At 28.9% G+C, this 144,179-nt stretch overlaps 4 protein-coding genes across 7 annotated transcripts in view; 1 reads left to right on the forward strand and 3 right to left on the reverse strand.

Annotated features, from left to right (window-relative positions):
* Window positions 1-3,076: 3,076 nt before the first annotated feature.
* LOC147806933 (uncharacterized) lies at window positions 3,077-4,266 on the reverse strand. Its single transcript, XM_087167448.1, has 2 exons — window positions 4,065-4,266; window positions 3,077-3,967 (listed from the first exon to the last, which is right to left on the reverse strand). Exons 1-2 carry the CDS (start codon window positions 4,137-4,139, stop codon window positions 3,128-3,130), a joined length of 915 nt encoding a protein of 304 aa, XP_087023574.1. The 5' UTR covers window positions 4,140-4,266; the 3' UTR covers window positions 3,077-3,127.
* Window positions 4,267-9,459: 5,193 nt separating this feature from the next.
* LOC107436492 (colorectal mutant cancer protein) lies at window positions 9,460-92,384 on the forward strand. 2 transcript variants are annotated; one of them, XM_043042916.3, is made up of 16 exons: window positions 9,460-10,009; window positions 13,514-13,800; window positions 15,541-15,695; window positions 70,659-70,772; window positions 70,976-71,118; window positions 72,852-72,961; window positions 74,948-75,072; window positions 76,715-76,927; window positions 78,220-78,453; window positions 81,188-81,572; window positions 84,046-84,238; window positions 84,759-84,999; window positions 87,121-87,288; window positions 88,813-89,003; window positions 89,607-89,709; window positions 91,514-92,384. In XM_043042916.3, the coding sequence occupies exons 1-16, from the start codon at window positions 9,891-9,893 to the stop codon at window positions 91,601-91,603; spliced, it is 2,871 nt and encodes a 956-aa protein (XP_042898850.2). In that variant the 5' UTR covers window positions 9,460-9,890; the 3' UTR covers window positions 91,604-92,384. The 2 variants fall into 2 exon arrangements, with proteins under 2 accessions (XP_042898850.2, XP_042898851.2); XM_043042917.3 differs by lacking the exons at window positions 9,460-10,009; window positions 13,514-13,800; window positions 15,541-15,695 and adding an exon at window positions 35,923-36,696.
* Window positions 92,385-99,662: 7,278 nt separating this feature from the next.
* On the reverse strand, window positions 99,663-110,602 carry LOC110282665 (uncharacterized). 2 transcript variants are annotated; one of them, XR_015435395.1, is made up of 5 exons: window positions 110,184-110,602; window positions 105,351-105,524; window positions 102,954-103,066; window positions 101,162-101,571; window positions 99,663-99,961 (listed from the first exon to the last, which is right to left on the reverse strand). XR_015435395.1 is itself a non-coding variant. In XM_071183717.2 (4 exons), exons 1-4 carry the CDS (start codon window positions 110,461-110,463, stop codon window positions 101,509-101,511), a joined length of 630 nt encoding a protein of 209 aa, XP_071039818.2. In that variant the 5' UTR covers window positions 110,464-110,602; the 3' UTR covers window positions 99,663-101,508. The 2 variants fall into 2 exon arrangements, 1 of the variants encoding a protein (XP_071039818.2); XM_071183717.2 differs by having other exon boundaries at window positions 99,663-101,571.
* An 11,231-nt stretch (window positions 110,603-121,833) lies between these two features.
* LOC107436490 (uncharacterized) overlaps window positions 121,834-144,179 on the reverse strand; it is a 42,731-nt gene continuing 20,385 nt past the window's right edge. For both annotated transcript variants that reach the window (XM_043054298.3, XM_043054300.3), the window contains 8 exons: window positions 141,721-141,951; window positions 140,325-140,418; window positions 139,019-139,168; window positions 138,471-138,558; window positions 136,825-136,936; window positions 130,431-130,860; window positions 125,323-125,795; window positions 121,834-124,537 (listed from right to left, as the gene is read on the reverse strand). In XM_043054298.3, coding sequence (XP_042910232.2) covers window positions 122,045-124,537; window positions 125,323-125,795; window positions 130,431-130,860; window positions 136,825-136,936; window positions 138,471-138,558; window positions 139,019-139,168; window positions 140,325-140,418; window positions 141,721-141,951 — 4,071 coding nt within the window. In that variant the 3' untranslated portion in view covers window positions 121,834-122,044. The remainder of the gene's footprint in view (window positions 124,538-125,322; window positions 125,796-130,430; window positions 130,861-136,824; window positions 136,937-138,470; window positions 138,559-139,018; window positions 139,169-140,324; window positions 140,419-141,720; window positions 141,952-144,179) is intronic.

The following is a 144,179-nucleotide window of genomic DNA, read 5'->3' on the forward strand; positions in this document are numbered from 1 at the left end:
ACGATCTTGATAAAATAAATCTGAATGAATACATCCAATCATTTCTACTGTAGCACTTTCTTTAAAAAATTCAGTTCTTTTCTTGAGTCCATCTTCATTATCTTTGTAAAATAATTCAGCTGTTAATTGAGAAGTTTTGCTATCATATCCATGGTTTAAGAGCGTCTCAATATATGCTCGATAAGGGTAGGTATTATTTGAATTAGAAACCACGCGATCATTTAAGGATACATCTACTTGAGAAAATAAAGAATGAAGAAATAAATTCACAGGTCCTATAGTATCATCTTTAGTGATAGCTGAATTGTCAGTTTTAACTATTTTCGCTTTTACATATAGTTGTGTTTGACTGAGATCTATATAGTCTTCTCCACTTCCAGAAATGAGAAACTCCACAGGTGCGTTATCGAAAACATTAGAAAGTGGATGAAATTGTATCCACTGCCCATCTTGAATAACTGTTTGAGTTCCGGGTAAATTAAAAAGTTCCAATTCCGACTTCACGCATTCGGGGGAATTTTTCAATAGAAATGTCATTATTACGGGTCGAATATATCGCGTCCACTCACTTTACGTGCTTTGGAGGAAATGATTGTTTTCTTTTTCTTACGCTTTCTTTTATATCCTCCTTTCCCTACCATTGACTGTACTTTATCGAGGGCTTTTTGTGTTAAATTCTTTCCGCTTTGTTTACTTCTAGTTTTTAGTGCTTCTTTAAAATTTTCTCCTGACAATACGTCCGACGCGACACGACTGCCTGTTATTAATGCTTCTTTTGCAACAGTTTTACCTCCTTTTACTAAAAAAGGTAATGCCGCTCTAAATAATCGACGAAATATCCCTCCGATTCCATAACCCTTTTGGAAATTAGCCCCTTTATAATAGGCTAATCCCGAGCCAATTTGACTCGCATAATGGTCTTCAAACTTTTTAGTGCAGCAAACATATGGTGCATTCATCTTGATGGTTATATCATTAAATGAGGATACAATAATTGTGATATACTATTTATAGTATTTGCCTAAGACGAAAATGTAGTACTATAATCACTTTACCTCTTTCAAAGGGAACAAAATCACCTGAATTGAGTCTCAGCTCAACTTGAATAGTTTGGAATGAATGTCTCATTAACGGTAAGTATTGTGGTCTATCGTAATACTGACTAATCGTTTCCCCGTCTTCTCCTTTGATCCGAACGATTCGTAATAAAGGGGCTTGTATATCGCCTACAATTTGTGGTGAAATTAAATCTGAGTAAACGTAAAAAACGGAAAAGTTAGACAATGCATCTGCAGCAAATTCACTTTTCATGTTACCCGTTATGATTGTATCACGTTGAAATCCTAGCAATTCACCTAACTTCTCTAAATGAAGACTGCTACCCTCCACTGCATTAATTTTTACTCGTTTCGTAGCTTTATTATAATGTAATGTAAACCGACTAGGATTTTTTGGTAAAGTGAGTTGTATAGCTGATACAATATCGAACATTGATTCATAACAACCCACGTCAATTGTTTTCTTAACAGTCGATGTGATATTGCCATTACTAATTTTATATAGAAAATAATTATTAGTTTCATTAACATTATACCATGAATGAGGATAGATTATTTCAGACAGTCCTACTTCCCACTGTCCATTTAAATCAACTGGAGCAGGTAATTGAGCCTTAAAATGAGATAATTTGTTTTCAGGAAAGAATTGCATGGAACTATCAGAAGGCAATGTTACGTAGAAAGACATTTTTGAAAAATGAATCTGTAATAAACAAGTTCTACTATTTATACTTTTTGAATATCAGTTACCCAAGCATTAAATTTTTCGGGATAACCCATAAATTTAACAAAATATTCAGTTACTCCTCGTCTTTTTCTTGTTTGAATCACTTTTTCGACAGGATAGAAGCCTGAATCTTTTACTTTTTGCAGTTCTGCTTCGTAGAAAGTACCTTTTATCTCCTCACCCCCCAAATCTTTCAATTTATAAACAACTGGAATTCTTTGCATGATTTCATAAATTTTAAAAAGTTCTATACTCCAATTTTGTTCATATCCCTTTTCAAAGTGAAGTTTTTTCTTACTTATGCGTACAAGATCACCAATTTTAAGTTTGGGTATTTTAGATTCCTCGTTTGTTGGAGTACCATACAAATTACGTAATACCTGTTTCATATTTTGTTTATTTACGGAAGCAGGTTCCATTTTAATCGATCGATGATAGGAATGATTATAGCTATATATTAATTTATCTATAACATCAATGTAATTCTTAGTATTAAATTCTGTGAAGTATTTCCACATTTTTGTTTTTAGCGTACGATTAAACCTCTCAACTATACTGGCTTTAGTTTCATTATTCGTCGAAAAATATTTGACATTCATATTTTTTAAATAATTCTGAACTATTTTATTTGTAAATTCTGTGCCAGCATCTGTTTGTAAAACTTTAGGCTTTCTTTTTTTAAAAATAGATTCTAGTGCAGACTTAACATTTTTTCCAGACTTATCTTTTAAGGGTATTGCCCACGCAAATTTTGAGAATATGTCAATACAGGTTAATAAGTACTTGTAGCCTTTATTAAACCCTGATAAGGATTGCATATCAGCCAAATCTGCCTGAAATTGTTTATCAATATCGTTTACAAACACACGATTTTTTTTGAATTTATGCTTAACCGGCTTGTGAAGTGTATAAGAATCTTTTTGAGTTAACCATTTTTTTATATCTTTTCTACTATATTTTCCTTTTAAAGCACGGTGTAAAGCTTCCGGACCACCGAAGCTACTTGGAACTTCGGGATTTCGGTAGAACTTAGCTAAATCTTGATTCATCTTTACTATGGAACAGAACTTATCTGAATGACTGTCTAATTTCAATCCCCTGCCATTTATGCTTAATTTTTAAAGTAAAATCGTAAACTGCTTCTGTTTTCAAACATGATATACAATATATAAGAACTTAATGTTATTTAAAAAAAAAAAATAAATAAAAAAAAATAAAAACTTAATATATTGAACAAAATTTGTGTAAATTTAAGTACTATTATTTGTATAATTAAAACAAACATAAGTATATACAAAACTATTTATTTAAGACTTGTATAAGTGTAATACAATATTGTTTCTTAACATTCATCATTATAAAATTCAAAAGTGTCTTCGGGGCACATGAAATTTCTCGCTTCTCTAACAGCTAAATCTAAACGTAGATTTTTAAAAAAATCAGTAGTTACATAGTATATAGGTTTCATTAACAAAAAGTTTTGATTTTCCCATAAATTGGAATAGAAACTCTCCGCAATTTCCATTTCCTCAAGCGAAAGTACATAAGAATTAAATGTCTCTTCACTATTAGCCCACAACTCCTCGGCCATCATTTTTGGTTCTTTTAAACCTTTTTCAACAAGAAGGTTACAAATTGACTTTTTCATTTCTGTTTTTAAATGTGCTTGGCCGAGGCTATTGTCTGAAGAAGGGGGTAATTCCTTTTCTATTGGACCTTCATGATAGTTTTTAAATGCATCTAAAAGATTCATGCATCGAAATACATGATCTAATACACTGGCTGCTATATCATTATAACATTTAATCATTTCATCCCACTGACCACGAGATATTGAAATTTCTTTAAAAAACACTTTTTTATCAAGTCCATATTCAATACGCTTAAAACAAAAGTCATTGAAATTCTCACTTGTAATTTGGATTTGATTTTCTGGCGGTAACAGTCCATGAGGTAATTCCTGCTTCGAGTCTGGAACCTTTTTTATTCCCATTATGTACTCAATCCACCATGGGCGTAAGGTGATTCCATTCTTAGTCGGATAGTAGAGTTTTCCATGTTTCTTGTACTGTCTAATATGAACCGTAGCACTGCCTTGAAAAGTAGTTGCAATCACAAAAAAATCATTTCCTATTGGAAATACTCCTTCTGGAATATGATCCTCAGAAAACTTTCCATTGCTCTAAAGAAAATACAATAAAATGCAATTAGTTTTACAAAATTAACATTAAAATATAGTCAACTACATGTATTAAAATGTACTGAATATTGTTACTTACATTTGAAACTTCAGTTCTTGACTTTTTGCTAATATTCTGTGTAGATATATTCTGGTTTAATTTTCGTTTTTCCATACTTAAATAAATTCAAACAGGATGGCTAAGTAAAATACTTTAAAATCTGAATTATAGAGAAACACAGTTATGTACATACACCAATCACTAACAGTCGCACAACTTTCAACTTAAACTAAATTCCTTATCAATCAGGTTCCGTTGCCAACAATATAAACAGAAGAAGTAAACAACCAATCATATAATCCATACCAATCATTTAACTAAAGTAAATACTGAAAGTGAAAAGAAGTGAAGAAATTTATCGTACGTCATACGTTTAACAAGTAATGACTGTTTTTATCAGATCCTGCAGGATATAACAAGATAATACCCGATCGGATAACATCATCTAGCAATGATTAGGTGTTGCCATTCAGTAAATAAAAATAAAAGCGTTGCCACAGCTAAGAAGTACAATAAATAAAAATCTCACTAGTTCAAACTATTTTAATTTGATATTTATGTGTTGCCATTTTAAAAACCTAGAAAAAAGAAACTAAGATTTTCTTCATAACCGTCTGCGAATTTACACGTCAAACTTTAACATGTGCATGGTCAATGCCGTTGCCACCCAGAGAAAATTATAATAGCATCAATACGGGTAGAAATAGTCATTTAATAACTGTCAATGATTAAGTGAAAAACATATCGATTAAACTAAAAGGTGATATCGTAATCGACCCCTTTTCATTCATACACGTGTTCAATATACAAAGGTTTAACTTATTTACACATATCTGACCAAGCAATCGTAGGTCAGTGGTTATGATATCCAACTACTGACCCACGAGTGCTTTTTTGATTGGCATGAGTTCGATCCTCAGTCTGAATTATAATTTAATAAATAATAAAACATAATTAAATATTAAAATAGATTTAAAATTATTTTTATTTCTAAAATTTCCACATAGATGGCGCCACCAGCATCAAACATCTATAATGTGCAAAAATTAGTAATTATTTTAATCACTAGATGGAGCCACGAGTATCTCCGCCTGCACCGCCTGTTTATTTTGAAAACCAAAACTAGAATGTGTTGCCATCTTTTAATACCAAATCTAAATTAATGAGTGTTGCCAACGCTAAGAAATAATAATGAAATCAAAACTAAAACTAAAATAAGAAATTCAAGCGGGCAGAAATAAGCAAGCGGGCAGAAATAAGAAATTATCTAGTGTTGCCACCGGAAGTCAACAATTTTGGAAACCGAAACCAAAACTAAAATCAGTGTTGCCACCGGAAGTTAATAATTTTGGAAACCGAAACCAAAACTAAAGCAGGAGGGAAACAACTCAACTCAACTCAGCAGCAGGAGGGAAACAACTCAACTCAACTCGACCGCCTGCGCCTGCACCGCCGTTTATCGTGGAAACGGCTTTTTTATTCTACTCACAGGTGACATTTTTTAACTTTTCTTCGCCATTTAGAATTAAATTTTTACTTATCACATTAAAGATCTTATACGCTTGACTTTTAGATATTCCGGCAATTATACTACTTCCTAAACATTTATGTAATGCACCGAGATATATGACGCTATTCTCAGCTTGTTCAAGAATTAAAATATTCAGTATCAAATGTAAATCCAAAAAGTTTTTACAAATTTGCTTACTGTAAAAATCTTATTGATAATAGCATGGTAATAGCAATTGATTATTATTCACTAGCCGCCTAAGGCGGCCAGCTGTCAGCCACTCTAAAGGTTTTCACAAATAAAGTTTTTTAAAACATAGCAGGAAATCTGAAGATTAGTGGACAATTAAAGTGGTCTTGTCCTGCAATTTTGTCTTCATATCCTTGGGCCCTAGCACTGCTAGTAGAGACACGATCCTCTTCCAATCTGATTTGACGTTTCTCTGATGTTTCTCGGACCCTAGCATTGCTAATTGAGACACTATCCTCTTCCAATCTTCTTTGACGTTCCTCAGGTGTTTCTAGGGCCCTAGCATTGCTAGTTGAGACACGATTCTCTTCTAATCTTCTTTGACGTTGCTCTGATACTTCTTGGGCTCTAGAATTGCTTGTCAAAATTCGGTCATGTTCCATCCGTCTTTCACGTTCCACAGACGTTTCTTGGGCCCTTCTTCTTTAAGAATCACGTAATATCTTTTTCTTTGACAAAATACGAAGTTTTTTGGAAGGCGGTTCTGCCATGTCAGTAATCGGGTTTTTAAGAAGTCAACGAATACTTTAGAACAACAATTACTATGAAAGCAAATCATAAAACTTCAATATTAAAATCTAAGTGCTTACCTGCAAACTGAAACTTTTCTGAAAATAACTAATTACATTTAATAAAAACTGTTAAAATAAAGAATAGAAAAACCAAAGAGATCCAAGGTAAGTGTGATCGTTCCTTCAAAAATAATTAATTCCTATTTTATATAGCTACAACGCCTAAGAAGAAAAAAACTAAAATGCTAAATACATGAAAAGAACACGAAAACGAATTAATTTTTTATGGTATCAATTTCTATTTCTATATAGTTTTTATGGTATCAATTTCTATTTCTATATCGCTACAAAAATTATCGTCTTCGCTTAAGAAAAAAAAATAGAGCGTGGAAAGAAGAAAAAAAACTTATTATAACAATTATGCACAGCGACAAATAAATCAAAGCGAAGCGTTCTATTTACGTATCGAATATGTTGCCACATTTTTAATACAAAAGTTAAACTTTTATCCACTTAAACCAGTGTTTCCCAAACGTATGACTTTTGTGTACCCTTTGCAAATTTTTCGTAACGCTGTGTACCGCTAATAAAAAAATGAATGTATTTTTTACTATTGAAAAATTGCACAAAAAATAAGAATCCCAACTGGCTGTTAACACTACTAATTATTAATTGTTAACTCTGCAAAAAATAGCCAATAGAAATATATGTAACAGCAAATTTTCATGGCTAGCTTTGTTTTTAAATAAATTTTTTTGTAATTTTAGTTTGTTGCAAGATAATTCGCATGAGAACGCGTACCCCCACTAAACTGTTCCCGTACCCCTGGGGGTACGCGTACCACACTTTGGGAAACACTGACTTAAACTAATGCGAACCTTACAATTAAATGATTAATTCCTTCGTATGGATGGTGTTTTCTACACTAGGGAGCGCTGCAAGCTCGGGACTGCCTAAATTTCCGGGTTACTATTTCAGTTGTATTTTAAAGCCATTTGGCATCATTGTGTTTTGATATTCTTGCTAACAATGCATTTGATTACTTATTACTTATGTTTACAATGCTAACAATACTGATTACAATACTAAAAGTGTTAACACTAACGTAAGATGGTGCATAGCTTGCAACACGAACAAACAGTAATAAACAAATGGAAAGAGGCCAAATCAAGACTGCCAAAAAAGCGAGTTATTCAAAATCTAGGAGACATGTCACCTTTTTTAATAATAAATAACAAAATAACTAAAACAAATTTTCACTCCAAACTCCCCAGAATTACATAATAACATTAATATCTTATGAAATACGGCAGATTTGAGCTCAGAAATTATCTAGTTTATTTCTTTTATTGAAAACAAAATTATCCGTTTGAAAACATCGCCTATCAGAATAACATGTAGTAAGCAGCTGCAAACTTTTTAACCGGAACTAGCGTAGGTCCCGAGATCGAGATTGTTATTGTTTACATTTCTATTGAAAACACCATCCATATTATTGGTTTAAGTTGTCGAAAATTAATATTTCAATTGTAAGGTTCGCATTAGCATACGTTTATAAGAGTGGAGAAAAGTATATGCATTTTTTAATAGTTTTCTGAATATGGCTCTTTGAAGAAGAAAAAGCATAGATTTTCTTACAAAATGACTGATAACTAAAAAACTAATCCAAATTTTTGAAAAAGAAAAAAAAATACTTCTTCATTATGTCAAAACACAATTATGTGCCGAGTTTCGTGCCTGGGCGAGGCTTCTGGGGCGATATATTGTGATTACAGACACACACACAGCCGCGTTTTTTTATTATGTATAGATGTATAGATTACACTGCTAAAATATGAAAACAATAATTCGAGTCTCTTTTTTGCAAACAGTTTCTTTTTAGATTAAAATTAGGAAATTTAAACTTTTTAGGAAAACTCTTGAAAAACGGAAACAACTAACTTAAATTTTTTTTTAAATAATTGTGTTAGTATACAGCAGTACGATGAAAAGTTTCTACACTTGAAAATAAAAAAAAAATTTCAATGGCAAATGCTTTTTATTAAAATCTGCATTGCTAGTCATTTTATTTTAATTTACAATTGGAGTTGAACATCCGACTCAATCTTGAATTTACGTCTATCGATGTTTAACTACGTGGCTGTAAAATTTTGAACCTAATCCAGAAGACAAGAGAACTCCTGGAGTAAGCATTGGGACAAAGTAGTCTTCTTAGAGGACTTTCTGATGTTACTAATCCGCATTTTCGTTACATGGACAAGAAAACCTCTCACAGTTAGCTCTACCCCAAAGAGACGCTAACCCACGATCCGACTACGACTAAGGATATTTCACTCCTTCTCCTTGGGATGAGCAAGTGGTTCAAAGTTCAACAAATAGTTTTTCTGCTGCGCACTCTTCTCTCCATCTTTATAGCAAAACTTTTACTTGGTTAACTCCAATCATTAAAAAGTTAGTCTAAGAATATCTAATTGATAAAAAAATAACTTATAAATATATTTTTAAAGCAAACAATACTTTAATGAAAGAGAAACTAAATAATTTATAGAACATTAAATCTGGGTCTTTTTCGATACCCCCCTCATCACCTGGGGCTCCTGGAAATCTCCCCCCTAGCACGCTCCTTTCGAAACGGCCCTGATGATAAATGCATTAATTTTATTACCCAATTGAACAACTAAGAATAAAAACTCGACAATTTTCATAACTCCCCTCCCTGCTCACTTCAACAAAAAAAAATTTGTTCGCGAGAATAAAGCGAGTTTTTTTCTATTCATGGAGCATTCCCACCGAATGCGATTGTTGCATCTGCGATCACCATCGAGAGAAAAAGGGAACTTGATTGGTGAGTATTTGTGGGAAAATATATTCCACCAATCAAGTACTCACATTCCCCCGACAGTGCTGAAGCATTGATCCAGCGCACATGCGTTCGTATCGCTTAATCGTGTGATAGTGATGATTAGGAGGTGAAAGTCTGAACTTGATTGACAATATGCACTTAGAACTTTTTAAACCTCTAGAAAATAAAAGTTTGGTTTATTTGATATTTAATTAAACTTTTATAATAGTTTTTTTCTTATTATAAGCTGCGTAACCATTTATTAAAAATATTAGCAGAAACAGTTTCGTTTTCATATTTGTATGCTTTCTGATATTTACTAGTAAAAGTGGCATCAGTACCGGAATAAAAAATAAACACTTATTGATCATGGAAGCCGATGTTATTGTTAATCATTTAATAAATGTTTTCTAAAGTATTTAACTGTTCTTATTGTTGTTGTTGTTTATACTGAGTTGTTATTATAGATATTTAGGATATTACTTGTTGAAACGAAATAATTTGGACTTCAAAAAAATATTAGTAGCTAGTTTTTGTTTTATATGCTGTTATCTTATAGAACTTTTCTAAACATTTCGATATCATCCTTTTAAATAAGTATTTGATAAACATTTAGTGTGATAAATAAACAAAATATGTCTTTTGCTGTGTGTGTAAAAAATTTTGATTCGAAATATTCCATTTATTATCGAAGTTTCTGCTGACATACTGTGTATTTATGTAAATATTACAATTATCTAACATTGTTAAACATGGCTAGTGATATTAATAGTGATTCAAGTGGAAGTGATTCTGGTTCAACTCCAGAAGAAGAAAGGATTCGTCGGCTCTTTCAAACATGTGATGGAAATGGAGATGGTTATATTGATAGGTGAGAACTGTTCTCAATTATGAATTGAATATAAGTGTTATTTAAAGTATGTGCTTTCATAAAGTATATTTTATTAAGAAGTTAAAAATTTTCATATTTTATCTATAGTTTCCTTGTGCAAAAATTTTTTATTTTCCTTTAATACTCATAAGAATTCAAGAACTTCAATTCCTTACATTCTATACTATATTACAGCATTTAACTCAAGTTATTAAGCACTGCTTAGAATTTGCTATAAATACCCGTTTCAAATTAGCATAATGGATTGTGAAACTCTTTTCTTTTATATATAGCTTATTACAAAATTCAATAACTGTTAAACTCTTAATGACACAAAAGTTTAATGTTTCAGTTTTTTAGTACAGTGGATTACTATAAAAGTGCACCAGTTTATTAATATTCATTTTATTTTAGTAAAATATTTTATGCAAGCAATGTTATAAACAATATTAAAGCACACACGAACTAAAACTTTATTTAAAAATAAAATTCCATCATCTGCAATAAAATTAAGTTAAAAAATATAAATGAGGATATTTTATATTATCTAAGTATTCAAAGTAAGCTATTACACTGGGTTCATAGGAAAAGTATTTAAGGATGTCATTTTATGCACTTATCTGAAGTTTGTAAAGCTTTCCACCTTAAAATAGCTCTTTAGTTAAAAGTTTTCAGGTTAATTCTGGTAATAAAATTTTTTTCACAAAATTCTGCAATGATAAATACATTTGCATAGCAAATTATAACTAGATGATATCAAGGATGCAGAATATGTTAGATCATGCAAATGAGGTTCTGGGGCTAAAAATGGACAGCCCTGGGGGAATTTTTGGCTGTATTATAAAAGAATTTTTACTAAGTTTTTTTTTGTATAAAAATTACCAGGGTTGGCAAGATTTTGCCGCAGGTGGAAAAAACCATGGTAAATACCGGTAAAAACCGTCCTGGCAAAAACAGGTTTTTGCCAAGCAAAGTGGCAAAAACCTATATTTTCCAAGATGAGAGGACAAAAACACATTTTTGATACAAAATTATTCCTAAAATTGAAATATATACTATGAATATAAATAATTACAAAAAAATTAACAAAACTATTATTCCATAATTAAATGATAATGTATCATTTTAGTAGTTTAAAACATTATTGATTGGAAAATTTGTGATTATTCTCTTTTTTCCAGTGAAATGAACTTATTTTTAAATTAATACAAATATAATTTAAAGCATAAAATATCTATCAACATGTGTAGTTAATTATTGTACAAATAATAATTTTTTATAATAAATAATAGTATTATACAAATAATAATATTTATTTGTAAAAAAACATTTATTTTAGGATTCTAAAATGAAAAGAGATCAAAAACTTTCAATCTTTTAAAAATTATTACCCTTAGGTATATTAATTATTAATATGTTAAAAATAATTTTTTCATGTAATGTATCAAAATTATTATTCCTTATGACTGATTTAAATTTGTTTCAAGTATTTTGTAATAATATTTAATCAGCAATTTAGATAATTTGGTTTTTGCCGGTTTTTACCAGGTTTTTGCCACTGTCCTGGCAAAAACCCCTTTTTGCCGGCAAAAACTCCAACCCTGAAAATTACACTTTACAAAAGGTTCCCATCTTAAAAAATAACAAATAAAAGAAATTTGAATGGAAAATTATTATTGCAGAAAAAAAATCCTATATCCTTCAAGAAAGAAAAATATGAAGTGTCTTGTAATAAAAAAATTTCTGTTATATCTGTCTATATATTTCAATTTCTTTATTTATTAAATTGAATTCCGTAAGTTTTAATAATATGCAAACTTTACTGTCTTATAGTTTGAAAAAGATATTGTAATAATAAATTATGGGAGTCATTTCAAACCAGAAATACTGTGTTCTGGTGAAATATTAGGCTGAGAATTTTCTACGCTCCTTCAAATCCAATTTTTCGGATCTGATAGTAGCACCTAAACAATTCAAAAATAAAAAAAAATTTTAAAAATGCTAGTTCATTTTTTTTAAAGAAAGATTAAACTTGGACTTATCTGTTTTGAGTTTTTTAGAAATGCTGATTTATTTATAGACAATTATAGCGCATTTCTTATAGGTTTCACCCAGTTAAAAAAAATAGTCTATTTATTCAAAAAATTTCTCTGAAACCTTTCTTTCATTTCTTTAAAAAACTTTTTTTACTGGTGCTTTGTTCTGCTTCCTGTAACTAAAGCTTGGACTAGGTTGGAACTGAAAGTTACAAGAAAATGTTTCCAGTGCAATTACTGGAAATTTCTCAATTAGCTGTTACTTATAATAACCAATTGTCAAAGTAGCACGTCACAATTAGTGAAACTACTTTAGTTTCCTACTTTTTTGTAGGGTATTGGGCTACTTTGTAAAAAAGGAGTGTAATGAGTAGTATAATACCAAAAAAAAAAAAAAAAATGTTGCAGTTTCTAGTGATTCCTTGGCAACTGATTTTAACATCAGTTTAGTAAAAAAGCAAGGTTCAAACAGAGCTAGTTTTTTAAATTTAAAAGGTACAAATCTTCTTGAATATATCAATGAATGGAATGAGAATGTCACTGTGGCTGAGATTAATGAGAATTGCATCTGATGGGCTCCAGAGCTGCAAGTATTTTTATTTCACTAAGTTTGGCAGCAGTGGTCTGTTTCTGGAAATCTTGTAATCGAAATCAAATGTGTAATTACCTGCCTCCTTGGAAATTGTTTAGATTTCTCCCCAATAAAAAAGAGGAACATATTTTTGATTAACTTTTTCTCTTGTAGGAAATAAAAAAAGCATTAAACACTGAACAACATCACAATTATCTAATAAGATCCTAACAATCACAAAAGCTGTCAAGAAAGACATTAAAAAGTTTAAAGTTAAAAGGAAAAATTTATAAAACATGATTTAGAATAACAAACTGTCTCATGTAAACTTGAATAAATATTTCTTAATAATTTCTAGTGTTTAAATTAGCCAACTTATTATTCAAAGCTATTTTGAACATTGGTGTAAATTAAGTTCTCTAGTCAATTCCTGGCCTAAAAGTAGTGAAGTAGTGTCTACTTTTTTTCAAGAATAGTTTTTAGTCACTATATGTCAAAATATATTTTTAGTTGTAGTTAACTTTCTTTGTATTAAAGTAGTCGTAGTTAAATATATTTAGGTAGTTTTGCTTAACTGTAAAAAACTGTAGTTTTTCCGAACACTGTTTATAATCAGAAAAGTTTTGGTAAATGCTATACATTAATGTATGCACAAGATCTTTTTGAAAAATTGTTGCCTGTTTTGAAGTAGTAATTTATTCATATAAGTTACTACTAGAAAAATAAATGTAAAAGAAATTTTAAATACTAAAATTATTGGGTTAATTATTTTACATCATTGTTTCTCTATTCGTGTTGTTTTTAATATTGTATGCTGCAATTTGTCAACAATTTTTTATTTTATATCTCTTTAAATTGTTTATAAGGTTATTAAAACAATTTTAATTTTATTTTCAGCCAAGATCTTTTAGCTGTCTGTCGACAGCTGAATCTTGAACATTGTGTTGGAGAAATTATGGAACAACTTGGAGCTGATGAACACGGCCGTATATCGTACAGTGAATTCCTAAGACGAAGAATGCAACTTATAAATGAAATAAATGCCCTTACTTTACAGGAGCAAGTGAGGGAACATGAATCAATTCATAGTAGCATTGGTAGACATTCCATAACAATGCAACAAGCCTCTCCTGCACCTGAGAGTAGTAGTACTGGTAATTGGCCCACTAGCAGTGACAGTCAAGGTAACTTAATACTAGATGTTTCATAATCACCACCCATCATAAATGCTTTTAGAATTATTGTCTGAAATAAACTCACAAGCATATTTACATTAGGGTCTGCAAATTAAATGTGAGAGAACGTAAAAAAAAGTTCTCAATACCTGGCAAACCCTTAATAATGAAGGCAGAATTAATTAAAACAACAAATCCTGTTTGATTTCCAGAAAAAACTGAAAAACGGTGAAAATCAATTAATAACATGAAGTTGTAAATGGCAATCTAACTAGTTTTGTGGTTTTAATGCACTGCCTTCCTCAATAGTGATTCATCAGATTTTGATTTTTTTTAAATATTTTTCAAATCTTCTTATTTTTTTCTCAATCTTTTTATTTACGCAAACCACTTTTCAAAATAAAAGAAAAACTGAGGAATGTTTTGTGTAATCAGTAGTAGTAAGAGATGAAAAAAAAAATTGATAGAGTATTTGATCTCTGTGATGCTCTGTAATTCATTATGAGAAGTGAAAACCATATTGTAAGACATTGTGTAACGTGTATTGTATTATTATAAGATTTAACGTGCATTGCATTATAAAAAGCCTTCTATTATGACAAGTTTTCTAGTCACTGTTTACGATAAAAAAATATATATATTTATATCGAGCTAAAAAATACTATCCGTCTCCTAGCTGCTGCAATCTTTTTTTAGGGAAACACATTTTTCTGCTCTTTGAAACAACTATGTTATGAGATTAGCAAAACTGGCAGTTATTTTTATTTGTTTCTGTTACGAATAAAGTAAAGAGAAAAAAGAACATATTTCACCTTTTTACAATTTGAGTCTATATAAAGCAAACATATTTAGACAACCACCAGCAAAGTTACGATAAATTCTGCTACTTTTTAGAATCCTGTCTTATACTTCGAAAGAATGTGCCTTAACCATGTTTGCCCTCTTATTTCCTTTCTTTGCAGTTTACGAATGATATTAAAATTCAGGTTCCTTGATGATGTCAAAAAATATTGCCCTTCAATTCATTGCTAATCGTGCATCCTATAAAAATCCCCAGTTCAGTCATATGTAGGCAAAAACTGGCGATGCCATAGATAATGTTTTAAGTCAAAATAGTTGTTCAAACAAAAGGAAGTAAACAGTGGTCAGATGTTGCATGCTGCATGTAGCAAAACTATGTTGCTTTTAGTGTAGTTAGCTACTTTTTAAAAGTAGTGAGTAGTGCGATAAAAAAAAAGCATTTTATAACAATTCCTGGCAACTACTATTAGTGTTACTTTAAAGAAACAAGGTTCAAGCATAACTAATTTTTCTAATCTCTTTGGAAAGAAAATCATAAATAGATTTCTTAACTTATCTCTACATAAACCAACTTTTTATTCAAAACTATTTCAAACACGGGTGTAAATTAAGTTATCCTGCAAAGTTTGTCTCCTAAGAGTAGTGACTTCATTTAGAACGAAGTTTGTAGTCTCTACATTTTAAAAAAAAGTAGTTGTAGCTAACTATAAAAAAAATTAATTTTTACGACCACCGGGCAAATGTATCTATTTCATCTTTTAGTCTTCTTTTTTTATTTTTTTGCTATTTATTGTGTATTTACATGGATTTAACTCACTGTAACAATTCCAAATGCTATTGCTAATTATGATTATAACCGATTTTTACTGTGTTCTTATGTATGTACTGCCTTTTCTATAAATTACAAATTTTGTTCGAGTAATTTATTTTTCAAAATATACCTTGTAGGTAGTCATGGTGCTAGTGGTAAACATGAAAGCTGGGAGTTTGATTCTGGAGCTCGTGATTTAAGTCCTGAGCCCAATACCCTACATAAATTAATAGAAGCAGCTGGAGGCACTATATCTGGATGCAGTAATGATTTGTTGGAATTAGCAAACAAAGTATGTTTCTGTATAATTTTCAGTTATAAATTTGTAGTCTTATACAATGGAGAAGGATTCAATTCAATTATAAACATTAAGTTTTGTTTTATATTAAACAAATTTCTTGTTTCTTAAAAAAATATTGTGATTAGGGGATAAAAGATCATCTGTACGCTAGATGGTTGGACCGTGTCGAGAAAGATCTCAGAACCATGAAAGTAGAAAAAGATGACTAAATCTTGTATCAAATTGCTTTGATTTGGAAACATTTTGAAAAAGTTTTGGCCTGCACTAAACTGTAGTGGCAATGAAGAAGAATAGGCTAAAAATTATTAAAATATGTAAATTGTTTATTACATAACTTAAAGATATTTTATATTTGCCTTGTCTCTCTATGTTAAAAAATTGTGAGGGCATCTGCTATTTTGGAGGTTCAACTTAACGTTACATTTTGTTTTGCTGCGTAAAAACTATAACACTTAAAAACTTTAAATTACAAAGGTGTGTAGAAGAAATGTAGAGTATAATGAAATGAAAAAAATTAAGTGTCTGGTAATTTGAATATCATTAAATGTTAAACTTGTTCGAAAAAACACCATACAGGCTGCTCCACCATCCGAAAAAAAGTAACTACAGAGTTGATTTAGAAAAGATTATTTTCAATTATAAACTTAAAGTTGAGTTGTTTTTTTAAAAAAATTATTTACATTTTTTGCTTTAAATCGCAATTATTTATTCATGGTTGCCAAAAAATTTATCTCTTTTGAGATCATCATTTTATTAGCTCATGCTAGACCTGATGATAAAAGTAAAATATAAATATATATGTGTAAATAAATAAAAGAAACCAATTGTTGCAGGTATAAAGCGTAACATTTTTGTAAAGAAAAGAAATTTCAAATATATATGAGATAAAAACCGTTTCGTTTTTGAACTGTTATTTTATATCAGATTAATGTTATAGATTGCTAACAAGCGAAATTGCTTTTTATTTATTGCTTCGTATTTTGTCACACATTCTTTTTTTTATACGATTGATTATTTTTTATATCCAAGTAATTGTTCTTTATGTACTGATTACCATATTAACAAAATGCTCTTACATAAAATAATATTTATTATATATTTAAATAAAAGTGTCTTTATTTTAAAGTATCAAATTTTAAGGAAAAATATAGATATGAATGAGACCACATGGTTAGCGAAAGAGGAATCTTAGTAGTTTTAAAAAGCAATAAACTAATAATAATTTTAATTATTGAATTACAAGCTTTAATTCGGACGTCTAGCAAAGTCAGAAACATTTAGAGTCTTTAAAATCGAACACTTACTGAGAGACATTTTAAGTCAAAAATTATTTTAAGGAAATTTAATTTGTCAAATGATTGAAATGGAAAGTTAAGTAAACTTAACATTTAAGTGATGGTTTCTAAAATAAGTTATAAAAAATTTGTTAAATCTGTTCTAACCTTAAAGTTTTCTTTTGTAACTTAAATATTTTATACTACATTTTATGATGAAACATTATTCATTTCCTTACTAAGGTGTATTACTTTACTGCATAATTCTCAGTCAAGATATTATTCAATAAATTGATAAAACTTTTAATGATCCAAAAGGCTATAAAATAAAAGTTTTTATCTGAACTCATTTTACTATAATCAAATTTTGACTATCTTAAATATATTTTTAATTTTATATATATTATGAATTTTTTAATCATAAATTTATTTTGAATGGTAATAATGAATTTATATTTATTTCTCTCTATATAAATTGATCTCTTTCAAACTGTCAAAACTCCATCTACTATTTTTTTTTCTTTAGATAAATAATGAATTATTTTTGTTGTCACCTTACTTGCTTTGTTGTTGCTCATTTTAAATCTTTTACATTGTTTATTTGTAAAATACTATCAATCAACTATATCAAATAGGTCAGTCCACAGACATTAGTCACCAGATTATGTTTTGGGTTTTTTATTTATTTATCTTTAAGGGGAGAGTTGTTAACTGTGATGGCAAGGCTTTTCAATGATTCAGTAACTTATATATATACATATATATATTTTTTTTATGAATTATATGCAGTTTTTATTATTAAGTATAATTATTGTGGTCATTGGGCAAATTCTTTTTCCCCCTGCTTCCCTAGTGTCATTGTTGTTTTTCTTCTCTGTCTGCCCATTGGGGAGTTTCAGAACATGTTTCTGCAAGATTCTTAACCTTAAATATTTTGCTGGAGCGAAGGAGATGAGTGAAGCCAGTGAAATTTTTGCTTTAAGAAGGGCTGTTACTGGTCAAATGTGATCAGATATTCTATTAAAATAATCTCAGTTATCTACTTGAAACTAAGCTCCTGAAATTATAATTTGCAAGTGCTCTTTACCTGATATAAATATACTATCTTCAGAGTCTGATGGTCTTTTAAATCTTCCTAAGTGATACATCACATATTATTATGCATTAATAGTGAAATTCCTTATGTCTAAATATTAGTTTTATGGATTTAAAAATCTTATATTAATTAATTTATTTTAAAAATCTTATATTTTTTTAACCTTCTGATGATTCTGCAATAGACTAGAAAAAGGTTTTTAAAAATTAAGTTCCCAAGATAAATTGATTAGAAATCTATCTAAGAGGTCAAGACTTCTTAATACTTTTTTTAAAATAATTCTTCTTCTTGATTCCGACATTATTTTTATTTTTAGAAATTGTTTGGTTATTGAATTAAACCTTTGTTATGTTTATTTCTTTATTTTTACCTTTAAAGTAATGGAGTTACGTTTTTTTTTTGTTAAAATTGGAAAAATTTTAATATAAGTATTGATAAGCAATATTTTTCTTAAATATGAAAAATAAAATATATATATTTAAAGCTTAAAAATCGAACATAATGGCTGGTTGTCTTACTAAATGATCATGCTAGTCTTGTTATTAATTTTTAATGCATTATTGCACTTTTAAAAAACACAGCTTTTTTAAACTAATTTCATTTCCTATATGAAAGCATTATAATATTTTGTTATTTTCCTTCATGAATAATTTTTAATACATTAATATTTCCCATTAATTTAGTAAATTTATCTTAACAAATTGGCTGTGTGAAAGATGATATTGGCGCTTTACATTATGACCTTATGCATCTTTTTCTTTTATAATTAAATGAATTTTATGTTTAAGTTTAAAAGTTTTTTTTTTTTATTAAATCAGGGTGTTTACAGCACAGGGAGATCAGGTAGAACAGGGAAAAAACAAATCTCATCTTGAAAAAGCAGATAAATATCAGTCAGTTTAACTGGAATATGAGAAAAGTTAGTGGAAATGACTGAAATTGTGGTACCCTAAAGTACAATTTTTTTTTCTCCAAAAAATTTTAAAATTATTTTTAAAAGAAAATATTTTGAACTCTTATGGCAAGGATAAGTGTTTTGTAATATATTTTATATGTAGGGATAAAGCATAATTGTAAAAATACTAATAAAATCTATGTTGTTGATTAAAATCGAGGAGATTCAATAAAATCAGTTCTTGAAAAGTAAATATTTTTTAAGTTTTTCTAAGAGTTTCTGGACATGTAATGTTTGAAAATTCTATTTTTTTTAAAAAATTGTTATTATTCAATGAGAATAATAATATGGCAGTGTCACCAAAATGTGAAAAATAATTATAATAGATGTTAGAATTATTTAACTCAAATCTTTGTTACTGATTACTGTTATTAAAATTAAATGCTAAAACTGGTTATTTTCCAGGTATAGTATTCAGGTTTTTATTTTAAAAAAAGAAATGCAATTTTTCCAACTTTTAAGAGTTAAAGTAAACTTTCCTGAAAATTCCAGGTTTTCCCTATTCTCTCTGATCCATGAAAGCCCTGCATATGATTCACTTTCAAATATATACTTTTGGCAGTAAGTCATTGATAACATGAATGCAAAAAGAAATTTCTAAATATTTGTATGTGCATCGATTACACAATTTTAAACATTCTAATTCAAATGGAGATTCAAGTAGCATTCAACTAATTTTAAAAATCTTGATATTTAGACTTTATTCTAGATGAATATTATCGGCAGAAACATTACCTAGATAATAAGTAATGAAATAGGAACTGCATTCTTATTTTTGATTGCTCCCTAGATTTTAACTTTCAAAAATTATTTTGAACTTATATATAAATTTGTTTTTTGGGCCCATTTGTTTTTACACAAATTGCATAAATTCCTTAAATTTATACATTCCTTAAATTTTTTTTAAAATTCACTTAAATTACTAATTGTTTTTTTTTTGTTAAAATTCTTTATTTTTTCTCCCAAAAGCTTGAAAGTAATTTTAGGCAGTTATTTTAATCATAAAAATAAAATATAGAATTCTCCTGAAAAATATTATTTGGGCTATATGCAAAAGTTTTTTCTTAATTTTCCCCTTCTTTCTTCATAGGGCTTTCCCTTTACATTACGTATGTAAGCATAAATTCTAGATGATATTCTGTTTTTTCCTTTGGCAACTAATATCAGGGGTCTGTCCATGCCGAATTTACTACCATTTAGCGGTACCTTCACAAATTCAACTTCAGGAAAAACGGTAGTTTCACAAATTCAATTTTAGGAAAAATGGTAGTTTCACAAAATACTTTCTCTTAAAATTTAATTTTTGTATCCTTAAAAAACAATAAATCCCTATTTTTGTGTTGATTTTTTAATATAATTTTTAAATTTTCACAAATTATTTCTAAATTTTCACAAAATAGGTACCTCTCAGAAAAACCTGGACAGACCCCTGAATATTTTGTAGGGTTTATCTATCTTATTTATGTAAACATAGCTTTATAAAGTATCACGTTCTTCGTGTTGACGAATGATGTATATCATTTTTCATCACCATAGATTTCCTATTTTAGTTATTTTACTTTTAATTATCCATATATAAAAAAGCAAGAGATAAAGTATAATGGCTATAGTATTTGAAAGCCCGGTATTTAAGTTTTAGAAAGAAAATAATTTTTTAAGGGTACTTTTACCACAATTCAACTTGAAATAATTTTATGACTTACTATTTTATTAAACTTATTTATTTTCTCCCTTATAAGTTCCAGTTTTTCTACCTTCATCTTGAACATATTTTAAATTAATCATCTAAACTTTAAAATAAGGTTTTTTTTGTTTGTTTTTTTAAGTGGTATAAATTCTTTTTTAATTTTTATTTTTCTGTATTTGAATTTATAATTCACGACAAAACTCAATAATTCAATACAATAAAATAAATTTGAATAAAAAATTTATCTGAAACTTGCTCAAATTATTTGATTAATAAATAAAAATGAACGTTTTTCTTAAACATAGTGCAATTAGTATTTCAGATATCACTGAATAACATCGATAAATATAATAAATGTTTACTAAATTAAGACTTAGACCTCTTCAAAAAAATTTTATAATGGGTTTTATAACCTCAATTTTTTCATCCGCATAAAAAAGTTGTTTTACTTTATAATATTATTTTATTACACTTTTTGAAGACTGGCGATAAATAATTTTTTTAAAAAGTTATCAATAGATGGCGTAACATAAAGCACATTAGCAATATAAGTATCATTTCTTAAATAATTTACTTTCGCTAAACGGTGTCGCCATCTATAGAGAGCAATCTAATACTAAATTGTAATATTAAAAAAAAAAAGGTTTATGTTTTATTATACTTCTATCGTATTTTCTTAAAAAAAAAAAAAAAAAAAAAATGAAATAGGAGAATGTTACCTGCATAACCGAAATAAATTCACTCACTTTTTTTTTTATAATTTCAATCAGACAAATGTTTTAAATTTTTAAAAGAAATTTCAATGAAAAATTTTAAAATTTAATTCAGTTTGAGATTCGAATAAAGTTTGTGATGTTAAGTATATGTTAAATAAGATTTATGGTAAATTAATTGATGAAAAATCGCTGGCTGAAGTTGAAATATGGAATATCCAAATAGCATCGAAAATATTTAATACTCTAAAGGAGTTTTTCTTGAAGATTTCCTTATTTAAATCAAATGTATATTTATGTATAATTTTTATTAAATTTAAAGCGAAGTATTGTTTTTAGTGAAATGAAATAAGAGGTAAAATAAAAAACATCTGAGTTTATACGAACGTTAAAGTACTAAATATTGTTTTAATTATAAAATGTAAATACAAAGTGCAATGTAAATATAAAGCGTCAACTCGTAAGTTCTTCCTCTCCGCCGTAAGGTTTAAAGTGCTTTTTGAAATAATTTGGTAGAAATGTGTTTAAAAAAGCGTCTACATTTAAAAACAATATGATATCGTGTTTCATGTGTTTATTTTTTTTTTTACTATCGTGTTAGACAAAATTATTATAAATCAAATATTAAAGCATCAGTTTGCTAACAATGTTAATGCTTGTTAAAAAAATTTACAGGTTTATAATTATATATGCAATGAAATTGGATGAGAAAATATAATAGATTTTAATTGTTATTTTTTCATTATAATAAATCATTAATATAACACCTATTCGCTTTTTAGTAACTTAACTAGCACGGAAGGTTTTAAAAGCATTCGTCGATTATTTCGCTATATTTTTATTCAATTTTCCATACACAGGTGTCTGCTATAACAGCTTATACAATTTTATTTTCGATTAAGAAAAGAAATTTAAACTTAAGTGGAGGAAATAAAAGGTAAAAGAATGATCTCATTAACAAATAATAAGAATCGATACACCACCTAAGCAGGTCCTTAGCAGTACAACCGTCGATAGCTCAGTTGGCAGAGCGGTGGACTGTAGATAGTGATTGTAGACATCCATAGGTCGCTGGTTCGACTCCGGCTCGACGGAATCTTTTTATCTCACTCGAGTCTTGAATAAACAAAGCTAGAACATTTTTTTATAACTATAAAATTTATTTTTTTTAATCTTACAAAAAATGTTTTTTTTGTTACTTACCTTACTAAGAAATTTTTGGAAGTTTAGTAGTTCTTAATTGTGTGACGGCATCTCATTCTGAACCTTTAAAATTAATTTCGTTTAAATTGTTTTCCTATTCTATTCTTTCGAGTTTCTAGGTACACTGAAGAGGAAATATAACTTTAACCAACTAAAATATCTGTACCATTTTAAAAACTTGCATTTTTATTCTAAAAAGTTTATTAAAGAACGTACTCTTTTAGTTGTTCAAATAGTATAACGTTTTCACTATGTTTATTCATTGTTAAGACTTTTTGTTTCAGTTTATTGAACCTGATACTCTTGTATCGTATGCTTTATTTATTTATTAATTTTTTTTATTTGGAAGGTTTCCGTATCGTGATCTGTGGCAAAATAATCGCCAAGTCTTGGCAACTTGGGCTTGCGAAAAGCTTGAAAAACATTACAGAAGCTGGCAAACTGCTAACTAAATTGTTTTTATTTTTTAATTGCAAGTTTAAAATCTATTAGGCGCCTTCGCGATTGTTGTTGGCGTGACAGATCTCGATACGGAAATATACTCTTCTCTTTTATATTCCAATTGTAATTGGTTACTGCAAATACATTATAAATTTCTTTAAATTTCCTTGTTCTTCCAGGTGTATTTTTTCTTCCTTTCTTTATTTCTTTAATTTTTTTTTCGAATTTAAAAAAATGTCTTCCTTAACACACTTTTTCAAATGAGGTTTTCTTTCTTCAGGTAAACCTCTGACCTCGATGCATACCAATAATTTTTTTTATTTCCTAGGATTTTGAATAATTTATTTTAAAATTATTTGACATAATTATTTTTGATTAAAAATAATTATGTGTACGTTTTCATTAGATACTTCATCCTCTCCATAATTAATTTCATTTCTTCACATACAGTACAATTCTAATTAACTTCTTCATTAGGTTAACAGCAATTTCCTGTTTAGGTTTCACCCGGGCAATAAGATTCTGCCTTTCCAGGCAACCCTAGTCCCTTTTCCTGTTGGCGGGTTGTAAAAAGGACTGCAGCTCTCTTTTGCAACTTCCGATTCTGAGGAATTATGTCTTATTCTCTATCCGTCCGTTTCATCCACCCCATCTTCTTCCTCAATTTATAGCCCTTCATAAATATACATCTATCTTTCGGAATTTCATTTATTGCTCTTCGTCTTTCTATTTTGCCTTCTAGTGAGTTTTATTGCTCTGATTTCTTTAAACAATGGTAGGAAAAAGGATCTCGGAATTTGCATCTTCAACTTGCGTTTCTTTCGTTTAGGTTTCTTTTTTTATGCCTCTATGACTACATTTTATTTCTAGTTTTGAGTGAAAAAGGAGTAAAAGATCAGAGTGACTGTATTTTATTGTGATCTCTAGTGGGGCGCCGCGAGCTCATATTTTTCAGACAAATTTGTTATTTTACCGATCGAATCTTATTCTCGCAATAAGTATCAACACTAAGTTTTTTTTTTTTTTTTTTTTTTTTTTTAACTTTTCGACTGCTAATTTTATTTTTAAACAATTTTGAATTTTATTTTTAAACAGCTCATATTTTTCAGACAAGATTTGTTATTTTACCGATCGAATCTTATTCTTGCAATAAGTATCAACCCCAGGTTTTTTTTTTTTTTTTTTCGTCCCCAAATTACTAAATTTTTTTTTTTTTTTTTTAACTTTTTGACTGCTAATTTTATTTTTAAACTATTTTGAATTTTATTCTTAAACAGCTCATATTTTTCAGACACGACTTGTTATTTTACCGATCGAATCTTATTCTCGCAATGAGTATCAACACCAGGTTTTTTTTTTTCCCGTCCCCAAATTACACAACTTTTTTTTTTTTTTTTTTTTTTAAACTTTTCGACTGCTAATTTTATTTTTAAACAATTTTGAATTTTATTCTTAAACAGCTCATATTTTTCAGACAAGATTTGTTATTTTACCGATCGAATCTTATTCTCGCAATGAGTATCAACACCAGATTTGTTTTTTTTTCCGTCCCCAAATTACACAACTTTTTTTTTTTTTCTTTTAAACTTTTCGACTGCTAATTTTATTTTTAAACAATTTTGAATTTTATTCTTAAGCAGCTCATATTTTTCAGACAAGATTTGTTATTTTACCGATCGAATCTTATTCTCGCAATGAGTATCAACACCAGGTTTTTTTTTTTTTTTTTTTAACTTTTCGGCTGCTAATTTTGTATTTAAACAATTTTGACAACTAAATGAACTATTTCCCAAGCAATAATTTTATCTTGGCCCCAATTGGGCTCAAAATTAGCTCAATATAGGTCCTATAAGAACATGCACCGAGGGACGAATATTGAAATGCCTAGATTTTTTATCATTGGTCTTAGAATGGCTTTTAATATTGGGCTATAGCAATGCTATATAGAGCCGATATTGGTCGACAAATGGCTGTAAAATATCGGGTCAAATGGATATAATTCTATAGATGACCGATATTGACTGAATAAAGGATAAAAAATATGTTATCTAATAATTCTATCGGCTCTTTTTACCCTTATTACTGTCTTTATACCCTATTTACCTTATTGAGTCAAGATAAATGAATACTGATCCAATGAGGGTCCAAGTTATTTCTGCTAGGGTTGCTTGAGGCCGCGGCATATTTGCTAAAACAAAATATTAGAGGACCGGAAAGTAATGTCGTTTAGGTGTATTTGATATATGTGATCTAGATTTTATTTTTAATCGATAATGTATTCACCCTCGTTAACAACAACCTCTCAATGCCGGATCGAAAAAAATGAATTGGTTTTTAAAACTAACGAATATGTAATGCACCGAAACGACATTACTTTCCTATCCCCCAAATATTTGTCATTTTTTTTATTTATTTGTCTAGAACTTTACTTTAGCTGATGTTTATATTGTTGTTGGCTGAAATCAAAAAGGGTTTCTTGTTTCAATTTTAACATATTATGCATTATTATGCAATCTATATATGTTACAATCTTTAACAGGACGACAAAAATACTTTCTTATTTTTTTTTTACTTATTCTCGAATTGACAACAAAAAAATATCAAGCTTTTGAGCTGTCGTAAACTTGAACGTTTAAGCGTATACGTTTATAAATTTCAAAATAAAAGTTCTTTTTTTCCTATAGACAACAAAAAGCCGAAACAAACTGAGCTACTAGTTAAAATGACATGAAAGATTAACATCAAGCAGTTTTATATTTTTATTTTAATTATACTCATCCATTAAATTGAAGCTCAATAATTTAATTACCGCCGGAGAGACATGCGTTTTAACTACAAAGATTGGCCGATTGTGTTTTTTTTAATTTATTTTATAAGTTTGTTAAAATAAAAATATTATGAGATTATGTTAGAATCAATAATAGCTCCTCCAAACGCTGAAATTTATAACTTTGTATACATAATTTCGTTATGTAATTTGAAATAAAAGTAATTTCGAATTCGGGGATTGGCGAGTCGGGAAAAGAATTGGCCCTCCTATTAGTCTTAATTTTGCCCAATTGTAAGACTAAGAGAGGTTTTACACTTTATCGTAGTTTTCCATATTCACACGTTCGAAGACTCTGTAGAAGACCGAGGTTGTTCTGTGTTACTAGTGTCACGATAGACTTATGTACCCGCGTACATGCACGGGCGAGATGCTACGTGAAAATGCAAAATCTCTCTACAATAGAGAGTTTGCACTTAAACATGGCATTCCGCATTAACACATTCTGCGCATGCTCTATAGAGCAGTGCTCCCCAACCCCGTCCGCGGACCGGCACCGGTCCGTGGATCAAATGGTACCGGGCCGCTCATTTCATTGAAACTGAATTTAAATTCCTAGGTTTATGTGTTCCATTAAAATTTTATTTATTTAAAAAGGGGGGGGGCGAAGGTAGTGACATAATTTTTTTAATGTTTGTAATGTATCATTGCCTTCGATTATCCCCAGGTGGAACCGTTTCATTGCAAAGAAACAAGCTCAGGGTTCTCATTGATTTAAAGTTCTAGTAAGTTAAAATGTTAAATCAATTTATACTTATTTTTTGATGTATAACTGTATTTTATTTTGAAGGCATGTTTAAATTCAATTAAATTAAAATTAATAAATCAAAATAATATAGAATATAAACAATCAACGCCCCCCCCGTGGGCCGCGGTAAAATTATCAAACGTTGACAGGTCCGCAGTGATAAAAAGGTTGGGGAACACTGCTATAGAGAATCGAGATAGTACTATTTATGTAGTTATTGTGCTTCGCAACTAACGTGATTCAGTTGAGGGGACAAAATTTCTTTAATTTCCCTAAATCTGGAATAGTGAAAAATTTAAGTAATTCACAGTGACGTCTCATTTTGGTGCCCTTGATGATGTATTAAAATAAGTTTTTATTTTATATTCTTTCTCCTGTTTATAAGAATAAGAATTTTTTAATAAAAGTAATTCTTCGAATTGTTTTTAAAGTAGAAATTATGATTTTTAATAATAGTAACATCTGGCTTTCTTCCACTGCAACACGAATTTTTTAATTTATGACAATGCGTCATTTTCATAACTGAGATTCGTAATTGGGTATACTATAGCCTACGTCACAGGTCGTGTTATTCCTACTAAATTGGACTAGTAAACAGCATTTTCTGCGAACCTGATTTCTAGCAACAAGTAAACATTAAACGAAGTGTGTTGTTATAAGTCGCTACTCGTCAGGTTGGAAATGTATTAGTCTAGTTCCTTTTGAAATAACTTATTTTGTTGTTTTATCTAAGTTTATGAATTTAATAAACATATTTAAAACTCAGCTTATTAATTAAACTAAAAGGTAAATATTATTCCTAGTAAAATTTTCGGAGTGGAAGTAGTTGTGTTTTTTTCATATTATACCCAATTGCCAATATTTTATTAGACTAAAATAATATAGTTTTAAAAAAAAAGCTAAGCAACTTTTCTATGGTTCTGCACGAAAAAATGAAACATTGGATAAGAATCGATTGAGTTAATTTTCCACATATTTTGTTCATTTTATAAAAAGTTAATCTTAAAATGTGTAGCAAGAATTTCTAAAGAAAGTGGAAAAGTCGGTGCTTTTCAAACAATGATAACATGAAGAAAAAAACTATTTGCTTTATATGATATGATTTGAGATTATGATATGATATGAGATTATGATTATTTATTTATTAGATTTCAAATAAGTAAACTACTTTTTGTTATCGAGGAAAAGGAAATCTTATTTTTCAAAAAAAACAACTTTTTTTTTTTCAGTGTACGGATTGTGTATATTATTGTGACTCACTCTTTTGGCTCTGAATTTTCTTTTAAGAAGCATTGTCTATTGTTCTGTGACAAATATTATTTATTTAACGTTTTAAATAAATGCCTCATATACTATATATATATATATATAATAAGATTGTTTATTTGTATATCTTTGTTATCTAATTTTTAAGGTTAATTTTAGAATTCTTTATAATATCTGATAACTTATAGTATTTGTAGCTGGAGTTATTAATTTTTATTGTGTAAGGTAAAATAATGGTTACTTGCTTTCACCAGGCGACGAATTATAATTTCTATTAATTATAAATAAGGCTCGGATTTTGATGACATTTGCATTTTTGTTCACTTTTTGTCCATTAGAGCATTTTTTTAGATTTATAGGGAATTTTTTTTTTAAATTTTGGGATGTATTTTGCATTTTTTAAGATTTTTATTAATTTTTTCCAATTTTTATTATTTTTTGGAGCATTTTTATTACATGAAATGCAAGATTTGTCTTATAATTTGTATTGATTCAGAAGATGCTGCATCAATTGAGATAGCGCAGAATGTGTTGGCCTGTGATAAAATCGAAGGAAACTTATCATTTATCAAGTCTACATTTGCTATTGTGTCCTCGACAATTACAAGCCTGGAGAGGCAAGAATTGGAACTTTGCGATGCAATAAATTATATTGACGTAGTGAGTCAAGTGTTGCAAAAAGCAAGGGGAAAGATAGCACAAAATGCAGCAGCTAAATTGAGCAAAGTTTTGGAGAAGAACACTGGCTTCCAAACAATGAAGAAAATCTCTAGGATATGGTGAAGCAGCATCTTTTCAAATTGAAGAAGAATTGTCAGTAAGTGAGACCGTCTTTTTCAAATACACACCAATAACATTAGTAGACGTTGAAAGAAGCTTCTCCAGGTATAAAAATTTACTTTCGGACAAGAGACGCTCGTTTACATTTCAAAATATCAAAAATCATTTAATAATCCAATGTAATTCTGATATTTAGTAATATTATGCGATGGAAGTGGTTATATTCATTAAAATTTCTATACAAAATGAAAATGTTTTGGAGTCAATACATTTTCCTTTTTTTTGTTATTTTAGGATGTAAAACATATTTTTCAAACTTTAATGAACATAGAACAAGTATTGCATTGCTTTATATTTTTTGAAATGACTCATAATAATTTTAAAGAGTAAAACATAGTTTTAGTTCAATATTTTTACTTTATTTAAGTCATGTCGTAAGGTATTTTTTGCACTTTTTAAGGGCATTTTGTGCAATTTTTAAGGGCATTAGTTGAGATTTTTTAGGTCATCAAAATCCGGGCTCTAGTTATAATATTAAAGAAATTTAGTAAGGAAATTTAATTTTCTTAGGGATAGCAGCTACTACAGATATTTCGCAAGCGTTTTTAATGCCCATTATTTCATTCTGGCATTTATTTTGTAATTTATAACCGATCCAACCACTTTTTAGTAACTTTGATGCAATTCGGAGACACCTTTATTTTTCACGTAATAAATCATATAAAATGTTAACTCAGTTTTAGCAGTTAAAATGTCAATTGTTGTTTTTTACAACGTAAATAATTTTTATGCGCTAAAAAGATCGAAATAGTGGCATGTCAACAGGTTGGAGTCACTGCAGAGGCAAGCCGTTTTGAATTTATCTGGATGGACATCAAAGCACGTCAAGCGCATGAAGAAATATTAAAATTTTCGAACTAAGAAATTTTAGTGAATTACAGTACCCGCCTCATAAAATCTGAGGTCATTTGATTTTATAAAGCGGCGGATTTTATAAACCAGAATGTCTACATTCAATGACAAGAAGGAAGAACGGTTTGTGTTCATTTTTCACAAAAAGGACGATTGTGTCGCCATCTGTTGCATTTTGAGACTTACTATGCTTTTAGCAAATCAATAATGTGGGAAACAGGTTCTCCCCGAGAGTTATTACTCAGCGACGATTGGTCGTGCCGAGGACAATCGGCTCCTGTCCACGCGTTAGACAATAAAAGAAACGAAGAAAAGCATAGTAAAAAAGACGACAGGAATGCTACTGAGAAAGTATTGTTGGTGGAGGGGGCAAGTTTAAGGAAAAAACGGTTCTTACCCAATAAAAAAAAATTTTTTTTTCAATGTAAAAAATTCTTAATTTCGTTTTGAAATTTTTTAGGTGAATGTAAATAAACGCCTGTGACATTAGTATGCGTTTTTATTTTTCGATTTCAATCGAATGCTTGCTCCTGCAGGCCCTTATCTAGATATCTGGGGCCAGTAGGCAGAGAATTATCGGGGCCTTAATGGTCGTAATTTTAAACTTCATTTACATATTGTTGATTTACAATATACTTTTAAATAGTTTATATCATAATTAGTGATATATTAGTAAATTAAAGCTTATATTTTATTCAGTTTTTGTTAACAATAGTGGACAGTTCTTAAGAAAAAAACTCGCAAAAAAATATTTGTAACATTTATTGGACCTCCAGAAAAGTGGGGACCCTATGCGTCTTATGATAAATCGGCCCCTATGCTTCTGTAAATTCTGAAACCTTGAAATTCGTTTCTCTCAGAATACTTCATGAAGTTAATTTATATCAAAGAAATATTAAAAATAAAAGATTAAATTGTGATATACTTTGCGCTTAAGTATGAAATCTAGTTAAATATCACTACTAACCACACAAAATTACGGAATCTAATGTTGCTTTTTTTTTAAATCTAAATGTGTAAAAAAAAAATACAATGCGTTATGCATCGATTATTTATTGACGTAACATTTTTATTACGTCCATCGCTAAATTCAAAATTAAAATTTAACGGCAAATATGTATACTAAAAAATGACTGTCACTTTTTGCGGTAGAAAAAAAAAAGTGGAATATTATATTTTACGATGTGTTGCGGCAATCGTATCGGAAACTCCGTTTATGCCGGTTTTTTAAACGCCTGATTAATAGCCATCTTTCAGTCTGATGATCTTAACCGAGGAAACCGCTATTATAATTTTTTATTTTGTAGGTCACTGTAATTCATTTCAATCTGTAATGCTAGTTATTCTGAAAACATACCCCTTGTTAAAAGCTTCCTTCTCGGAATTGAGTTTCTCCGTCTCCAAGCCTCCCCTATCCCCGCATCACTTCCTGCGCTTTTACCCGCTTTAGTTTATGCCTTGTATTTAAAACAGATTGCTTTTACTTTTTGGCGACTTATCGCCCTTTTATTAGATTGCCTCTTTTTTTTCTTCTTACCTTCATCGAAAATTGTAAAAGATTATTAGTTATATTTACTCTTAAGTTTGGTTTATATTCATATTTATGCTTTAATTAAATACTGCCCTATCTGTAATATTTCAAAGATATTTTGTATACTTATTGTAAATGTCATAAAATTAATTGGAAAATTTTAAAATAAAACCATGTCTGAATTTTTTTATATGAAATTTTTTATCAATAAGAGTCAAGTATTAATATAATTACGTGTTCTAATATTTATAGTAATGAAAGAAAGTATCTGTTTATATCTAACTAAACGTTCGTCCATTGCTTGTACGGCTTGTAAGTGTTTTCAAAGAGGTAGCATTTAAGATATTTTTATACTACCACATCCCTAGCAGCAAAATAACTTGGGCCCTAATTGGGCCAATCTTGGCGCTCTGAGGGTTTAAATAACCTTTATTTTTCCGATATTGGCCCTATATAGAATGTTCTATAACAACCAATATCGGTCCCATATAGAATTGTCAGATCCAATCGATGTTTTGTATGCTGTTTAACCAATGTTGGCCAATGTAGGTCCTATATCGGCCATTCTAGGACCAATACTAAAGAATCTAGACATCTCAATATTGGTCTCTCGGTGCATGCTCTTATCGAACCCATATCGAGCCAATTTTGTACCCAACTGGGGCCGAGGTAAAATTGTTGCTAGGGTTGGATCGCACCTCGATTTTGCTAAGAGGGAACAAAAATTTTCTAACTCTTAATTAATTTCAGCAACTTAAAAGCCTAACTAATATATCTTAAGCACATAAGTTTAAATTATTGTTTTGTCATAAAGAAAGATAAAACAATTTAAAATGTAACTTTAAAAATTTATACTTTTTATGTTACTAAGAAAAAATACTCTTAAAGACTGTACAAATTTGACAGCCTTGATATTGATCCTGAAATTCGAACATCGGGCCACTTTTTGCTCTTCCTATTATAATAATTGTTCAAAAATTTAAATTGGTCCGAAAATATGGGAAATTTTAATATGAGTATAATGTTAAGTATATTAGAAGTAGTATTATTTGTATATAAGAAGTATTTGAAGTACTACGGGAATAATATATATATATAGTATATATATTCCCATAGCATTATTGCATGGAAATTTCAAACGGCTCTGAAGCTGTTATTTATCTTAGATTTTTCTATGGCATTTGGCGAAATGGTCACTTAATTAGTAGTTTGCAAGCTATTTATACAGGGCCGGATTAAGCGTACGCGGGGCCCTAGGCCATTCAAATTTTTGGGGCCCTTAGATTAAATTTTTTTCTCTGTATATTTTTTATTTATTCAAATATAAAAGTATTTATATATCTTTTCATTTAAGAAAGCAATATGATTAACATTATGTAAAAAGAAAAATTATTTTTTAAAAAATCATTGTTTTTCTTAATTTTTTAAGATTTATTTTCCTAATTTTTTGAAATTATATTAAGGGGGCCCCTAATCATTGGGGGCCCAGGCCACGGCTTAGTCTGGCCTTGTGGGTAATCCGGCACTGTATTTGTAATCAGTTTCTTAATAGTTATGTTTTTGAAATGTATTTCTTTAAAGCTTAAATAATGTAAAGTCAACAGTAAATGAAATTAAGTAAATTACGTACTATAGTTCATTTTTATTGGGAAATTGCTTGATTGTTGTAAGTCTTGGTTTGTGTTGACCGCAATTTATAGCATCATTTTCGGTGTCTAATAATGCTGGCATAGTTCATTTAGAAAGATTCCTAAAATGTAATACCACTAGAAAAGGAATGGAAGAATTGGTTGGTTGGCTCTAATGCCACTTGCAACACGAGCAAGCCTGCTTGGTGAAACCGAGCAGATTTAAAGCAAAGAGTGCTTTTCTTGTTTTTCAGTGGCGCCATCTATGACCAAGAATACGACTTCTGCCACATCTTACGTCACACCCGCTTATAGGGCGGACCCATTCATACATCCATCCACAAATCGTAATTTTGACCTGAATCAGAGAACGATCGATCTCCAATCCAGTACCCCCAGAAATATTGATTTGTTATGGGAACATGGAGGACTTTTGCGACTCGACAGATTTAACGTGCATGAGTCACTTTACTACACGGGGAATCTTCGGCCGGTGAGGTTCGAACTCTCGGACATTGGCCCAGCGCCCTACCGACCAGGCTATCCCGGCCTATGGAATGGAAGAATAAAAATTGTTTTAAATTTCCTAATTGTGTCGGTATATGCCTTTCGGTTTTGTACTTGAGTTAGTTATACAAATTAATGCAGATTCATTAATTGAGATTTTTTTTTGCTAAGCATGGAGAACAGGTTTTCAGCTAGCATTTAACAAATTGCTTGAAGTTTATATGTTGACTTATTAATGAACAAACTAACATTTTTTTTTAAATTGAAAATTGGATATACTTTTGAATCTGATTGAAAATTTAAAAAAAATAAGAGATGCTTTAATTCGATAAGGCACACTCGGAACACTGGATTCAAGCTGTCGTTCAAAAAAATCTGAACAAGTGAATATTTAAAAATGTTGTCTGTAAAAAAAATGTCAAAAACCTAAACCATCAAACTTAGATTATATAACCAAACGTTAGTGTGTGCTAAATTTTACAGGGAAAATAATATATATCAATAAATAACTTGAGGACTGTGCACCACCTCTTCACCAGGAATCCTCCCCAGGGCTTCTCGAAGATTACTAGAAAGTATTCCAGTTTGCGTATAAACCAACTTATAAAAATTCAGGAAAGAAATCTAGGTGATAGCATTATAATTAATAATATATATATATATAATTAATGTGTTTGTAGAGGTCGTTGATGGCTTTGCAAACTGCCGACCTTACCTCGCAATGACAAAAAGCCAGATTTTTCAATTAGTATACGGCATACAGATTTGTGATAGGGTTCAATTATTAAGTAGATTTTACGATATTATTTGTTTTCACGAAAAAAAATTTCCCCAGAATTTTTTTTTATAACTGGCTGAAAAGATTACTGAATCAACCTCCCCCTATTTCAAAATTTAAACATTAAATAAGCTTTTGTGTTATTTATGTTGAATCTTTATTCATTTTGGTTTGTTTGTAAACTGTTTTTAAGAAGGAATTAAAATTAGATAAAATTACTAAAATTCTCTTTAGTGTTTTTAAATTATATCTATATAAGTTTAATGTATCTGTAAATATTGTAATGCATTTTTTTCCATACAAGTAGAAGCATGCACTTGAGCCAGCATATATTGTGGCATCTACTGTTATTATTATTTCTTTTAGGCAAAATGATCTTCGTGCATACGTATAGTTTAATTATTAATCAAAAAAATCGTATGACATCTATAAATTTATGAAAAAGTTGTTTCCCTTTTAAACAAAACGTTAAGATTGCACCTCTCTCATGAACTGTCTTTACGTTGTAAAACTTGCGAAATATTATTTATTCTGAAAAAGCAAGAATATATTAGAACTTCAAATCAATCAGTAAATGATTGTGGTTGTATCGCTTGTTATTTGTATTATAATACTCGTCGTAACTGTTTAAAATAATGTTTGTTACCTAAAACGCGAGTATCTCGATAACACTTTTTACTTTAGTTTAAAGCTAACCAGAATATCCCTATAAATTTCTGTTAAAATGTTCTGAATTGTTATTGAAATGCTAAAGTATTTATCATCCCTATCTATTTCATTAATTTCCCTCTTATATAGTAACATGATTTTCTGTTCCGATTTTAAACTTAAAATATTTTTTTAAAAGCTTCTTACGGGTTCAGGATTAAATTTCAGAGCATATTTATGAAAAAGTCAAAAATGCTTGATGGATTGTTTGAATACTTTAATTTTTACATGAGTTTAAAAAAAAGTTTTTAATTTTTATATAATCCTCCTTTTAGTTAACAAACTCCTTATTAGTACTTAAGTAGAAGAAACATGAGTTATTAATTAAATTTTTAATTGCCAGTATAAAATAAGATCGCTCACCAGATGGAATTAAATTTGCAGTATATAAAAACAGGTGTTGTTATAACTGCTGTTATAATTAATTTTGCACTGACCCATTGACAACTCAACTAAGCTTTTAGTTATTACCTTGCGGTGAATTTATCATATTTGCTGTAACTATCCTTTATTTATTCTATAATTTTTAAGCTTAACTAGAAAAAAGTAATGATTTTATTTTGCTGCTCAAAATCTCTTAAGATATGAATTAGTTAACTGTTCATTGTCCTTCAGTAAAAAGTCTAGAGACAGAGAAGAATATGCTATTCTCCCTTCTGTTCCAAATAATTTCAACTTTTACTTTCAAATTTTATCAAAAATGAGGAAAATCAGAAAAATAAACTTCTAAGAAATTCATTACCGCTAAATTATGTTGTTAAATGGAGAATATTTTGAATGTTATTTATCATTCCAATTAAAATTTTCGTTTTGGTGCAAATTTCGCTATTGCATTCAGTTCCTTCTATTTTAAGATATTGATAGCTCGCTATTTTAATTTTGGGATTTCCACTGGTTGGTAACTTTAGCAAGCTACTAGAAATACGTAAAACTACATTATTATAGTTCGTTATGAGTCTTTATTTTATTAATTTAATTTCATAGCATTAAAAATGTGCGCAATAGAAAGAAAAGATTTTTTCGTAAATTCCATCTCTCTCATACGGCATTTTCCAGTCCTTTTTGGCGATCGATTTGTGGCGGCGAAGTTCTGCCACTTACCACAATGACGCCAACTCCCCCTTCCTATACTTTCTACCCCGCCACTGCCGCCAACTATCTTTCACAGTCAAGTTTAGATGGGTCTTCTCCAAGCACCCTCTTCCAATCCTTCATATCATTTTTAACTTTTCTTCATCGCCAATTCATCCGCCTTATCTATTATACATAAAGAATTTTATCCATTAAGATAAGATTTTCGTTTATAAGATTTGATTTTATAAATATTTTTATATTATTGTTATTTGATGAAAGATATATCATCTTTTAGTTGAAGCGTTTTTTTATGGCATTTTTTTTTTTGCCTTTCGGAGAATAACTTCCAACAAGTGCGCTTTAAAGCAGTAGGATGGATCGGATGTGGACGATTGATTTACGATGCTTCTTTCAAATCTAATCCTGAATTAGTAGGTTTCGGGTTTCTTTCTCAGTGCGTGAAGAAAGAGTAAAGTTAAAGACAGCGTCTGTTTGCGGTGAAAGAGTACTTTGTTTTAATTTAAGAGCCATTCTGAAATGCTATTTGTCTCTCAAGACGTGCGCATAATTTAATTCATGTTGGTTTGTTCCAACATGCATATGATTTAAAACACGTGTAAGAAATGACATTTAAACCATCTTGGTTATGTTCTTGATATGTGAATAAACCTTTTTACAAACAGCGAATATGAAATGACAGTTTAAAGTGTGTGGTTCATAAAGTTAGATATGGAAGATACTACGAGTTGGAAATACACTCCACATCCGAATTCGCGGCATAGGCATGGAAATGATTGGATTTATGAGAATGATCTGGATTTCGTGCCGACTGTGCCAAATCATCCACATTTTGTAAGAATTGAGGTAAGAATTTTCTTAATGTGTTTCTGTTTTTTTACTTACCCAGTATTACCTTGGTCTTTTTAAAATTCCTCATAAACAATGCATAGGAATATGAAAATTTAAAAGATTTATTTATTTAAAGAGTGAGCCTGTTGTATCAGAAACTGTGCAAATATTCACAAAAATATTTTTTTCGTATGATATCATCCTTTGCATTACTTCGGCTTTTTTTGCAAAGTAAAATGTCATTAGTACGATGAGATTTTATTTTGAAATAAGTTTTATAATATTTTGCATCTGTATTTTAACTTTAGCTCATTTTCCCCTTACAGTATTTCTTCAGTTTCCCCTTACAGTATCATTTAAAATTTCAGTTAACTTTGAAGCACACTTGTTAGCTAAAGCCCAGTAAGCAAAGAAATGTCTTAATCATTTTTCGCTCTTAATAGAAATATGGCTAAATTTGGATAATAGGTTTTTTTAGGAGTGGTAAAAAGTACTTTTTATTGCGTATACGTAATACAAATTTATTATTTATTTACTAATTTATTCTCTCTCGATTTATGTTTTTTTTCTTCCTTAATTTATTTTATTCGGGGAATTTCATTGTGAAACGTTTATCAGGGGAATAATATAAATTTGAAAAAAAAAATTCTAAATAATCAGTTTCTCATTCTCTATTTGTACTTTAAATTTATTTACTAGAATATGCTTTTTGCAGACAAAATTCTAACATTCTTACGTACCTAAAATGTTAATGCTATAAGTACTAAAATGTTGTATTTATCGCATTGTAGTTCATTGTTAAATATCCAAGGTGGAACGTTTTCAAAAGTGTCGTCTGAAATTTATATTACCGAGGCGTTTGTATGCACCTACACATAGCAGGCCAAAAAACAAACATGCCTTGTGCTCTCATGTTAGTCGTAAATCAGGAGCTGCTTACTCCTAATTTATGTATCCTAATTTTCAACCCCGACTTATAATAGCTTAAACTGATAATGCAGGTCAATGTATTGGAGTCTTAAATTTGTCGTGCACGTATTTCAGATTTTGTTTTTCGTTTATTTATTTTACTAGCAATGTTTTAATTTGTCATATGAGACATCTTCTTTATTTTCGGCAATTCCAATTAAATACCAACTAGTTTGACAATATAAAATATATTTCCATAAATATTTCTGCCATGCGTGTAGAAATATGCGATGTATTTTCCCCCCCTTTTCATCCTTAACTATTTTCGAAATCATTCTTCTGTAACATTTTGTGTAGGGTGAGTTCCCATTTCCGATCCTCAGCAATTTTAGTTATTTTCGTTCACCCTTCTCTTATAACTCTTTTGTGTATATGCTACAAGAATGGCCCTTGTGTTTAGTGTTAGGCGCCACTCAATATCTAAAATAAAGTGCACAACGCACGAAGCTTTCTTGCCATCTATTTTTATAACTTGAAATATTTAACACATTTACTCCAAATACTCGGGTCTACATTTATAATCCCTTTATTTATTTTAAGCAAATTAGCATAGAGATATTCTTATGTTTTTAAATATAATGTTTTCAATCTTGTAAATTGTCAGAATAAATTAGCATAACTTGTTAAAGTGTCAGGCTATGGGTAAGTTATGTTAGGTTAACTTACCTTATCTAGGCAGTTAAAAGGACGAGCTATACCGTGGTAGGATCTTTTCATGAAAAATTTGTTTGTTGAAAAATCTTTTCATGAAAAATTTTATATTTGAATGAACATTTCTGTTCGATTGTTAATTTGAAATTTTAAGTATGGAAAAAACTGAAATCGTCTAATCAAAAATTAAACCATGAAATTTCATTTGCTGAATATTTTCTTTCCAATAAATTATCAAAATGCAAATGAATTATGATAGGATTACTTCCCCATTACGTAATTCTGAGTAAACCTGCCATAATTTGTTCGCATTTTGATAATTTGAAAAATATATTGAGCAATTGAAGCTTTTTGGTTTAATCTTCGATTAGACGATTTCACTTTTATTTTTAATTAGTAGTGTAGATGAAGCAGAATTTGCCATGATGAGTTTTCGCCGCGTTATACCGTCCTCTTAACTTACAATATTTAGGTCCTAGTGATCCTTCCTATTTTTCCAATTTTGTTTAATTCTTGCATTTAAGGCGTAATACTATTTTTATTTGGCACAGTATAGCCGCTTCTAGCTTTTGTGCCATTCATTTTAACAAACTTTCAACTTTCCTAAAACTTTTTATAAGTCCTTTGTTTGCCTTATAATTTTTCGCCTATGCACTATTTTACAAATGTCCTGACAAATTAATTTGCATAACATTTCAGAAAACCACGTATTTGCGAAAAATAGGCGTTAAAAATTGTTTGTTTAACTTAAGCTACCTATTTTATTTACTCTACCTGCTGAGAACAAAGTGTTGTCTGCTGCTAGTTAGTTACGATACCTCGAACAATCTTTAATATTGAAACTTATTCCAATTAAGAAGTTTATCAGGATAACGTGAACCTGCTCAAGAAGTTTATCAGGATAACGTGAACTGATCAAGAAGTTTGAAGTTTATCAGGATCACGTGAACTGCACATACTTAAATCGTATCAAATTTTCCCGAAATTTTTCGTATTGGATTCCTTAGTTCCTGCGCTATTTGTTGTCTTTTTTTACTTGGTAACGTTGTCTTAACTAGACCACCCTGTGTGCTCGAAACGTTCCATTTTACTCTTTCAGCGTAATATTTTTATTATAGAGGAGAAAAAAAGTGCGCTCTGATGTTATTTCACACTTTTTGATGCAATTCATCATCTAGATTCGAAGAACCCCTATCATCCAAAAAAAAAAAAAAAAGTCCCTGTTCAGATTTTTTTTTTCTTTCCCTTTTCGAAGGAAAAATGTTCAAGATATGAGATTGTTTACTAACACAACCATCTTCCTTTGAATATTACTTTTATTATCAAAGAGAAATTTTTTCTTGGGAATATCTTAGGGTCTCTTTTTGAGCAGCGATAAGAAGGTTGATTTCATCTGTCTGAGTGCATTAGTTCATAACAATTTTTAGCGTATAATAAGAAGTGATGTGGGAGTACTTTAGGGACGAAATTTAAGAACAAAAAAGTTTCTTTCGTCGGGAATGTTTTAAGAACTTCTTCTAGATTTGTTGAATCACGTGGGGTTGTTTTACGTCAACGCGTAACAAATGCCGACCATGTGGGCCAACTTTCTTTTCTTTCTCTGGCATTCCCCTCCTATTTGTTTTCACAGTAGAAGGAGGTTTTTTTTTAAAGGCATGGTACAAGTAGAGGAATAACTGTTTCACTCCAAGCTGGCAACAAATTAATCAATTTATATTTAACTAGATAATTATGTGTAAAAAGTGTGCTTGGATGTGTGGATTTTTTTTTTCTCTTTTTCTTTTTCTTTTATTTAAAAGAAATATTATTTTATTAGCAAATCAGAGTTCAAGTAATCTTATTGATAAAGTTCTATATTTTAATTAAATTTGCATCCCTCAAAGTATTGTGCGAAAATCGGACGCGAAACAGATCTCAAAATACATTTCAACTATATCGGATGTTCCCTTGTCACCGCTCTCAATTAAAATTTCTAGACTCTTTGTCAAAAAATTAGATAAAATTATTAGGATTTTCAAATTAATATTTAAACGAGAAAAAGAAACGAAAATAAAAACAATATCGAATTCCGACATTACTATTAAATTAGGTGATTGTACAAGCTGTTTCTGATCATCGTTTTTCAAATATTCCCCCCCCCCCTCGGGCAATCAGGTTTTAAAAAAATTTCATGGAGTGATTTGTCAGAATTCAAAGCGTTTTTCTTTTTTTTTTTCATTTAAGTTTTAATATGCAATTGCTAATTGTTTATTATTTTTCTTTTATTTTTGAAGATGAATCTAAAACGATACATAAAGTACAGTCTTTGCAGAATGCCCTATGTGCTCATAATAATAATTCTTGCTTATTTTAAACTAACGTTGTATAGAGAAAATTCATTTTATTTATTTATTTTTTTTTTTTTTTACCTTAAGGATTGTATTCTACAAAATGTAAGTTTCTTTCTGTATTTTTTTTTATTGCCGACGTTAAACTGCCCTCGTGGAGGACTTTTTGATGAAACTGACCCACACTTGTGTCAAATGGAGAGGTAAACCTCCAATTGTTAGCCCGACGGCAAGGGGATTCTAACCCATGATCTACCTACCACTAACGATATTTTATGTCAGTACTGTGGTCGGTGTCAGCCGGAAGCAGAATTCGTGTCAACCGGTCATCGCTGGGATTTGAACCTGGTTCACCTCATTTTGAAGCGAACGCTTAACTCCTGAGCCACCGCCGCTCCCATCAAATATTTTATTTTATTTTATAACCGTCGTTGAACAGCCGACCCAATTTCATGGTTTTATGACTACTTACGTTCAACTCCGTAGCCTTGTAATTTTGAACCAATCCAGAAGACAAGGAAACTCCTGGATCAGTACCCCCAGAGGCATTGATTTGTTGTGGGAACATGGAGGACTTTGAGACTCGACAGATTTAACGTGCATCAGTCACCATTTACTACACGGGGAGTCTTCGGCCGGCGAGGATCGAACCCACGACCTCTTGGATATGAGCCCAGTGCCCTACATTTTGTGCATAATTATTTTGCTTATTACTTATTGTGCATCTTCCTCATGAAACAAACCTTAAATTTAATTATAAGATACGCGCATGGTTTATTAAGTTTATACATATCGTAAAATATTGTTGTTGAATTAGTTTGATCTTCAAAAATGTGTTTGTGTTAATAGTTCATACGTTATTCAATTATAAAACTTAAAGGAATTTAAAAAAAATAATTTTTGAAATTATTTATTTATTGAAAAACACTACTAAAGGATCTTCCTGTTGGTATACCGCCGCTCCAATCAAATGTTTAAACATTTTGTGCATAATTATTTTGCTTATTACATATTGTGCATCTTCCTTATGGAAACAAACCTTAAATTTAATTATAAGATACGCGCATGGTTTATTAAGTTTATACATATCGTAAAATATTGTTGTTGAATTAGTTTGATCTTCAAAAATGTGTTTGTGTTAATAGTTCATACGTTATTCAATTATAAAACTTAAAGGAATTTAAAAAAAATAATTTTTGAAATTATTTATTTATTGAAAAACACTACTAAAGGATCTTCCTGTTGGTATACCGCCGCTCCAATCAAATGTTTAAACATTTTGTGCATAATTATTTTGCTTATTACATATTGTGCATCTTCCTTATGGAAACAAACCTTAAATTTAATTATAAGATACGCGCATGGTTTATTAAGTTTATACATATCGTAAAATATTGTTGTTGAATTAGTTTGATCTTCAAAAATGTGTTTGTGTTAATAGTTCATACGTTATTCAATTATAAAACTTAAAGGAATTTAAAAAAAATAATTTTTGAAATTATTTATTTATTGAAAAACACTACTAAAGGATCTTCCTGTTGGTATACCGCCGCTCCAATCAAATGTTTAAACATTTTGTGCATAATTATTTTGCTTATTACATATTGTGCATCTTCCTTATGGAAACAAACCTTAAATTTAATTATAAGATACGCGCATGGTTTATTAAGTTTATACATATCGTAAAATATTGTTGTTGAATTAGTTTGATCTTCAAAAATGTGTTTGTGTTAATAGTTCATACGTTATTCAATTATAAAACTTAAAGGAATTTAAAAAAAATAATTTTTGAAATTATTTATTTATTGAAAAACACTACTAAAGGATCTTCCTGTTGGTATACCGCCGCTCCAATCAAATGTTTAAACATTTTGTGCATAATTATTTTGCTTATTACATATTGTGCATCTTCCTTATGGAAACAAACCTTAAATTTAATTATAAGATACGCGCATGGTTTATTAAGTTTATACATATCGTAAAATATTGTTGTTGAATTAGTTTGATCTTCAAAAATGTGTTTGTGTTAATAGTTCATACGTTATTCAATTATAAAACTTAAAGGAATTTAAAAAAAATAATTTTTGAAATTATTTATTTATTGAAAAACACTACTAAAGGATCTTCCTGTTGGTATACCGCCGCTCCAATCAAATGTTTAAACATTTTGTGCATAATTATTTTGCTTATTACATATTGTGCATCTTCCTTATGGAAACAAACCTTAAATTTAATTATAAGATACGCGCATGGTTTATTAAGTTTATACATATCGTAAAATATTGTTGTTGAATTAGTTTGATCTTCAAAAATGTGTTTGTGTTAATAGTTCATACGTTATTCAATTATAAAACTTAAAGGAATTTAAAAAAAATAATTTTTGAAATTATTTATTTATTGAAAAACACTACTAAAGGATCTTCCTGTTGGTATACCGCCGCTCCAATCAAATGTTTAAACATTTTGTGCATAATTATTTTGCTTATTACATATTGTGCATCTTCCTTATGGAAACAAACCTTAAATTTAATTATAAGATGCGCGCATGGTTTATTAAGTTTATACATATCGTAAAATATTGTTGTCGAATTAGTTTGATCTTCAAAAATGTGTTTGTGTTAATAGTTCATACGTTATTCAATTATAAAACTTAAAGGAATTTAAAAAAAATAATTTTTGAAATTATTTATTTATTGAAAAACACTACTAAAGGATCTTCCTGTTGGTATACCGCCGCTCCAATCAAATGTTTAAACATTTTGTGCATAATTATTTTGCTTATTACATATTGTGCATCTTCCTTATGGAAACAAACCTTAAATTTAATTATAAGATACGCGCATGGTTTATTAAGTTTATACATATCGTAAAATATTGTTGTTGAATTAGTTTGATCTTCAAAAATGTGTTTGTGTTAATAGTTCATACGTTATTCAATTATAAAACTTAAAGGAATTTAAAAAAAATAATTTTTGAAATTATTTATTTATTGAAAAACACTACTAAAGGATCTTCCTGTTGGTATACCGCCGCTCCAATCAAATGTTTAAACATTTTGTGCATAATTATTTTGCTTATTACATATTGTGCATCTTCCTTATGGAAACAAACCTTAAATTTAGTTATAAGATAGGCGCATGGTTTATTAAGTTTATACATATCGTAAAATATTGTTGTCGAATTAGTTTGATCTTCAAAAATGTGTTTGTGTTAATAGTTCATACGTTATTCAATTATAAAACTTAAAGGAATTTAAAAAAAATAATTTTTGAAATTATTTATTTATTGAAAAACACTACTAAAGGATCTTCCTGTTGGTATACCGCCGCTCCAATCAAATGTTTAAACATTTTGTGCATAATTATTTTGCTTATTACATATTGTGCATCTTCCTTATGGAAACAAACCTTAAATTTAATTATAAGATACGCGCATGGTTTATTAAGTTTATACATATCGTAAAATATTGTTGTTGAATTAGTTTGATCTTCAAAAATGTGTTTGTGTTAATAGTTCATACGTTATTCAATTATAAAACTTAAAGGAATTTAAAAAAAATAATTTTTGAAATTATTTATTTATTGAAAAACACTACTAAAGGATCTTCCTGTTGGTATACCGCCGCTCCAATCAAATGTTTAAACATTTTGTGCATAATTATTTTGCTTATTACATATTGTGCATCTTCCTTATGGAAACAAACCTTAAATTTAGTTATAAGATAGGCGCATGGTTTATTAAGTTTATACATATCGTAAAATATTGTTGTCGAATTAGTTTGATCTTCAAAAATGTGTTTGTGTTAATAGTTCATACGTTATTCAATTATAAAACTTAAAGGAATTTAAAAAAAATAATTTTTGAAATTATTTATTTATTGAAAAACACTACTAAAGGATCTTCCTGTTGGTATACCGCCGCTCCAATCAAATGTTTAAACATTTTGTGCATAATTATTTTGCTTATTACATATTGTGCATCTTCCTTATGGAAACAAACCTTAAATTTAATTATAAGATACGCGCATGGTTTATTAAGTTTATACATATCGTAAAATATTGTTGTTGAATTAGTTTGATCTTCAAAAATGTGTTTGTGTTAATAGTTCATACGTTATTCAATTATAAAACTTAAAGGAATTTAAAAAAAATAATTTTTGAAATTATTTATTTATTGAAAAACACTACTAAAGGATCTTCCTGTTGGTATACCGCCGCTCCAATCAAATGTTTAAACATTTTGTGCATAATTATTTTGCTTATTACATATTGTGCATCTTCCTTATGGAAACAAACCTTAAATTTAATTATAAGATACGCGCATGGTTTATTAAGTTTATACATATCGTAAAATATTGTTGTCGAATTAGTTTGATCTTCAAAAATGTGTTTGTGTTAATAGTTCATACGTTATTCAATTATAAAACTTAAAGGAATTTAAAAAAAATAATTTTTGAAATTATTTATTTATTGAAAAACACTACTAAAGGATCTTCCTGTTGGTATACCGCCGCTCCAATCAAATGTTTAAACATTTTGTGCATAATTATTTTGCTTATTACATATTGTGCATCTTCCTTATGGAAACAAACCTTAAATTTAATTATAAGATACGCGCATGGTTTATTAAGTTTATACATATCGTAAAATATTGTTGTTGAATTAGTTTGATCTTCAAAAATGTGTTTGTGTTAATAGTTCATACGTTATTCAATTATAAAACTTAAAGGAATTTAAAAAAAATAATTTTTGAAATTATTTATTTATTGAAAAACACTACTAAAGGATCTTCCTGTTGGTATACCGCCGCTCCAATCAAATGTTTAAACATTTTGTGCATAATTATTTTGCTTATTACATATTGTGCATCTTCCTTATGGAAACAAACCTTAAATTTAATTATAAGATACGCGCATGGTTTATTAAGTTTATACATATCGTAAAATATTGTTGTTGAATTAGTTTGATCTTCAAAAATGTGTTTGTGTTAATAGTTCATACGTTATTCAATTATAAAACTTAAAGGAATTTAAAAAAAATAATTTTTGAAATTATTTATTTATTGAAAAACACTACTAAAGGATCTTCCTGTTGGTATACCGCCGCTCCAATCAAATGTTTAAACATTTTGTGCATAATTATTTTGCTTATTACATATTGTGCATCTTCCTTATGGAAACAAACCTTAAATTTAATTATAAGATGCGCGCATGGTTTATTAAGTTTATACATATCGTAAAATATTGTTGTCGAATTAGTTTGATCTTCAAAAATGTGTTTGTGTTAATAGTTCATACGTTATTCAATTATAAAACTTAAAGGAATTTAAAAAAAATAATTTTTGAAATTATTTATTTATTGAAAAACACTACTAAAGGATCTTCCTGTTGGTATACCGCCGCTCCAATCAAATGTTTAAACATTTTGTGCATAATTATTTTGCTTATTACATATTGTGCATCTTCCTTATGGAAACAAACCTTAAATTTAATTATAAGATACGCGCATGGTTTATTAAGTTTATACATATCGTAAAATATTGTTGTTGAATTAGTTTGATCTTCAAAAATGTGTTTGTGTTAATAGTTCATACGTTATTCAATTATAAAACTTAAAGGAATTTAAAAAAAATAATTTTTGAAATTATTTATTTATTGAAAAACACTACTAAAGGATCTTCCTGTTGGTATACCGCCGCTCCAATCAAATGTTTAAACATTTTGTGCATAATTATTTTGCTTATTACATATTGTGCATCTTCCTTATGGAAACAAACCTTAAATTTAGTTATAAGATAGGCGCATGGTTTATTAAGTTTATACATATCGTAAAATATTGTTGTTGAATTAATTTGATCTCCAAGAATAGTTCATACGTTATTCAAATATAGAACTTAAATGAATTTAAAAAAATTATTTTTGAAATTATTTATTTATTGAAAAACACTACTAAAGGATTTTCCTGTTGGTATTTGCTGTACAAAAAGAGGATTTTATTTCGGGATATTTTTATAGGTAAATTATTTAGTGTTTTTTCCTCCCTTGTTATCTTTTTCTCGGATTGTTTAAATTTTTTTTAAACTTCATTTTTTTGAGCTTATGGAGTGAGTAATCATTGTCAGAAATGCATTTTCTGCTGAACTTTTCAAGAAAAAGAAAGAAACATGGCCACTTGACTAACACGATAACTTCAGTCACAAAAGCTCCAAAAGTGAGCCGTTATAAAAGTCGTAGCAATTTGATTTTGATTCCTGTTTAATTAGTACAATATTAGGTAAAGCATGGTTTTAGCATTGTTTCTAAAAAAAATCTAATTTGAAAATTTCTCATATATTATATTATCTGGTAACAGCTTTAAATCACTTTTTATGAAAATAGGACTCTCTTGTGGTTTATAATATGAAAATAATAGCGTGGTGTCATTTTCAGAACAATATCTTTAATTTTTATTACAGGTGTAAGTTCAAATTTAAACGGCTGCAGTGATTTTCATTTTTGTTTAAATTGCTTTTCTGTTGTTAACAGTTGTTACAAAATTTCTCCTTCATAATACTGCTATGAAGGTTTTCCGGCCAATGACCTTGCAAGTATTCAATCGGGGAAAAATAAAATATCAATTTTAAATTTCCTGTTTTTTTTCCTGCCACGCAATTACTTATTTATGATTGGTTTTAGTTCGAGTGCCTTTTTTTTTTCCCGATGAGGTCCTTAAATCCTCAATTTTGACCATCATCATCAATTGAAGGGTTTGATGGAAAGGAACAAGTGCTGTCAATCTTTCTGAAAATAAGTGCCAGCGTTTGTCTGCGTGCATGATCTCTCTGGTACACCGCTTGGCGAAGTTTTCATTTCCATAGTAAATGTGAAGAGCCAAACCGCACTTCAAAAAAGTGATAGGGGGAAAAAGTCAACTTTTTTGATGGCAGGGGTGACAATATTTCAGTTTACCTCTCCTCCGAAAAGTTTTCCACGGTTGTGCATTTCAAGTGGATGATTCATTCATTGCCTGCTGGAAAGTCTCTGGAAGCATTCCAGAAGTGATTTTGAGTCACTCTTTGGGTTGACAATCAACATACTAAGAGCCATAAAATCACCACACTCACCATTATTATTTCTTATCTTAAATGATTTCTGTGTTGAAATTGTATATGTTACCGGCAAAGTATGAAACACCGGCATTCTATAGAATGCCTAGGAATTGTATATAATGCCGGATGTTTTTAGGCAAGGTATGAGAAGTATTACATACTTTCCCTAGGCATTGTATAGAATGACAAATGCTATTTAGGCAAAGTATGAAAAAATCAATCGCTCTGATGAAGTTATTATGTAAAGGATGTGCATTTCTCAAAAGCAAAAATGTTATTCTGAAGAAATAATAAGAATGCCATTTTAAAAAAAAATTATTCAAAATGCGTAAAGAAAAATGAAAGTTGTACAAAACATAATTTATGCCTTTCTTATTAAGGGAAATAAAATTTTCATATGCATTTTATACTTTGCCGATTTCTCATTTGGCATTCTATAGAATGCCTAGGAATTGTGTGAAATATAAATCTTTTCATACATTGCCTGCTAGTTTTAGGCATTATATACAATGCCTAGGCATTTTATAGAATGCCGGATTTCAAACTTTGCCGGTAACATATGCATACACTGAGCATAGAGAAATGGAAATATGACGCGTTTAAATTTCCAACATCATTCCTATAAGGCTTCATTTATTTCACGTTTAAGATTCACTTTAATTCGCGTTCATTGATGACGGTTAACATTACAAACACTAAGTGCTTTAAAATCAGCACACGTATTCATTATTTTATCTTAAATGATTTCTATGTGGTAATAATGCAATTAAACTGAATATAGTGAAATGGAAATTACTTTTAAATTTCCAGCTGTCTCATAAGACTTCATTGATTTCACGTTAAACATTCACATAAATTTTTCTTTATTGATGATGGTTGATAATGCCATTGCTAAGTGGCCTAAATCATTATTATTTCTGTCTTAAATTATTTTAAAAGTTGAATTCTTCTTATGTTGGATTATTCATTATTGATTTGGTTATGAAGAATAAAAAGCTATTTATCAAATATTCATTTTCTTATCAATTAAAATTTTTGCTCTAATAAATTTAAATCTTATTTACTATAATTCGATTTGAATTAATCCTAATCATTTTATTCTTATCATTATCTAACAAATATATCATTCAGTGAGTAATAGAGTTTTGGGATAACCATAATTTGATTGTGTATATATATGTTTTGGAAACTGTTGTTTTAAATTGCATTTTTGCTCTAAAAGTATATTTTAGTTTCCTAAATGTTTTACTGCAATATCAATTAACATTTCATGAATAAAATTTGCGATATATGCGTGCTAAACGTATCATGAAATAAGTTGCAACTTCTCAGGCTTTCAATCGTTATTTTTTTCTAAATATTTAAAATAGTTGCGAAATTCATGCTTTAACACAAAGGTTCTTTCGGCGGAACCCGGACTTTATGAATTAAGTTTATTAAGGTAATTGCGAGCTTCATAACCTATAGAATATTTTCCAACGTTTTATCACATAAGGTTTCACATTTGTGAATTAATGTGCTTTTAAAACTATTATTATAAAAAGGTTTATTTTGTAACAAAACGCCATTTTTTATTTTTAAAGTAGTTATTTCTAGAAGAAAATTTTGAAAGCGAACCAAAACCAAAGTTACATTTTTGTATTTAAAGAGCTGAGGGGATTGAATTAGTGATTACTGATCGGGTAATCACTAATACAGTAGCTTGGGTTAGTTACGCGTCCTTTGGCTACCAAAAGATGAAAAAAAGAGGGGGACTTTACCAAGTGTCTTAACTGTTAGTTATCATTTTTCTTTCGCAATCGTAATCTGAACCTACGTGTTGCTGGTAGTCCTACTTAACTCGAATGGTAGGAATCGATTTAAATTACCCCTGTTAATATTCTTGAATAAAATGTTTATGTATCCAATTAATTTTATCAGGATATTTTATAGTAATTGTTTGTAAGTTGTTAAAATTTTTACCTAAATTCTATGGTCCAAAAGTGCAAGTAAAATTTTCCTGCATTTGATCATTGAAAGGCAAGCAGCCGTGATGCGGCCCCTCTGCACTAAAGGACATCTTGTTGCTGTGCCAAAAACAAGGGGACGGGGAACATTTTGCGTGTTTAGGGAATGCACTCGAAATGTTTTAAAGCAGCATTAAAAGATGTAAAAAGAATTTCTCTTACGTTAAATGACTTCTAAAAGTTTTTCAAAAAAAAAAAAAAAATCGTGTTTTAGGAATCAGCTTAAAATGTCATATAGCTGAGACTATTGAGCAAAATTTATTGTTCCATATTCCATGATCATGCACCTACGTTTGACATAAATCAGACCTAGAATTTCCGAGTTGTTTGTTGCATTTCCCCCCCCCCTCTCTAACACGCTTCTCATAAAAGGTGCTTAGTGAAAAATAAATGTAGCTAAATGGGGCAGTCGGAATGTCAGCGGGTGGGATTGCCCTCTCTGACTAATGGCCATTTCCTTCTTCGAAATATTACTTTTGAAACAAAAATAATATAAAAAATGTTTTAAAGAGAATGCCGGAAGGAGCTCTCTAATAAGTGATGCTCCAGCGATACATGTTGGAATTTCGTTGACAACTATCATATGTGTACCTCGTTTCCCAGTCGTGCCTCCTGCTAACAGAAAAGTTTAACGACTGATTCACTCATTTCTAATTGGTTGACCTCTTCTTAAAAGATCTGAGTGTTTCAGTATGATGTTATTACATAGTTACCTCATTTATTTTTAATTATGGTTTTAATAATAATTCGAAGATAATGGAAGGATCAGCTATGGAGCCACTTTTGCTACTAAATAATAAAAAATAAAAAAACGGATAAAGTATTTAAATATATATTGTTTTAGTTTGAAGTGTCTAAAATATTGTCAAGTTATTTATATTAAAACCAATTTTACCAGGAATGTATTAAAGACTTGTAATTCTTAAGAATCATCGCAGGTAGTAGCATTCTACAATGAAAGACAAACTAGGGTTTAACTGGTAAAAGTTGAGGATTTTTGCCTATTCGCATTGGTTTAATCCTGAGGAATTTTTAACACTTTCACTTTAGCTAGCCAGAAGTAGGTTTTATACCAGTCGAAGCTGCGTTATATACATTAATATATTATTATTAGGTATTATATATAAATAACCCTTACCCGTACTTCTGGCTTTAACCGACTTGAATTGATTTGACCCACTTGAATTTGGTAATTGGGTACTTGCAACTTGAAAAGTCAAGTGATTATGTCTAACCATAGGATTCAAATCAGATTTAATTGGATACCTGTAAGCGACATCACGCATGCGTCTCGAACCTAATTGACTTGTAAACTGCAAATGCAGGTATCCAAATCTCAATTTGTACTAGTTAAACTTGGGCTTATCTTTAATTCTTGCTTCATGCGTAGCAATAACGCTAATGAGGAGCCCAGATGCAAAACCTGCTGTTGACTGATTTTCCAAAACTGGGAAATGGGGGAAATGTAGAAATAAATAATATTTAAAAGCACGTTGCTAAGTTTTTTTTCTCCAATTAAAAGTTAAATACATTTTAAGCTATTAAAAAAAATGCTTTTAGATTTGACTAGAACCAAAACAGCTTTAGACTTGAACGAAACATATTCTACTTTCTTTATTGTATTCTAATCAAGAATAATTTATTTAGTTATTTATGACAATGGCATCAATTTTGAAAAATGTTTCGCAAACCAGTTTTTTCTACTTCAATAATTATTTTTTTATTGTCATATAACTTAATAGTGATATTAAAAAACGAACCAGTTGTTTCATGAACACATTTAGATTTTTTAAAAATAATTTGTCATTACAGATAAACAAAGTTGTTAGGACAAAATTAAAAAGAAATTGAAAATAATGCCATGATTTGCAAACTTAAGATTTCAAAGAAATTTATATATTGATATTGAAAAAAAAAATGCTATTTTTTAATCACTTTGTGAAATTTTAACATCTTTTGTAATTATCAAAATATTTTTTCACTTTAATTATTAATTAAGTACACGGAGATAAGTAAGTTGTAAACTACAAACTAATCATCATAGTTTGTATTACTTCTCAAATGCATCTGCATTTAACCACTCGAGATGTAGTGTAAGGAAATTTCGGCTGCAACTACATATTATCAAATAAAAATATTTCCTTTTCTTTTTTTTTCCGGTATCCGTACACGTTGAAAAAGTGAATTTTAGCCTAAAATGACAAAATTTTTTTATTTTATATTACGAATCTCCGTTTATTCTAGTTTTCAAAATAGTTTAAATTTTAACTGTGCGTCAATTAGAACAAAAGTTATGATTAAAAGAATATTAGTCGATGACTAAAAAATGAAACCGAAAATAGCATTCCGAAACCGGAAGTGGGACAAAAACAGTTATATTTATCTTTATTTTGGGATAATTATCTTTCTTTAATTTAAATAATTATTATTTTAATGTTGCTAGAAATGAACCTCTCAATTTATCATTTATATTAGTAGCTTTAATGGCATTATTTGGAAATTTGTCCCTAAGGAGGTGTTCGTTGAATTGCAAACATTACAATTTGGTGTGTATTTGGCTGTTATTCAGTTTAATAAAGGTTTTCTGGGACTGAAAAGCATACTCGACATAGTTGGAGTCAGCCGTGGCAATAAAACTTTAAAAGGTTTTACAGAACTTGATTTTGAGCGTGTGTATGAGTCTCAACGCCATTGATTAACTAATGTAAAAATTGTCAGAAAAAAATAGGGTTGCAAAAAAACAAAAAATTTGTAAAATTGAGAAAAAGGAAGGTATCACATACAAATCGGGAGAATTTTAGAAGTATTGAAGCATTTTTAAAATAGAAATGATATAATTTATACTTTAAATGCCTTTTTCTCAGAATGTAATTTCACGCAAAAATAGTAACTTTCAAAATTCATTATTAAAAAAGTTGTTGATATATTTCAATAAAAATTTGTATGTGTATTATGTATAATGTTTTCTAGTGCTTGTGCTACAATTGATTAAAAATACTTAATAGTTTTTTATTATTGGTCTAAAATGTGAAATACGGCGTAAAAAATTTGACAAAAATCTCATAAAAAGTTTTCAATTCTCTATAAAAAATTTAATTTTCCAAATATTTTTATGATTGTAGTCAAATCACTAGACAAAATTCAGCTCTTTATTTTGATAATAACACTTTTTTGATACAATAATTTTGGTGAAGAATATCCTTTCACAAGTTTTATGAAAAAAACATCATTTTTTTCTTGTTATTTAGCTTTTAAAAACAAAATATAATATAAATGTCTAATTTCTCTTATTTAATATTAGTTTTTACATATAATAAATATAAAAACATAATTAAAGTGTTCTGAAACTTAATATTTTTTAAAAAATCCTCCGAACGTGTTCGGATACCTTAAAAATCATTTTTAAAAATTTCAGATTTGACATTTGGTTTACAATGGCCGAATAAAGCCTTTTTGCTCGTAAAATTATTTTTGGATTCGAATTATGAAACACAATTCAAAATTTATTTTTCGATTAATTAACTAAAAATAATGATATTGCTAAATGGAAATGGCTTTTTGTATTTCGAAAAACTACTGCCTCTTTTATGTTTTTAATTATATATGCAGTTCTTTTACTGTAAGGAAATAAAGAAATGGTTACCTTATAACGTAAAGCTAGTCTATCTTATCGTTAAATTAATTGTCTGTGACAAAGATACTCGAGAAGTACCGCCAAAATTTCAAATTAATTTAAACGTTTTTCCCTTCTACCTGAATATTTAAAGAGATATTTTAATGCTTCTTATACTTTTGTTGTTTGAAATGACTGCTCATAAAAATAGTTTCATGTACTATTCAGCCTTAGGTGGAAGAATGATAATAAAATCTTTACAGGCAATTATACAAGTATACTGTTCCATACTTAGAGGATTTTTTCTCCCTATATTTTCTTACGTTTAAAAGTTCTCTGAAATCAGAAGATAATGTGTAATTGAATAATGCTTCACTACTGATTTTAATGCAAGATGATTAAAAAACATGCCTTTGTTTTATGACCTTTAAACAAGTAGTAAACAAAACTAATGGTAATTAAACAAGTAGGTAGTCGTTAGTGTTAATAGTATCACCTTCCAATTTACTAACATTTTGATGCTTGAAATGTTCTTTTTTTTACTGTGAAAAGTTATATCAATAACTTCTTTGATATTGCATTTTAGCTGATTGCCGTAAATAAAAGGTTGATTTTCTTTTTATTTGTTTATTTATTTCTGTTTACCGTTTGATGTAACAAGTCATTAAATGTTTCTCAATTTAGGACTCAGTTATCAACAACTATTTTTTTACAGTTATTTTTTTTTAATTATAAATTAATAACTTATTCATTTCGTTAATTTGTTTAAGCATAGAGTTTTTTTTTTCTGTCACTTGTTGATTTCAAAAATATTCGGCTTCTTTTAAAATTATGCTTACTTTATAGTACTTAGCAGGTCAGCAATCAACATGATTAAGATATATCTGCTTGAAGTCCTTTACTTGAATCAGTTAGAGTTGCTACCCCCCTAAAAAAAGTGGAATTTATGAAAATGTCATAATTCCATCCATCATTTTGTTCTGCCCCATTCCTTCAGGGCACAGCAAAAGGGGTAGAAAATTGAATCTTCCCGCTATCCTTTGAGGTTTTCTACACGTCTTCATTAAAAGAGTTATATCCTTTGCCGCCCTTTTACCCCGAAAAAGTGTTTCCCTGGTTCATTAATCATTTGGAGGTCTTCTTAGTACCCCCAAAAACAGTGTTTCTCTGTTTTCATGATTTCACGAATCATTTCATTTTATTTTTGGTTTAATTTAGTTGCTTTTTGTGACATTCCTTGCCAATTAAACAAAAAATAATTCTACTGGAAAAAATCTTGATGACATTTGTTTTTGATAAGCGAATTAATAAAAATATGAGAGACGATTATATTATCCCAGAGCATTTTACGTAAGGAAATGTTTATTGTATTTTAATTAATCAGCGTGTGATCAAGTAAGGTTCATTTGTTTTGAAAGTTAAAATATCTTGAACAAAAGCACACGAAGTTCACCTTTAATTTTCAGTTATACTAATGATACGTTCTAAAAGCAAGCATATTTTGTCATGCTTGAAGACAAAACCGCTTTGCCACTTTGTAGGTTAGATGCAATTATCTAAATTCCATTTATAATATCGCAAACTCTAGTCTTAATTGCCTAAAGTTTTTTTTTTTTTTTTTTTTTTTTCAAATTAAAAAGTGTAACAAAGTTAATAAGTCAGTTAACATGACAATTAAAAGAGCTGAATATGGAAACAGTTGGAAGAAAGTTGAAAATAGTTTTAAAAAGTTTTATTTTAGGTCAATACGAACATCTGAACTTTGCGTTCCTCTCCGTCATCTTAAATTTACGAAGAGAGGGGAGGAACTTAACCTTATACCTTAGAGAACCCCTTAAAACTACGAAACTTTCTGATCTGTTGACTTAATTGGATTTGATGTAGTAAAGTACATAAAAAACAATGTTACACTTGTCTAGCTATGCTAAACTCGTAAATAGGTTTGTAGAGTTTATCCACAAAGTAATAGAGAACTTTTAAGTTATGTAAACGTTAAAGCTAACCTTATTTTCCTCATCACTGCGCATGCTTAGAAATAGCGTATAGCTTCTCACAAATAGCGTAGGTACGTTAATTTGAAAGTAAGTATTTTAAAGATAGAGACCACGCCAAAGTTGGGCATAACCGACAAAATATTTCGCCTCAGCGAAGGTTTAGTATCGGATATTTGTCTGGAGCATTGGAAGGATGTACAAAAAAATTAAATCAATGCTACTAAAAAGAAATTTTCATTACAGAACCGAAATTACATCTGAGACATTTTCGATCAGGTCGAATTTGAGAAAATAAGTGCTTAACCCTTATATTTTCTAAATTTTATTGAAAATGTGAATACGAATCTTAAAGGAAGCTTATTCTAACTGCAATATACATGTATACTATATGTACTCCTATATTTACTTAGCTTACTATCACCAATATGTACTCGTAAATTTATTGCGGATTACAATAAATTTTTTTCTTTTTAAAGTGTAAGAGTGTAAATTTTAAATTCATAATTAAAATACTACTACTAAACTTTTGTTTAGCGAGAACTGATAGTGGAAGTAAACATAAAAGTTAGCTGTTTATCGCCAACATTACTTGCTGATTCCTGCCTGCATGGGTCAACAATTCTTTTCCTAAACGAATTAATACCGTTTATCCATTAAATTTGTTTTCTGGTACATAGCTTTTTTTTTTTTTTTTTTTTTTTTCACTGATTACTAAAACAAGCTAAGCCTTATTGGCGACAATAATAGTATGGCGATTTTTTACGTTTCTCTTAATTGATAGTACCATTTCTCCATTAGTTATGCTTTTTTGCAAATAGCTTTTTTTTTTCTTCTAATTTTCAGTTAGTACATATTACCAAGTTCTATTCCAAGACTAATCAATTTTATCATCTATTTACTTAAGTTAAAATAGTTACGTAATGAGCTAGTGAATAAAAGGATACCTTAGCAGCCAATTAATGTTTAGCATTAAGTGTATTGCTACAAAACACACATTTTAATAAGCAATTTTTTATTACAACCGTTCATATCTTCTTTTCATTCTAATATTATTCATGTAAGAAGTAGTAAAATATCAAAAGAAGAAGAAAAAAAAACGATTTATATTTAAAGTAAAATTGTATCAACCTAAAAAACTTTTCTCCATATCCAAAGAAAATCCACTCTGGCCTATTTCGTCTATCTGAAGTATATTTCTTGACGAAACTGCGACAATTTTAGCATAAATGCTTCCTTTATTTACCCCTGCCATCGTATATCGCCAATTCCAACAAATCATTCCTATTTTAATACGTATAATGAAAATAAAGAAGAAAAAAAACTTTCCACAACGCTAAGAAATGGCATATAGTGCAATCAAATCAACATATATTAAAATATGCAGCTTTTGAGAAATAGCGTTTATGTTCAAGTTCTGCCAAACGTCATGCAAAAGCTGTATTTAAAGGCATACGCTTTTTTTTTTCTTTTTTTTTTCGAGATAGTAGCGGACTTGTTTATTTACTTTTAGGTGAAGGCGATGCTTTAATTTGGTGTTAAGTTTTTAACTAATATTTACCACTCGCGAAATGAACGAGCTTTCAACCTCATTTCGAGTTCCTGCTTAGCAGACAAAAGGTTGTTTATCGTCCTTGTGGGCAAAAAAAAATTTTTTTTTAAGTAATAGTTGTTGTATAGAAAAATATTGTTTGGAAGTTGTAACTAAAGTCATAATCAATTTTAAATTAAGATTAAAAATGATGAAAAATTGTTCTTTTCCAAATAAAACAAAAATTTTACCCTCCCTTCAAAATGACGTAAAAGCACGTTTGATTTAAGTTTCTATTCAGAAGTTGTGCACTAGCATCTCTGTGTACTGCCCGATCGATTGCTAATGCCATTCTAAAAACATTTTTCCATTTGTTGCTCTATTAAGTCTTAGATACTTTGAAATTTATTTTTTAAAATACAACAATTTCGCAATCTATTTTTCCCCCTCTAAAATTCTCTATGTTTTTTTTTTTTTTAAAAAAAAAAACTCCCGTTGTGAAAATAAATTGATTTGCTGCTTGACTGTGCACTAAAATATTTCTCTTACATCTTATTTATTGATTTAAACCGAGCATTTTAAAGTCACTCACTATGTGGTGAAACGCACTTTATTTTTGAAAAATACTTATAAATGGATTTGTGAAATCCATTTTTCAAAAAGCAGAAAGTTCTGTTGTAATGTTCTTCTTGAATGGGGAAAAAAAATTCCCATTTTGCTTGTTTCCGAATAAATGTAATCTCATGCGGAAATAAACTACTAATAGTTAATTTCAAAAGCGAGTAGTTTCCCATAATTCGATTTCTACGTAATATTTTATTATAATGTTTAAAAAAAAAATTAAAAAGCCTTGAAAAATTCTATACAAAAATATGTTCAATGCTTAAATAGTTTTTACATTAAACTCTTAGCTTGCATGGCCTTTATCCTAGTTTACTTGTTTATTCTTTTTTGTTTTATTCCAATCCACATAGAAGCCATTAATCACACCATGATTGTAAACAGTATTGCCGAATTTTAGCTCTAGAAATTTTTTATTTATTCAGAAAAGGGAAAAGTACCTATTTTCTGTGATATTGTGTGATGTTTGGCGCCTAAATGTTGCACTTTCAGTGTAGTTTAGAGTAACAGCAGTAATGCTCTTGAATCGGTAGGAATAACTATTTTAATCTACTTTGAACTGTAATACAAAATTATCTGAAACTACCAATTTCACCACTTAAGCAACGATTTTTTATTAAATCTACTGCAATTTTATGAAAAATGCAATAATTGAATTAACAAATGATGTAACAAATCTTTGTTTCACGTTTAATCTGAATCAGTTTCGAGTACAACTCGGATGTATTGAAGCAGGATTGGGAAACGTTTGGCACAATTTTGGGTTAAAATGAGCAAATACGGTGGTTTAAAGCTTGGCCAAATACGTGTTCTTTGTTCGCCAAGGTTTAAAGTAACGATTTTTAGTTATTTGTGTACTCAAAACTCTCAATAAAAACCCACTAACTTCTCTTTTCAAGTGTTAAAAAAAATGACTTAAATATAACAATTGAACTTAGAAATCTGTAGTAGATCATATATTTGCTTTGGTATTTTTAGGGTATAAGTAATATCAAAATATGATTATTATCAAACAACGAGGTATAGATTAAAATTCATAAAACTGTTGCAGTTCATTTGCAATTTAAGAAGCAAAATATCGTTGTTTTTATTAAACTGCTTCTTCTACTATTTTTTTCTTTCTTTTGTATAGTTTCTAGTTCGTAAAACAGAATTTTATTTTGTTTAAATTGTTAAAGCATGTTGTCGGTAACCGAATTCCATGAATGCTCGATGATAAAAACACAATGACTTTAATGCATCTCTTCCTTTTATAAAAACCAAGTTAAATTTGCCTTCAATTCCGTCAATTTTTTCCATCAATACAAATGTCTCTGTCGCTACTCATGTCACCATATCTCTCTCTACATATTTTTTTTCTTTCTCTCCAATATCGGCTCTTCATTAGCAAAACGATCCATCACAGGGAAAGTTCTTATTAATAAAAATGTTCCACTCTTCCATAGCGATAAATCATCAACCAAGGTATCTAATGTCGAAAAAAGATCAATATGTCTTTTGGTGAAGAAGCTATGTAATGGCTCTATTATCTGCCTGGTTCCCCTGGATTTCCATTGATATCATTTATATGTGTGCTGGGGTTGGAGCACAAGCATCATTCAGTGATCGAATCTCTGGCGGGGGTGTATGTTGGTTTGATTGCTTTTCATTCCATGCCATGCTTTCGATTTGGGAAAATCGACCCAATCGCCCTTTTTTTCCTTAATCTTCTGTGATCAGGGGGGAGGCTTAAATGACTATCGGTCCAACGGTATTCAAAGATATATGGGAAAACATTGACTTGGTACCCTTATCATTGATTCTTATTGATAAGTAGGTTGCTCTTCTTGAAAAATCGCTGCTTACATTCATCAATGAATATCATCCGTGTAAAAATTTCTATTATCTACACTCAAAATCGAACAGAATTATACGTTATCAGCATCAAACCTTGTTAAATTTAAAGGTAGAATGTTTTTGTTTTGTGCTGAAACATTTAACTATTTTTCTGTATTTGTATCATGCATGATTTATGGGTAGGATTGAAAGACTTGGGGGCAATAATGATAAGCCACATTTTTAAATTGTTCAACAGAGAGTTTTTGATAAAAAAAATGCGGGAAATTTGCAAAATATCAAGAAACAGCTGATGTAAAAGAAACCTTCTTTGTAAAGTCTCTATGTTGTTCCAAACCCATCCATTATTTTACTTTTTTGAAAGTTATTATCGTGTTAAAATTTATCAAAATTATTATTCATCTCAAAAGTTACTTATCGATACATAATATCTTTTTTATGTTTAAGTAGAGGATCTGAGAACACTTAAGACTAATAGGGCCCTAGAATTTGCAAATCGATCCCTGTCTCGGAGTCTACACTTAAAAAGGTTTAAGCGATCACTATATTGTATCAATTTGAATAGCAATCTTATTTCTTGTTAGATCTTGCCTTGATTTTTTTTTTTTTTTTTTTTTAAATTCTCTGACCGCCTAATCTCATTTTCTCGTGTGAATTCAAACCAGCTCCCTTCATAATTATATTTTTGTGATTTGTAGAGAAAAAAAGTGAAATAGCTGCCTTTTTAATTTTGATCAAATTTAGTATTTTGCACTGAATATATTTTCATCTGACGAATCGATAAACTTGAATACCGATCATTTCAAAGAGTACGAGTTACTAAAAAGCTTCAGCTTTTTCAGGCAATATCAACTGGATGAAGGCCTCAAAAAGTTTCGATGCTGTGCTGCTGCTTTCCAGTTCACGCCAAGGTCTTGAAAATAGGCGCCCTTTTTTGAGCGCTTGAAATATGTCGACTGTTTCCTATTTATATATTTTTGAAACGAATGAAGTTTTTAATCAAGTAATTACATTTTATGTTATCTATTTTGACATATAAATGAAAATTTCCCATTCATTTATTGAAAATATATTACACGTAATTTACGTGTTAAAAATCGATGTTCAATATCACTGAATATATAATTCAAGAATTAAAAAGTTCCAGATTTCTTATTTAATAACAAAAACTCATTAGAGTAAGCAAAACCTATGGCAGTAATATTTTTTATTATTTTCTGTTTGGATTTTGCCATAACCGCATTATGCTGTTTTTTTATATATTAGAAGATGTCCCCTACATTAATTTGGCACCCTTGTAATTCTTCTTGTTAAATATTTCCTTCTTTTTCCCGACATGTCCAAGGCGAAGATTTCTTTCCGTAAAAATATCAGAGTATCGTAGCAACCGTTTTTCGAACAGATAATGCGTATCACATCCGAAGAATAAGAATGTATTCGGTTCCCTTCTCAAGATTATCGTCGAGTACATTACAAACAAAATATGATTTGTTTTATGTAAGTATTTTTGAATGATTATTTAAAGAAGTATGTGGAAATTTTTTGTTTTATTTATTTTTCCTATTTTTTTTTTTTATGTGTTATATTGAATAAGAAATACATAATTATAAAAAAATTCTGGAATGGAAATATTTTATATTTTATGTAAAACATCTTTTTTAAATTTATTTTTGAATTGCCCGAAACACTTTTTTTTTTCTACGCAGAACAATTTACATTTCAATAACAAACATTTTAAAATAATTGTGTAGTTATATAGCATTGAAATACTATTTTACCTTTGCGAAAAATGCAATAATTTAAGTAGCTTGAATTTGCTGCAAAATTATCTATTTCATAAGCGTGCATTCACAAATATATTAAGCACGAGAAATATTAACATAAAATAATATTAATATAAATTTAGACTTGATAATTTTAAAATGAATTGTTAAACGGGTAATGTAAGGTTACTTGTACTATAATACAGGGTGTCTATAAAAGAACTCCGGGGTTTTGAGGCAAAATATTTTAATGAAATAAAAAACATACATACATGTTTTATACATGACTGAAAAGCTTACATTATCAAGTTTTTTTTAACACTTAGTAAAGTTCTATATGAGCCCCGTTAGTGGCACGGCAGACGTCTAAACGGTATTTTACCTCTTCCCATGTCCTGGCGAGCATGTCTGGGGGGACGGTTGCCACAAAATTGACTATTCGTTCCCTGAGATCTTGGTAAACCCAACTCCAGGCTGCATCTTGTCAACGATTTCTTAGGGCTTCGAAGGCATGAAGCTCGGATTCTGTCCACTTTCTATTGAGACACACTCGGCCTACCCGGCGACTTTTGCTTCAAAACCCTTAAATGCACTGAACCATTGACGAATGGTTTTGTCAGAAGGCGGGTTAACACCATAGTTACGTCGAAAGTTTCTTTGTACGGTAACTAAAGACTTCGTTTCTATGAGCCAAATAACGCATTGAGCCTTTTGTTGCAGAGTCGCCATCATTTCAAATTTCGCGACGTCATTTCAAGGTCAACGCCCTGCAGCGCCGCCAACAGTTGATACAAACATTCCCAATTGGTATGAGTAAAATTTTTTGAGCTACTCTTTTCAGAGAAATCGACTAAATTTTGCTATCTTTTATAGTTAGTGAGATATGAATTTTTAAAACCCCGGAGTTCTTTTATAGACACCCTGTATAAGCGTACAGTGCGCAAGAAAAAAAAAAAATAATAAGTGAACCACTCTAAATTACCTTTGATCTAATGATCGAATTTTCACATTCTGGGACTCAATCTTAAAACTTTAATGGGGTGACCTCAAATACTCTAATTAATTAGTGAAGACGACGTTTTAAGTTACTTAATCAGACACAAACGTACTTTCCCTGAATAACTGTCTTTTTTTTCCCTTCGGATTTCTGACCCTCAAAATATAAGTAGTAGCCACATTCTGGGAAATATGATCCCCATAGTTTGGTCAAGAGAGCTATCCAAAGTTCGAACCCCTCAATGCTATTTATCCTTTTTGCGTATTTCGTCACATCTTGAGAAATATTTAAGCGAATTGAAGAAATTTTACACACTATTATAAAATTCATTTATCCAAAGATAATTAATTCCACGCTAAAAAGTAAATTAGTAAACATTTATTATTTTATTTAATCATAGGCGAAAAAATTTCAAATTGTACGGTACACATTTTTTTACATCATTTTAAAGAAGGTAATTTTGCATGGCAAAATACAAAATTTGAGCGAAATCAAACGAATCGCATCTGAGAAATCAAATTTTAAATATACGATTTTTTTTTTTTTTTTTTAATTTGATTTCTCAAGGACTATTCGATCGATGTTGCTGAAATTTTGCATTTTGCCATGAAATATGAATTCATATGAATACCTTCTATATGAATTAATAAATAAATGTTATCGCCGATAAAAATAAACTGAACGAATTTTAATTGCTGTTTGGTTTCGTATTTTACATTAACACTGTAGTTTTAACTTTGTGCGACATGAATTAGAATTTTTTTATTAACACGTTTCATTTTGGACGTTATTTTTTCTTTAGAAATTAAATAACGAGCACTACTTTCTTCATAATATGAATCCATAGTTGTCATTTATACATCCCAATCCAAAATTCAATAATCCGGTGATGTGATTTTATTAGCATAGGTATTTACTTTTCTGCAGTATTTTCCTAATATTATCTTCAATGTTTATCAAGTCTATCTCATATTGATCAGATGGATCTTCCTAAATCAAGTGAGATATTTTTTCCATTTAATGTATATCCGTGCAATAAAATTGTCAGCTCTCATATAGCACTAAGAGCACGCATTTCTAGGCAGGAAATTGCTTCCTTTCAATACACTGGTCACGAGTCTATCTTATTTCCTATATTTACTGTGATATTTTTTTTTTCTTCTTCCTCCCACTTTTACTGTTTTCGATTTCTTTTTCCAATTCCTGAAAGTTATGAATGAAAATTTTTGATTTTTTTATCTTTTTAGATGGTTTTCGAGCTGTCACTCTCAGGGCGAGGGGGATAGAGAAGTTAAGAATGTTGCGACATCAAAAATAGAATCAATCTTTAACGATTTCAATTGAACTTCATGTCCAGGTCTCACGCAGTCTTTTCTTTCCACGAATTTTACTCTTTTATTGAAAAAATTAATAGAAAATCAAACGGATTTAACCTTATTATTTTATTTGTATCCAATTTATTTTGGTGCGCTAAAAGAGTTTTTAGAAGTTTTCGTTTTTTTTCCCGGTAATAATTCTCTCAATGACTTATAGTTTCTTATAAACAATATTAAAATACTTTTTTAGCGCATTTCGTGTTATTATATACATATTTTTGTTGCGGACATTTGATGCTGTCATTATGAGACTACTCGCACATTTGCCTATTTTAGTATATCTCTTGTAGAGCCGCTTAGATAACTTAATGATACATCTAAGCCGATGTCACTTGAAGAAATCTTACCTTCAAATGTGCTCCAATCGATGACCAATTGCAACAAATATTGCACATTTTCGACATTAGGAAAGCACAAACAGTTGTTTAAGTGCTAAAAATCGCTGTAGTTCAGGTTAATAGGTTGGGTCAAATTTTCTCACAGGGGACAAGTAACCATAGATATTTTTTCTTGTGGAGGGGGGAGAATCCTTTTTTTTTTTTTTTTTTTAATAACACTTTAGACATTTTTGTAATTTAAAAACTGAAAATTAATTTTAAGGAATATTTTTGATTATTTAAGGACGCATTTTTTTAACATTTTGAAGGGAGGGATCAGCTTTAAAAAAAAAGATTTCGTTAAAGGATATTTTTCCAGCTAAATTTATTACATAAGCATCAATGCGCAACTTAACAATCTCCTAAAATAACAAATAAGTGAAGCGCATTTGCAACTGATAGTTTAGTTTTAAAAAAAAAGTTTTTTTTCTCCTTCTTTGTGATTAGATTTTGAAATCTTTTTTAGTGAGGAATACTTTTTTTATTTTAATTTTAATGTGGATTATTTTATAATCAAAATTTACATAATATGAGAAACACATTGGCTGAATTAAAGCATTAGTGCATGGCTTAGTTGAATTAAAGCATTAGTTTTGATTAATTTTTATGGAATATTTTTAATGTTTTTTTATATTATTATTTTGATAATTTTTGTTAGAAGTTTTTAATATCCGAAAAAAATATTGGAGTTCTCATAGATATCTCAGATTTTATGCAACAAATCTTTGTATCTTGTGACTGCAATGCTAACAAGACTCCTGTCAAAGAATATGATGCACTTTGAGTATATTAAGGATTAAACTCTTAGTGTTTGGAAGAGGATTTAATTTCTTTGATATCATTTTACAAAGAACTGGAAGATAACGACATAAGATTGATGACATAAACGATCTTAACACTAGAAAGACCGAAAATTAGTATATATACCTATATTGCCCAAAAGCAGTAAAGATGGCTGGATTGTGAAAGAATAACTAATGTGTAAAGAAATTTATTTAAAATTGATTTTTAATATTTTTTATATTATTTGCAGTTGTATAACAAGTCATTAGTAAATATTAACAATAAAAAAATTATATGCTGTACAAAAAGTCACAAAATTCTAAGAAATTGTGTCATTATATACATCATTGTTTTTCTAATTGAAGCAGTCAAAATGACTTCCTTGGGCAATCTAGTGTTAATAGAGCAAAAGTATAAGATTTTCCCGAATCTAATGGAAAGAGATCGTTTAAAGCAAAACAAAGAGACATGAATTTTGAAAAGTTTTGTAGAACCACTTCACATATGGATGGTGTTTTCAGTAGAAATGTAAACAATAACGATCTCGAGCTCGGCACCTACTCTAGTTCCGGTTAAAAAGTTTGCAGCTGCTTACTACATGTTATTCTGATAGGCGATGTTTTCAAACGGATAATTTTGTTTTCAATAAAAGAAATAAATTAGATAATTTCTGAGCTCAAATCTGCTGTATTTCATAAGATATTAATGTTATTATGAAATTCTGGGGTGTTTGGAGTGAAAATTTGTTTTAGTTATTTTGTTATTTATTATTGAAAATGGTGAACTGGTTGCTAGATTTTGAATAACTCGCTTTTTTGGCAGTCTTGATTTGGCCTCTTTCCATAAGTTTATTACTGTTTGTTCTTGTTGCAAGCTGTGCACCATCTTACGTTAGTGTTAACACTTTTAGCATTGTAAACACCAGTATTGTTAGCATTGTAAACATAAGTAATAAGTAATCAAATACATTGTTTGCAAGAATCTCAAAGCACAACGATGCCAAATGGCTTTAAAATACAACGGAAACAGTAACTCAGAAATTTAGGCGGCAAAGAGCTTGCAGCGTTCCCTAGTGTAGAAAACTCCATCCATAAAAATTCAATTCTCTTGTTTCCCTGTTATATTGTTATTTACTGTTAACAATTGTAACAACTTGTTTCGTGGAAAGGGCACTTACCAAAGTTAAGCTAATAAAAAAATATCATTCATAATTGAGAATTGATATCTCAGAGGAATAAACAGAAGAAAAAAAACAGCTTTAAAAAAATATAAAAAAGATCGGAAAAGAAAGCATTGGAGGAAATCATAGTGGCGCAACATTGTGCTTGAATTAAATGATTATTTTCATAGCGATCTTTTAAAATTTAAAAATAAAGTTCATGTTTTCTCTCAAAAGTTTACGCATTCCCTGGCATCAGTGAAATTTTTAAGCTCTGTTTTCTATTGCGAGCTATTCTAGAAAAATCTTTTCTTTAGCAACAATAACTTCGACTCTTCGCGAACGCTTTTGCGGAAATGATTTAATAACTTTTCCATTTTTAGCTACTCCAGTGCGTTTTTTCTCCCTTCTCTATTAAGTTTTTCAACCCACCATCTTTCTTTTGTTCGTTAAAAATATTTATTTTGCTCTTTTACCATTTTATTCCTATTATATCACAGCTTCAACAAAAGACATCTGAATATCGCGAGTTACTCCTTAGAGTTATATTCTTTTCTGTTTAATGAAAATCTCCATCTATTTTATCCTTTGTTTTAAAACAAAGATGGTTTTCTATTGTTTCTTTTAAGGTAAGAATTAAATGAAGATAAATGTGCAAAATAATTCCTTCTCTTGTCAGATTGTATTATAAATAACTTCATTAAAATTTCATTTTAGATGGATTCTCTTTTTCACGAATTCAGATGAGAAATTTTAGTCAGAAAATTTAATTTACTATTCATTTTTAAACCCATTGTCTCCCGTTGTTAAAGTATAGCAAAGTTTGCATACATAGTTCTTTTAAAAAATATACGAAATTTAGTTTCCAAATCCACACTCTACAATTCGTTGCTTTAAAAAAATAAAAATTCTCAGAAATCTGTTACTAAAATTTCTCAAATCATTTGGATTTTTCTTTGGTAGTTTATTTATAAATGATGTAAATTTAAGAGATCTGACGAGAATTAACGCAACAAGAACTAATAAAGTTATATATTAAGCCATGGTAAAGTTGTGGTAAATTCCGAAAATCACAAAAACCCATTACCACAGTACCTATATTGCTATAAAAGATTCTCGTTACCACAGCTTTTATAACGGAAATACTACTAAATACCACATTTATTTAAGCTTCATTGGCATTAGACGATTTTTTACGCCCTGTAACGATGTTAGTTCATTCACGAAAAAGAATTATTTTTAAAAATTATTAGTGTCTTTGCTAATTATTTCCGAGATTTAAAATGAATTAATTTTGTTTTTCGGTACAAATTTTGTATCAGAAAGCTAAATTAATGGAGAAAAGGAACCTTAAAAATAGTCATACTGTAATTGATACCAATGATGCCTAATTAATTTTGACAATTACTACGTTTATTATGCTAATTTATATCTAAATATATATATTAGAATTTATGATGTCAAAAATATACTAATTCTACTATAGCTCACAGCCTAACGAAAACAATAAGTACGAGAGAAAATTGTAAATATGGTAATTTTTGACCTCGAATAACTGAATACATTTTATCTTTTTTTTGATAGGATGGACTACTTTAAAAAAAAAAAAAAAAAAAAAAAAAAAAAAAAAAACATGCTTTGCTTAATTTGTTAAGGTAAAGACACCGGGAAGGGCAATAAATAATAGTAAAATTGATATGTTCTTGCATAATTGTGTCGGAAAATGTCTTTCAGTTTTGAAAGTAACCTTTTAAAGTCTATAATTAATACGTGAAAATCGGAACACCAAATCGAAAGTTATTAAGGAAGTTTCGATTTTTATTTTACCTTCTGTGCATTCAAAATGTTGCTCATAGTGTATTGATATGATAAAAATACTATAAATAAAATTCTAAGAAGTATGTAAATGTGGTACTTATAAAAAATGTCTGAATTTGTCCCATTTTTGTTCTGGCTATTTAATAAAAATTACTTGCCATTTTGTTCCTAATTTCGTAATTATGCGAAGTGTGTGTGACTCTGTTTTATATAATTTACATTAAATATCGTGATTTCTTGTCCTTTTTTATTCTAAATAGTCATTATAGTTCTTTTGATCATTATCATGTTTGATTTTGAAACCATTAAGACTTTTTTCTTGGTTCATTTCTCATCGAATAATCACTTTTCGCGCCCGTCAGCTGCCGGGTGCTTTTTTTTTCTTCTTTTTTTTTTACTGTAAGTTAATGAGGCAAATACAATCTAAAATTTTTTACGCGAGAACCGTGAGATGATTTACATATGGCTGATATTAGGATCCGTTATGTATGAGAGCGACCCCTTTCGCATTCAATTTCAATCTTAAGTCCATTTTTGAAATTTAATATTCTTGTTTTTAGGGTTACCATAATTCACTTCGTGAATCGAAATGTAAGGTTATCTGTCTTTTTTTTCTTTTAGATAAATTAAATTACTCAGCATACAATGCCCAAACAATACTAATGCGTCAATTTTTTTTACACTGTGGGAAAAAAAGTCTGCAGTAAAGGATATATTTATCATTTTTTTATCTCTTTTTTGTATTGTTTGTATTTACTTTTATCCAATTGTACAAACCCGGAGTGGAACAATAATTAAGCTATATTTTTCCGTTTCTATTTTGAAATTTATTTTATCAGCAATTCTGTAACTAGCTGGCTCATTAAATTTTTTAAAATGTTTGTTTCTAAAACAATTATACTAAAATAAAAACTTCCTAAAGTGTTATTAAAGTAATATTAAAATTTTTTTAAGATTGTTTCTGTTTTCTTTTGTAAGTTCCATTGTTAATAACGAAAAAAAATACTTGTGATAAATCAAACTTTTGCTTTTCAAATCGATTTAAATTTAAACATATAAGTTTACTGTTATAAGAACACTATGAAATAAACAGTTCAACTTTTTTAACTGAAGACAATCTCAAATGATGTAAGTAAACTCAAATAAGATATTGGAGCGTCAAAATAATTTTCCTTTAAAAGAAAAATTACAACCGTTCTTTATAAATAATATTTATTTATATGGTCTTGCAAGCATTTCCTCGTTCAAGAGTTTCGTTCACTTATGTGTTCAACCTTGCACATTCATAAAAATGATTTTAAAACGCTTAACTTCAGCAATACTACTTGTGTAATTGTGTGAACATCTATCTTTTCATACTGTTTGATGAGGAGAAATTAATATGACCTCATTCTATGTGGTTTATGCAATTTCGAACTCAGCATTTCTAATTAAGAGTTTTCATGCATATTATTCCCCCATTCTTTTTTTACCAAATTGTGTGTTATTTGATTGAAGATAATTTGGTTTAGGAACACCTATTTTATAATTGTAGCAAATATTTTGGAATCATATCTTTTTAAATTTAATATAGGGTTGAAATATTTTTAGTTTCTTTGGGGTCCGTTAATTTTAGTTATTTTTTCCATAAAAGAATAATATCTTACAAACATCACTTGTTCCACTACCCCTTGAGAACAAAGTTAAACAAATTGTATACCCTCTCCTTTGAAATGCTAAAATTACAGTTCGGTTGATCCACTCTGTGTTGCTAGTAAAAATATACCGTATTGCTACTGATAGTACTGTATTTTTTGATATTTCAATTTTAGGTTTTAATTTTGTTATTTAAGTTTTAAAAATGGAAGATTCTTATGTATGTATTGTAAACAGGCAGATATTTTGAATTCAAGGAGTTTGTTTTATTTATAATGAAAATTAATTTAGCTACTTTGTTTAAAGATTCATTTTAATTATTACTTGATCATTAAAAAAAATACAAACCATTTAGTTATTTTTTCCAAATGGGTAAAGCACCTTATTTCTTCTCAAAAACATGAAAAAATTGAGAGAAAGAAGAAAAAAAAGGTTTTCTGAAAAATTGTAGCTTGAAAATTGACCTCTTACATGAAGTCTTTCTAGAGAGGGCAGGGTTGGAATAATTTTTGTTATCTATTTATCTATGTTATGTAATTTTAAAATTTTTATTTTATTTCAATAACATCTTAATATCATTATCATTTTCTCTTTGATAATCTCTTCGTTTTATATTGTTATAAATTATTATTAACTTTATTTCAAGAACAGTTTGAAGTTGCACTTTCTCTTAAATCTGAGTTTACCTTACTCTTAAATCTGAATTTCCTTTAAATTCATGACGTATCGATTTATACTAAATTTTATGAATTATTCTACCCTTATTTGAAAGCTATTTAAAATTATTAATGTTTTTGAATTTTGTCATTTTCTTTGACCCATAATAGTTTATCCATTTATATTATATAAACTGCTTTGAATTATTATGCTTTTATCTCTAGAGCTATTTAAAGTTAAATTTTCTCTTAAATTTTTGTGTCGCATTCTTTAATTAATAATACTGAGTGTCAAAAGAATGACTGATGATTTGACAAATCAGTTATTTACAAAAAAATGGGAGATAAATTTGTATGATTCGCTCTGTGATCAGGATTTAAATAGGTATTTCTTCTCACCAAGCTCGTGAATGGTTATTATTGCTTGCTAGAAAAACTTTTCTAACTACTTTTTTTTGTTGCATGTCAGATAATTTTAGCAATGCCATCTGTTGACGAACTTCGTGACTAATTTTTTAAGATTAGTGAGAAGAGTTCTTAAGTTTCCTAAACAGAATGCAGTAAACCTTTCTTTTATTTCTCCTTCTGTTTTTCTTTAATTGATTTTTCAAATATTTAGTCATTTTTGGGACACCTAATATCTTATCCATATTTACTAAATGTCAAAGAATATTGGAATATCATCATTAAAGAAAAGTCTGAAACTGCACCCCCTTAACGATAATTAACTGATTTCTTGACTGAATATTAGTATCATAATGACTAAGCTTTTCTTTTTTCAGCTACACCTTGCAAAATTGGATTCATTAAAAAGTAAAATAACAGAGCTTACAACTATAATTCAACACACAGCTCAAGAAAGGGATGATCTTGAAAGGCAATTAAATAAAGCTCAGGTAATTATTAATATTTAGTATTTTTATTTTGAAAGGTATTATTATGATTAAAGAAGTGTGTTAATGATAAACTTCAATTCACAACACAAATATTTTTTTCAAATATCTTTAAAGACGTTTCTTTTTGTCTTCTTCTTTTTTTTCTTATTGCCTCTCATAAAATATTTTAATCAAAACATAATTTTTAAACTGTTGTATTTCAGTTAAATAAATGGAGGCTAGTTCGAGAACAAGAAGACAGATTAGCTCAGCAAGCTCAAAGATATGAAGAAAGACTTACTGAACTGACAAGTGTGATAGCAGAATTGAACAAAAAATTACTTGCACAAAGAGCCAATGTGATAAAGTGAGTGCACAATAACTTGCACATAATTTAAATGTAATGGCAATGTTAAAATTGCAATCCATAATAATGCATTCAAATGTAAAACAGTTCCTAAAAGGATAAAAAAAGGTATGGTCAGAAAATTTCAATTTATCCCACACGCAATTAGGGTCGTCATTAATTGAAAACTAAAGAAAACAGTCATCCCCTTAACCAAAACCAAATTTTAGATCATCAAACTGTCTAAAAACTAATAGCATTCATTTTAGTTTGTATTGTTTGTGCATCTTTGGTCGTCTTCAAATAATTTTCTTTACCACATGATAATCTGTATTCACATGATATGTTATCAATTTTTCAGTTACTTTTGGTAACTTTTATACACTGTGTTTATTTATTTATTTTTAAATCTTAAAAAGTAGTGCAGCTAATCTGAATTAGTTTTCTTTTTGGAATGTGCTGAAGAACCAAACCTCTGTTAGCTAGGAAAACCTACTGTAATGTTTTTTATTTTTAAGTTATGGTCAATATTTTAAAAACATTCTTTGATTTTCCACTTTGTTATTTTGAGATGCAAAGGCGGTAACATGCAACAATTATGTTTTTGTCAATATTTTACATATAGCAGTGATGGCTCAGAGGATAGAGCGTTCCCCTTCCAATTAGGTGAACCGGGTTCGAATCCCAGCCATTTCTTGTCTATACGAATTCCTCATCCGCCTTCCACCAACCACAGTGCTGATATGAAATATCCTCAGTGGTAGACAAATCTTGGGTTAGAGTTCCCTTGCCGCCAGGCTAACCGTGGGAGGTTCTCGTGGTCTTCCTCTCCACGTAACGCAAATGCGGGTTAGTTCCATCAAAAAGTCCTCCACAGAGGCAAATTTCTCCCAGTACTTGATCCAGGAGTTCCCTTGTCTTCTGGATTGGGTTCAAAATCATAAGACTACGTAGTTGAACATTAGTAGTCGTAAACCCAAAAATTGGGTCTGCTGTTCAACGACGGTTATAAAATAAAATATTTTACATGATGAAATATTTTACATGACTTAAAAAAATAATTGTGAAAGGAATAATAAAGTCTATGTATCCTTTATTACAACGTAAGAAAACATTTTTGTTGTGTTAGAAATATGCAAACATGTATAAAAACAAACACTTACACAAATTGTAATTTAACATAATTTATTAGCTAAAATTCTGAGACATAGTAGTTTTATGGGTTGGTTTGTAACCCCTATTTGCATGCTGGTTTGTAACCCTTTAGCTAACCTCCTGTATGCGAACTACAAACTACCATCATTGAAAATTTAACTGCCTAACTAATTGATCTTTTGTGTGATTGAATAATGGATTTGTCATGGTGAATAATTTTTTTAAAACTTTTAGAAACCAGAATATTAGAATATTTATACATTAAAGGGTAAATGTTGCCACTACTAAGAAAAGGTTTCCTCAATGGCCGTATAAGTCGACAGCTCTGAATATATGATAATTATTACGAACTTTTTTCGAACTTTAAAGCTTAATTTCGCATTTTTCACGTTTATAGCTTATTGTTGTTTCATATTAAGTCCTTCAACTACTAAATTGTTAGTAATGTAGTTTTTAAAAGTTTATTATTTTTTCCCTTCTCCTTGTTTCTGACTTACTTATATTTCTTGATTTTTACCATAAACTAAATTGATCACTAATCACGTATGCTTTATTTTGTACTAATTGTTCTCTTAATTCCACTGTGATATATATTTTAGAGAGGAGGATGAATGCAGTCAGCAATCTAATGAAGAATCTCGGCAAAGTGAAACGCCAAGTCACTGCACAAGCAATGATAATAATGCGACAGAGTCCTGTTCTGAAAGAGGTAACGATTCTATTGAATTTTGTCTCTATAGCCTTTAAAACTACTTATAAGGTGTTATATCTGGATTTTTATGTTGTAGACAAGTCATATAATATTTTACAAACATATGTTTACTATCTCTAGTTCTTTAAAAAAAAAAATATGTATATATATATTTGTTATCAATATGAAATACTATGCACAAGGGTTGGACAAAATAATGGAAACCCATCTATGCTAACACATTTTTTGAACTACCTCAAAAAGTTCTTGGAGAATCGTTTTATAAATTTAGAAGTGTTTAGGTTATGCTATTTCTCATACTTATGGTTATGCTACTTCTCATACTTATCAATTATGTTTGAAGCTTTTTAGATGTTTGAGGGACCAACAGTAAATTGCAAACGGAAAATAATATTTTTGATCACTCTATGCTAAAAAATGTAGTAATAAATTTATACTAACTTTTTCTATTTTAAAGAACCAATGTTTTCACCGACATTTTTTATGACATGGCAATTAAGAAGGTTTCTATTAGACTTTATTCTTTGCTATTTCTTTAAAATATGGTAACTGGAAAACTGGGGTGTTTAGTTTGATAATTTGCTTTTAAAAATAAATATTGATTTTTATTTTTTCTGTTTTGCTTTTGTATATAATCTTTTTTATGGGTGATTTTATGATAGCGCTGCATTTTTATAAACGTTTCTAATAGGCTATATCTCTCAACATTTTATGAATACTTTTTTTAGGGAAAAATATCATTTTTAGCATTAAAGTCTTGTTTTAAGAATTAAGAGGATATTTTTTCTATTTCTCTTTTTTTTTTCAACTTTACAACTTGAGTTTTTTTTTTTTTCTTTTAAATGTTAGTTAGTTTTTGATTCATCTTAAATATTTCTAATTATCTTAATGTCTAATTAACTCTAGTTATCTTTATTATCTTAAATATTTCTATTATCGTTTTTTTCTTTTTACCTCATGCTTAGTTAGTATTATTTTACAATCTTGACTAAAATTATTTATATATATAAAAAAATATTTATTACTAAATGTTTTTTTTAAATAAAAATGTTGGTCTTAAGTGGCTGAATATTCACAATTTGCCTACATTTTTTGGCTGAATCCCTTACTCATTACAACCCTAAATAGATATGAATAGTTCTGTATCAATTTACCCCTTTCAAAAAATTTATGTTAAGCTGTAAATAAACGTTCCAGAATAAAAAAATGTTCTTTCCGAAAATCATCTGTGCCAGATTCAATAACTTGTCATAACACTGATCCCACTCTGCAATGGAGTTTACTTCATCCTCACCTGTTAAATCCCATAAAAACTGATTTTCACCCCCCACCCCATCCAAAGAATTCGAAATTCCACATTTACAAAAGATTTTACTTTAACGATTAAAACTACATTTTGCCACACATTTAGTATCATTTCATACATGATGCTATTGGAATAATGACGAATTTAATGAAAGTCTGTATTTTATTATCTAAAAGTTATGCATTAATTTCTGTATACTTATTAAATATTATATCAACAGTGATCTCATGAAATAAGTTTAATATTTGTACATTATTAGTAGATGCTAACTTGCTTTCTCAAATATGGTTGCATTTCTATCGCACTGAAATAAACTGCTTTTTGATGTTTTAAATCGATTTCTTACTGTTCATGATCTCAATGATTAGAAAGTAATATAAAGATTAAGCAGAGTTTAAAAATGGTTTTGTTATTTGCTCTTTTAAATATTACATCATTTTTTACAAATATTATAAAAATATATATTAAGAGACATCATTATTGAAATTAATATGAATTTGTAAAAATACAAATAAATAAAAATCTGTCCTGAGATTTCAGCAAATATGTAATGGTAGTGCTAACAGCATGTTTTTGGTTATGAAGCTGTGGAGCCTTAACCTCCAAATTTCTGTTGGGGGATAATGCCTTTTTTTAATTTATTATTTCAGTTATTTATTTATTATTTGTTTTAACAGAACTTTCTAGATTTGGTGGTGAAGAAGATTCTAGAAATGAAATTTCTCGCACAATTTTACAAGATGGAGAAGAAGCTAGCAGTGGTTTGGGAGACAATGAAAGCTCTGATGATAGACCAATTCAGGTTATTATTGTTCTTATCAAAGTAGTAATTTTAAAAAATTATTCATTTATACTTCATGATGTAATTTTTCTTCTTTTTTTTTTTTTTTTTTTGAAAAGTATCAATTAAATATTTAAATCCGTTGAAGGAAAAATAAATTGTATGATTTAACAAGCAAAAAAATTTTTTTTTGAACTTTTCTTATATAGTTCTTAGTTTTTTATATGAATAATTATTGTACAGTTATTGAACAATTCAATTGAAGTACCTATTTTATTATTTAATTTATCTACCAAGTAGATTTTTGTTTATTGTCCTGTAATTGTAATTAACTAACTTATTTTAAATTAAAATTTTAAACTGTAACAGAAAAAAAAACATAATCCTTAAAAGCTCTAAAAAGAAAATGAATATTTAAAATATGTTTATAAAATTAAAAAGAAATTCTGAAAAGAGAAGTTCTATGATACTAAGAATTTTTTTTTTTTTTTTTTTTTGCTATTGTTTTTAGACAGTTTTATTTTAAAACACTGTTTACTTCACTGATCATTTATAATGTGTCTGAGGCTGTGAGACAATACAGCCTCAAACTTTTATTTCATTTATGCTTTGCATTTAACCAATTCTCTTTTAAAAGTAAAATTTTCACTTTCTATTCATGTGTCTGAGATATTTTTGCTTATCTTCTTAAGTGATGTAACTCCCTTTCACTTAAAGTGAAATTAAAATATTTGCAGTAAAATTTTAAATATTTAAAATAGTTTGCAATAAAGTAATTTATTAACTGTTTAGATTATATTGATACTAAAAAAATTAATTATTTTGTTCTCTTTCAAAAACAACTTTACAGTAGCGTGAAATAAATTTTTTCATTTTTCCTTTGATAATTTATAAATTTGTGACATTTCAAATATTTTCTTATATTAGTTTATTTTTGTCACTCTCAAAGTCTTTTGTTTCCTATTATTTTTTAGATATTAGTATTTTGTTTCCTATTATAAAATTTTGTTTCCTTATCGTTAATTAATGACAGGTTTTCACAAAATGATTGGCAATTTTAAACACCAACTTTAAAAGGGGAAAAATTAAAAAGAGAGAGTTCACTGTGTTTTGTGTAGGAAACAAGTTTATACTTTTCTTGCCAAGTTTCAAAATTAGTTACAAATTTCATCTATGTAAGATGTAATATACTATGTTTTAAAGGGATTTAATAGATATTCTTTTAAAAATAGTTTTTAAAATGATTGCTACCTGCAGCAACACATTGCTACTGCCTGCACACAAAATTAATTGAAAAATGTGTGAATCTTTCAGTAAGAACAATCTGATACAAAGCAAAAAAACAGCACTTCATAATTTTTAAGTCAGCAGCACCATTTTGTAAAAAGCTTTGTTAAGTAATAATGGAATTTAGTGAGTATTAAATTCTTGTTTCTTAAACAGAACTTAACAACCCATAAAAATCCTTTCATTTTTTAAGTTATTTAACATATTAGGGGCACCTGATTTTATGACTTTGTAAAATATATTTAAAATTATGCGATGCTATTTCCATATATTTAGATTCTTAATTCTATTTCCATTATGATTTATTATATTTTTCTTCTGGAATTCTACACTCCTGAAGCAAAAATAATTGAGAAGAAAAAAAAAACTTTTACAGAATTGCAGAGAGAGAGAGCTAGAAGATTTTAAAGAAAACAGAGCAACATCATGTCACAGTCTTCAGTTATCACAGTTGCAGGAAGAAGTGATTGTTTTAAGAGCTGAAAATGCTGCTTTGCAAGAACAGCTGGCGAGGCAGGAGTCTGAGCTTGGCCAAACCAGAGCAATACTCATTGGCTGTAGAGAAGATAGGGATAGGTGTCAAAGAAGAGTAAGAATTAAATGTCTTATAATATTTTTTTAAGGATTCGGCACTGAACCCTCGTAGAATTGAGCCTATTAGTATAGTTTTGTTGAAATTTTCCAGCCGGGAAAGCCTGCAGTTTAAAATTTGTCGAGAAAAAAGTGGGATTTACACTCTGAGGGTGAAGGATATTCCTCAATGCTCTTCTTTCAAGATAAATAAAAAAAAAAGCCATCATTTGAGCAAATTAAACTCAAAGCGAAGCTTTAATTTTAAATTGTATTACTATTTTGCTGGGAAAAATTACTTTTTTAAAAATTGTCGTTTTAGTGGACAAAATAAGAGTTAGCCTCGCAGTTTTAAAAATTGCATATTATTATTATTATAAGATAATAGTAATAAACGTATCATATGGCTGTTCTACTGCGACAGAGCCTTAGATCAGCTTTACCACCATTGTGTATATATTTATTCATAAATGTTTTATTATTATATTTGAAAAGATTATGCTTGTTAATTTCTATTTTATTTATTTAGCATTTTTTCTTTCTCAATTAGAAAAAAAAAATAGTTTTTATGAACTAAGCTATTTATATTATTGTTATTTTTTTTGAGTAAACAAAATCTTATACCCTTAATGAATTATATTTTAAAAATTTCACCTCTGTGCTTTCGATATTATATTTCATATAGTTATACTCAGTATATATACATATAAAGTATATATACTGAGATAAAGTATGTACCCTGATTATTTACGAGAATATATCAAAAATTGTATTGAACATCGTGATTGATAATAGACCTAGACGACCCTAGTGGACGAGCTCACTTTTGTACATTAAATGCTTCACAATTTAGAGGAACAAGTTGACAATGCACAACTAGCAGAGAAGTTTATGAAAAGGAAAGTACAATTTCATATTAAAAAACGTGCTTTCAAAGCAAGAATCAAAAAAGTGTGACTTTTTAAAAATAAAAAAAAGATTCCTGAACACTTTTATGAAGTATGTTTGTACTATTTTTTTCTTTACCATTCATTCCTATTATTTCAGGGATTTAGACATAGAACAAAAGATTCTGTTGTATATTTAAACTACACGTGGGTGAACACGTTTCCCACTCATTTTATTTTCAGTTTCTTCTGGTTACCCGCTATTTTTGTTTCCTGTGGTGCCCTTGCTACCCGATTATGATGCTATTAGGGGCTTCTCTATATATATTTAGTAGTTTCTAAATAGATATGTTTTAAAAATTGACTGAATTTTTATTTAAATACTCAAGTTGAAGCCTGTATTAAATAACACTTTAATTTTCAGGTTCGTGAAATGCAGTCAAAACTTGCTAGTCTACAATCTCAAAGCTCGCAGGGCTCTCAAACCGGTAGTTCTCCGACTAGAAGTAAAAGCCCACATATCAATCCTACAACAGGAGAGAGAACTCCCACCTCTCGAGAAGATGTTCCTATAGCAAAAATGGCTGAACGGGTGAGGCTGAAAAAAGTGGAGAGCGGTGACCGTCACATATTAGGCTCTGAAATATCAAGTTTAGGAGTTAGTATAATTTCTTTTAGCATGTTCAGTTATCTATTTATTTATTTTTATGATTCTATATTTTATCCTGCTACTCATAGCTCTTTTAAAATTCATTCTTTCTCTGTTAATTATTTTTTGAGTTACAGTCGAATCTTGATTATCGGAAATAATTGTGCCTGAATCTACCTGTTATGATTGAAATTCATCCTTATAGTCATTGAATTACTTTGATCAGTCATGAAGGTATTATTGGCAGATTTTGACACGATCTTCAAATTTTTAGTTGAGCTTTGGTTTTCTCTCAATGCTATACTGTGAGATGAAAAATCTAATAAGTAGTGTTAGCATGGGTGCAAGTCTTCCGTCCCCAGGACGGATTTCCGTCTTTCGAAAATGTCCGTGGACGGAAGTAAGATGGAAACAAGACTGACTCAAAGACTGAAATCGGAATTTTTTTTTCTTCTGTCCTTAAAAATATTTTTTAGGTCTACTTTCTTATGTCCTGTTCTTACTTTATCAAAAGACAGATGAATAAATATTTTTTTTACAGTATTTAAACTTGATGTCAGGGGTCTGTCCAGACCGAATTTACTGCCGTTTAGCGGTACCTTCACAAATTCAACTTTAGGAAAAACGGTAGTTTCACAAATTTAATTTTAGGAAAAACGGTAGTTTCACAAAATACTTTTTCTTAAAATTTTATTTTTGTATTCCTTATGAAATGATAAATCCATATTCTTCCATATTTTTGTGTTGGATTTTTAAATATAATTTTTAATTTTTCACAAATTATGTCTAAATTTTCACAAAATAGGTACCTCTCAGAAAAGCCTAGACAGACCCCTGGATGTATTATGGTAAAGCTTTCTTAGATAGTTGGCATATGTCGAGGGGGTATTGCGTATGTTAGGTATTTCAGTCAAAAAATTTTCAGTCTTGGACTTTTTTCCAACTTGCACCCATGAGTGTTAGTAAACTCTAACTTTTAAAGTTCTACTGATGTGATTTGCAAATCACGTATGTATTTTAAAGACTGTAGTTTATTCATATTTTGACAATGGGAATTTAAAGATCTTCAGATCAGGTATATTTGAATAGTCAGTATACTGACTGATATACCTGAATTGATTTATTGAAATAATATTACGTCATGTCTAATTGCTGATACTCTTTCAGATCATATTTTAGTTATGTCACTTTAGAAATATTCTCATATTTGGTAAAAAAAATCATATTTCATCATAAACTCCAAATTGTCTTTAGATATAAGAGTCAATCGAGATTTTGCTGTACACTTACTTTATATTGATTTAAGTAGTTAGCTAAATAAAAATCCATGGATAGGGGATAAGTGCCAAAATAATTTAAGCTAGTAATGCTGCACTCCTATTAGACAAATATGATAGTAAAACGTGTCTTACACTGCACTTCATAGTTGCTGCATCATATAAAAAAAAATTAGTGTGGAGTGAAAATTTCATTTGAATTACAAAAATGTTTTATGTGATGAAAATTTTATTTAATGATAATAAAATTATTTTAAATATATGTGCGGACTTGGTGTTCTTACTTTTGTAATTATAACAACATCTAAGGCTACATGTTAATGAAAAGTAAGCCTAGTTAAAAAATTGCATGAGATGAAAGTCATTTACAAAACTAAGTCTTTCTTTGTCACGGAGCTGCATTCTCTCTTACCCTCGCAATGTCACGAATTGTTCAACTTCTGAATATTTTTTCCTACCTTCATACTTTAAATAAAAAATTTGGCCTAGTTAGCTTGATTGATAGTTTTTCTTTGGTTGTGTTAAATGTATGGCTAAACAAATTTGTTAAGTAAGGAAAGTATTTTAAATAATAATTTATTATAGAATGTTTAAAAAAATGCATTATTTTATGAATTATAATACAATTTAATAAGATCGGTGTGTGAGTATGGTATGTTCTGTTTAGCCTGCTCTAATTAGATAGTTTTAGAATCCTTATACAAAATGAAGTACAAAAACTATGCCCATTAGAGGTTGCGAATTAGTATTTAAAAGGCAACTGAAACCTCTTATTATTCAAAGGAGTAAATAAGAAATTTAAGTTATCAAAAACTTATCTGTCTAAGGGAACTGGGATGCATTCGTCTTTCGCTTGAAACTAACACTAAATTCCTTCCTCAAGCAAACCGGTTTTACATAAGTTTTAATCCCTCCCTTGCTCTTATAGACCTCAGTAAAAATCGGTCAAACTTTTGCTTTTTACTCTCTAATAATATTTTGAACCCCTAATGTGCAATTTTTTTTTAAAAATTCATTTTCACTAAGATTCTAAAAAGATATAAAGAGTAGTCATTATGCAACACCATTTAGAAGTCTTTATATAACTCCTGTAGAAGTCTTTTGTCCTGCCCATTCAATTCATTAAGCAAAACCCTATGTTTAGAACAGTTATTTTTATTACATAAAGATGTCTCTACAAAATTATTAATCTGTGAAAATGTTAACTATTTATTATGTTTTAATGTTTTTCTTCCAAAATTGTATATTTAGCATATTTTTTGTGATTTGTATAATTAATGCATAGTATAAACTAAATGAATAAAGTTAACTACTATCAGTGTTAACTATCATAATGTTAACTACTATCAGTGGTATGGAAATTTAAAAAAAATAGATATACATTGTTTAAGAAAGGAAATTAGTTCGGCAGTTTGAATTATGACTGAAATATTTAACTAAATCTCTCTATTTGGCCTTATTTTCAGCTCTCGACTACAAAAATGGCTGAACATCTTGCCCAAAATGTTCATGAAGAATCACATGCTCAGGAAATTTTTCAGACTTTATTTTCTACTGGTTCTCCGGTTCCTGAAAACAAGATTAAAGAGTTTGAAGTGGAAATGGAAAGGTTAAATAGCCGTATTGAGCATTTGAAGTCCCAAAATGATCTCCTAAATCTAACTCTTGATGAAAGCAAAGGACATTGTGACCGACTCAGTGTTTTGATAGGAAAATATGAATCGAATAATACGGCCCTTCAACTTGCTTTGTCTTACAGTGATCAAGCTATTGAAACATTCGAAGTATTACTTGCTTTGTTGGAAGCTGAGCAAGATCTTTTGCGAGCAAATTGCAAGGCTGTTGGTCTAGGTAACTTTTACAAATTATGTTTTGTTTTTGAATTAAGAAATATTTGAAGGTGAAGTTTTGTATAGTGTGTTCAAAGTTGTTTTAATATTGTGAGGATGATTATGATATTAATCTTTTACTTTCTATGTTTTTTGATAAAGAGAGAAAGATATATCTTGATTATAGGCTATATAATTTTTTATGCACAAGGGGGTTCATGTACAGTAAAAGCCTGGGTATTAAGAATTTAAATAACAGTAAAGGTCAGTTTTTTTAAAATTTATTTTTAATAATTTTATGGTCAATTATTAAAGTCTTTTGGACAATTCTTATTTTTTTATAAGCTTTCATTGCAATATATTTACATATATTTGCTTTCATTTAGATAAATCTTAGTTATTATTTTTTTCCAGAAAAATATGGCAATATTAAAGAATCTTAATTTTTGGTGCTTAACCTGGTTTATTTTGATGATTTGCAGAAAAATAAATAAAATCACAGTAGCAACTGATGTAAAAGTATAAGCAAAGTAAATTGAAAATATAATTGAAATTGAATGGTTTCTAGCGTAAATCTTGATCAATACATATCTTGATTTTGATATTGACTGGTGCAAGTACTTTGCTGCCAGCTTATATGGTCTTTAAAGAAAATCTTTCTTTGTTTTTGTTGTATGTAACAACATTTGTGTTTTAATTTATAGATCTTCTATATATAATGTTAACTGAGGCCTTTTGTGGACCTTGGCTTGCAGTATAATGTTATCTTAAACCTTTCTGTTCTTAATATTGAATTTGTAATTTTCATTTTGGTTAGATATTTTGTAACATCTTCTAACAATCACTTGTTGGATCTTTCTCTATCTGGATGCATTAGTTTCTATTTTAAATAAGCTTGGATTTTTAGAATTTTTCGAAGCAATTGATCTATTTGCCACAGCAGATAAATTATGCAAACATATATGTATAAGATATAATTATCATTATACCTTTATATGTTCGCAAAGGTAACTTGATTTTATGAAAATTCTTCCTACTTGAATCTTTCTTTCATTACCACTTTGTAAAATCTTCCCCAGGGACTCTACATGCTTCCAGTTATGCAAGTGTTCAATTATTAAATTCATAAAATTTAGTAAGTCAATGAAAATGTAGCAATTTTTTACTTTCCGTCAAATATATTTAAATGACTTAGCAACTCAATAAACAACACCCTTTCCAGTAGTTTACCCAAATAAAAAACTTCAGAATAAGTATTGATTCTCAGGAAGTAGCATGCTACAAAATGCTTAAGTAGCATGAAAGTTTTCCGTGGCTTGCAATGAGATTGTAGAAATCTGTGATGATTTAAGCATTGATCCATGGGCTGAATTGTGGTGTGTTAATGATAAAAACGACATTGTTGTATTGTAAAATATTACAAATATCTCACCATGGTTTATTTCTTCCTCTTTTGAGTGTGAACCCCTGTTATCAAAGGCTTTTTTAAGGGGAGTATAGCAAATTCTTTCACATGTTGTGTATATGTTGGTCTTTCTTTTGATACTAAATTAATGTTTTTCTCTAACCTTGAGTTTATGAATAACTCCAACAATCAAGACTCTTTTATCAAGATTTTATGTAGTGGTTTTGGAACCCTTATGATGCTTGCTGTTTGTTCTGAAAGTCAAGCTAACTCTTAAATCACCTGTCTGTAAAAATCTCCTAAGTCCAGTATGAATTTTCTGTTGGGTAGATTACTAAAGTTTGCCTAGATTTTAAAACTTAAGATGGTGATTGTTTTTAAACTGGAAGAAGGTGTCTGAATAAATGGAAGTCAATCATTATAAATAAAGGGTCTGTTTTTTTTCTTCAGATATTGCCTTTACCCTCTTATATTAAACTGTTTTTATTCTCCTAATTCATTATCAATTAAATTCATATAATTAAAGAAGGAAAAGGTCATAAATGTTAAAACTCCTTTTTCTTGTGTATAATTGAATACATATACTGATTAGATTATGATTTAGGAGCATAAAAGCAATTGACAGATTATTTCACGACAAAATCAAGAAAATTTTTTAGCTAACTGTAAACCCTAATTGTTTTAAACAAAAACAAATTAAAAAAACTCAAAAACATTTTCTTTTTAATCATTTTGCTTAGAGATTTATAATATTTTATGATGGATTATTATAGTAAGTTTCTAAAAAGTTTTACAGGTTTGTTTGCTTTTTAATATTTTTATTGTTGCCTTTTATTTAATCTCAGATGATTTTAAATAGTTATTAGTGTTTCGTTGAATACTTTAAAAAAAAAACTTTTTTTTCTATTAAATGAAACTAAGTGTATAAAAAAAAACTTTTTTTTCTATTAAATGAAACTAAGTGTATAGCAAGGCTCTTACACAACTTATTTATCATTCTTATATTACAGAAGCTCAATTATCACTTAACTTTTTTCATGTAAAGTTTGTTGTCAGTTATTTATTAATTTTCAAAACAATTTCTTTATAGTCAAATCTGAAGATGAAAATCAAAAGAATATTATGGATCTTTTAACCAAATCTCAGGAGAATAGGAAAGCTTCTGAAAACGTTGCCAAGCATTTTCTGCAGAAATTGGATCGAAGTTACGGTATCTCGTCTAGAATGGGTGCTTGTCATCTTAGCCCATGGGAAGATCTTTCTTCTCATAGTCACACGACAAGGTTATTTAAATTTTATATCTCAAACCACTCTCAATTGTTTTTCATTTTGAAACTCAAATTATGAGACTACTAAAACGCAGTTAGGCTTTCTTTTTTTTTAATTGTTACATGATTTAATTTAAATAAAATAGATCTTTTTTTTATAATTTTCTAATCCTATGATTTATTTTGACCTTAAAAAAGAAAAGATGCATTCACAGGTAATTAATTACATGTGTGCTTATCATTTATTTTCAAATTCAGATACCATAGTTTCATTTTAAAAACCAATAAATTTGATTGTTTGCTGCAAAACCAGATAGTTCTAAACTTAATCTTCCACTGAAAGTAAGACTAATGCAGAGCCAAAATTTTAAATCTTTGTCTATCCAATAGTAATATGTGGAAAACTAATTTTTGAAGTGATCTATCTGATTTTGAAATTATATGTTTCATTATAGCAGCAAGCAACCTGAACAAATTGTTATTTTTAGATTGTTAACTATTTTAATGGAAATATTGATGAATATTTTTGTTGTAGTACCTCTAGTTCTGTGTCCAGTAGCTGTGATAGTGGTGTAGAGTTCACTAAAGTGGATGAGCGTAGACTCAGGGACTATATCATTCAGTTGAAGAATGACAGGTCTGCTGTGCGGACCACTGTAGTTGAGCTGGAGAGTATCCACATTGATCCCATTAACAAAGATCCACCAACAATAATAGATGCTCAAAAGCTGGATTTGGAAAACGCCGTCCTCATGCAGGAATTGATGGCCATGAAAGTTAGTGTTATTTGATTGACTATCGAAAATAAATATTTTGTACCCAATCTCTTTGTTGAATAAGTCTACTTAGGTAGCATATAATATCTCAGTTTGCAGGTGCTAAATTCAATTCTTAGAATTTGCTTAGTGTTTTTTTTTTTTTTTTGTCTGATAGGACAAACAAACAAACATCCTTCTTACGGAAATAAAATTATCCAGAATCCAAAATTGTATCATTTATGCATTGTTAAAGACTTTGATTTAGTAGGATAATTTTATTGAACAATGTCGTAAGTACGAGTGTTGTCTAGCAAAAATACTGGGTGCCCCAATAATGACAAATTTTAAAAAATCAATTTTAAGAAAAATGAAAGGAGATAAAAAAAATATATGTATATACAGTTTGCTGTTTCTACTTAGTAAACTCAAGTATTTCTCCTACGCGACCCATAAAGGGCCAAGGCCTACTGTGCCCATCTCAGTTTTCTTGATCTTGGACTTAGGGGTGCAGGAGCTGATGTTCGGGTCAGGTGGTCAGCCGAACGCAAAAACCCCCTGTGTTTAGTTCCCAAGCATGCTTGATACTCATTTATCGACCCTCTGAAGGGATGAAAGACTGAGTCAACCTTGCCTGGCCCAGGGATCGGACCCAGGACCTATGGCACGGAAGCGCTACCACTCAGCCACCGTGCGTCGTATTTCTCCTTACCAAGTTTTAAAGACTAGAGATTTGCAAAATAATCAATATTTGCAGCAGCAATGTGTTGCAAGCTAACAACACAAAATTAGTAGATGCCTCTGCAAACATTTCAGTTGGAGTGCTTTAACATGTAGCAGAAAACATTAATTACATCTTTAACATTCAGCAGTGCCATCTGAGGATGAACTTTATAGCTAATTTTTTAACTTGGTGTGAATGAATAATTTATTACCTAATCAAAATGCAGCAAACTCACAAAAATTTATTCTTTACAATGACAATATTTCTTATTTTAATTACTGTTGATTTTTAATTAAGTTATAACATATACATCAATAATTTGTTTAGTTTATGAAACTATTATTTTAATTATGAAATTATTCTTCATTTTAATTAAGTTTGTGAAAATATTTGAGTATTTTCATCAAATAGTGGATGGTTAAACAACTGGATAGTTGTTTAAACAAGTGCAGAAAACTCCAGTTAATAAATTCAAAATTTATAACTACTGATACTAAACTCAACATTCAGACATTAATGGTCTGAAATTAGTCTATATTTGCACTATGCAGAGTATAAATTTTGAAAACTGTAAGGGTAGCAATTTCATTTTGGGTAAAAAACAAAAGCATCTATTAAATTTGTTAACACCTGTATCTTAAATTTTTTTCTATTTTAAATATCAACTTTTTGAAAAATTATGCATATATGGTTTTATAAAAAAAATTCAGATTTTATATTTTTCATTATTAATATCGAAATGTTATATATATATATAGTTGGACCTTGTTAATGCGAAATCAACAGGACTATCATAACTACTTCATCTTAAACGAATTTTGTTTTATCCAATAGATCATGAAAACAGTTTATTACGCATAATTAATACATCTTATGTACTAGATTAATGTGTGCAAAGAATACTATTATGAACCAAACAAATTAAAATAAGCTTAAAAGTTTTAAATACTTGATTACACTATTTTATTTATTTGCTTATCTGCTACTTCTGACAAAGGAAGAAAATAGAAATAGCATTCCTCAAAAAATGAATGATCGAAATTTTATTCGCATGTTTCTTATTTGTGCTGTGTCCCGTTTCCTTTCATGTTAAGCGATAATCAGCTGTAAAATTTCATGTCAAACATGTATTTTATGCAAAGCAATATTTCACATTACGCAGTTTTGTGTTAATGAGGTTCGACTCTATATATAACAACGTTGTGTTAATTATTTATAAAGTTATTTACAATAAATAATAAATCTTGTAAAAATACAATACCATTCAGTAGAATATTTTTGTAAAGCATTAGTAGTTAGCGCTTTAAATTCTGTGTTTATATATACACAAAAGCATTGTTTTGTTTTCATATAATTATCTCTGTCCTACCAATATTATATGCATTGCTTTGATGTAAATTGTTAACAAAAAATTTTAGGAAGAAAAAGCTGAATTGAAAGCTCAAGTTTACCTCCTAGAAAAAGAAAAAACTTCGTTAGAACTTCAACTCAGTAGTAGAGAAGCTCAGGAGCAAGCATATAAAGTGCAAATTGAAAATTTTAAAAGTGAACTACAAGAACAGTCTGAAATGGTAGAAAGGTTACAAGTATGTAAATTTGTCCTTTGTTGTGATTAGTATTTCATGTCTCATGATTGATATTTTTTTTAATAACACTTCAAGTGAAATGTCGAGTATAGCTCATTTTTCATCTAACTAGGTTTTTGATATTTTACACGAATTAAAATTATACCCATATCTATAGTATGATTTTAATAAACAACAGGTAAGAACTATAAAATAAATAGTTTTATTTTTTAAATAAAAATTAAATGGTTATTTCATGCTTATTTTTTTATTATTAAATCTTACTCAAAGAGGTTAAATTGATTCTGGATTTTTATCTATCATCTGGATTATTACACTATCAATATGCCCTTTTGCTCTATTCAAATGAAGCCGATAATTAGCCATAAAATTGGTGTAAGCAGGGCGCACATTGTTTTCCAAAAGCTTAAAGTATGCATATTTATTTGCAAAAAATCTGCATATAAATATGAAATATATATACATGTTTAAAATTTTAATCAAACAAGCATTTTCTGACACAAAAAAAGGAAAAAAAACAGTACCGCTCCCTCACACTACACCTATGCTTATCATGTCTAAGATATACGTAGATAGGGTTCTGACATAGCATACTTAGTATCCAAACAAATTAAGCAATCGTCAATTTTAGTTTGCTCTAAAACTTGAAGTCTGGTAAGCCTTTTTTTTTTTGTCGATTGAAAGTATGCTTTCTGAAATTATATATTGGTGTAAAGTCAAACTTTCTATAACAACCACCTCTAAACAATGATGACTTCCAAGGAATGGTCATATAATTGGAGTTAAATTTTATGATAGAAATATTGATAAAATAATCATTATTAAATAAAAAATAATTATGTCACATGTAAATTATGAATTGAATCAACAGAAAAATCATTAATAACCGTTAAGCGATTAACTTTTCAAAAGTTAATGAAGTATGGAGCAGCAGGCTCCACACTTTTTTAACTTTTGAAAAGTGTCATGGAATTGATCCAATTTTTGTGTTAGTGTTTAAATTACTTTTACTAAAATAAGAAAAAATTGCAGGTTTGTTGTAAAATAATTAAATTTGATGAGGTGGGAATTACACTTAGAAAAAAAATCTTATGTTTACGCAAACACTCTTATGTTACATCCGGTTTTGATTAACGTATTGCTGGTTACAAATAAGGAGTCCAAACTAATCAAATGCATGCTTAGATAATATTTGAACAACTCTAGCATAGTGATTTCTAAAAATGTTGAGTTGTTAACATAGACAATGTCTTAGATAGACAGTCAATGATTTTGATATCAGCTGGTATATATATATATTAATATAGGCATAAATTATATATATATAAATTTGGTATATATATATATAAATTAGATATCTGAGTTCAGATATCCATGTATATGATGGAATTTTTTTAAGGTATATGTTAAATGCCTTCGTATGTTAGTAGTTTCTTCAATTAATATCTAATAATAATGATATACATTACACAATGTTATTTTTTTTTTTAAATATCTAAATTTATGCCCTATTTTCGTTTTTAGTGTTCATCAAATCATAAAGGTGTTCTGAGTGCAAGTGATAGTGAGAAACTGAATGAATCTGCTGAAAAAGTAAATAAATTGAAAGCTAGAATTCAAGAATTAGTGCAGACAATGGAGAAAGTAACTAAAAACTCAGAAATGAGTGCCCAACAATCTGTTGAATTTGTTAATGATTTAAAGCGTACTAATAGGTAAGAACTTGAAGCTTGTTTTTACTTTTCCCTTAAAATATACATTAGATATTAGTGCAACTGGAAATAAATTACAATGGAAGTTTGTTTGATAAAATTTTATAGCTTTAACTATAAAGACTTGTTTGAAAAAATAATACCTAATACAACAAACTAGCAAAGTATTAAATGAGGTAAGTTGTTTTTTAGCTTGGAAATGTCGAGAAACATAAAGAATCTGTTTACAAAGTACTGCTTTTTAAAAACCCTTGTTTAAGGGTTTGGTAAAATAAATTAGTATTTGTTACTTACCAAATATCACAACATGTTTTTAAATTAGGAAGAATGTGTAAGATTAGTAGACAAGATAACTGTAATTTGTTTAATATCTGAATAAATATTTAGTTGTTATTTGTTTTATTAAGTCCTATATCTCCCAGAAAGTTGCAAATTAAATTTCTATTTTTCACGATAGCTTTTTGACACTTGATTAAAAAAATTTTAATCAAAAAACCAGGTAAAGTGTTATCTGAAATATTTGTTCTGTTATTCATTTCCTTATTCAAGTTAATATTTAATCCGTCTTTCTTTGTCCTCTAATTGATAAAGATACTTCTTTTTCAGTGCCTTGGTGATTGCCTTTGAAAAGGCAAAGAAAAAACAACAAACTAAAGTTAAAAAACTAGAAATGCAAATGAGTTCTCTAACTGAAAGACATAATGCTCAGGTTTGTATTTTCTACAATTAATACTTTTTTTTAAAATTTGATTTCAGTAGCTTTAAACTATGTTAATTATTTATCATCATGCATCTTTGAAATGTCAACAATTGGCTGTAGTTTGTTTAAATTTATTAAATTTTTGTTTAAAAGGGTATGTTAAATTGCTTCTAAAATTAAAAGTACTTTAAAAATAATTTTATGTTTCTTGAAGACATAAAAACACACCTTGTGTTTAGTGCAGTTATGATGTATTGCAATTTAATTACTAACACCATATTTCCTATATCTCAGATATTTTTGAAAATAATATTAATTAACTTATTATCTCAATGAAACATTAATATTTCTTTAATTTAGGTTTAATGTTTATTTTTTCTCCGTTGTAATATCTTCATTGTTTTATTTAATTTTCAAGAAATAATTATGTTTAAATATAAGTACTTTAAATATATTTATACATCATTTCTTTCTTTTTGTATTCCAACTGAAATGAAACTCCTTTGTATCATATATGTTTTTGGGTAGCTGTTAGCTTATTGGCTTCTGCTTAAACCTTATAAATCTGACACTTAGCATACCAAAACAATATATAAAAAATTTCCAGATTCTGGCACATTAGTCATAAGCAGAGGAAGTCAAATACCGAATTTTTTGTGTTTTGAAATTTATTAATTTCAGATTTCTTTTTTTTCTTTAATTTTATACCATCACTTTTAAAAATAATTACTAACTGTATAATTACTAACTGTAGTATGACCCAATCCTAAAATTTTATATTTCAAGTGGGGATTTCAAAAACCTTGATTTAACATTCTGTATCTTAACCATGTAATATCAATCTATAGTACGGTACATATATAGAGTGTCTTTTAAATATCACTTATACAGAATTTTAAGAAAATTTATATCAGAAATCAAAAATATATGTCTGTCTGATCTTTTAAATATTTTATTAAATGCTTTTTGCATAGAGGGGAACAAAATAACTTATAAAATAGCTAACTCATTAAAATAACCACCTGGAAAAATATTTTCTTAATCTGCAGAAATTCCATCGTAGTTGGAGGGTAAGTAAATGAATATTTAACTGCATAATTCACATAAATAAATGCACTGATTAATGTTAGACTTAAATCAATGGAAATTTATTCTAATATTTTTTTTTCAAATAGTGACAATTGCTATTTTGTTTATTTTATTTATTAACTTAAGACCTTTTCAATTTCATCCGACTAATTACTTCACCTTTAAAATAATTAACTTTGACAGTGATTTTTCAGATTGTAGTAACTCTCCTCCTTCTTCCAATATTATTAATCCTGTTGACTGCATTTTTAATAAGAGTTCTAAAATTATACATTTAGGGCAGTGATTACAGAATATCTTGTTTATGGCATTGGTTTATCAGAAAGTTTTAGAAGCCCTTACTGGGGGGATATCTGTTAATTCTGTACTAAACTGATAATGCATGTTAAATCCATCGTTAGATTGACAGTCTCACAAACAGGTTGTGAAAAAAGATACCTTTCGCTCTGGTATCTTAAATTTAAAAAGATTTTCTATGATCTCCCAAATAAGTTGTGAAAAGTTATCCTTTGCTATAGTCTCTCAAATGAGACATTTTTTGCTGTAGTCTTCCAAATGAGTAGTGGTAAAAAAAAGCAAGTATTGTGAAAAGTGTACTACACTATTATGTGATGCAATTTTTATTAGTATAACTGTTGTTAATTGAATTCTAAATTGTTTTTTGAAAAAGAAATTTCAATATCTAATCTTGTAGAATCTTTAAACTTGAATAATATTTTTGTAGGTAAGAATGTTAAAGCAAAGAATAGCGATGTTAGAAAATGAAACTGGTCATCGTGTTCTACAAACTTCTAATTCTGATCTTCCTATGTGAACTTCTCATTGTGAGGCTTTATACTGAAGCCTCTTGAATATTTACACAAACTGCCAAGTTTAGGTGGCACTACACTGACCATCCAACTGTTGCAATACTGCATTTCCTCAATGTGATTCTACCTTTCGTTCAGTCTTCCCATTTGTTATGTTTTGTCCTGAACCAATATGTTTTACCAAATGTGATACTCATTATGTTTATTACTGTAAATATTTTTTTAATCGATTCATTTAGAAAGAAAATGGGATGGATTCTAAAAAATCATAATTTTTAAAAGAAATTTATTCTGGTTTATTTTGCTTCAAATGATGCTTTAAGTAATGGAAAAATGAATTCCTTTCAGGTCCAAGTTCAGACTCCTTTTATTTTTCGTGTTCAATCTTATTACGTTTTTTAAAGATAAATTTCATATATAAAATTTATGTTGTTCTCAGTAAATGTTAATATTAGTAATATGTGAGTCGATACTTAAATGAAAGAAGAAATAGTATTTTAAAAAGAGGGGAAGTTTTTTCTTCCCCAAAAAATTATTTTTAACATAGTAAAATTTGGTTGTGAAAATATGGTTCTAAGTATTGAAAACCGATATGAATTATAGTTTCAGGGTTGGAGTAGCTCCACCCAAAATGAAATTTCTTCTTCCAAATTTTGATTTTTTTTTACCTTCGAAAAAATGGGGTCAAACTGCTCTAATGAGATTCATTGAGCAAAAGGTGCATCTTCAGCATAATTTTGTGCTGAATTTGAGCGCAATTATGAGATCAAATTATAAAAATCAAAATTGGAAAAACTATGCAAAAAAGACTATTATAACGATTCATAAATGAGAGATTCACAATATAATCGTCGCAAATACGTTAAAAAGACCTGAAATTCAAAATGCCCGAGTCTTTGTATTCAAACATCAGAATTTAAAAAACTCGTAAAGCAGCGTGGAATTATAATGAAATGAAACACACTGTAAAGTTTGTTTGTTTTTTGTAATAAATCGTTAACAAATAGGTTTCTTAAGTTTGCATGTTGTAGTAACTTTGTAAAATAGTTAAAAATATCGTAATTTTAAGAAAAAAAAACTAGGAAAACGACATAGATTAATGCTGGAATCCTCATCTAATTTTCCCAAAGTTCTGTTAACTATGTTTTTAAATGTAAATTATTATTCTCTGATCAAAAATGTAGTTTTGCAAACACTATGCTGCTCCAAGTATAAAAATTATTTGCTCTAAATACCAAATTTTCTTGCTCCAAGGCACTTTTTTTTCTTCTCAAAAATAGTTAAGCTGCTATGTTAAAAAAAATTTTGGTAGTATTATTGTAAGTAAAAAATCTTGGACCTACCTTTTTCAAAAGCAGTAACTTGTTTCAAATACAATTTTTTAAGATTTATTTATCCAAAGATAGTAATATATCCTTATAATTTATTTTTAAAAAAATGCTCAGACTCTATTTTTGAAAGTTTTGATTCAAAATTATATCAAATATTTTGCACCATTAGAAGTAAAATAAGGAGAATGATATTTTACTAAGAAAATATTTTTTTTTTTTTTAATCTTGTGTTATTTTTTTAACATGTTTTTAAATAAGTAGTTGTATAAAAAAAATGTAACTTCTTTTCATTTTTTTCCTTGCAATCCCATGTATATTGATGGTATTATTATGAAATTGAATTTAGAGTTATATAAGTCTTGGAGATTTCACAAAGGTGCCATAAAACAAATTCTAGGAAATAAGAAACTTAAAGTAATAACATTTTTACTATTGCTCTGCTAACTTTGAGTTTTAGTAAAACTGTTCCTGCTTTATGCTTACTCAATTTATGTACTGAAAATATTTATTACGCATTATTGAAATAATTTGTTTATTAAGCTTCTTTAAGAAATTTATTTTAAACCAAATAATAATCAAATTCAAAAGCGTAATTATTTTTTTCAAATATTTCTAAATGGATAAAAAAGACTGATGCCCAATCTTTGTTTCTCTTTGGACAGATAAATCACTTGGTATGATCCTGTTTTCTTACATAAAAGTCTCTTTCGTTGACATAAACATAAAATAAGTAAAAGTTATGTTTTTGGGTAAGTTATTTCTTTATCTCTAGTTTTAACTTTACCTGAACAGGAAATATTAGTTAGCATTTAATAATGTGTGTTCATTCTAAGATTACTAAATAACTTGATATAAGTACTTTTTTTCTTCTACATTATTTATTAAAAGGAAGAATTTATTTTTTTTTTTTTTTTTTTTTTTTTTGTTGGGTATAAATATTCATAAAAAATCAAAATTTAAAACATGTAATGTTGATAACGATTTATTAGCATTAACAAAATTAAACTTTTTATATAAGGAAAATTACTACTGTTCCTTTGCAATATCAATAGATGAATGGTTCTTTAATAGCCATTTTATCAAAAAGCAATTATGAAGCTATTTTTGTTTGTAATTTCATAGGGCTATGACCTTCCACTATTGATCCATAACTCAGTTTGTAGGTTGCTTTCTCACTCAACAATCCACCAGGAAAATATTTACTCAAATTTTCCCAAGTATCTCGACAGTTAAATGAAATATTACAATAAATAAATTTAATTCCATATAACTTTTTGTATATGATTGATTAATTTTTATAAAATAACCTTTTATCTAATTTTGATAGATACAGAAAATATTTGAAATGATTCCATTTGTTTTTAAACTTCACAACAGCATGAAGAAAGTCATGCTGAGTGCTTAGAATAATTTTTTTTTTTTTGTTCCTTTAAAATGTTATTGAAATAAATTTAGACTATTAGTTATCTTTCTTGAAATGTTATTTTGAAATAGAATTTCGATAAAGATTCGTTCTTAAATATTCTTAGTTCAAAAAATACCTTTCTAAACATAGAGGAGAAACATCCAAATACTGTGCCAAAGAATATTACAAACTAAAATGACTTCACATTGTTACTTAATGTGTGTGCTATATAGTTTTATTTACCCTAAGTTCTATTTTTTCATTAAAAGTTATTTATTCAGGAAATTTATTTATTTCATATTTAGAAATGAAAAAGAATGTCTTATATCTAATATTTATTTTTAAAAAAAACAAACACTTATCATAGAAATGTATTTCATTGCATACTTAACGCAATACAGTTTGTTAACTACTCTGTAAGTTAAATGTGAAGTTGTAATTGATATCTACTTTTGCAATAATATTTATAATAAATAAGTTCAACTTCAAATAGATTCGCAATTATTTCCTACGTATCAATATCAATTGTTTAAGCACAGAATTAAATGAATAATTGCTTACTGTGTTTTAAATTATAATATTTATTTGAAAAATTTTTATTTATATAACTTTTCTTAAAATATTTTTCTTATTTTTAAAGAGGTTTCATAATGTTAGCTATTTGTACATTAATCCATAATTCTCAAATGTGTGTATGATATATTTATTGAGTTCTCAAAACTCCATTTACTTGTTTTATATATATCGTTGATTTTTATTAGATTTTTATATTTGTTTCCTCAAAACTGCCTTGAAGCCTTTTTTTATTTTTATTTTTTCATTTTTACTTAAACTGTTAATATGGCATTTATTTTAAAAATTCTTCTAACGTTAAGTATTTTGTTCCAAAACTTTTTACTATCCCATGTATTTTTTACTTTTTAATACTGCAATGTATTTATATAATATTTTATTTCATTTTTCAATAATGAATCAAAACCAAATGTGTGTGAAATATATTTAAAATATTAAAGAATGTTTCAGAGATTGTTTTAAATGTAAGAAGTTCAGAATACCTCTGCTTAGTATATAAGTTTCTTAAGTGTTGCTGAAATAGAAGTTAATTTATTTTTAAATACTTTCTTGTTTTTTTTTTTTTTTTACCCCTACTTATTTTCAAAATGTGTAAATGAGTGCTTTTTCAATGCCAAACCCTGAATGCAGCAGCATTTGTTATAGCTGCCAAATCCTTGAAAAACATGTAAATAAATTTAAACTAATTAAACCGTATTTGTATCCTTCATTTAAAAAATATGATTTGTAATTTATCTTTTCCCAGCTTATCCAAGAATTAGAGACCTGCAAGAGTATAAAGGACTAACATAGCATGTATAAGGCATAATTGAACTCTGCATTTGAACGCTGTGTAGATACTTGATATCAGGGCTCGAAAAACCGTCCGTCCTTGGCGGTCAAAAATTTCCGGCGGACAACGAATTTCTCGAATCAGACATCCGCATGAACGGCCTTTTTCCCGTTAATATTCGTGATATACTTTCAATATTTGTTATCTTACAAGAGGCCAGCACCTCACTTCTAAAATGACCCTCTATTCTAGAAATCCCGTACAGCAACATACTGCACATGGTGGAATTGATGTTTTTTCCGTCTGGGAGTACTGCAGCTGTTGAAAGGGACTTTTCAGCAATGAACTTACAAAAAAATACATTACGTAAGCATTAAACGCAATTATGAACATCCACATAAATGGAAAACCCCTTTCAAATTTCTGTGCAGAAACCTCTGTAAATCATAGGCTTGATTGTGGAACTGGCAAACGTCATATTTGATTCATTTAAAAAACGCAGTACCCTCGGATAAATTGACATTCCAGATAACTTGACCTTTGTCATTTAAATTATTTCATATAAGAAATACTAGGTTTTACTATTAGTAATCTAGTATTTCTTTTATTACTGTATAATGTAATCCTAGTAGCTACTAATTCATTGTGTAATTTATATAAATGTTTGTAATAAATAAGAAAAAATAATATTTTTATTTATTTAGAAGTGACGGGTTAGTTTCAAAGGAGGACGGGTACATTGTTGGACAAGCCGTCCTCGGGGACGGGTAAAATTTCTAAGTTTTTTCGGGCCCTGCTTGATATACAAATGCTGTTAAGAGTTTTTCAAATTTTGTAAAAAAAATTTTAAAAAATTTAAAGACTAATTGTATTAACGCGTATTTTGTTCCACATGAGGAAAATTCGACAGTTTACATGCCTCCAGCAGCCAAGTAACGAAAATTTGCATATTGCACTAAATACTTGATTGTCCTTTGATCAATGATAGTGCAAACGATAATGGATAGTGTGTGTCATGCACTATATCTTACATTTGAATGAATTGATTTTTATTTTCTCTCTATTCTAAAAAAAAGTTTTTGCAGTTAATTTTGTCCCCTGAAAAACTTTTTAACTACGTGATGAAAATCTAAGATTAAGGAATCAATTCATTCAGAATCTTTCAGGGAAGACATTTAGGGCATTCAAATCTTTTACATAATTTTAAATTTTTATTTATTTTAGTTTTAAAGCACGATTTTGCAGTTAATAATGAAGAATAACCGCCGTTCACAACAGCCAATCACATGTCTGAAAACGGCAAGCTTAGAAAAGCGATTTACAAGTCTGAATTTTCTTTTTCAGAGATGCAACCAATCACAAAATAGTTAGAATTTCATTCTTCAGTTTTACAACATCTCAACTTATTTCGTATTGATATATTGATTAATCTGATTATTTGTTTTCTAAAACGTTAATTCGTAAGTTTAATCTGGTTCCGGCATATAAGATAAAGTTGAATGACAAGGAATTTAATTAATATGCAATACAGTAAATAAGCGAAGAGATATTTTATAAAAGTATTTAATGAAAAATAATAACAGCGAAATATATGCGTTTGCGAAGCGTTCTATTTACATCTCTGAATGTTGCCACCTATTTTTATGAAAGTTAAACTATTCTCTGCTATAATAAAATTAGACTTATGCGAACCTTACATTCTATTGATCTAAGTGACGATGGGATTTGTATTTTAAAAAAATGTGATAAGATTCGCTTAAAAAATGTTGACGTTATTATATGGGACGAAGCAAGTATGATTCCCAGAAAAGCAATAGAAATGATCGATAGAGCTTTTCGCGATCTTCTAGCTAATGAGATACCATTTGGTGGTAAGATAATCATTTTAGGTGGAGATTTTCGACAAGTGTTACCTGTCGTTAAAAAAGCTACACATATGCAGGTTATTAATGAAACTATAAAATACTCTTTTCTTTGGCCATTTTTTGAAATCCTCCATTTGACAATTAATATGAGAGTTAAAGCTGGTAACCAAGAATTTGCCAATTGGTTGTGGACAATTGGCAATGGAGAACTTTTACATCTTGATGCAAGCACTCCTGATCTTTATTGTAAAGATATCATTTCTTGGTTTTTTGAAAAAATCGATTGTCTTAATACTAACTTCATTAATCACATCATATTATCACCGCAAAATGATGAAGTTAACAAAGTTAATGAAAATATTTTATCACGTGTGCCAGGTGAAGAGGTTATAAGTTATAGTATTGATAAGGCCACACTATATGGAGTAGATAAATCAGACGGGAGAGAAGAAGAAGCTACTTTAAGGTATTCTATTGAATATTTAAACTCCATAAATCTCCCGGGACTGCCACCTCATCAGCTCAAATTAAAAGTTGGATGCATTGTGATGCTGATCAGGAACATATCTATTGTTGATGGCCTTTGCAATGGAACTCGATTGACTGTTCTTAAAATAGGGAAAAGAGTATTGACTTGCCAAATTGCTACTGGTAATAAAAATGGTAGTATTGTCAATCTTCCAAGAATAGAATTAAATACATTATCAAGTAATTCTTCCTTACCATTTGTGCTTTATCGACGACAATTTCCTGTTAGATTAGCTTATGCCTTAACAATTAATAAGGCCCAGGGCCAAACCTTCGATAAAGTTGGGCTATATATTGAACGGCCTATTTTTTCTCATGGTCAATTATATGTGGCATTGTCAAGATGCACAACGAAGGAGAACATTAAAATATTTATTAAAGATGATCCTGTCATTAACAATATTGTATATAGAGAAATATTATAACATATATATATAATGTCAAATTTATAAATGTATTTAGCGTAAAGAAAATGCTATTGGTGCATTGTTTATTTTAATTCCGCAAAATTAATGTTTTCATTTATAGTTATTTTGCTGAATATTATTAAAATATTTTTTTAAAAATTACCCTGTTCTTAACAATATTGCTTATTGAAAAATATTATAGTGTTTGCATATATATATATATATATATATATATATATATATATATTGAATTAAATGTGTTAAAAATATATTCATTTCTTTGGGACAAAGTCTGTATTATTGTGATTATCATTTTTTTTAAACAAGTTTCATATTAAGATTATATCTGCACATTGATGTTAATTTCTGACAATTTTGGCTCATTTAAAGAACAAATAGGACATAGAAGGAACTGTAGTCAACGAAAAAAAGTGACATTGATATTGACACACTGCTTATTCTGCATTTAAGAAAATTAATTCTTTTCGATGATAACAGTTAATATTCAGTTTAATATTGAAATATATGAAATCAAAGCATTCTTGGTTTTGCGAAGCAAACCAAGCAAGAATTGCGAAGCAATTCTCCGGGGGTTGGCGAGCGTTAGCGAGCAGGGGGCGGAGCCCTCTAGTATAAGAAATAATAGAAGTAGTTATTTACTAAGTTACTTCATTAAAGGAGTGCTGTTTCATTAGTCTTCGGAAGATCGGTCTGTTACATACAAAAAAAAAACTACTTTAAGTCATCTCAGTGTAAAAAAGAAATGAAGAATATCCTAAAAACTTTGAGTGCAACTTTCTGTTTTTTTTTTAAAACTTATTATGAGTTAAATACATTTAAACGAGGTCTATGGGAGATAAGTTTGAAGTAAAGTCATAAATATTTTTCTTGAAATCCACACAGCACCATTTTCAAATCAAGTATCTACACAAATACAAAATATTTACTCATTTCTAAACTGAAAGAAACATTTCCTTATACACAAAAATTCCTTATTATTCAGTTAAACTTAGCAGAACTTGGGAACCTTCTTGAGTTAGCCATTAAAAGATTAATTTAGTTTGGATGCTCATGTCAATACGAAACAGAAAGGTGGCTTTTTTAAAATTGAAATTGGTAAGGTATGAATGGAAGTAAAGGCGAATAAACCTTTCGCACAAATGTTTAATGATTAATAACACAATGAAACTGGCAGTCAGGTTTTATTAAATAAACAATGCAAACTCCAGACATTCAGTTTTAGATGAAAATAACAAAACTTAAATAAACAATTCATACTTTTCCTATAAAGATAGCAATTTAACCTTTATTTTGAATGTATTTTCATTTATGTGAAAAAAATAGTCTTGTGCAGCTAACAAACTATGATGAAATGCAAACCCTTGATGCTTTAGCAAAGGGTAACTTTGCTATTCATACTATGTCTAAGTCGTCAGATTAGATAAATCAAATTCTGATAAATTGCAATAAAAGGAAAATTAACTATCAAGACCAGTTAATTTAATGGGGGAGGGGACTGATGAGCATTATCTGAAAAATGGACAAACATGTTGTTTTCCAATATTTTCAAAAGAACCTGGATGAATTGAAGAAAATCTATAGACTCATTGGAAACATTAAAAAATGTTGCTTTCACTGTGGAAAAGTAGATGCTAAAATTCAAATAACTGTAAGATTCCTTTTTTTTTTTTTGTAAAATTTCATAAATTTTCCATGCAGAAAAAGTAACTTGGAATCTCGTGATAGGTATTTGCAGGAATTCATGAAACTTGCACGGAAAAATTCTGACCTTCTATTTCAAAGGGACATCCTGATAAGAAATATTCCTTTTGAATTCTACTACCTACTTTTTCATCTTGAAATATTTTAAGGCATCCTCTTTTAACTTCCTGTGGGGGTGTGGTCTGCTCATGGGGAACAATTTCAAACATTGAGACATAGAAAGCTATTAGTGAAAATTTTAGAATAAGGCCATGCAACATAAAAATTGCAGCTATCCTTAACACTGTATCTTAAGTAGATAGAGAACTTTTCAATAGTATTTTATGCATGCTAGAAATACGGTGATATCCCATTTTAACAGATAAGTTGGGTGCAGCAGACCATAACAGAGATCTCTCATTTAGCTGACAAGTTAGAAGTCACAACTACTTCTTAAAATAATAAAAGAATTCACATTGACTGAAATCTGCATTAAGCAAACGTTTATTCGAATTCAAAAGCCAAATGAATCCTGAATGTAGAAAAAGTATGTTTACTTTTTATTATATTTTGGAGGTATGTATTTTAATTCTTCAAAATACCATAATTGTGAAATGAATATATTGATCTGTTCTGATGTCAAATTTAAATGCTCGCAATTTTGGTATCAATCCAGTTCTCTTAATCATTTTATCTGTTCATTACAATCCATATTCTAGAATAGAGAAGGTTGAAATTCTTGAATTGGGCCTTTTATTTAAAATTATTATTTTGTCCACTCCTAAATCATTTATTAGAATTTTTGAAGATCACTTATTGTAGAGTAAAAAGTTTTAGTATGATTTGTTATCAAATCATTGGAGACATGCTAGCAGATGTAAACTAAAAGTTGATCAAGTAAAAAACAATTACTATTATTATATAAATACTAGTCATTAAGCGTTATTTTAAACATTGACCCATAAATTTGCCCTCATTAACGAGAGATCACTGTCTTGATCACATATTTGACTACCATTTTGTATAAATGTTGCGACATTGAACTTAAAACTTGTCAGTCAGAGGAAGAAATAAATGGAAAAAAATTGTAGTGAAAAACGAAAAATAATGTTGTAACTATACAAACAATATACATTTTTGTTTTAAATTTTTAAAAAGAAAAAGACTATTGTTACAATAATTATAGGAATTTAAGAATAACACCTAATTTGCCCATGACTGCTTCAAGATCCTTGTGATGATGTGGAATCCTGTTCCTTGTATGAGTGATATCTGACCTTGTTTTCACACGTTAGGTTAAGAAGATTTCATATGAGTTTTTTTTTTCTTCAGTTAATGACAGCTGACCTTGAAGTTTGAGGATTATCCAATTGAGCCAATCTGTCTTTTTCCTGTAATTAAGTATAGGATTTTAACTTAACACGCAATTCACAAAAATATATTGTTTTAAACAGGTGAAATAAAATATATTATAAAAAGATCTAGTTTTATTGCTAAAAGACAACTACGCTAAATACGACTCAGAATATTGGAGATACAGTTTGACAGCAACTTTGGTAAAATAGAGTTTGAAATAGTTAATGTTAAAGGGTCGCTCCCTTTTTTAAAAAACATAAATGTCCGTGACATTTGTTGTAATGCAAATTTAGTAAACTTCTAAAAAACTTTTTTTTTGTGAGTTTATCAGCGAATGAGTGTGAATTTCCTTTGTAATAACTCTGGACTTCTTAAAAATTTTAATTTATTGTAAAATTTGTAAGGAAAACGATAAAAGAAGTAGCAAAATTTAAATAACAAGTGGTATCGATATCAGCAAATTGTATTGAGATCTTATAATGACTCTTTGCTTCAGACTGAAGAAGTATATGGCGTTATATGTGCGAAATATGAGGTTAGTGTTCTGGGATAGCCATGGTTGGCAAGGCGCTGGACTTACGTTCGTGAGGATGGTAGTTCGAATCCAGCCGACTGAAGACTCCCCGTGTCTCTACCCCGTCCCCGACTACAACAATCGTGACTGGTGCACGTTAAATCTGTCAGGTCACAAAGTCCTCCGTGTTCCCATAACAAATTATACCTCTGGGGGTACTGAATTGCAGATTGACCGTTCTCTGGTTCAGGTCATAATTACGATCTGTGGATGAATGGGTCCGCCCTATAAGCGGGTGTAACGTATGGTTGAAGTAACAATCGAATTCTTGGCCATAGATGGTGCCACTGGAAAACAAGAACAATAGCAGCCCTTGCCTTAATGGCCTACAACAACAACGTGAGGTTAGTGAAAAAATTAATCAATCCAAAATTGTCACTTTTTTTTCAATATTTAAATTTTGAAAGAAAATCGGTTTTTTCCTTCAATATTTAAATTTTGAAGGAAAATCGGTTTTTTCAACTATTTTTTTTTTTTCCTTTGAAAGTTTTCTTTTGTTTGATTTTTGAGATTAGAACAAATAAAAGTAATTGAACCTACACACATTTCGTACAACACATTTTTCTTTGCTATAGAACTCAAATTTAAAGTTTTGACGAAATTCCTCATTGAAATCCTTTTTACCACTATCTACCATCATTTACTTGAAACATAGATGTTTATAATCATAGGATGATTTGATATACATATTAAACTACTTAGCATGCAATACTCTCTGAACATTGTAAAAAAAATTATTTTATTCTTTTGCTTAAATAACATCTAACTCAGTTTGAAATGGATGATAGATCATATTTATTTACTGGTAGTGCTTATTAAAATATCAGAAAAATATATATATACCTTCAAAGCATTCTGATACCACTGCGCTGTCAGGTAGAGTTGAATACTCACGACTAAACATATTCCACCAAAAACAGCTGATGAAAAATAATTCTCCCCATGAAGCTCAAAAGCTATTACAAAGAAAAATCTTTACGTTAAACAAAAAAAAATTTTTTTTGCACAAAATCATAATAAATAGGATTAATGACCATAAAATGAAAAAGAAGGAGTTGAGAAGCAATTAATAGAAATACTAAGCATCAGGCAGTAAAACGGGTTTTGATATTTTCTGTACTTCCTTTATCACTAGTGATTAGACCGATTTCGATATTGTTCGTTGCGGGTGGTGATTCAATGTCATAGCTATAGCTTTAGTGCCGGCGCAGTTATCATGGATGAGAACCTATTGTAGCTTATCGCCGAGTTTAGGATATCGAAATTGAGCCAGCCACAAGAACCCATTTCCATGTCATGTAACCTTTTTTCCAAAAAATTTGAACCTACGTAAACTTCTTTTAGTGAGTTTATATTGATAGTATTTTTTTTTTAAGCGGCGCGTTCAATAACAACTTATTTCAATATTTATGTTTCAATAATAAAATTCACACTGCCAAAATATGCCTGAAAAACATTCGAAAAGTTTTTTTTATTTTTTATCAAATTAACATAACCGATTTAAATAAACTGTGTAAAAATATCACAACTTAATTTTGAATTATACGCATATAATTTTATGCCTTTTTAGTAAGAGCAAACCAATATCACAGTTTGAAAAACGTAGTACTTGCATATTATTAGTACAGCATTTTTTTTAGGAAAGCGATTATGTTATAAAGATTGCTTTTATTTCTTCTAGTTTATTAAAGTAAAACCTGCACTTCAATCAATTAGAGTATATTATTCCTATATTCTACATAGTGCTAGAGTATGCATGTAGGGTACTGTAAAGTAATGGTTATTCCTACACTAAAAGATCCCAAACTATTAAAATAGCTTTAAAAAATTTTTTTATATGGAATGTGTCAGACACAGACGGCGCTAGGGGTTAAAATTCGTTGAAAGACTTCCGGATTACTTACTTCCGATTGATTTTTGTGAAAGCATGCTCTGATGCAAATAAATAGAAAAATAACAAGCTGTGATATTTTACCTAATTATAGCCAAATAAGTGATACCAATCAAACGTGGCAAACCTTAAACTTTAGTTATGTTGTGATATTAATTTTATTAAAAATTTTTTAGGCCCACGACCTGTTAGAATTTCTAAATTACAGAAAACTCTTATGAAAGGTAAAATTTCTTGTAAATTTGAGCAAAAATCACAATAATAAAATTTACTAAAATATTAAGCCTGTTCACACATCGCCTCATAGAAGTAACATAAGCGGAGGGATACATTGCAAGTGTTCTAAATTTCTTACGGTTTTAGGAAGCTTGTTATTGTTTACATTCAGTCAACCATTTATAACCCTGTAATTTGAGATTGGTAACATTTCTAATCAAACACCTTTCAAGGAATAAATTAGACCGGGATAGCCTAGTCGGTAGGGCGCTGGGTCCATGTTCGTGGGTTCGAATCCCGCCGGCCGAAGACTCCCAGTTTAGTTGGTGACTGATGCCCGTTAAAATTCTGTCGAGTCGCAAAGTCCTCCATGTTCCCATAACAAATCAATACCTCTGGGGGTACTGGATTGGGGATCGATCGTTCTCTGATTCAGGTCAAAATTACAATCTGTGGATGAATGAATGAGTCCGCCTTATAAACAGGTGTGACGTATGGTGTGGCAGAAGTTGAATTCCTGGCCATAGATGGCGCCACTGAAAAACAAGAAACGCACACTATGCCTCAAATTTGCTCGGTTTCACCAAGCAGGCTTGCCAGTGTGGCAAGTGGCAGTAGAACCAACCAGGAATAAATTCAAGAAAAAAAATTGTGCGAAATATAAAATTAGTAAGGAACACAGTAGGACAAATTAAAAAATTCACAAGGACATTCATGTAATAAAAATTATAAAGATAAACAAAATAAGAGTCGCAGGGCATATTTTCGGTTTAGAAACTACTAGTCCAATTTTCAAACATAAGCCAATTGGAATTGCTAGAGAACGTCCAAAACTTTGATAGCTGAACTCCAAAACGCGAATTTAAAACATATAGGGTTTTGTACTGGTAAGATCGGGTGACAAAGAGAACTGAACGGAGAAATATTTTGAAAGAAAACTCCTTCAAAATATTTCTCCATGCCAAGGCACACCCCGGGCTGTTGTGCCAATGATGAATAAATAAGGAAAGAAAACAATTCATATAATTCTCCACGGGTAAACATGGGGGAATTCGAATAATTTTTCTATTTTAAGGGCATACTTAAGTTTCACCCTCTTAAATGGCAAATAATTTTTTTTTTTTAAATCTTACCTTGTTTTTTGAAAAATGCTAATATTGTGAATACACCAAGTGAGATTCCAGAAGATACACTCATTATCATGCCAAGGATTTTTAAGCCTTCCAAAGTACCAGTGTCGTGCACTTTTTCAAGTTTCGATAGCAAGTGAGTCACGAACAGTGATGCAGTACCAACAGATAAGCAAGCTGACGGGAAGAAAAAATAATTTCACATTTACTTTTCAGAAATTGAAATGGTTTGTGAATGAAAAAAGCAAGCCAATTTAGTATTTTTGTCATAAAAAGAAGGCTCTATAATGTTGTTGCTTCTAATCCCCCTCCCTAGAGATCTAACCCAGGACTCCTCAACTTTTTTTAATCGCCGAGGACTGGTCAACATTTGATTTTTTTTTTCGCGACCCTCTGAAGGAGGGCGGACGTCGATTGTTTATATTTTAGATGGTTTTGATTTTATAATTTTAATGTAATGTATTTAAATAACGCCTTCAAAACAAAATGCATTACATACGCCGGAGCCGCGGAGGGTCAGAGGATAGAGCTCTCACCTTCCAATAAAGTGAACCGGGTTCGAATACCTATGATGGCTGGTCGATATTAATTCCGAACCCGGCTCGCACCGACCACAGTGCTGACGTAAAACTATCATCATTGTTAGACGGATCATGGGTAGAGTACCCTAGCGGTTGGGCTAACCGTGAGATGTTTTCCTGTCCGTGTAACGCAAATTCGGGTTAGTTCTATCAAAAAGTCCTCCACAAAAGCATATTTCTCCCAATACTTGATCCAGGAGTTCCCTAGTCTTCTGGATTGGGTTCAAAATTGCAAGGGTTTCCATGGACAAAAGACGTTACCTAAAGCCGCATCAATACCGTGTATGTAATTTTATTCTATTTTATAACCGTCATTGAACATCCGAGTTCGACCCAATTTTGAGTTTACGACTACTTATGTTCTTCTCCGTAGCCTTGCAATTTTGAATCCAATCCAGAAGACAAGGAGACTCCAGGATCAAGTATTGATAGAGATTTGCCTCCGTGATTCAAAAGAGAAATGATCATGCTCCAAAGTTATTATCAAGGTCTTAAAAAAATCGATCCGTTTTTAAAATTTTGGCTTCAGTTTGCTGCCAACGATGAGTGTCTTCCGCACAAAACTCAAATGTTGAAAGGTTATACAATGAGGACAAAATATACTAATTTATGTATAAAATAATATTATATTGATATAGTATTTGGTGATTGTTAAAACTGTACCCGAAACTGAGCAATTTTAAAACCGATACTGTGGAAATAAGTGTCTTACATCCCCTTGAAAGGAGGATGAATCGTATAAAATTACTTGATAGTAGAAAATTTTTGACTATCATGAGTGGGCCACAAGTAATACCATCACGCCAAGTGATGCTAAATACAGTTAATCTCTATTCTGATGAGATAAACTACAAAAAACGTGTTTTTCTTAATATAATAATGTAAAGGCACCGGGGTGGGTAAAAATAATTATGAATAAAAAATGGAAATTATTTTTACTTTATTTATTAGTGGAAAAACCTGGCAAGTGACATTTTCAGAGAGGCTACAATCAAGGTAAGAAAAAAGTAGTCTCCAATCCAACTTTATTAGATTTACTAGAAGGCGAGACTAATAATTTTTCGCCTTATTTTATTTACCACTGTTTAATTTCAAAATAAAAATTATACAAGCATACTAAAAACTAATGTGAATAAATTATGTTACGATTAAAGTGAAAACAAATACAACTGTGTTACATTAATCATACTCATATTGAGGGAATCACTTTATTATTTTCACTGATCCATGAATAACGTTAAAAATGTCACTTACCTGGTTCTCCCACTAAGTACTTTAAATGCGTCGGAATATGCCTTTCAGTTTTGTTCACGATTTCGTAGTTTTGAGCTTTGTTCTGTACTGATTAATTGATTTTTTTATTCACCCCGTACAAAAAACGGGTATTCAGCTATCGTGTGTGTGTGTGTGTACATATATTATGTTAATGTAAAGTATCCATCCCCTGTAGGGGATGGATACTTTAAGCAGGACAATGCTCCTTGTCATATAGCTCGCATTGTCATCAGATGGTTCCAAGAACATGGCGGTGACTTTACCTTGCTTCGTTGGACCGCACAATCACCAGATCTCAATCCGATTGAGAATTTGTGGGATGAGATCGAATGGGACGTCAGACAGCTGGATTCAGTGTCATCCAATCTGACGGAACTGAAAGATCAGAAGGAGACTAGCTTTTGGTTTTAATGATTGAAATATGTTTTAGGTGTATTTTAAATGTGGTATAATAAATGAAAATGTTTTTTTTTTTAAACTGGTTTTGACGTTTTACAAATGAGCTAAATCACAATTTTTAATTAAATCTCTAGCAATTCTGCTAATTTAGATCCAGATCGCTTGGTCTGTTCGCTAACAAATATTATTTCGTAATACTCCAAATATTTTAACTCATTTATTACAGTCTCTCAGTGGTGTAGGGTTATATGCTTGGGAGTTTATTTTCTTTAGATTAATATTGATATTAATACACTGTTGGACCACCTTTAGTCGGCAAAACTGCTCGATTTTTTGTAGAACGTTCAATTCTACAAAGTCATTATTTAAAAAGAAAAAAAAAAACGCTTGTAAAGTAAAATAAATCTACTGAATGGAGATTTTATCTATTTTGATTAAACTAAAACTAAACTCAGCGGCGCGACAGCTCTTGAGAGCCAAGGCCTACTGTGCCCATCTCAGTTTTCTTGACCTTGGGCTCTGGGGTGCAGGAGCAGATGTTCCGGTCAGGTGGTCAGCCGAACGCGGAACCCCCAGTGTTTAGTTCCCAAGCATGCTTGGTTGATTAATCAAACTATACCATTATTTTAAGGCGGTATTGTGCCCCTCCCCCCCCCAAAAAAAAAACATTTCTACCCTACTACAATCTCTACTCTTGACACTGCGAAAGAAAGTACATTTTTTAATTGCATCTGTACTATTCAGAGGGTTTATTCCTTATTAGAAGAAATTAAGTAGTTTTTAGCATTTTTATTTTACTATAAATTTATTCCAAAGTTCATAATTCTGAATTTTCAAATAATATTAAATAGTAATATGCCTTATGAATTTTTAACAATGTAAAATAGCAATTTGTTAATAAAAATGGACTATTTAAAGTATAAATTGTTCATTAGAACTAATAAATAATTTCTGAATACATTATTTAACAATAAATTTATTACAAAATCGTTGCACTTTGTACACCAAATTCTGTTCATCAAAGGTTTTGTTAATAGTTTTACATTTGATAAAAAAATAAATAAATGAATGAATAAATAAAAAAATACAATCCATGATAGTTTCTTCCCGAATTCCCCCTTAAATTCTGGGTATATTAATAATTTGTAATGTTAGAAAATTAATTTTGTTGCCAAATGGCTAAATGATAATTAGTTTACACCCACAGGCAGTCATAGCATACATTCTCAATGTAAAGTAACATAATTTTTAACATTCAAAACTTTAAATAATTTACTGAACAAAGGCAAAATGGTAGCTTGTTTAGGAAACAAAGCAATGATCCATTCATTGTTCTTTTGTATACTCTAATTTTCACTCAACGAGGAGCAATGGCGGGAAACAATGCTTAAACATAAACATAAGGTAAACAAACATAAGGTTTTTCAATATAGAGAAAAAACCAATCTTAGCAAATTAGTTTCGGTTATCACTCTACGTCGTAAATACATTCGGAAATTTTATTTGGTAAAATATTTACATTTCACTAATCTATGTAATTCAAGAAAGAGTAAACAATGTTTAGAATAGTTCAGTTAATGTTTTCAATGTTTAGAATAGTTCAGATAATGCTTTCAATGTTTAGAATAGTTCAGATAATGCTTTCAATGATTAGAATAGTTCAGATAATGCTTTCAATGATTAGAATAGTTCAAAAGAATCTGAACATTTCTTATAAGAATGTCGGAAGTAACTTTCCTAATTTTCAAACTAATGTCGTAATATGTAAAATATTATAACCCAAAAAGTCACGAAATAATTTTAGATTTTTTCCAAAAGCCCTTTTAAAGTTTAAAAAAAAAATTATATTCTGAGTGTCCTTGATAGAATATTTTTCTTAAAAAAAATATTTTTCTTTTAATTTTTAATTAAACTAGGTAAAGTAGAGTGGTTGAATATTAAGCTCATTGACAAAAGTATTTACGCGAGCACGTGAAGGCAAGGTAAATTTTTTTGGGGATTACAAATTATTCCACAGCAATTCGCCATCGCAACGCTCGATTACGTCACCTGGGGAGGTGACAGGTTCTATGTCTTGACCCTTCTCCTTTCCCTCGCCTCCTCTTCTCAGATATTTCCCATTTTCTTAGTATTTTTCATATTTAAATGCCACAAATATTTTTAAATCGCTTTATTCTATAATTATGCTCAATGTAGTTTTCAATTCCATATAGTTTCCTTAACTTAAAAGCTTTTAATCTATTTGAAAATCAAGAGAGAAACTGACGTACTTCCTTCCTCTCTGACTCTCCACACGCTAATGGTGAAAGCATGCGAAGTGTTAGGAGTTCTGCTGCTCTACGCCACCTATAGCCCATTTCGATCAACAGTTGTGCAGTATTTGAAATTTAATTATAATGCATTTGATATATAATGAGAAAATAACTTTTACTTTAAATAAAAATTTGATTCCTTGCATCCAAAATCTTAAACCTACTATTTACAGATGATTTTAGTGACATGACAACTGACTCATTGCAGCATAATAGTAAAATTGAAATTTATCTTGCATACATCGAAAAATAAAATTTTATATCCTTACCTGCAAAGAATGATACAACAGCTGCGCTGTAGTTGCCATCTTCAATAAATATACTCGTGAAGGCACCGCACACTATCAAAGGTATGCAAGTTAGCAGAAGTAAAACATACAACAAAAACTTGGCAGATGGTGAATAAGAAATAACACAAGATGTCATAGAAATAGTAGAAAGAAAACTTCCACGATTGTGATTTGGATGTAAATCGAACTTAGGTTCGACTCCAGCAAAGGCTTCCAATTCATGATGTTCAATGACAGCTGATGTGCTTCCCTCCTCCATATTTTGTTTTCTTTAATCCCCAATCACAACAAAATTAAATAACATCAATTATTTAATATTCTTCGTTAGGGGTGGAAAGCGATATCAGCTGCTGTTATCAAACCATCGTGAAAAATGAGACAATGACTGTTATCAGAAGCTTTTGTTCCCACATGAAAAGTAATGAGTTTGGACTTCAGGAGTTGGAGCTGATATAAAAATAAACACACTTTGAAATAGTGAGTGCTTATAAATTATGATTTCCTTCAATGTCTACAAACCTCTCTAAAAATTTTTTGATTCGAAGGAATTAGTCACAAAAAGTAAGAATTAAGTATCACTTTTATTTCTTTAAAATGTATTTTCTAGGCAATTATTAAAATGTAATCATAGCATGTCATGTAGTTAGCCTGAAGAGCTCGCAGAAGATGCGTTTTAATAGTACTTAACTTTGTTAAAATGGAACATTTTAACACACAGAAAACCAGTATTGATAGGATTTTTTAGAAACATTTTTTTTCAGTTAAATTCATTTTGTGTACGTACGTGAGTAGTTAACTAGATTTATACGCAACACTTCGATATTTTTCGAACAAAAAGAATCCAAAACAGAACGTTATAAAACATCACTTATAATCTGTAAGCCTCTGTAGGTCTGACCACTGTGAGTCGAGAGTTAAAAGGCAGACATTATCATTTAAATAATTATCAGAGAAGGAGTGCAAATAATAAGAAATTAATTAAAATTCCGCCACTCCTCTGACAATGCATTTAGGTTTAAAAATTTTTTTATTTTAAAACTCAACGCACAACGAAAGCTCGCAGAGTAATAGTGATAATTTTGAGTTAGTAAGCATATTATACCAGTATTTTATAGAAACCCTAGCCACTGACTTTTGTTAGATAAAGTATAAAATGTAATCATGAAGAAATGAGCATAAAAAGGAGAAGAAAAAAAATCCAAGATTGAAGTAAAAATTTTCTGCTGTCTATTACATAATATTTTAGATAGAATTTTTAACAACTGTAAAACAAAAAGTACATTACACTACTAAATGTTAAATTTAATTTGACAGCAATAGTTAATATTAAATAGATCAAATGTAAAGCTTTTATTACGTTTGTATTTTAAAATTCTTAATTTTAAACAGAAATATTCAATACTTGTTATTCAGAAATTGAATACCATTATAGTTAAATATATAATCCCAAGAAACTGAAGCGGTAAAATATTACCTGACTGAAAATAAAAATATTAAGAAGCGCTTCAAAAACAAACAAATATAAAATAACAGTGGACATGTTTTCAATCGCTAAAACAATAGGCGCCCATTTTCAAGACTGAATGCAAAGAAATAAAAATGATTTGAAGTAAAAAACTTTTTTATTTCAAATCATTTTTGTTCCTTTGAACGATTTTTGAAATCATTTTTATTTCAGAAGATTGACTTAATCCTAATTATTCAAGGGAGTGATTTTTGCACACAATTATAAGATTTGTTTATCCAAACATAATTCCAGGCAAAAAAATAGATTTTAGTAAATATTTATTATTTCATTTCAGTAATTATTCAGTATTTAGCAAATATTTATTATTAGCTTATTCAGAATTCATTCTTGAGTCAATCGTCTGAAGATCAAATCATTAGATCAAAAGTTATCTAGGGTGGTCCATTTTTATAAATTAATTCTGTACATAAATTTTAAAAGTGTAGTTTTAAAATTTATGTATAATCGAAAAAGGAAAGAGTTTGTGTTGGGAGAGTCTAACAAAAGAAACATTCAGATGAGATTTGTATTTATTACATTTTATAACAACTAGAAAGTAAAACACTCTTTCAATGCTTAGAACAATCTATGAACACTATACACATACTTTTATGAAAATTCATTTTTTTAAAAAAAAATTCAACACAGAACATATAATATTTTCTTATACAAACAGATCGAAATATCACATTTGTTTCTGATGCTATTTTCAAAAAGAATTTAAGAGATAATCACAGACATTTTTGTAATGCAAGATGTTAATGCATTTCTATATTTTATGTTTTACACCACATTTTATTTTCCAAACTCTACATTGTTTCCATTACTAAAATTTCAGCTTTGCTTTCCAACACTCTATGAAACGAAAACTAATTAAAAATTAAAATATACTCTGTTTAAAAGAAATCAGCAGCACAAGGTTGAAAAATTGCATAGATGGATATTTTTTTCATTCAAAGTTCATGCTTTTTTCTATTTTTTTTAAAAAAAAAAAAATCTTTTTTTACAAAATGTACAGTAACAGAAATACAAGTTTTAGAGGAAAAGAAATAAAATACATTAAAAAAGGAGAAAAAACTAAATTGAAACTGCATAACATCTTTTAAACAGAGTATAAATATTCACAATATCATGCTAGTTTTAAAAAGCATGCATTTTAAAAACTCATTAGTCATTTTATAAGCGTGCACACATGTAATAAAATCATTTGAAAAAGTATATTCACTTTAAGCATGCTTTTATGATTAAAAACACTTTAAGCTCATAATATATTTACAAATCTATACTACAAAAACTAATTATAAAATATATACACTTAAATCAATAAATAATATAATATCTAAATTCGTGTAACTTATTTATAAGTATACTAATCTATCTGTACATAAGCCGGAATAAAATGTAAATAGCAACACTTATTTATAAAAACTTTAGGTCTAATTACCTCACTTAAAAAGAAATTTTGTCCATCTAAGTAAATGCATAGTAAGTGTTAAAAAATATGAAAAACTAATTTTAAAAAAAAATTTTTGTAAAGGGGAAATTTTCTAGACATTAAAAATATTAAATCTAACTTTAAAACACACATAATAGCTATAGCTAATGATAGCTTTACGAATTAGGCATTACGTTGCATTGCTGGCTGAAAACAATTGAATATCTTTTAACACAGAGTAAAAAATAATCATTGATAAGTTGCAGATTGAAGTTAGAAAAATTTAAAAAAAAGTAAGAAAGTTATACGGAGAAAAGTGAAAAATTTCAAAACCTAAGGCTTTTCTTTATAGATCCTAGAATTTTTAGAAGCAAAGAATAAGGCTAACAAGGAAGAGTCATTCTCCAATTATATGGACTACCTATATGGTTACATTTAGACAATTATAATTTTAAAATTGCATAGAATAAATTCATTACCTACAACAGTTTTGTTAAATTTAAAATAAAGCACTTTAATTGCATATAGGACAAATTATTGATTTTAGGAAGCCTGTCCAAAACTTAATTGTTATTATTATTACTTTTTTCTTCCCTGTAAAAATTCTCTGTTTAAGTCTTCTATTTTTGACATTTCTAAATCTTATTTACAAAAAATATTTCAAAATTGCATAGACAAAAGAATCATTTTAAAATTATATGAACGAAATATTTAAAGTATTTTAGTTTTCATATATTTAAAATAAAGCATTATAGTTGCATGTAGGACAAATAATTTGTTATTAGAAACTTCTACAAAATTTGATAGATATTAATAATTATTCTTTCCTTCTCCAATTAGGCCTATATGTATAAAATTAAGATATATTTACAAAAATAGATAAGTATAACTTTAAAATTGCAAAAAATCAATTAGCTACATACTACAGTTATTTTAAATAAAGCAGTATAATTGCATAACGAACAAAGTACTATTTTTTTTAGGTAGCCTCTCCACAACTTAAGTGATAGTAATATTTCCGTCTTTTATTAATTAAATTTATAGAATTTTTAAAATTATATTTTCAAAATAAGACATGAGTATAATTTTAAAATTGCATAGAATCAATTGTTTACACACTACAGGTTTGTTGAGATTTAAAATAAAACACGACAGGGAAAGCATTTTGTTTTAGGAAGGCTCTCCAAAATTTAATTAATAGTATTCATATTTTTTTTCCTTCACTGATTAAGTCTTCAATTTATAAAATTTTTAAACCATATTTTCAAATTAAGACAAGTACAAATTAAAATTTGCATCAAATTAATTTGTTATATACTAGAGTTTTGTAATATTTAAAATGAAGCACCATAATTGCAGATAATAACATTAATTTTAAGTAAATTATTTATTTAAACTATTTATTTTGGGAAGTTTCTCCAAAAATTAATTGTCATCATTATTATCTTCTTCTTCACTGTAAAAATTCCCTGACTAAGTCTTCTATGAATAAGACTTTCAAATCATATTTATAAAATAAATCACAAGAATAATTTTAAAATTACACAAAATCAATTTGTTACATACAAGTTTTGGTATGTTTAAAATAAAGCACTATAGTTGCATATAAAACAAATTATTTGCTTTAAGAAGCCTCTCAAAAATTTAATTGCTTTTAATATTACTGAGTCATTTTTAGATTAAGTCTTTTATTTATAAAATTTTTTAATTCATATTTCCAAAATAAGACACAAATTAATTTTAAATTTGTTTAAAATTAATATGTAACACACTACAGTGTTAATGCATTTAGAATAAAGAACAATTGTTACATAGAGAACAAATTATTTGTTTTAGGAATTTTGTGATTAAGTCTCCCATTTATGAAATTTTTAAATCATATTTCTGAAATAAGTCAGAAGTATAATTTTAAAATAGCATAAAATCAATATGTTACACACTACAGTTGCATAGAAAATAAATTATTTGTTTTAGGAAGCCACTCCAAAATTTAACTGTTATTAATACTACTTTTTCATTTTGTGATTATATCTCCTATTCATAAAATTTTTAAATCATATTTCCAAAATGAGACAAGTATAATTTTAAAATTGCATAAAATCAATAAGTCACACACGACAGTTTTAATATAATTAGAATAAAGCACTATAGTTGCACAGAGAACAAAATAATTGTTTTAGGAAGCCACTTCAAAATTTAAGAGCTAGTAATATTATTTTTTCATTCTCTGATCAAGTCTTTGATTTATAAAATTTTTAAATCATATTCCCAAAATAAGACACAATTTTTTTTAAATGATATGGTATGTTTAATCTTCCTTTTGGTGAGTTAAACTTCTAACTTATACGATGGTAAATCTATAATAAAATAAGCAGCATCGGAATAGACAACAAGTAATAAAAAATAAAGGCTGTGTATTTAGATGCCATGGATGTGTAACATGGTGATATTAGTGTACTTATCCATTTCAGAGGGTGGTTCACAGTTTACACAGTTTTCATTACCACAGTACTTAAAATGGCGATAAGCGTAGTACCAAATTTGATTAAGAATTACTGGTGTGAATAATAGTTAGGCAATTATTTATGGCCTTTGAAATAGGGACCAATATTTGTCTGTTTATCAAAAATGATAATAAAAATATTAGTGTCATTACTAATTAACTTTGAGAATTAAAATTAATTGATTTTGGTGAAATATATAAATTGAAATAAGAAAAAAAGCTTTGTATTAAACAGCTAAAGTAATGGAGAAAAGGTATTAATTCATATATGAGAGCCATAAAAAAATGACCATATTGTTATTGACATCAATAATGTTTAATTAATTTTGGTAATAAGTACAAATCGAAGGGAAAAAAATAGTTTTCTACTAAATGGCTAAATTAATGGAGAAAAGGTACTTATTCATCTAAAAAAAAAAAAAATTACATTATTATTGACTTCAATAAGGCTTAATTAATTTTAGTAATATGTACAACTGTTATTACATTCATAGGTACCAAACATGCTAATATTGGTACCACGATACCCACTATGACTAAATATGAAATTGTTGATTCCACTCGATTTGGACATTTACAACATTCTCAATTTAGAAAACAATCAACTAAGAAACATATTAATTATTTCTTTAAAAGAAAAAATTTCATCAGCCTAATAAGAAATAAATACATATTTTCTTAAAAAACATAAATAAATAAAATAATTTTCTTTTTTAATTTATTGATTCTTTATGATTGATTTTTATTTTATTGATAAATTATTCCTCTACTAATTATTTTTTGTATACGCTCCTAAACAACAATTATAGTTAGTATTTAACAGAATCATACACTCATATAATTTACTTTGGAAATTTTATATGTAAGAATCTAACCATGGTATTGAATATTTTCTTTAAACAGTCATTGAGTTTCCCCCCCCCCCCACTATTTTCTTAAATAAAATGTTTTTGCACGTAATTGGAATATAAAACAATAATTTCACTTTCATGAAAACTTTGTAATATGTAATACAAAAGTCATGAATGATTGAATACACTAAGAAAAAACATTAAAAGATAACTGTTTAAAAAATATTTACTATTAGAAGGAAATGAAAGTAGCATAGAGAAACTTATGATACCGATTTAATAAATTCTGGATAGTTCTAGATCATACTGATTTAAATTTAAGCATTTTTTTAAAACATTATTTGTCGTTTATATAAATATCAAAAATGATTGAATTATATTTACACTAATAACTATAAGGATTAAGATAAAATAATGTTCACTATTGGAAAGTATATAAAGTTCAAAGCTATATATATAGATTTATAATAATTTAGTAAAAACTAGACAATATAAAGATTTAGTGAACGAAAAACTTATAAAAATTTAACTTTCTTTTTTGGTTTTCTGAGTTCTCAAGTCATTGGAAGGTAAATAAGAATCTATATATATATATACAAAAATTCATAGTAATTTAGAATGATCCAATTAAAATGTTAAAAAAATGAATGGAAATATATTCAGATAAAATACCAATAAAAGATTATGTCAAAACAATATCCACTGTCGAAAAGTAAATAAATATTACGATTATGTACAGAAATTTATAATAATTTAATAAAATCTATAAATTGTAAGCTGACATTGATTGAAATTTCATTAGTTATTTTTATCTTTCACCGGGATATATTGAATAAAACAGTTAAATTCATTTAAAAAAGTATTAGGAAAGTCATAAAATACAGACACAACACTAAAAATACAATTGCAAGTATTAATTATTATAAAGGGTGTTTAAAAATGAATACACGATTTAAATGTTCACCTTATTTGCGCAATAAAATGCTGCCGATAAAAAGAAAAAAATAGCTGATAGTTAGTGGTTAATAAAAAAAGGGCAATACATAAAGAAAAAAAATTTTAAGAATTATTTTGATCATTGTTTCCCAGGGTCATGCAATTTCATGCTAGAGAAAGAGTGAGTGGCGATTTAGAAATTTAGGACTTGTAAGCACAGAACTGTCAAGGAACCCCACTGTTCTTAACTTCAGACAAAATTTACTTGTTTATTTACATAATGATTTTTAATTATTTAAAACTTAGATGAATTATGATATATTTGTCAATTTAAACTTATAATTTTTGTTAACTCATAATTCTAATAGATAATTCTTAATGTAAATACACAAAAAATATCCCTATTTATAACATTAAGGAGGATCCTGGGCCTCTAAGACCTTTTGATAAATCAGGCCCTGATCAGGTCTTCTTCTAAGTCCACAACCACCCATTCTAAAAAGTAGGAAATTAAGTGTTGTATCAATAAAATTTTGCCAGGGACATGCAAAATTATCTTTTAAAAAGTTCGACAAAAAGATGCCAGCATATCCAAGAGATTTCTGAAAATACTATTTTCATACTTAGCCCAATAACAAACACCTCATAAAATCAATTTAAAAAAATCAAAATTTCTATATGAGATATCTGTTTTCAATCAAAGCTTTCTGTTTGAATGAATTTCGAGGCATTCTGTATAGACAGGAAAAAGATTCATAATTCAAGAATTTAAAATAATTTCACAAAAGGGAAGTTTTTATAGTCACCAAAATAGTGTTAATCACCTAATTTAACATTTCATTCGCAGCTGATTTATATAGAAGTTCATATCAAAGAAAAAGGAGATAAATGCAAAGTTTATAGTCTTGCAGTGAGGTTAAGATAATTTCCAACAACAGTAAATGCATAGCTTTCCATATTTCTATGGTATTCAGTAAAAAAATGAATGCAAATTAAAAGCATGGCAGTGTAATAGATATTAATAACTTAATTTTAATATAAAATTAGAGACTGCGTCAATATACATATAGGCAAAATGTGAATAGAAAACTTTCTACAAATAGTAACTTAAAATAACCGTTTAGTAAATTAAAATCGACATCATATAATAATAATAAACAATAGACATTATAGTGTTATTTACAGCAAACAATAATAGTGCAAATAACAAGATAAAAATATTAGTTTTTTGAAAAGTAGGTTAGAGTAAAAGTAAGATTTATGTGATTTTTAATAATTTCTCTTCCCACTAATGATCAAGGATTACACATGAACCCAAATTCATTGATTCAAATAATAATTTAGTTATTGTCTTATAAAAAAAACCCCCAAAAAAGTAGCATATTTTATATAAATAAAACTTAAATATAAATAAATCTAACATTTCAGATACTCATTATTTATAATTGATAGTCATTACTAGCTAATCTGGAATTTTGAAAAAGAAAAAATTTCAAATAAACTTTACAATGTACAATCAGAATCTAAATTCAACAAAGTTGAGCTTAAAAAAATGATGAATTTTAAAAAAAAAATGAAACATTTGTCAGGTACAAACAAACATGTCCATACATTTATATTAATTTACTAAATAACCTATACGCAAATGGATCAGAAATAAAAATTGAATAAATAAAAACATTTTGAACCATTTTTTTAAAACTCAATTAAGGTTTTATTCCTGCAACTAACTTTGAATATTGATTACATAAACCCAGCTTATCTTTGCAAATGAAAGAAGAACAGAAATTTGAGAGAAATAAAAAAAAATTAAAGGTTACAATTACTTAGTAAAATAAGTTCAAATCTGTCTCAATTTAAAGTTATTAAAAATTTAACTAGAGTTTCAGGTATAATACAAGGAAAATACAAGGAATAAAAGCATAATACCACTATGACTAAGCTAAGAATTGTTCATAATTAAACTAAGCAAAACAATTTTAGGAGATACTTATGTATATTAGTTTTTCTTCCCTTTATACATATTTTACTGTTTTTATCAGAATTTTTAAAAATAAATGCATACGTAAAATGTTAAAAGATTTTAGAAAGAGCTACAATTATATACATACAGAGTCCTCCCTAAGCATTTTCAGAAGGGCTACCCACCCTTTGATGTGCCTTTTTGTAAAAATAAGCCACTGTCCCACCACTTTATTCATATTCCATTTAAAAAATAATAAAAATAATTTTTTGATTAATAATTACACACTTGTGAAATTATCTGTGGATGTAGGTTCAATTCTGATTATTAGGAACATTAATTCTGTTAGGATTATTCTCAACTGGTTAAACTTTTATAAGTTTCCCTTTTATCGTGAAGGGGGTATATTAATAAATTTTTTAAAAAAAATTCAGCTTTAAATGTTTATAATTTCAATTTTTGAAAAAAGTTTTTAAACTGTTTATTAATGAATCATTATTTTAGATTACTTTTAAAAAAAAATTGGGTACAATGATTGTTTTTTAAGTATGCCTTTAATTACTTTTTATAAACAACAAATTATTCTCTTATTTTGGTAAGAAGTGAATTAATTTTTGAAATACATGCATAAAATAAGTATAAGAGGACAACAATCAGAAATTGTTGTTTGAGGATCAAATTCAGTTATTACATAATATTACACATTTTGATAAATTTTAACGAGGTTAAGTACCCTGCCCTTTTTTATTCTTAGGGAGAAAACTATATATATATGAATGTTACAACATGCCAAAAAAACTTAGCAGTCAAGCTTAGATAATCTAAAATAGAAAGAACCAGAAAAAAAAATATATCCATAAAGTTGAACAACATAGATTCTCAGAAGCAAAAAGAGATAATAGAAATAAATTTATCAGGAGCAAACGATTGTGATTTGCAATAGAACTGTTTCAGATTTTAACAATGCAAATGAGTATAACAATCTTCTTTCAGAAGTTCTTAAATACTACTATTAAATACTTAGTAAAAATTTAAATAACTTAATAAAAATAATTAACAATAAAAAATCTTCTTTAACTTTGAAACAGTTTTAAATTTAAGCAGTTGGAACTGAGAAGAAAAAAAAAAGTAACAGGTGGTCAGTTTAGAATCAAATTAAAAAGAAAAAACATCTGTTAACATGTTAAAATATATAGAATAAAATTAAACTAATGAATTTCAATTGAAAATTTTTCATAAAGCATTGTTTTTCTAAAAAACAAAATCTGATAGTTAGACATATTTCTATTGAGTATGGATGGGTGGTCTAATGTAAACAATAACAAGCGTCCTTAAACCGGAAGAAATTTAGAAAATTTCCGGTGTATCCCTCCGCTTATGTTATGACTACGAGGCGATGTGTGAATAAGACTAATATTCTATGCAGTTTTGATATTGTAATTTGGGTTCAAATCTAAACATAATTGTACCATTCATAAGAGCTTTCAGAAATGTATTGATTCTCAGAGATCGTAAGGTCAAAAAAAATTTTGGAAAGTTAATATCTCATTGTGAATAATTCTTAAGGTTTGAGATGTTTTGTATTTTATCCCTTATTTGGCTACATTTGAACAAAATTTCGCCAAAAATATCTTTTTAAGTTAGCCTAATTAGAAAATATTGAAATGATTATAATATAATATGAATGTTGAAGTTTAAAGGCTGAAAGAAAGAACTCGGTACATGTGAAATACTGCAAAAGATATGATGCAATAATATGATGGCGCGTTTTTTCAATCTGCGTCTAAAAAATATATCGGAAGCAGTAACCCGGAAGTCTTGAAAGAGCAATTTTACCACTAGCACCACCACCCTTAGCTTTACACGATCACCCATCCATATATATGAATCAAATTTTAAAATTTCTAAAGTAATCCTTTTCATTTGTAATAAATGTAAGTTGTTGATTAATTGTTTTTAAAATCATAATATAGCTACACTAAAGGGCAATTAATGACAGGGGAAGCTGCAACCCAGCGACAATCTAAAAATACTTACGTCAAAAAAACTTCATCTATAAACCATTGGTTAATTATTTGCTAATTTTGTAGATTTTGCATTTAAAACATTAAAAAAAATTTTTTTTTTTAATTTGCATCTTTGTATGAACTACTACTAACCGAAAATTTAAAGCCTAGTTTAAAGTACACTATTATTTTGATGAATAAAAAAAATATCTTTTAGAACAAATCACAATGAACTTTTATCTTTAATTTTTATATTTTAAAGCTAAAATCAAATTATAGTATAAAAAATTAATATTCACAAGAACAAATAAATCTACAAGAATAATTTACTAAATAATAAATATTTCCTCACTAGAAAACATTATTTCAGAAATTTATAAATGTGTATTATCATTTATATTTGTAGCTGTACCTTTCATTTGGGGGGGGGGGTTAAATATAAAGAATTAATTCAGAATAAACTATTTTTATGGGATCTAAACAAAACTTTGTATTTAACAAAAATAATAAAAAGAAAATAACAATGTTTGACTGATAAATGTGCATCCTCTTTTAAAGCACATGAGGTAGGCAAGTCATAAAAATCACATTTTTGTTTCAACTTCTACAATAAAAACAATGTAGAGTTTGGAAATAGGTTTACCGTCGCATGACTGAATTTAAAGACTGTGGTTGTAAATTACCACTAATGTGATAACTGTAGGTAGTATACATTGCATTTTGTGGTCTACTAGGTTGAAGAGTTTCTTGGTATGGAGTTTGACCATGCATATTTACATTGACCATGCCCATCTGTACTGCTGCAGAAGGTGGTAGTTGTGCTTGATTTATGAAACCAGCATTAGTAATATAACCAGTATTTAACATAGCTGCAGAAGGAGCTTGCTGAATTCGATAACTAACCCCATTTATAGTATTGTAACTAGCTACAAGGTTAGGACTAAGAGCAACATTTGTGTTTCTCTGCATCTGGCGATGATGAAAATGGTATTTACTATAATTATGAGAACTAGATTGCATAGGAAGCTGAGATTGGAGACCAGTCATAGCAGGAGTTAAAGAACGCTGCATTTGAGGAGGTGGTGTCATATTTACTTGTGGGGATGGGGGAGTCATATTGGGAGGGGGAGTCATGGTATTACATGGGGGATTGGTGGGAACAATATCCATTATTCCATTTGTCAACTGTTGAAGTTTTGCAAGACTGCAGCTAGTGCCTATTTGTGAAGGTGTATTAGGTGTGGGAGTGGGCGTAGGAGTATAGGTGTAGCTAGGAGATTGTATGTGAAAATTAGGTGTGACTGATGATACAGAACAAGAGTTTGGAGCTATATTTGGGGATACACCAACATGAGTCAATCTTTGCATAGCACCAGAAATTGTGCCAGATGGATGATTAGTCACAGAGAAATTCTGTGAAGGCTGTTGAAGTTGATGATGATTTTGCATAGAGGCTGCAGCAAATGCAGCTGCTGATTGTGGCTGTATAACTGTTGCTACAGGAACACCAACCATATATGATCCTGCAACAGGACCTCCACCTGCTGTAGCATTGCTACAAGGTACACTCATGTTCATGGCATTCATGTAACCATTATTTGTGTTAGGTGCAGGACCCACAAACAACGCATTGACTGCAGTAGCATTAACACTCACCATGCTAGACTGCATCAAACTGGAGACTGGTCCATTGGGAGCAATGTTAGCCATTCTTTGGGTCATCCCAGAGGAGTGCTGCTGCCTTTTACGGTTTGAGGTATTTATACAATGACCAGAAGTGTTATTGTGATGGGCCTGTGCTTGCGCCTGAACAACAGCTGCTTGTGCTGCTGCAGCAGCAGCAATCATTTCTCTCCTACTAGGATTAGAGCATGCTTCAACATTGGCACAATAAGAATTGTTATTTAACTGAGCACAGTCTGGATAGGACTGTGGTGAGGATGAATGAGTCTCTACCGAATTTTGCGCAGTTATTTCACTACTGCAGACTGATGTAGGAGACTCAAGTCCCAATTGGCAAACATCGATTTCCACAGAATTATATCCGCTATTAGTTGAAGAGTCAGGTGTATACACTCCCATGCTTGACATTTCCTGAGGAGTCGGTGTATGCTTAGAAACTATGGTTCCAACTGGAGTTGATGGATTGGACAATTGTGATGTCTGAGATAGAGGTTGAGATATTTGTTGAGGGAGTTCAACAATTATTTCAGGCTGTTCCATCATTTCCTGACGATATGCATCAGAGTTGGATTGTTGAACATCACTTTTGTGTTGATCAGCATAAGAACAGTCATGAATGCTCTCATCCATCTCACTGACATCTTCCATTACTTGACAATCAACATTTACCTCTTCGATTTCTTGAACTTCATTTGAACTAAGCATACATTCTTCTTTGCAGTCATCTTGAGAATTGTAAGGACTCAAATGATGGTAGGTCCTAGAATGATCGGATTCTGGTGTTTGTGGAGTTAAAGGCATGTCGATGGTTGATGTATGCTCCATTTGTTCATTTATTATTTCAACCGCTTCCCTAACTTCGTTATCTTCTTCTTCATTTTTAAGCTCATGTTGCATAGGCATTCTGTCTGAATCATTCATAATGGATTCAGATATTTGCATAGTGTTTCTACCCAGATCTTCATGTCTGGGATGAAAGGCAATTTCCACAATATCAGCATCAAGATCATCGGGAAACTTTTCATTTTTCATTTCTTCGTTTTCTATTTCAAGAGATTCCACTTTGTTATCTTCGACGGGAATAAAATTATCATTCGATTTATCTTCTTGTTCAGGTTCTTGTAAACAAGGTTCTTCTTGATATATAATATCTTCTTCAGAATCTTTAGTTTCTTCAAGAAGTGGGGTAACATCTTTATTTAGACTCAATTTACTGCTTTCTTCATCTACTTCAATAGGCACGTGGCTTTCAGAACCTGTTCTAGAAATAATTTCATTTGGATTTGCACTATCTTCCTCACATCTAGACCTTTCTATTTCTTCAACTTCAAGATCTTTATTATTTGCAGTATCGATAGTCTCTTCAAGTGTTTTGAACTCCTCCTCTTTTTTGCTCATTATTTCCTCTATTGCTATTGTCTCAGGTGGAACATGTAATATACTTTCAATCTAGTAAAAATAATAAAATATATCTTTAGAAAAGAAAACATTGCATGAAATAATAAATAAATATTTCAATAACTAAATATTTCTGATTTTTCATGCAATCAAACCTTTAATACTTTTTGAAGGATCAGCAGTTAAAATCTTATATTTCAAATACAAATATTATTAGATAATAAAACAAAATAAGTAAGAATTAATATAGCTTGACATCAATGGAATAAAAATTGAACACAATTTTGACATACATTTAAGCAAAATAAGTGTTTTTGAAAGCCATAAAAATTATGAATTAAATATTATTATTTCTTTGATCAATTTCATATAGAACAATATACATATCATGAACAATTTTTATAAGTTTTAGTAATTTAAGTCCACAGACATTAAAAAAACTCAATTTTTCTCATTTTGCTCACGTTGTATAGGTATATAATAATAATTAATAACACAAATACAATTTACCTTATAAATAAAAAATATTGAAATTTAAAAACAAACGAAATATCACAAATTGTTCCAATTTTAAAATTTTATCAGCTTACTATTTAAACAGATTTTTGGATGCCAAACATAACATTGCTTCTATGAAACAACAAGGTATTAAACTGAATTAGATTAATAAGATTTTTCAACATAAAACAATAAATGTTTGTAAATTATTGTACACAAGTTATTTTCTTACTTAATTCTATAACTAATTAACAGAATTTTTCTTTTTAAAAAAACTTATTATCAGGAATTAGGAAATAAACATAAATAGCAGTTGAAATTTATAAAAAATATTTTACCTCTCCAGTAGTAGCATCTTCAGAGAGATCTTTATCATCTGGTTCTTCTATAATTGGCGATCCAGCTTTTTGCTCAATGCATTCCATAACAAGAGCCTGTAGAAGTGGTGGAGGAGAGAGATCGTGTTCAGAAGCAGAGTTTACCTCTCGGGAAGATACATCGTCATCAGATAAAACAGCGGGAAGCAAAACTGGCGGTGTTCTTACGCCATCTCTCTCTACTTCTTTCTCACTAGGTTTCCCGTCTTTCTTTTTCATTTTAACCTTGTGTTTCCTTTTGTCTTTCGAAGCCTCTTCTGAAAAACCTTTGCCTTTATTCTTCTTCCTCAATTTCTTACAGCGTTCCTTTTTGATCCTTTTGTGTTTTAATTTTCGTTGGCACTCAATATTTAATTTACTTGATTTTTTAAGGAATCCATGAACTTTTATTTTTGAGCTCTTGTGTTCACCCAGCACAGCATATTTCAAAATGTCTGCAAGAAATGTATCTAATTAGATTAGTTTTTTTTTCCTAACGAGTGCAAATGTTAGAAAACAAAAATTAGAATTATTTTACAAGAATCAATTTGACAAAAAAAAGAAACTATACATGGTTAATTTTGATTATTTAGTTAGTAATTTAATCAGTTCTTTTTAAATAAAAATAAAATAGATTACTGAAAAATTGACTGGATATAAAGTTATTCAGAAACAAGGCTTTGTTTTTCATTTATTCTTATTACCTTTTCATAACTTTATTAACACATTGAAATACATGCAAGCTTAGTCAATTTATTAATTATTTTATTCTCTTTGTATTCAGAAACTACATTATAAAAAGCACCTTCTTTCAGAATGCACTAATATGTTTTTACAACGCTTGAAAAAAAAAGTGACAACTTCACTTCTTTATAATTCATGTTCAAAAACACAATAAAAAATTATTCATGATCACTTCTGAACATAAATAATACAAAGAAATAAATTGCAAATACTAAACTCTACAAAATACTGCAACCAACAGGCAATGACATTCTGACCAGGAAGAACTCTTTGTACCCTTGCTTTTTCAGGGCACTAAAAATAGTGGTAAGAAAAGCTGCATAACTTATTGTAAAAGCAAATGTGAAAAATAGAATAACATGATGGCACAATGACAATAGATGACTTTAAAAAATAGATCTAGTGGATGCATACGTTGATTATAGAGCATCTGCTGAATTTAAATATTATCCATAACCAATAGGATGAATGGGTATCCATTAGATACACCACAGATTTCAAGTATCACACTAGTTTTAAGTCAATGTATTAAAAGCACTATCTCTAGTTTTTTTTTCCTATTTAATAAATAAGTGTGTCTTAAATACACAACAAAGAGGACAAATTTACTTATTGATCCAGCAAGATTACTAAATGTTTGATCAAACTACGCACAGCTTTAGATTACTATCAAAAGATTCAGGTAGGAATTTAAGGACTCTCAAAATCCATATCTCAAAAAAGGCACCTTTCTAAAGTTCAAAAAGGGATCCTTCACTAAGCGATCCCTTTCTTTCACAAAACACATTTTACCACAATGTATGATAAATATTTCTTTTCGCATTCTTGTTATTCAAAATTAATCTCCCTTTACACAAAAGTGTGTGAGTGAACCAATGACTAAAACTTATTTAAATGGACTGGAAGAACTATACTTAAAGAAGATGAAATTTTTCTACTAACCAACAACTGACAAGTTAGCATGCTATAGATTTTCAGTATTCAGGGATGAGAATGGCCAAAAGGCAAAAAAGCTGAATTTCCACTTAAGTAAATTTTACGCATGTGCAATCGTTTAATAATAAATTCCAGAAAATTTAAGATAATAACAATGTTTTCACATAAAAATTGTGTACTAATTTGGCATATGAATGATTTTATTGAGAGTAAAAAGTAAAATTGCCAATTGAAAAAATAAAGCTAGAAAATTATATTTTTCTTCAGTTCACATTAGACAATTAGTGCTTGAGAAACTGCCTGGTTTAGCAAATTAAAACTACCGAGAACATACATAAATATACCAATTCTTTAAATAAATACTGTTACGTGATTTATAGCAAATGAGTCAAAATTTTAATAGCGGTAACACCCAAAATTCGATATCATAATTTTTACATTTTTTGTTGTTTTTTAAGAAGTATATATTATACAAAACAATAGCCCAAAACGATTTTTTTTCATTTAATTTATTTTACAAGATATTAACAATTAAATTTTAAAGCTCTTTTTAATTAAAAAATAAATATCTAAGGATAGAATGAATGGATTTTAAAAAAATGTGTCTCATTTTACGCGGAAATAATTGAAGTTTTTGATAAAATAATTACAATAAAACAAATGTTTAAAAATTTTATTTTTTATTGCAAAATTAAGTTGTAAAATGAAGAACAAAAATGTTGTTAATGTCGTACAAAGTTCAAACAAAACCCATTTTAAAGTAAATTTTATTCTGAACAAAATGACTTATTTAAAAAAAATAATATTTAATTCATAATTATTCATAATTATTCATAATATTATTCGCATATAATTATAAATTATTTATTTATTATTTAATATAATGTTTGTTATTTTGTGAAACATTAGTTGAGGTTTTTAAATTCCCTCCAAGTTAACTGATACAGCGCAATTGAGCGATCAGCGGAGTGGAGTGGCAGAGCCCACCGCGGTGCAGCGTTTCGCGAAAAAAGCTATAACTTTTTATGTAATTGCGATCCATTTTTTTTTGAAAAGCCATTTTGTTCAGAATAAAATTTACTTTGAAATGGGTTTTGTTTGAACTTTGTACGACATTAACAACATTTTTGTTCTTCATTTTACAACTTAATTTTGCAATAAAAATTAAAATTTTTAAACATTTGTTTTATTATAATTATTTTATCAAAAACTTCAATTATTTCCGCGTAAAATGAAATACATTTTTTTAAAATCCATTCATTCTATCCTTAGATATTTATTTTTTAATTAAAAAGAGCTTTAAAATTCAATTGTTAATATCTTGTAAAATAAATTAAATGAAAAAAATCGTTTTTGGCTATTGTTTTGTATAATATATACTTTTTAAAAAACAGCAAAAAATGTAAAAATTATGATATCGAATTTTGGGTGTTACCGCTATTAAAATTTTGACTCAAATATATCAGTAACATAATTTTTTAAATTATTTAGAAAAGAAAATAAACTTTTACAATTGGAATCACCATGTTTATATTATAATCTAATCGAGCAAGAGCCCTGTGAAACATATCAATAACTGTGAAGTAGAAATATATAGTAACTCCTTAACATACAAACAATGTTATTTTAGTTTGAAAATTTAGATGATAGTCAGTAACTGTTTAGATAATTATTTTTCATTTAACAAGAATTTTGCATTTCATAGTATAAAAAGCAGTAACATTATTTTTTAAATGAATTCTTTTTCCAAAAAAAATTTAATGACTTTTTAAGTGATTGCTTTTGTTTGCTATATCCTTTTTTTATTATTTTTGTTTAATTTCCGATTGCTGCAAATACTTCATGTTTCACAAAACAAGCAAAAAAAACAAAACAAATCCTTTAACAAGATCAAAATGCTTGTAATACAGCTTGTGAATGAAGGGTGCTTCAGTTGCGAAAAGTTTTATACCTATTTATGTAGTAATAGCAAAACTGACACAAACAGATTGGTGATTAATTTAGTCGTTAGCTCATCTTCAAATATCTCTTCACAATTACTACTTTTTCTTTTTTTCAAGCACAGAATGTAAGTTTTGAATCTGTTCCAGTTTTGCTGAAGTTACAATGCCCACACATACTAATAATCGTCGATAGAAAAACATTAACCTTTATAGTAACTAATTCAAGAAAAAAAAACTTACTTCTCACAAGAATCGCGATAGTTGATCTTAAAATCACGTGAAGACAAATTGCGATTTCGGATGTTAAAGTCTCGTGAATATGAATCACTATAATGGATTTTGAAATCAAGTGAATATGAAACTCGATATTCGATCTTGAAAATGAGAAAATGCAAACTGTGATATAGAATTTTTAAATCGCGAAAATATAGATCACAATTCATAATTTTTAGATCACATAAATACAAATCAGGATTCATAATTTTTAGATAGTGTAAATACGAATCACGATGCATAATTTTTAGATCTCGTGAATCCCAATGCCTTATTTTTAAATCGCGTATAAATAAGAAAATCAATGTTTGATATTATAACCGCAAGAGCGAATCACGACATAGGATTTTAAACTCGCGAGAATATGAATCGCTACCAAGGATTTTAAAAATGCATAAAGATAAATCGCGATATCGGATTTTTAAATCTCGCAAACAAGAATCGCAATGTATGATATTCAAATCATGTGAATAAGAATTGCAACGCACAACTTTTAAATCACATAAATACCAAAAGCTACGTTTGATATTAAAATCGCGCAAATAAGGATCGAGATATTAGCAGATTCTGGGCTTGGGACTTCTAAAAGGCTTGTCTGAAGCAGCGTCGTTTGACTTACGAAAATATTAGCTATCTGGTGGGCGGGTAAAAATGCGGAAAAGCTTATCTTTTGCACGTAAAAGCGAAGAAAATATCTAAAATAAGTAAAAATGTGGAAGGGGAGCTGCGTAGTTTGAATTTTCTGTTTATCTTTGAAAATCAGAATATTTATTAAAAAAAGTAAAACTTTTAGAGAATTCAAAAGACTAAAGTGAAAGAAGCGGAAAAATCTCATCCCTGAGTATTATGTGTTCATAGTCTTATTTGTGATTTTCATAAAATATATATTTCATAGAAATAGGTCTCATGACAATTTCTCCCAAAACAAGACACCAGCTAGAAACTCTGGATTTACCTATATATCACAGACAATCAGATTATATGCTTAGATAGGATTATCTTACAATTCTTTCACTTGTAGCAAAAACAAAATTCATAAGTCAAAAAAATTGGAGAAAAAAAATAGTGTACAATGTAACAAAAAAAAAAAACACAAACATAGACTATTGCCAAGAAAAAAGATAATGCAATAAAGCAAGGAAAATGAGAAGCAACTACCGAGGAAAAAAATCAGAAAAGAGTAAATTAACTCACCTGTTTCTTGTTTTTCCTGATACCTTTTCTGCATCTTTAATTTATGTTTACGTAAAAGTTTTCTTTTTAAGTTTTTAATTTTTGCACTTGTATATTTTAAATAATCTATTGAATCATCACTTGAATCTAATAAAGAACTATGGAGGCTAGATAGCTTAATCTTTTTCCTTTTAGGTTCATTTAAAAGTGTATCAAGATCAGACAATTTTCTTTTATTTTTATGCTTCAGAAGTTTCCGCCTCTCTCTTTCTTGAGTTAGTAAACAAGTTTCACATTTGATTTTTTCTCTTGAATACCAAAGTCCACCCACAAAAACTTTTTCCATTTTGTTGTTAGTCTTTGTACGCTCACTAAGGTACTGTTTCTTTTTGTCACGGACTTTAGAGGTTTCTTTCCGACACTTCTTGCAATTATCATTTTTAACAACCCTCTGAAAAAAAATCATTTATTGAGAAGAAACCAAGAAATAAAATTTTAACAAGAAAATCAAGCAGTTCTAAAATACATGTTATAATAATAATAGCACTATCTGAATTTTCATCAAAGTTTACAAATGTAATTGAATTATTACTTTTACAAATTAAGATTTCTAGAGTAAAAAGAGACAAAGGAAATTTTTTGCAGTCCCATAGTAACATATTTTTCCCATTAAAGACACTGCAAATGAGTCTCCTCTTAAGTTGCCATCTCTTGAGAGAAAACTCTCTAGGAAAAATTAAAGCTCTTGTTGGGCAAAACTATGTCTTTACAGAAAGGAAAGCTTAATAAGGTATAGCCTAACACTTTTTACCTCTAGGTCTCGAATAAAAATCACACACAAGTTCTTTTTAACTTATGATCATTTTAATTAATATTATAGCCATAAATAATGTGCTGCAGCATATAAATTGAGGAACAATTATAAGTATCACTTAAAAAAGGAATAGAAAAAATACACAAATGTTTTTATTCATAAATTAGAGGGTAAAAAATGTTCAGTAATTTCCAGTACATACGCTATGGCCTATTTGTATTTTAAGGTTAAATTGTCATGTTGAGCAGCTTATCCAGTGATTTTATTTTCTTGCAGGCTCAGCTATCGACATGGAATTAATAAAAGAATAAACGTTAACAAAATATTCTGAAATAATGATTTGTTCTGAAAATGGTTTATTTTTTCTTATTTTCAACTATTATTTTTTTATTAATATATGGTAGGATAAGGCACGTTGTTGATTGGTGATGGGCTGACTGTATCACGTCACCTACGAATGTGTAACAAATTCCCAATATTACAATATGAGAATAATTACATGCATGCTTGTGTTCTGAGGATTCGGAAAATAGGTTAAAACAATAGTGCAAAGCAAAAAAATCAAGCGCTGTGAAAAATCACGAAGCCAGAGTTTAAGTTCAAACTCACATTTGCAAGAGATAGTTCTAAAAAATGGATGGGTAAGCAAAGCACGTTTGTCGAAAAGAGACGAAGAGGAGAAAAATTTCTTGCCATTCTTATTGATGTGATTCATCATCATATCATGATTGGCAGAGTTTACTTTCATTCCCTCCCTGAGAGAATGTTCTCAGGAGTGGATGGGTGGGCAAAGCACTCTGGTCCATTAAAACGAAACATTTTTTTCCCCTTCTTGTTCTTATGGATGTGGTTATCAGCAACGCATGATCAGCATGCAGTGTTTCGTTTTCATCCACCCCCATTCTACTGAAGCTGGTAAACAGTTTCGACTTTCTTTTCACACCATGATGAAAGTGCTTCTAAAGTTGCTTGTGGATCTAAGTTTGTGCATTCTACGTTTGAAAGTTTTTGAGTTTGTTTTCGTTTGTGATAGATCGGTGCAAAATGTTTTTCTTTTTTGAGTTCAAAATTTCTTATTTTCCTCAATAATGGCTAATAACCATCATGACTAAAGTTTAAAGTACAGCGTGTATGGGAGAGTCTCCTATGTAATGATAATAAAAAAATTTTGAAATATTGTAAGCAGGTGGAGAGCGTATGATGGTGAATTCTTTTATCTCAAAATTACGGCAGTATATTTAGGATTTCATTTTACCTTATTATCCTTATCCTGAGATCCATATTATTTATAAAACTCGTAAGTATAAAACAATATTTTAGAGCTCTTGCAGAACAGAAATTTTTTCACTCATCTGTAATTTATTATTGCTAATAACACTTCAATGAAAAATATTAAATAGACAAGATAGTTTGAAAGATAGACAGCTAAAGGTTTTTTTTTTCTTCAAAAATAATTAAAAAAAACTAAATTAATGAGAAAGTTATAAAATGACTTGCTCAGAATGAAGTTTACCTTTTTATAATCACCAAATATTAAAATATAAGTAGTTTTAATAAATGCCAGATATTATATATAGATAATCAATAATTAATCTAAGAAAATATCCTAAGTCAAGCCTAATAAAAAGAAAAACAAAAGGGATACTCTATAAATGTCTTATACGATCAGTGCTTACATACGCATGTGAGACCTGGACAATGACCCACGGAGATGAAAATATAATAGCTAGACATGAGAGAAAAATACTGTAAAGCATTTTTGGTGGAATAAGTAGAAGCGGTACCTGGTTTAGAAGATCAAACACGGAATTTTACAAAGCATATAAAGAACCTGATGTCATTAAAATTATCAATATTCAAAGAAAATTCAAAAAAGTTTTCAGTGCCAGGCCAACAGGTACAGTCCGCAAAAAAAAAAAGATATCACCCTGAATAACTTTTGTTCTAATGATCGGATTTTCACGATCTAAGTGTCAATCTTAATGGTTCCCGGGGGTGACCTCAAATATGCTAATTAATTAGTGCTAACTATTAATTAAGTTACGAAACCAGACACAAAAACGTACTTTCTCTGAATAAACATGTATTTTTTTTTACATATTTGGATTCCTGACCTTCAAAATAGGGGGGGTAGACAAAATTTCGAAAAAAATGGGTTGTAAATTAGGTGGCAATAAGGATTTATATATCTGGCGATGGTTTAAAAATATGCCAAATTACCTCGCCATAGAAGGGGAAATAATTTATAACAACCATAAAGAAACTGAATGAATGACAAGATGGGAAAAGATAGTGCTTCTCGTTGCTAAGCAACCAAAAGAATTTTTCGCGTTGCTTTCTGGGCTTTTTTTTTTTTTTTTTTTTTAAATCTCCTTTAAAAAGGAAATTTAAATAAATTAATAAATTATTTTTGATTCTCCAAGATTACAGAATCTTTGAATTTTTATCTGACATTATTTATTTTTTTAAAGCTGTTTTAATGTAATTTGTATGACAGTTTTGAATTAAAACCAAATTTTCATAAGTTATCATAAATTTATGAAGAGTTGTAGGGTTAAATGCTTTTGCCCCTCACTTCGAGTTTCTTAGGAAAGGAAAAAAAAAAGCGATCAAGCAAAGGTGGACCTGAAAAAAGATAACTATTCTGATGCATAATCGCAAAATTTTATAGAAATCACGGTATTTATTTTCGATAAAATTGTAAAACTTAATAAATGTTATATGGCATTTTAAAAGCATTTTGATATATATATATATATATATATATATATATATATATATATATATATATATATATATATATATATATATATATATATATGTAGAAAAAACTTGGGAAAAATTACAGAACAATAAAAAAGGGGGGAAGAAAAATAATAATAAAAAATAAAACTGCAAGAAACCGGAAAAAAAAATTCCGAAAAAAGGAAAAAAATTTCTAAAAATATCCGGAAAATAAAAGATATAATCTTTTCATCAGCTTACACGATTATATCAGCAAAAAAATAGCACTTTCTATTATTGTATCAATATAGCCAAAGTAAAATATATCAATGCAATAGTTTGAGAAGCACTCAAAAAAATTTTACAAAAAAATTACAAATGTAATGGAACACAATAAGTAAAAATATCAAGCGAAATCAGAAAATTAAGTATAAAGAAGAAACAGAATAAAACATGAAACGAAATCTATAAAGCGAGCTGCGAATTCAAATGAACTTATTACATGAAAGTGAAATTTTTAAAGAATGATTTAAAATATTTTTGAAAAAGATAGCCACTTTACAAAATATGAAACCAAAAGCGGAAATTGAGCTAAAAGCTTAAATAGAGGGGTTTTGTAGTAAAGTGCGTTCTTACTGCAGTGTTGTAGTGCGTTTGATTTGTTAGTTACCAAGGATGGGCCCGAAAATGGATGTGAGCAAGGAAATATTTATTATACTGGATAATTTAAAGAAGTTAACAATTAATAAATTTAAAAAATTAATATTTATTTAAGAGAAAAAAATAGAAAGGAGAAAGAAACATTAAGATTAAGATTAAGGCGATATATAAGATGTAAAGAAGTTTTAAAAAACTCTACTCTAAACTCAGCTGCACGACAGCCCATGGAGGGCCAAGGCCTACTGTGCCCACCTCAGTTTTCTGGACCTAGGGCTCTGGGGTGCAGGAGCAGATGTTCCGGTCAGGTGGTCAGCCGAACGCGGAACCCCCAGTGTTTAGTTCCCAATCATGCTTGGTATTTATTTATCGACCCACTGAAGGGATGAAAGGCTGAGTCAGCCTTGCCCGGCCCGAGGAACGACATCGCGAAGCGCTACCGCTCAGCCACCGGGCGAAGTTTTAAGATGATTAAAAATGTTGACTACGCATTCGTATTAATAATTATAAAATATATATTCAAGAAATTGATAAACATATTATTCCAAATCTATGCATACGTATGTATATTATTGAAATTGTATCAGTTATTGAAAAAGAAAATCAAAAATTAAAAAATAATCACATTAAGTAAGCACAATCTGGTGCATAATCATATTCTATCAGATGCACGCCTTTATAAAACTAGACATTCGTTGAATAAAGTGTTTTTTATTCAAAATGTTTTATTCATAATTTCTTTACTGAATTACAAATAAATTATTAAATGACTAAAAAGAAACATCGTATTTTATAGTTTGAAAGAAATAAAAATAAAAAGATTAGCAAACGATTATTAGCGAAAAAAATATGAATGAAATTTTACACTACGCGCGCGAAGTCAAGTTCCTCGCAAGTTTATCACATTTTAATATTAATCGCCCCATTTAATCATTTTTTTATTGTCGCCAAATTATTTTTTTAAAAATAATTAATTTTAATTTTTTTCAGATTCTAATAAATAAAAACAGTTGAAACTTTAGATTTTTCTATTGAAAAATATGTAGATTATTATGGTATAAAAAAATTCATACCTTATTATTCAATATTTTTTCATCCTCACTTTAATTAAATAATAAAAAATAATAAATAAATATTAAAAATTATTTTTTTCATGAAATTATCTTTGGGTAAATGAGTTTTATGAGTGGGTGCAATTTTTTTTTGAATTGCTTCATTAGTTTTGAAAATATGACTGAAAACGCAAACAGCGAAATTAACATTAAGGGGTACGAACTTTGGATCGCTCTCCTGACCAAACTATGGGGACCACATTTCCCAGATTGCGGCTACCCCCTATATTTTGAAGGTCAGGAATCCAAATATGTAAAAAAAAATACATGTTTATTCAGAGAAAGTACGTTTTTGTGTCTGATTTCGTAACTTAATTAATAGTTAGTACTAATTAATTAGCATATTTGAGGTCACCCCCGGGAACCATTAAGATTGACACTTAGATAGTGAAAATCCGATCATTAGAACAAAAGTTATTCAGGGTGATATCTTTTTTTTTTTGCTGACTGTACAAGAAAAAGAGGACGGCCAAACCTAAGATTTTTAGACTGCCTTGAAAAGGACCTACAAGTTTTAAGAATTATAAACTAGAAAACCTTGGCTAAGGGAATAATGTTTTGGCATAGGCTTATTGAGAAGGCCAAGGCCCATCCTGGGCTGTCGTGCCAATAAAAAGAACAATCAATAATTAAGCAGCAATTATTAACTTGCATTTAATAAAAATTGTCTGTTAGAAATTTTTCGTAAAACAAACTTAAAGAAAGCAGCGATTTGAACTGCATTTCGTTTAATATATTATATTATTAAGTCTTTCATACTAAGTAGAAAATCAAAGTATAGGAGAGAAATGTTCCCAAATTTGCAGATTTGTGTGACTGCAAGGTTAATGTTTTAAGAACAATTATAGCTAATGAAGTTTGATATACTCACAATATAAAATACAATGTATTAGGTTATAATAATGAAATAAGATTTTAGAGTGAGCTGAAACTTATGCTAAAGAATTTTAAAAATTCCGAAAATATAAATTTAGAAAAGAAAAAGAAAAAAAAAAGAAATATTAAAACAACTATTGCTCTTGAAGTTGAATTAAGAAAAACTGTTTTACAGAACATGGAAGGAAGTGCTGAAAATTTTAAAGAAAATAACTTATTAGAGGAAACTTACTCTTGGTTCCCATACTAAATATTGTGGATCAACAATAAGTTCTTGAGGCTTTTTCTTATTAATTTTACACATGTATGATTTTAAAACATCCTCATCAACTGTTACTACATACCTAAAAAAAAGATGAAAAATACCATATATTTTAAGGAAAAAAATGCATATTTATGATACAACAGAATTTTATGGAAGATTTATCTAAATGTATATTTAACTTATTTAAATTAAAAAATTATTTTTATCTGCCTTCTTAACCTCATTAATAAGTCTTAGAGTGTTTTGAAATTAATACAAAACTTGAATTTGCACCATTTGTGAAATAAAATGCTGCTTAAGGAAAAAAAAAAGTTCAGAGTTATTGTGAATGCAGCACTACTGAAAAGAACACGTTTTAATTGTTGACAGATTTTGATTCAGTCTCTAATTGTGTATTTACCCATTTTAGTAATCATAACTGGCAGCCAAGATCCTGCAAACTTACAGAATAAGATTATTTACTTTTGTTCTTATTTAAGTTCACAACCACCCATGCTTTCAAGGGGTAAATTTAAGCATTATAACAATGAAATTCAGAAACATTTATGCAAAACGGTCATCAAAAATGCGCATTTGAGCCAGCAAAACTCTGGATGCTATTTACCTTCAACATTATTCTATTATACTTTTTACATTAATAAAAAAAAAAGGAAATTTTTTACTTAAATACTTGTATTTACTACTAAAATGACTTCTTTCATAATTTTTGGGATGATCTGCAGAAAAGTAGTCATTCAATATCATCTCTTGTGAGCCATCATAATATAATTGGGGGTGGATCTGATCTAAGGGGTCAATGAATACCAATGCTATTCGAAGACAAACTAATTGAAAGAAGATTATCAAGGAATTTGGCGGCTCCTTCCAGAGAACACATATTTCACATGATTCGTTTGCATTATAAAAATTGTTTGAAAGAATGACAATTTTAACCCTTTGACTACTAACAGGACTAATTTGTCCCAACAAATGTTTAAAAATTACTAATGGGGGGAAGAGCACTTAGAAACTCATTGTAATATATCCCAGTCGTAGAGTCGTACCAAGTATACGTGTTTCACGTGTCAAATATCCCCTAGATGGTGCTAAAGAGTTTCTTGCAGGAAATAGTAGTGTGATTTTGTGCTGGGACAGATATATCCCACTAGTATTCTTCGTTGGGACAGATATATCCCACTTTTATTCTTCATTGGGATTGTTATGTCCATTCATATTTTCTCAAATAAACATAGAAAAAAGAACAAATATGAGCTGTCCAACGTGTAATGTCGGGTTATGCAAAGATTGCTTCACCCTGTATCATACCATGTAAAAAAAAAGTCCATATAAAATTTTTTTCTGGAATGATAGATGTGCTTGTAGTGAGTCGATCACTACAGGTGGGACTTATGTATCCCACCATTAAGTACGGCCGGGACATATATGTCCCAGCCTCTAAATTGATAACCGCTTGTCAGAAAAATCCCAAATACTAAATTTGCCGTACTTGTGACCTATTTTGTCCTTTTGAATAATAAACGGGACAAAAAAAATAATTTTTTAAAATTTGTAGTCAAAGGGTCAAATATTTTACACATAAAACAAATAAATTTCAGAAACTTTAAATAACTTACTTTCCTGCTTCATTCCTCTCAACCATATCAAGAAGGGTCAAAGTAGATACAACGTCGAGAAAAGTCATACCAGTTGCCTTGCATATACCTTAATGAAATACACAATTTATCACCATTACAAAATATTTATGATCGAGGAAGTATATGCTTCAAATTATTTTAAGTGTAAATAAAACTTGTAAAGGTTTATTTTTAAAAGGAAAAACAATATAAGATTTTTGTGAATGACTTTTATGATAAATTTAAAAAACTAAGAATTTTAAGTTTTAAAAAACGAATTATTTAGTAAGTAAAGATTGATTCTAAATCAGAGCTTTATTCATATAACAAAAAGTTTCATAGAACAAAGTTTTTTTTCCGTTAAAAAAAAAAAATACTTATTAAAAACCATCCAATTGTAAATAAATTGAAGGTAAAATAAATATGTAATGAAGTCATCTATTTCATATTTATTCTGTATAGAATTTTTTGTACATATATTCACAATGAATCAAAAAATGCAATGCATACTAGTATCTCAAATACATGCAAAAACATATAATTCTCACTTTTGATTGTAATTTTTTTGTGTCGATCAACTTTATTCAGATGCGACAAAACAGAAGATTCCCAGTAAGAAGTGTAACAAATGCGTCCTACTGTTGACAAAGGTTTCTCTGGCGTACCGCACCTACCTTCAGTTTTTGATAGCAGATAACCTTTAAAAAATCAGAAAAGAATTATACACTAAGAACAATAAAATAAAAATCAAGCACCCATTTAAAAATAGGTGAACTTTAATAGTACTACAATCATTTTCTCAGTTGCAATATCAAACAGGGTTGGCATTTCATCCGAAAGAAACACAAATTTTTTCTAAGACACTGGAAGAATGAAAATAATCTGAAAAACTGGGCAAAATGGAAGAAACTAAAATTTACCAACACAATTGTTTTGAAATAAGTTTCATAAGAATAGTTTAAGACTAAACACCAGATCAATTAATTCTATGGAAAAAGATCTTAGTACCATCGGCATCAGCAAATGGAGAAACCTAGAGTCTGATCATGCCATATGGAAATGATTTGTTGCAATGGCTCTGGCCTGTACTAGGATGTCATAATGCAGAATAGTACCAAAAAGTAAAGTTTTTTCCTCTACTTTTTTAAAAAACTCATTTAATATTTTTAATTGTTTTATATAGAACTTTGAAATGTATAAATCATTATTTAAAAGTCAGTTTGAATGTTTATACTTAATAGAATTTTATTATAAAATTCAGTTATTATGCTATTTGTTACAGTTATTATGCTATTGGTAATTGTAAATTTAATATATATATACTGTATTGTAGTGTATATGTTTTATGTGATTTATTAATTTTTTTCTTCCAATTATTGCTTTTTAGTTTTCCCATTTAAAACTAAGGTATCAAATTGGATTAAAAATGAAGAAAAAAATGTACTATTTAAAAATTTAAAGTAATTTCTTTAAAAAAAAAAGGAAATGTAAAATACTTAGTAATTATTTAGTAACTCGAAGGGCTTGGGACAATATAAGTCGCATTTCCAAATCGTTCAGGAGAGTGTTTTTCGTTTAAAATAAACACCACAATTTTTCTTGCACTCAATAAGATGCTTCTGTCCATTGTTTTTATTTAATTGCTCATAAATTTTTGAAACTTGTTAAGTTCCTATATGAAAACAATATAAAGGATCAGTCAAATGTAAATAAGTCACTTTGGGAAAAAGCGTGGCTTATCAGTATATCACCCCAAGTCCTTCATTTAAATTTCACTAATAACTGCAGAATAGGTAATGGGGAAAAAATGAAAATAAGAAAGAAAGAAAACTACACTAAATGTACATAGCTTACTGAAGTCAATAAGAAAACGTCCATAACCCTGCCTTTGATGTTGAGGCATTACCATTATGCAAGACACATTGTATCTTTGTTGGCAAAATCGTTCCTGTTAGGGAGAAAAACATCAAATTAAAATGTCAAATACAAATAAAATTATAAAAACTAAACTATTTATTTAAGATAGCTGATAAGAACAGGTGGATTTTTTTTTTAAAAAAAAGGGTGAAAAATAAAGACAATATTGAAAATGCTTTCATCTATTCAACATAAGCACATTATATAGATACTTTCATGATATCATGTAGCCTAGTAGTTAATAACTCAGCCACAGATATATATTTTCAATTTGCATCACTTGAAAAAAAATACAAGAAAACTTTCTTGTTAATTAGTTTTTCTCTATTATAGAAAAAGTAATTTTATTTTGTGTATGAAAACAAGCTAATCTCAAGACTTTAAATTTGTAATCTAATTGTATTTTTAGTAAAAACTAGATAAGTTATAATTTAGCATACATTTACGCTAGTAAAAAATGACAGAGGTGAAAGTTGTGAATATCCCAAAGCCACAATTTCTCATAATAAAAAGGGAGTGTCCCAAGAATTTATCTACATAAAAAAATAAAATGATGACCTCTACTCCCTGATAGAACACCTTTACACCCTTTTCTAGTAAAGTTGGTTGAAACAAAACCTGAACAAAATTAAGAAATATAAATTATTATTTAAAGATTTTTGATGATTGTCAAAAAAGTAAAATTAAAACAAATAATCTCACTTTACTAAGAATTATCAACTTTTCATCATTAGATACTAAAGAAGAGTAGTTTGTTCCTTAAGCTACACATATAATGCAAATTTAATTTAAAAAAAATAATTTAACTGCTAATTGCTTTATAATATTGGTTTTATTAATTAAAATTGACTGCTAATAGAATTGATAATAAACTACAAAAACTTAGATAGAAAAGATAATATTTTTACATTTACTAAATTAAATGTGAAAAACAATTTCAAAAAATATTGATTTGCTCAATCAGCTAAATAAGAGGAAGATATCTTAAAAAAAAAAATTTTTTTAATAAAAGTTTTTTAAGCATAACAACCAAAAAATCTATTGAGGAAAATGACCTTTGTTATTTTTATACAAGGAATAAAATTTGAAAAGTTAGTCATTATAATTCAAAATTGTATGATAAAACTATGGTAATGAATAAATAAAAGAATATTTATCATCTTTGGAAACTATTAACCTTAAAAAACAGTGGTTATTATTTTTATTAACATAAATATATCTTTATGAACATAGTTATTAGTTTTCACACTTAAATAGTTTCATTTATCTATAAAACTTTGCAGTGCATGTTTAAACACCAGTAACCACAAGCAAGAAGAGTAAAAAGAATTACCTTTGAAAAGTAACCAACTAAATGGCAACCTTTCTTATCATTTTTAGTCAGAACATAAAATAAGAAAGGTTCAACATCATAAAACAATGTTTTGTGATCTAAAAACAATTTTGCAAGTAGGCACAAATTTTGGCAGTAGGTCTTGTTAGATCCCCCATCAACTTCAAAAACACTCAGATCTCCTTTCCTGTATATTTCATCAGCTGGAGGATGCCTTAACTTGCATTTCAACTGGAAAGGGAGAAAAAAATTTTTTCATTAAAATTACCTTTACTTTAAAAACATTAGATTTCGATTTAATAAACCAGTCTATTTATAATGCAGTCAATTTATAAACCAGCATATTTACAATTAGGGGGGGAAAGATTTAAAAATTAAACTTTACAAATATATTAAAAGCTTATTTAATATATTTATATCTTATTTCAATTGTTTTAATTTACATTGGACATTTTGATCAAACAGGAGCTAAATTTTTTTTTAATCTACTAAAAAAAGGCCCTTGCTTCTTGCTCCCGTGAAAATGATGGGGCGAGATTTAGTTTGCTATTTCTCGCTCCCGTGATATTGACGGGCTGGAGTGTTCAGTAGTAATGCGCCAATAAGAATAGAACTAATTCATTTCTTTTGCCCGTAAAACATTTTATTTCTCATTTTACACACCTGATGGCAGTACCAGGATATTTTTAAGGTAATTGTAGATAGTTAGTTCATTTTAAACTAGTTGCAGCACTAATCAAATACATAATACAAATACAAAAGCCAAAAAAATAGGCACTTTTATGACCGTTTTCTTGAAAATTAACCGATCGTTAAGGGGTTAATATAGTGGTGTTTGATTAGCAGAATTATGACTTAAAGATTTAAAATTGTCTCATAGTTTGTAGAAGTATGTACAACTTCTAATATTACACTGAGTATCAAGGATAAATTTAATTACATACAGAAATTAAATTTAGGAATTTATATTTGACGCTAAAATTTTGCTATTTAAGCATTTTGCGAACTAAAATATTTAATTTAAAATAAATGTAAATACCGTATATTCCGGCGTATAACGCGCACTTTTGATACAAAAAATAACATTGGAATTTACGGGTGCGCGGTATACGCCGAATATAAAAAATCATAGATTAAAAAAATTTAAATATAGAAAAATACTTTTATTTTAAAGAAATAATGTACCTTTACCTAAATGCTTTATTGATTTTCGTTATTACATAAATAGTTCATCATATTCGTCTTCCGTTATTTCTTCAGGTACGTTATCACAATTTGTTTCGTCTTCATCATCTGTGTTACCCTCATCCATAAATAAACAGTCATCTTCTGATCCGTCCAGATTATTTGAAATGCTGCATTTTTTGAATGATTTTCTAACCATCTCAGGTTTAATTTCATCCCATGCTTTTAATATCCATTCGCACACTGTTTCCAAACTAGCATGACGCATATGTCCTCCTTTCATAAAGGTTTTCTCGCCCTCCAACATCCAAGTGTTCCACTGTTTTTTTAAGTTTGCTTTAAATGGTTTGTTTAAGCAGACGTCCAATGGCGGAACTAATGGTGTCAATCCGCCCGGAATAACTGCCATATCGGTGTTAAATTTTTTCAACAATTTTTTTGTATTATCTGTGAGGTGAGACCTAAACATATCCCACACTAAAAGGCTTTCTGGTTTTCTTAAGCAACCAGGACGGATTTGCCAGACATTTTCTACCCAAAATTTAACACCATTTTCGTCCATCCAGCCTTTTTCGTGGACATGAACAAAAATACCTTTAGGAAAATTACATTTGGGAAAAGTTTTTCTCTTGAAAATAACCATTAGTTTTAGTTTCGTTCCATCCGCTAAACAAGAAAGGGCTACGGTGAAATGAGATTTTTCATGTCCCGTTGACAGGTTTGACTCCCTTTAAATCAATTGTTTTATTACCGATCATGTCAAACATGACTGGGGTCTCATCCATATTTCCTATTTGCAAAAGTAAATATTCCTTTTTTTTCCGCAGTTCTATAATATATTTTTGAAAACTTAACAATTTGCTATCCAAGTCTTTTGGTAGTTTTTGTGATACTTTGGTTTTTTCACGTAGAACTAAATTTTTTCGAGCCATAAATCGGCTACACCAACTCACAGTAGCCTTGGAGTTTTCACTCTCATGTGTATTAATCTTTGCCCATTTTAGAGCAAACAAGCGAACACAGTTTCTTGTTACAATCAAGCCGTTTTGCCGATTTTCCAAAACCCAGTTTTCTACATTGTTCTCTAACGCCGGCCATTTTGTTAGTCCTGTACGCAATGCACACTTATCCTTAGGCATATCCATTATTTTTCGCTTCATTTTTCTTCCATTCACGCACCGAGCTTTCGCCAATACCAAAATGTCTCGCCGCAAGCCCCATTTCCATTTTCTTTCGCAAATTGAATTACTTTACATTTAAATCCAGCGCTGTGT

The sequence above is a fragment of the Parasteatoda tepidariorum genome, chromosome 7, assembly GCF_982258835.1.
Source record: "Parasteatoda tepidariorum strain Cologne lab strain chromosome 7, Ptep-v5.0, whole genome shotgun sequence".
NCBI lineage: Eukaryota > Metazoa > Arthropoda > Arachnida > Araneae > Theridiidae > Parasteatoda > Parasteatoda tepidariorum.

Bases quoted from the DNA above. Each gene is read 5' to 3' on its own strand.
- LOC110282665 (XM_071183717.2), bottom strand. From the start codon at position 110,463: ATGGAGGAGGGAAGCACATCAGCTGTCATTGAACATCATGAATTGGAA. The intron at 105,525-110,183 runs GTAAGGATATAA...TCTTCCCGTCAG, and splicing joins TGTTGTATCATTCTTTGCAG to CTTGCTTATCTGTTGGTACT. The intron at 103,067-105,350 runs GTAAGATTTAAA...TCTTTGTAATAG, and splicing joins AGCATTTTTCAAAAAACAAG to CTTTTGAGCTTCATGGGGAG.
- LOC107436492 (XM_043042916.3), top strand. From the start codon at position 9,891: ATGGCTAGTGATATTAATAGTGATTCAAGTGGAAGTGATTCTGGTTCA. The intron at 81,573-84,045 runs GTAACTTTTACA...ATTTCTTTATAG, and splicing joins TTGCAAGGCTGTTGGTCTAG to TCAAATCTGAAGATGAAAAT. The intron at 89,710-91,513 runs GTTTGTATTTTC...ATATTTTTGTAG, and splicing joins CTGAAAGACATAATGCTCAG to GTAAGAATGTTAAAGCAAAG.
- LOC147806933 (XM_087167448.1), bottom strand. From the start codon at position 4,139: ATGGAAAAACGAAAATTAAACCAGAATATATCTACACAGAATATTAGC. The intron at 3,968-4,064 runs GTAAGTAACAAT...TATTTTCTTTAG, and splicing joins CAAGAACTGAAGTTTCAAAT to AGCAATGGAAAGTTTTCTGA.